This window comes from Plectropomus leopardus, chromosome 14 (genome assembly GCF_008729295.1).
Source record: "Plectropomus leopardus isolate mb chromosome 14, YSFRI_Pleo_2.0, whole genome shotgun sequence".
NCBI classification, from domain to species: Eukaryota; Metazoa; Chordata; class Actinopteri; order Perciformes; family Serranidae; genus Plectropomus; species Plectropomus leopardus.
In genome coordinates, this window is record NC_056476.1 from 13,674,585 (window position 1) to 13,797,895 (window position 123,311).

General features: G+C 39.5%; 2 protein-coding genes across 4 annotated transcripts; one reads left to right on the forward strand and one right to left on the reverse strand.

Moving 5' to 3' along the window:
- Positions 1-12,360: 12,360 nt before the first annotated feature.
- On the reverse strand, positions 12,361-78,318 carry rps6ka1 (ribosomal protein S6 kinase a, polypeptide 1). Of its 3 annotated transcripts, none has more exons than XM_042500186.1 (22): positions 77,714-78,318; positions 66,883-66,927; positions 27,828-27,944; positions 26,550-26,631; positions 25,597-25,677; positions 25,353-25,432; positions 25,090-25,196; positions 23,431-23,468; positions 22,014-22,156; positions 21,791-21,861; positions 21,581-21,669; positions 21,422-21,486; positions 21,173-21,275; positions 19,590-19,720; positions 19,033-19,158; positions 17,170-17,259; positions 16,911-17,069; positions 16,008-16,169; positions 15,843-15,919; positions 15,619-15,736; positions 14,977-15,114; positions 12,361-14,302 (listed from the first exon to the last, which is right to left on the reverse strand). In XM_042500186.1, exons 1-22 carry the CDS (start codon positions 77,774-77,776, stop codon positions 14,180-14,182), a joined length of 2,208 nt encoding a protein of 735 aa, XP_042356120.1. In that variant the 5' UTR covers positions 77,777-78,318; the 3' UTR covers positions 12,361-14,179. The 3 variants fall into 3 exon arrangements, with proteins under 3 accessions (XP_042356120.1, XP_042356121.1, XP_042356119.1); XM_042500187.1 differs by lacking the exons at positions 66,883-66,927; positions 77,714-78,318 and adding exons at positions 31,469-31,522; positions 33,824-33,911; XM_042500185.1 differs by lacking the exons at positions 66,883-66,927; positions 77,714-78,318 and adding an exon at positions 30,105-30,596.
- An 8,660-nt stretch (positions 78,319-86,978) lies between these two features.
- On the forward strand, positions 86,979-119,759 carry cnksr1 (connector enhancer of kinase suppressor of Ras 1). The gene is made up of 21 exons (XM_042500749.1): positions 86,979-87,703; positions 90,084-90,241; positions 92,890-93,092; positions 93,500-93,584; positions 101,622-101,663; positions 101,753-101,872; positions 105,317-105,376; positions 108,480-108,548; positions 108,761-108,886; positions 111,103-111,218; positions 112,548-112,696; positions 113,941-114,122; positions 114,234-114,267; positions 114,505-114,677; positions 115,266-115,339; positions 115,792-115,863; positions 116,246-116,316; positions 117,037-117,098; positions 117,178-117,268; positions 117,561-117,745; positions 118,573-119,759. The coding sequence occupies exons 1-21, from the start codon at positions 87,652-87,654 to the stop codon at positions 119,005-119,007; spliced, it is 2,559 nt and encodes an 852-aa protein (XP_042356683.1). The 5' UTR covers positions 86,979-87,651; the 3' UTR covers positions 119,008-119,759.
- Positions 119,760-123,311: the final 3,552 nt, after the last annotated feature.

Consider the following 123,311-nt stretch of genomic DNA (forward strand, 5'->3'; position numbering starts at 1 on the left):
GATCTATATGTGGAAACAGGGTCATTCACTGCATATAGGACAAAGATATGGCTGTGCATGTGAAGGATCACAATGTAATGACTGAGTGATCTGTTAAATTAATAAAACAAACCTTTGACATTCAGACATATTGTCTAACTCCCCTATGTGCCACAAAAAAGCTGATTTTGATTTTATTTCTGTCATTCTATTGGGCAAAGCTGCAGCTCTAAACAGATTGCCATTGTCACAATCAGCAAACAGCGATGGCCTATCTCTGTTTTTCTTGATGCATGCATGTCTTAACTTTAAATGCAGCCCCTACTTAGGAAATAAGCAGTTTCAACAGCAGCTTTTAGATATAATATGTTTGACTATATAGACAGGTCTAAATTCATTTTGAACAAGTGCAGCAGAAATATTACTTCCTAAATCCTCCTGGGGGACTCTATTGTGGTTACAGTGCCCTGCTGGATACATTCTGTATGTTTGTGGAAGCGGATTTAGGAGCGAGAGATGAACGGTTGCTAGGTGACTGGATAAAAAAGAGGCCACAGGTGGAACCGTCCCAGCTTGAACTCCTCTTCTGCTTGCCTACTTGTCCTTGAATATGCTGCCAAAAACAGTAGTGGACGAGTGGTCACCAAAGAAGCCAAGGCACGTGTTATGTGTTTGTCTCAGCCGGCTAAATTCCACAATTAGTGCATTTTCTCTTTCCTGCCTCTTAACTGCATCCTTGGTTTTATGTAACAGTGCAGCAATCCTTATCATAGCCTCACCTTGGATTCATTTTCACTGCCCTTCACTTCTCTCTAGACATACTGGAGAGGCAGATAAATCTGTGCTGTCTTCCATCTCTTTATCTAACTACCTGTCCCTCTTCCTCTTTTGCAAAGGTTAACATTACATAGTAATAATGTAATCCTTTCAAGCTTTCCATTTGCTGCTGCATAAGTTTCAGAGACATACAGCAAAGCTCTTGTTACCTCACAGGCCAGTCTGAACCTCTCCTCCCACATCACCTGAAATATGACTCATCCTCGCACTGTGCAATCTTCCCAAGTCCACACTATTCTGCAAGCAGCAAAGTATCTTTAAAAACAATGAAGAAATCTTGTACACATTGCAATGGTACTGGCTTCATTGGTTTGCAGAGAATTCCCCACAAATGCACCAAACAGGAAGCTCCTTACTAGCATTTGTGGTTATTGTAGGCACTCTAAAGACCTGGAGGACCAGCCTCCAGGAGAGCAGAGAGGTGGAAACTGGAGAGCAGCTGTGTTAATGAGTGATAGCTAGAGAATGGAGGTCTATCCTCCTGTTCATGTAAAGCACATTTCTATAGTGGTGAAAAATGCAAGTATCTATTGTCCTATTTAAGCTTCACAGGCCAGGGGAGACACGTGCGAAGACCCAGCATGGAGGAGAAGATGATGGTGGGTCGATGTTTCTTGAACCTCAGGCCTTTCTTCAACCGTTGGCTGTTCTCCACCACATACAGCTCCCCCTGCTGAGCTGCACTTGATATACGCGACACCACTTCCCCGTGAACCACCACCTCCTGCTCGGAGCGCACAAACACCTCCCTGAGCTCCTCCAGCCGTCGCTCCATCTCTCTGATGACCCGCTGACGCTCCTCCACCTCCAGGAGGCGCCGTCGTGCTGCCTCAAACTCCATGCTGGAGCTGGGGGTTACAAGCCTGGAGGAGGGGGCCGTGGCAGAGGTGGATGGCGATTCAGAAACAGTTAGCAGAGCCCCTGTCACCCTCCGGAAGTCTCCCATTGAAATGGAGCGCCTGGTGGCTGGAGAGGCCAGTGCCAGCAGAGCAGAAGCAGATGTTGAAGGTGGTACGGCCAAAGGAGGAAGAGGGGGAGAAGATGATGATGGAGAAGGTGAATCCGGCGGGTGGATATCAGGATGTGGGTCCTTGTTTTTTATAGCTGCTGTCATGTCTTCAGTTGTGTCCTCATCATGGTTGTCTGTTTTTCTCTGTCGTCCCTTCATGGCCACGGTTTAACTCTTCCTGTGCTGCTGCTGCTGCTGTCGTTGCTGTCGCTGTTGATGTTTTTCCCCTGTCTTCCTGTATTAGAGTGTAGCGCAGTCTAGAGTGCAGAGATGTGCAATGATCCAGCCTGGGAACAGCTCCATTCATTAATAAGAGATCTGAGCCGGGCTAGTGCCGTCTCTGCATCTGAGTGGTTGTGCTGGGGAGGAGCCTCCTTGCAGCTCATTGGCTACTGAACTCATGAGCATGTCAGCTGATGATTGGGCAACCGGCCTCTGTGCTGCTGATGCTGGCAGGCTGTCGTGTCCTCTGCTTGACTGTTCTGCTTCGTCGTCGTCATCTGGAGCTCTGCTTCGATCAGCTCTGCTCAGTGAAGCGAGGCAGAGTGAGGCAAGACATGCAGAAGTATCAGGTCTCTCTCCTCATTGCTGATGCTGTGTGGCTCGATCTGTGTTCCCCCAGCAGCTCTGCTGCCATCCCTCTAACCAGCTGGTCTCTTTATTTCCCTCTTTCTCCCTTTCTCTTGCTCGGGTGGTTGCCCCTAGCAACACCGTCTCCACATCAGATGGCAAAAGCAGGAGGGAGGGGTGATGCTCCAATTTCTCTCTCTCCTTTATCACCTTGCTGCTTAGCGTTATCACCCTTTCCCGGTACTCACTCCCTCCCCCTTTTGACTGCCACTCACAGCCTGCCTGCAAACTATATTTTCCTCTTTAACTCACATACAAGCAACACTAGCACACACAGACAAACACATCTCAAAGAACAAACAAATAAACAACAGGGCTCACACGCATGCAAATTTTCATTTTCTCAAGTGACATAATAGGTACTGTTAACCTTTCTGGTCATTTTTTAATACTCAAATGAGAAGCAATGAAGATTCACTGTTGCTAAGAAACTGTTATTTGCAGCAAATCTGGTGGCTTAGGGTTAAAAGATTTTATTCAAATGCTGTAAATTGGCTCAGTTAGGATCGATTCATATTATTCTCTGGTACAGCACAGAAAGTGCACTTAAGAAATCATACAAGGCCAGCAAAAACTGGTCTGTGTGTAACCCTCTGTATGGTTTTCACCCTGCACTGTGCCCTTGAATCTGATTATTTCAACAGAAAAAGTGAGCAACCGATTATTTAGACAACATTGCAAATGTGCCCAAATTAAATGTTCTTTTTAAGCGGCAAAAACAAAAGGTGAAGCACAAAGGAAATCTCTACACTCAGTCGCGTGATCTCAAGAGCCCAATTTTTCAAAGCATTTAACCCAAATTAAAGCTGCAGTGGATCTGCATAATCCTGAATCTAAAATACCTTGAATGTTGCTCTGTGGCATACTGAAAGTGAACATGTGCACCTGTCTGCAGCTGCTCAGTCACCTTGTTACGGCAGTGCTACAACATGACAAACTTCAACATCAGATTTGTTTGTTGCAACGGCCAGTTTAAATTTTCTATAGCAAGTGGTTACATCATCATGATATAATACCATGAATTTTTGTCTTTCCTGTCCTTGCTATAATATCCTCTCCATTAGCAGCTAAGCTTCTCTCCGTCTAGACAAATATTGACTGGTTCTGTGGCTGCATTGGAGAAGTGATATGAAGTAAGACACAGGATAAGTGCCACACACACACACACACACACACACACACACACACAGGCACACTCATATACATGACGGTAAGGGGAACACTGGAGCACTAAGCCGTGATGTTTTAAATAACTGCCTTCAGCTAGAGTGAATCAAAACAATGACGCTTTTAACGAGTCAGAGCTTGTGCTCTGCGCTCACACACATGCATATTTGAGTGTTCACTTAGCTCTTTGCTTTTATCTCAGGATTGGCATTGCATTAGCAGTAGCACTGACAGCTCTCCCACTGCTTTTAGCTTTACTGATCCACTGATCTCGAGAGAGAAGATAGAGAAAGGCAGAGCACAAAGCTGGAGAGGCAGAGGGAAGAAAAAGGGAAGGCTGTTCTTTATGAGGCTATAGAAGGAATAAATGACAGGAAACCCTGGAGACATTCTTCAGGTCTTTATCATGCAATTCAAAAAGACAGAAGAAAAGACTTCTGCAAAAGGATCACAGTGTTAAAGAAGATACAAAGATAATTGTGTTGCTGTGGAGTAGCATGAGAAAAAGTAAAATAAAGGTAAATATACCTTATTTCCCTTTTTGAACTTTCTAGCGCTTTAAGCACCACAAGTCGAGTGCCATCTAGTTCCATTATATCGGAGACAAGGCAGACAACTCTACGGCCAATATCTCCAACACTCAGCAACTCCCACCAAAACAATCCAGATTAAAAAACAGCACTGCAGGTAAGAGGAAAAATTTGTATTTTATGGATTTGGGGGTGAACTATCCCTTTAAATAAGAATAAAGCACATTGACAGAGCTTAATCTACACTATTCTGAAATATCAAAAAGCTAATGAAGAAGCTTAGTATTAAACTGTGCAGGAAAGACTGGGTATGACAAAAATGATTAACGTATAATATCCCCTGACATTTGATCAAGAGTAACGTGGTGCAGCCTTATCAGGTTTACTTGCATGTGTTGCATAGTTGCCCTTTGATTTACACAGTTGTGCAAGATTTTGGGGATCAAGATGCTTCAGCTGAGTATTTTTTCAACATGATGCCCATTTTTGGAAGACTCTGGTTGTTGCGCAACATGCTGCAGTTAAATACCACACACTCTAAACTAATCCCACATGGTGCGCACAGAGCTGCACACACAGATTGCCATCATCATTGGCAAACATCTTGAGCAGCAGGACTTGGCCTGCCTGCACACACAAAGATGCTTCACAGAAAAAACGCGTTGTTATGACAAAGTCAAACACATGTACTTGGACACATCCTTTTACATTCCCAAGCATACGTACACACATAAAAACACACTCGACAAGTTGTTCTGTCTCTTCATTGAGTATATGCAGAATTAATTTAAGTGTATAAATGCCTAATCCTTACAAAATGCAATTCTCTCCAACTCCATTTCCATCTATTTGCCCCTCCTCTCTCTTTTTAGCTAAAATTGTGGTGAAAGCCTGCTCTCAATCTCTCATACCCCACCCTCTATTCCAGATTACTTTAATCTGTGTGGTATGTGTGTATTTGGTGTGTGTGCATGTGGAGGAGTGAGAGCATCTGTGTGCCTTTCCCTCGTCCAGTCTGCCTTGGGTGAAAATGACAGTGATTCAGTATTTGGAGTTCCCTTCAACTGTATTGTCTTAAGAACCAGAGTTATGTAGTAAAGTGTGTGTGTGAGCCACGCGCGCATCTACAGAACTGCATGCTAGTAGGGTTGCAACTTGGCAGTGGTTATACTGAAAAGATTACATCATCAGGTTTGAGTCGAGTAAATAAAGTCTGACCTGCAGAGATGACGATGGGGAAACAGCTGCAGCTCACATATGTCAGTCTGAGCTTACAAATAAACTGGAACGGATTTCTTATCTATTATACAGTTACAATTTACTGAGAATCAGGATTAAAGGTCCAGTGTGAGGGATTTGGGGTGATATAATGGCAGAAACTGAATATAATATAATATGTGTTTTCTTTAGTGTATAATCGCCTGAAAGTAAGAGTCGTTGTGTATATTCTCTTAGAATGAACCATTCATATCTACATGGGGAGCAGGTCCTTGTCTAAAGAGGTTGCCATGTTGCACTACCTTGATTTTACAGTAGCCCAGAATGGACAAACCACACACTCTTTCTAGTTACTGCCATTAATGTTTTCATGTCGGCCACAGTTATCAGCAGCCCATACACGATGAGAGCGTCAGAAAAACACTGATTTTTTTATGTGAAACTGCTTAATTCTGTGTTCATAGCAGTTTAAATCACTTGGTCCATTTGTTTTCGAGAGGAACCGACCTTTGCAGAAAGAAAAAAACAGAAAAAAAGAAGAGCACACACATTAGCATGTGCTAAGCAAGTGGGCCTTAGCCAACATGCCAAACAATATAGGAGAAACACTGTTTTGTAACATTAAACTGTTTTCTTTATTCAGTGTTTTTACCGGTTCAGAACACCTTGTCGGTTTGCTCTGACAGGGACAAGACTTCTGCAGATAATTCTGTTACAGGTAAAAAAAAAAAACCTTCTGAATAATAAACACTGAAGGAATTCTAACCCAGAGAAGTTTTAGCTGATTGCAATCTGCAATTTTCATCACTAGATGCCACTAAATCTCCCTAAATCTTACACACTGTTTCTTTTAGGTAATTGTAAGGAGCCACAGGTTATAAATGTTACTAATCAATCAAAAACACTGAATATGAATGCAGTGAACAACTGTACAGACCATGTATTTTAGAAGACATTACAGGAGGCTTTTACATTCTTAGTTTCTGCTTTTGCTTTAGATATCTATTTACATGTTTTTCGCACATCTGGGACTCTATAGCAGCAGTGCTCTTGATTAATGTTGGGTATCCTTCATAAGTGGTGCAGCTATTATCATATATATTGCATATGCTATGTCATATATCATGTGCATCTATTAACTGGATGACAAGTACACTGGCATAATTTCCACCCATTCAGCGTGTGTTGTATGCAGAAAAGCCAGCATTGTGTTTGTGTAGGTGTGCAGGGCTGGAATGAAATATTAGTGACCACTGTGTTTTCATCAAAATGATACATTAACCTTGGGAACATGTGATGTAGAGATAGATAGATAGAGAGAGAGAGAGATAGAGATAGAGAGAGAGATGTCAATCTTAGGTTTTTCTGCATGCATATGCAGTTTAACAGAACCACATGGAATGCTGTTAGCTGCTCTTCACATACAAATATGTCACAAAAAGAAAACACCAACAAGAAGACCTATCCAAAGATTCAGCCCTCGACAGTCTCCTGTTACACCTTAGATCAGACAAAGATCTGCATCCACTCTCACACACACCCACACAAACACACTCCCTTACAAGAAAATTCAGCCTCCATCTAAGCAGAGCAGCTTCAGCTGACAGCTGCAGTAAACTGAGGAGACAGGGCCCAGATAAAAACTGCACTACTTTCTTCTCTACCGAGACAGGAGACAGATGATGGTGATGATGCGAGTTTTCCGCTGTTCTGTAATCAATATCAGCAGCCTTATTCTGCTGCTGCAGGCTGAGTCAGTGGCTGTGTGCGTGTGCGTGTGTGTGTGTGCGTGTGCGTGCAGGAAATCATTCATTGCAGTGTGAATTACCGGTACCGTGACATCAAAGTACAGAGAGCAGACCTCAGTGGGAGTGTGAATGTGTGTCAGTGTTAAGATAATTTAACACTGCATCTCTCTCTGACTCGAATGTGTACTGTACATCTTTCTAGCATAAATCTTGCCAGTAGAATACAGCAAGTGAGGGAAACAGCATTCCCAAATTACCAGCAGTGTCTGTGTGGCGGTTATGTAATTGAGTGATGCTCTGCATACTGAGGCAGAAGTACGGTATGTGGTGATACTACAATTTGATACTGTAAAACAGAACTCACTGCAATGGTTCATGGTGTTAAAATGTTTGGATGCTGGAGGAAAAAAGAGAGCAGAAGGAGGAAATGGAAAGAGATGACAGTTAAAATGCTTGAGGCAAGAAGAGACAGATGGAGGCGCTGAAGCAGAGACTCATTAACATGCAGATATTGTAAGCTATTTCCATTGTGTATGTGCAAATATAATTTATACATGCACAATTAACATTTAGCAAATTGTGCAAGGGTTATATGTAGCGGTCATTTAAAGAGGAAATATTTGCATTTTCAATGAGTCTGTTATCACAAGTGGCTGAGTAAAGAGTAAAGATGAGACAGCAGTATCAGTCATCGTCAATAGAGCTTTGACAGAAAAACATTTAACTATGCAGACCAGGATTCATTTAACTTACATGAAAACTTGCACGGTATCTCCCTCCAGTGACCAGCTGTGGAAACACACCGAGCTGTGGACCCAAAAGAAGGCAGAAGCTGGGAGTCAGATAAACATGTACATCATAACTTTTTCTCTCCTGATACCCATTTTGCTACCACAATTTAGTTTGTTTGCAGATACCAAGTAACGATCTGATACCTACGCTCTCTTTTTATCCTGTATTTTGAATATATGTATACCTCACTACTACCGGGAAGCGTTCAGAATATTTTTCATGTAATGTAAAGCCGGGTCAGGGCTGTGGCCTGCTATGACTATTCACTAGGTCCCAACTCAATTCTATTTTCGACTGGATACAATTCAATGTAATGTGGATTAGATTAGAAATGTTTCTGTTACAATATCAATTTTGTTTAAAAATCATAAGAGACTTTCAAAGAACTACTGTTGTAAATTGTAGAAGGAGTTATTAAAAAAAAATTAAAACATGACAAGAATTGAATATATTAAATATAGCCAATAAATAAATATAAACTTATTGTTAAAGAGTCGCACATCTGTGGTAAAAGGCATATTTTAAAAGATCATTATCAGATTTTGTGAACTGATTTCAGATGGGGGGTCTGAATTGAAAAAGTGATTTCTTTAACACATTCCTACTGATAGTTGCTTGATGTGATGTTCACAATTGATATTTATAAGTAATATCATGGCTTATACCCAATCCACTAAACAAGGTCAGTACAGACACAGATATCGATCTGGTGTATTGAATTGTGTATCCCGGTTCAATAAATGATTTCTCCCTTCTTTTCTGCCAAAATAAGACCCATTTAACAAGAGAAATGTCATACAACCATAAAACAGGCTACAGCATACAGTCAGAGCTGCGGAAAAAAATCACTGGAACCAACCTGCTGTCCAATAAGGGCTTGTCCAACATCAGGAAATGGGCAGGAAACATCAGTGCAGACCCTTTTCACCCTTTACACAGCTGGTTCAAATGTCACCCTTCTGGTCGCAGCTACAGAGCACTGCACTCCAAAACAACAAGACACAAGAGCAGTTTCTCTACACAGTTATTCATTTGGATAAACAAATTTTAGTCACATTGTGTCAAGAACAATCCTTGTGCTATAGCCTTTAACAATAAACATCCACTGTACCTGTAAATTATATACATTATAGTTTGAAAGCAGTTTTTCTACACCCACATATTTTCTTTGTCTAATATAAATATAAGCATGCTGACAGGTATATACTGTTATTTTCACTGATGTAGTGCTGGCAGAAATCATTCCATGTTTAGTCCAACACCATACACACCATTACACTATTGCTTTACAGTTTACAAACTGCACTATTGCTTAACTGTATGTGTACACATACTCAGCCAATAAAGCTGATTATGATTAATGGGACAATAGTAATTTCTTTTTACCCAAATGAATAGTAGTTTTCATGCTCCTTCAATTGTAGACTACATATAAAGTGAGTTTATTAGTCGTAGTGATCAGGCACACTACTCAACTTGTAATGTAGTTAAATTAGTGTAATTTCATCTTACTTTTGCAAAAAGAAAAAATACACAACTGCAGTGGACTAGTGATAAGGGCCCTCATGTTAAGGGTTTGTGTAAAGTTATAACTGAGCTGATTCCTTTGGAATATCTTACAAATGTCCATACCAAAGCAGATCAGCTCTACAAAGTCTGGCAGCCTTATCTAAATTATCTTGGACCTGATTCTCCTGCCATTATTTTAAAAGGAGTTTCTATAACATGAACTCTTGTGACTTGTGATTCACCTGCAATATGGACTTCTTCCTTTAACCTCCTCCATATCTGTTGATCTGAGCTCTTTTTGTTATGGGCAATGTTTGTATTTTATTGTTTTTGTGAAAAATAAGAAAATTCAAGAATTGTTTTTTGTTTTTGTTTTTTTAGTTGACATTTGTAGATGGAAAATTGTAGGGCAACAACTACTTTGCACAGATGCAAAACCAGATAGTTTTACAATTTGGCACAATTGTAATCTGTTTGACACAGTAAATAATTGGACATACCTGTTCTCTTCTTATTGCGGTTAAACTGCTTAAGTCCCTCGTGTATGCAGTGTAAGTATGGGTAGCTGCGTTAGCCCTTTCGAGTGCTGCACTTTTATCGCGTAGTTCTGCTGCTTTTCATGTTTGGCAGTCCTCCCAAAAGGATGCATTGGATCGTTATTTTCCTGCAGAAGCAGCCCACTTCAATCTGATTATTTTTATCAGGGGTTTGGTTTAAAACAATATATCGCGGCTGGTGGGCAAGTTTTTCTTGATAAAAGGAACATCCACAGTTATGGGGAAGAAGACTGCTAATTCTGAGCACATGACGACAACAGGACTTGGCAAAAGGCGAGCCAATCAAATCACAGCGGGGCAACAGGTAGTCACACGCACGTGGCATCAAATTTGCGTGACTGCTTCCGTTGCCAAAGTCTTCCGTTGCGGTCGAAAAGTTCAAATAATTTCCTTTCCTAACCCCTTCTCCTTGACCTCCAGAGAAAACGCCACGAGATAAAGGAAAGATGTGAAGTTGAATTCATACGGACTTAGGAAAAGACGATCGCGGTGTTTATTATGTTACTGATGTGGGCCTGCTGTGATGAAACTACAATGTTCACATGATGGACTACAAAAAGCACATCCTCACTGGATTGGTTTTTATGCAGCAAAAACGTTTATTTATTTTTTCGTAATTGCTTTGTTTTTTCTTTTAAAAACCTAATAGGCTATGCTGCCTTCTTCGATCCCTTTGATATGTGGATCTTAAAAACTTCGCCATTAATATCAGGATCATGACTAGCCTATAATTATTATTGTTATTTATATTATTATTGCTATCGTTATCTTAATCAGGCCGACAACCCCGTGAAGAATATTAAATCTTTACCAAGGTGAGAATTAAAATAAAGTAATGAAGGCTCCCAGTAACAGAGGTGAAATGTAACATTGTGACAGGAGATGGTTGCTCACACTCCCCCTCCCTTTCCCCTCATTTTTATCGTCATGAATCCTTATATGATTTCATGAAAATAATAAAGATGAAAATATGTAAGGCTTGTTAGATCCACTATTGTACATATAAGCATTTTTAAGTTTCAAACATGATAAATTGAAAACATCAGCTCTCTTAAAACATCCCCTCGTGTTCTGGAACATAAAATAAATGAGCCATTACATTACATTTTGTGGAAAATTATCCACAAAAGGTCACTATAAAAATTAATTTCATTATGAACAAAATTCTATAACTTTTCAAAACTTTAGATGATTTTTACTTATTTTTACTTTTTCCGGGCCTGTAAAACCTGAGTGTCAAATTCCATTATTTGGTTCAGGTTTTTCATGACCGTAGGAAACCTGATCTACATTTGAAGCGGGTCCTCTTCCATGGAGTCTGCCATGTTGTTTCCACAGAATGAAAAAAAACAAACACTGGCTCTAGATATGGCCATTTGGGTTTTTGGGTCAGCACACTAGACACCTTACACTCAGGAGAAGTTTCAGCTCAGCAACCTTACTACTATATGCCACTAAATTCAACACATAAGACCTTTCATTTGCCAATACAAATTAACCACATTTTTTCCTGCTGCAGCAGGTGGAGCTTTGCCTGATGAAAAATCACATTATCTCAGCCTCTGCAGGAAAGCTGTGTAAAGGGATAGTTCAGATCTGGTTATTGTTGGTATTCATCCACAGACAGTGTATCAAGTACAGTAGATGTAAGTCAGATGCATACATGTATGTATATATGTATATATATATATATATAGCATAAGATATATAAAATAATACATGCAGACAAATAAAACTATCACATATAACAAATACGCAAGCATAAAATCCTGTCAAAATTAAACACAAGAAGCAGCTGAATATATAAATATGTGCAACTGTCTAAAATGATTTCAGTGATTATCTGCATAGCAATCACATTGACCCCAACAGAAAAATTAAGCCGTTACATCACGCTCTTCAAAGCCAGACTCCACTGAGAAAAACAGTGATTTAACACTTTAAAATGTTTTGGTTTGTTTGCGTTATTGTGACTTTGGTATTTTAAAGGGTAAACTGGGATTCACTAAAGATACACAATAACACAAACTAAGTGTTCGAAGTACACCAGCAGCTACTGTTTTCTGCGAGCTAAAATGAGCTTTAACAAGAGAACAGTTTGAAAACTTAAGTTAGCAACAGCTTCCCTGTCAGAACAGGCTGTCTGAAAAGCAATTAAAAAAAAAAAATCTCAATAAGCATGCCCTTAAAATTTTTTTAGATACAAATATGTTTTGTTACTGACCCTGATCCACAGTACATTACTTAGCTTCTGTGTTGGACTCCAGCCTGCCTGCCCAAACTAGGGGCGCGACAACTGACATCTTCTGTATGTGATTCACTGTCTATCAACAAAAATTTGAACTATCCCCTCTAAGGCACATTTTAAACAGAAAAAGAGACACTTTTTGTCATAGCAACTGAATTTTTAATATTTGTAAGATATAAAAATCTTCATCTTTATCATACAATAACATCTTACCATAAATTTAGTCAAAGGAGGGAGAGTTTTGCCACCAAACAAGAATTAGAATATAACTTTGATCCCTTTTGAGGTAAGACAGCTGGTTCATAGATTATCGAGCCACACAAGTCTTCCCTTCTACACATGTACAGGCCGTTTCCTTTGCTCATCCTGTGTTGTTCATGTAAGACATTCTGCCTCACCTGTAGGCCCAGGCACCGCGCTGAAAGCAGGGCCTATCCTGTGAAGCTACTTACAATGAAACACACTCTCTTTTCTTCTGGACGTCTCAAATTGCGGCTCAATAAAATGAAAACAAGTTATACAGCAACAGAATCAATGGAATGATTTAAATATCACGTATGAAAGAGTTAAACACGAGACAGCTGAAGGTCTGTGTGATATTAACAACCAGTGATTTGACAGTTTTTTAAGCAGGAGAGAGGCTGTGTTGGAGTGCTTAAATAAAGACACAATCAGCCAAAATCCTCACTTTCACATCCCGAAACAGAAGGAGAGACCTGTACGGCATTAAGTCCATGGACTGTGATGTGCTCAGCGTGTCTTTTACTATTTTTAATCACCACGTTCTTTGGACAAAAAGAAAAAAACAAAACAATTAACAACGAAAGCAGCCAACACAGGAAACAGCGTCCAATATGCATTATCCAAGAAACACCGTGGAAAAGAAAACGAGAAAAAAAAAGCAAATATAGAATTTTAACATGCCACATTGTTCCTTGGGCAAGTTTTCTTTCACAGAAAGCCACCTATTTTACTAGTTTTTGTAGTAATAAAAATAATAGACATCTCAAATGGTTGCCAGCAGGTTGACCAAGCAGAGAAAAGGGAGCAGAGAGAAACAAAGAAGCCACATGACATCATCACGTCACCGGAACATGCACATGACCCTGCAGCATCCCGCAAGACAATACACACGCACACACTGCAAGTCATGCAATTGACACACACACACACACACACACACACACACGCAAACATACACTCACGCACACCCTCCCTGTATAACAAAATACAAGCATAGATTGACATTAACCAAAACATCAGCGTTTGACGTTTCCCAGAATCAACGCGTTCTGGCTGTACCAAAGCCAAAGAGGCATTTATGGCAGAAATGTTTAATATTCATGTTAATGATGCTCTTTCAAAAACATTTAACAGCAGTTGGACAGTACTGTGGTTTTGTGCTTTCGGCACAGGTTGATTTGGCAGCACAGCCGGTAATATAAAGCTCATCAACTTAACAAAGAGAACAGGAAGACGGACAACAAAACAGACAGACAGACAGGCGTGCAGCAAGCTGGATGACAACCAATCACAGCAATGATGAGGAGAGAAAACTTTCATTGTCACAATCGAGAAACATGGCTGCACCGAGTCTGTGGCTAGTCATGCATAAACACACCCACTCACACTCACACACACACACCCATACCCACACAGCACTAATACATCTGCCAAAAACCTGTAGCCACTTTTTTTTGCCCTCATTGCCCCCAGCTATCTTCACGATCTTTTGCTAGTCCAAGGAGACTAGCGGACAGCAGCTGACGAGCCTGAACTAGGAGGATGATAGCAGACAACTGATGTCACAAGATGGGGGCAGGACCACAGTCAGTGTTCCTTGGCTGGTAGAGGCGAGTGGACACTTGAGTCCACGTGCAAGCTGACTGGGTGGTTGGAGCCAGGAGGTGCGGTTTTGGTCAGTCTCCAGTGAGCCGATCGGTTGTTTTGAGTCTTTACAGGGAGGTGGAGGGGAGCTTCTTGACGCGCCTCTGGGCTAGGAAGGAGCTTTCAATGGGCTTGAGTTCTGGAGTTGGTTGGGAGTTCTTCAGGGCGGAGTAGGTGGCTGCCATTGCACCCTATACATAAACAGCAGCATGGTGATCGCAGCTCAAATAACCAACAATTTCAAAATGTGGGTATGAAAAAGAAAGCCACTCAACAGTAGTGAAAGTCATTTTAAAGGAATAGTTCATCCTCCAAATGACCATTATATATCTAGTACTCACTTTTTGTTATGGTGAATCTGTAAAACTTCATAAAATCCCAAAACATAGAAAATTCTTGATGAACTGACATTATAGGGGTCCATGTTCAACAACAGCAAAACCACACAGAAAAAGTCTGTTTACAAAGTCTAACACAACTCGTGCAGAACCATCCAAGTCTTGTTTTTCCAGTCATAAAATGACTGTTTTTGTTAATGGAGTCTGGCTTTGAAGAGAACATATAAAAGTCTAAACTCTAGTTCAGTTAACCGTCAGACTGGGCTGTCTGTTTGGGAATTACTACAACTGTATAAATAAGACTTGGATTATAGTGCATGAGTTATGTGAGAATTTGGATGTTTTTATATAGTATTGCTGTTGTTAAATGTGGACCCCGATGACTTCAGTTCATCACGGATTCTTTATTCACAGTAGGCATGCGAGAAAACAAAGCTCTCTTCACAAAGTTAGCATAACACAGGTTGAGTATTTCATATATAAATCGTCATTATGGGGGGCTGAAGTATTCCTTTAAGATCTGTTACCTTGACCAGTTTGGGGTCCTGGAGTGGGAGGTGGCTGTTGGGTAGTTTGTCTCTCTGGGCGATCCAGGGATGTTTGAGGACCTGCTTAGCAGTCAGTCTCTGATGCGGGTCCACATGAAGCATCTTAGACACAAGGTCCTAAAAGGAAAACACATCAAATATGACAGATGCTCCAAAACCATTTTTACCTTCTGGACACCAATACCTATACTTGCATTTTGTCTAATACAGAGTATCGATACCAAGAGGTTAAAAAAATAAAAACATGGATGTGAAAATATTGCTCTATTTGTTGTATGGCATGACACAGGTTAAACCCCTTGTAAAAACATGAATAAATACATACAGAGAATTAATTCTGTACACATTGCCTTTTGCTGGGTGGTGGCAAAGAGGAATGTATTTAAGAAAAAACTGACATTTTTTCCAAAAACTACTTCAAAATTAATTGACTAATTATGTGAAATTGGTTCAATGCATGGAGTGGTGAATTCGCTGGTACCCAATCCAGCATTTAAGGCAGTATCAGGGGCATTTCTAATACTGGTATCTGAACAACTCTGCCAAATATAAAATTGTGACAGAAGGAGACTGGAGTTATCTCAGAGGGTCATGAGCAAAGGAGCCGTCAGTCAGCTCTACCTTGGCAGCCTCAGACACAGTGTCCCAGTTGCCACCAGACAGACTGAAGCTACCATTGCCTATCCTGCTCAGGATCTCATTTGGAGTGTCCTCAGGTCCATTGGCAAATGGAGTAAAGCTGGAAGAAGGAAAGGAGACAAAGGACAGAGTGAGTATAAAGGGCACTGAGACAGAAAAAATATGTTCAAGAACAACAAGAACAAGGTGCAAGTCTTGGTATTCACCCGGCCAGCATGGTATACAGTAAAACTCCCAGACTCCAGATGTCACATCCTTCATCATAGCCTCGACGCTTCAACACCTATAACAAGGTTCAATTTTAATTTAACACTGTAAAGTTTCAATTTAGCATCATTTAAGGTATGAGAATGGCATGGGACTCTGCTCACCTCAGGGGCTACAAAGTTAGCAGTGTAGCATGGGGTCATCAGTAGGCCGTTGTTGGCACGCAGTTGCTTTGCAAAGCCAAAGTCACAGATCCTGATAGACTCTGGATTCCCTGACTCGTCAACATAGAGGATGTTGCTGGGCTTCAGGTCTCTGTGCACCACCTGGAGGATGAAAGATAAAAGGACGGAGTGATAAAGAAAGTAGAGAGTAATGCAAGTAACTGGGAAAAGCAACAGACACTGAATACTGAATGATAAGATACTAATAAGGCTCATCAGCTTGTGTTTTACTGATTTTAACAGTAAAATTCTCTGATTTTTTTTTAAAGGGGATGATTGGTTTACAGGGCAAGTTGAGTATTTCTCAACCCAGACCCCCTTTTCCCATGTTTTTTTGTGTCTAAGTGACCAATGGGAACAACAATTTTTAGTTAGTTCAGGCAAAAAAGTTGCAATGTAAACAAACTTGGGGAATTTTTGCACTGTCAATGCACGTCCATTTAAAGTGTTTGTTTTTGTCAACTCCAGTCTGAAATTGTTATTATCAATATCTGACAACATTATGGAAAGGATTCCTACAGAGATAGACCTTTTTGTTAAACAGTAAGATCCTTCTTGTTTAACCAGTAACAACCCCAAATTAGCTATTGCCAAACCCACCTAGGTCTGTCTCTGAAGGGTACCTGCCCATAATGTTATCAGACACTTAAAATAACAATCTGAGCCAGTCAGAGGCAAAAACAAGAACTTTAAGTAGATGTAAATTGGCAGTGCGAACAGTGCAAACACGCCCCAAGCATTACAGCCAATACTGTACCATTTTCAAAAACTGTCGTTCCTGCCAGTCACTTAGACACAAAAACACACCTAAAGCACACTGTTAGTTTATCTCTTAGTCCTCACCCCCTGTGAGTGCAGGTACTCTACAGTCTTGGTGATGGTGTGAAGCACAGCGCTGGCCTCCCTCTCTGAGAAGAACTTCTGTTTGAGAATCCGATCCAGCAGCTCTCCTCCACGCATCAGCTCCGTCACCAGGAACACCTGCTTACCGTTGTCGTACACCTGAAACAGAAACACAGAAACAAGTGTGCCGATTGTCACCTAATGTGACATTTGGCACACTTTATGCCTGAGGCAAAAAAGTGTGTGTTTTTATACTCACATCCTTCAGTGTTATGATGTTGGGGTGCTGTCCATATCTCAGCAGAATCTCAATCTCCTCAGAGGGGTCTGTAGCGGGCTTGTCAATCATCTGTTAATCACAAAACCAGTGGTGATACTAATGCCCCTTTTCAAAAGTCATGGACTGACTTGGCTTGGTTTTGTTAGGTTTGGCTCTTCAGCCCAGCTCTGCAGGTTTTTGCATCTCCAAAACTTTTTATTTCCTATAGATACTTAAAAGACCCTAGTTATTTTATGTAAAACAAAATAATTTTATGTAAAAGCTTTAATTGTGAAAATGCAAAAACAGGACATGCTGGGTTGCCTCACAGTAACTGAACAGACTTCTATGGAGCTGAACGTGAACATGAAAGCGTAAAATAAAGCAGAGATCTGAAGTACAAACAGGACGCAGGAGAGAAACTAAACTTCAAATCACATAGATTCAGTCAGATGCTACAAAATTACTGAGAGCTGAACACACAGAGACTTTTAAATTCTTTTCTCTCTGTTCTCCCGTACAGACAGGTGAGTGGAGTCTCGCCATTCACACATTTGTTTGAGGGGTCGTCAGGAGTTGGCTGCAGTCGGAGAAACATCTCTGCTACCTGCTCGGAGGCATATGAGTGTGCTTTTGGAACTATCCAAGAGAAGGTCAATCATGGCTCGGCAAGTTCAAAATTGACAAAAGAAATTCAGAATCTGCGCAGCATGGTTTGGCCCGACAGCCAAAAGTGACTATGGAAAATGCCCAAAAGTTCATACTTCAAGAATTCTGCTGAAGATTGGCCAAATGACTAGAACTTCTTTCTCTTCTTGAATTTGTGGAAATCCTGACACGGTTAATTAATGTGATAGCTTGGGATTTTTGACATGGGGCTACATGAGATACTTATGTATATTCAATGTATTACATAGAGTAGCTGATGGTCGGCTCGCTCCCGGTTTGCAGAAACATACGGGGCACACACCCCACAGCTCAGCATTAGACTGCAGTAGAGAGGGGTTGATATCAAAAAAGTGTTTGAGCCTCTTTAAAAAAGGCCTATCTAAAGAATACAATATCAGTCTAAGTGGACGTTGTATTGAGAGTGTTTTCAGCGTCAGTTTCATTTCAGTCGGATCCCGTAACAGCTGCTAACAGCACTTTCTGACTCAAACAGCTGGCCAGCAGCAGATGAGAAATGCCAAAGGAAAAGGCTGTGTGACGGCGAGGTAAAGCGGTGAAAATACTCTAAATACAGCATCCTCCTAGACTGATATTGATTTTTTTGGTAGATCTTTTTTAAAGTGGCTAAAATATGTTTTAATATTAACCCCTGGGTGGTGCGCACTCTGTCTGTTTCTGCAAACCGGGAGCACGTCAACCACGAGCTTCTGTATGTAATACACTGACTATACATAAGTATCTCATAAAGCCCCACTTCACAAATCCCGAACTATCACTTTAATATAACTCACAGAGCTTTTTTGGAGCAATTTCATATAGGAACTATTTTCTTTCTACCGAACTACACTCACCAACCGTACAACTGAGCAGAGGGAAGTGTGACTTCTGGAAAGAGACATTGCTGTTGAGTTTTTTAAATGTATTTTTTTGGCACATTGAGCACCACAAGCCAAGTGCCATTTATATGAAAGAGGAGGCAGCCATCTTTACGGCTGAAATCTTGTACATTCTGCAACTCTCACCAAAACAATCTAGACTGATAAATAGCACTACAGGTAAGAGGAAAAATATGTATTTTTGATTGTGTGGTGAATTGTCCCTTTACATGGTATCGAACTGTGCGTCGTGCTGTAGTTGCACTTTTGGGTCACGTTAGGGGACTCTTTTTCTTAATAAGTGTATGTGTGTTCATACCTTGACAGCATACTCTGTGTTGGTAGTTTTGTGAATGCAGCGTTTACAGACAGAGAAGGAGCCCATGCCAATGTCCTCCTTCAATATGTAGCCGTCGCTGAACAGCAGGTTCTTCCCGTGTAATTGCTGCAGAGGAAGAGGGGCGGTGGTGAGTGAAGGTATGGTGAAGTGACAGAGCTGATGAGGTAGAGGGGTGTTGGTTTTCCAGAGGAGTAGAGTTAAATCCTCTCTTTCTAGTGACATTTCTTATTCTCACACTAGTTGTAAAACTGTCTCTCTCAATCTAGCCCACAGAGTTAATTAGCGCTCCTGTCAGGCATGAAACAGGATCTGAAGCCAGGTATTTCTGTTAAGCCGTCTCATTCCCTTCTTCTCCCCGTCTACTTTACACACACCTTGCACATCTCTCTGTCTTTAGATAGCTGCGTATTTAGTTATAAAACACAGAAGAAGTGGAAGTGAGGAAATCAAAAGATTTTTCGGCTTGTTTGAAACTGGATCTCCTGGTAGTTACATTAAATGAAGAAAAACACACTGCAGAAACTTGTTATTCTGACCTGGCACACTGGGTGAGGTGTGGGCTTGACCGGCTCGACTGGACAGTCCTCATCCAGCAGAGTTGATGCAATAAAGCTGAAGCCTCTGAAGAGCTGGTGAGCTCCAGCGCTGGGGGGCACGCCAGGGGAGTCTGGAAGAAAGTGAAAGTCAAGTATTGAAAAAAAGTAAGTGAAATGCCCTTGAAGAGATGTTGTAGAGATGTCCACGTTCCGTGTTCAGATATGCTAAGTGCAATAAACCACACTTGCAGCTTATGTGTGTTTTATGAGCGCTGCTACAAAGTGTAATGGCATCTTAATGGTGCTAATCATGTGTCTCCTTTAAATAAAAATTGGATTTTTTTTTTTAAGCTGAGAGAGGAAAATATAACTGCTTTCACAGAGGAAATAGACATGGAGTCAACTAATATCGGCCGGACACCAAATGACCTTTCAGGTGATTTTACTCTTGTATAAAATCTCCAATTCGGCAATAATCATTGGTGCGAGCTTCTGTGATCCTAATCATTTTGTGTAAGGAGGTCATAAAAACTCAGTCCAAGCGTATTTGCATCAGTTTTGTTTGCATCTTGCCAGTCCGACAAAATAAGGCAAGTTTGATATTATTGTAAGTGCTCTCTACAGCGCCAAAGAAGACGCAGCAAACCAGGTAGACTGTAAGAGTGGAGAGGACACAAGAATGTGAACAAATCTGATTTCTCTTGTGCTGTGCAAAATAGGGAGAAATTGGTGGAGCTGTGGAGTGACCACAAGATGCTGTTTAATTCACCGTGTACCTGATCCACTAATTAGCACTTTTTAATTTTAATATTAGATCTAATCTTAACTTCTGAAACAGTTTTTTCTTTCATTCCCATTGTCTCCTCCCACTAAAACAGCATGGCAAACCAACTTGTGCTAGTAGTGAGTTGAGAAAACAAAATGCAAAATATAAAGATTGTACACAAATACAGTTTATCTTTATAGATTTATACTGATGCCAAACTGACAATAATACTAAAATACAAATCGACATATGACACGCTTTATCTTGTGTTTCTACAATTAAGTGTCTTTGCGGAAACGTAAGGAATTTTTAATATGTCGTCTTTCTTAAAGGGAGTTTGTTTAAATATCTGAGACCAGGAGCAGGATTGGAAATAACTTCAAAAAGAATATAGTTGAAGTTTTGCAAACAAAGATCCTGCAAGAACTGATCAAACGGTAAAAGGAAGCAGCGCTGATCAAAAATAAACCGAAATGCTGTTGTGTTGTTTTCAGAAATGTTTTAGCTTATTGTTTAACTGTAATACGAGATTATTTGTTACCAGCCGGCGGCCATTGTGTCAAACGGTGAAATTTATGTTACATCACCCATTTTCGGGAGCATTTATTGGTCTTGGTCGCAATGCTGGTAGTTTTTTGTTTTTGTCAAAAGTATTTGCATCATTCTACTGCATATTTTTTCAAGAAAAAAAATAAACCCCAAAACAAAACAAAAACATCTTTCCAGTGATGAAATACTTCTTTAAGTCTTCAAATGTCTTTTCAAAGTCTTCTAGTGTATAGTAGGCATAATGGTAAACATGCAGCTTCGATCAGACCTTTAGGGGTGCGGGAGGTGAACTCAGAGTCAAAGTAGAAGGTGTCATCTGGACGCGCCACTGCTGGTCTGAACGGAGGTTTTACTTCTCTTCTGAAGAGTTTCTAAAAGGAATAAAGAACTCTTAATCACACCATGTAGTTGAAGGTTTTCCTCCCACAAAAAACTGATGGTTGCTCTAAATGAAAATCTCCTGGCTGCATTTATTACTGTGCATAAATAAAAATATCTTTGACTGTCCAACACTCACGTTCCAGTCTATGGTGGAAAAGAAACCATGCCGTTTGATCTCCTCTGCACCATCAGCACCAGATCCTGTCAAGAAACAACAGAAAATCTCAACAAATGACACAAGCAGTATATGGAGAAACAGAGCTAGGTAGCATATGTTACATATGTTGGTACTAACCCAGTCTGTTGGCGGGGTTCCTCTTGAACAAAGCCCTGAGCAGAGACTGGGCCTCTGCACTCAGGAACTGAGGCATTCCCAGACGTGCCCTGTGGGGAGAGACAGACGGCATGCAGCTCGAATCATTTCAACACATATCGAGAGAGGCATTTTTAATATGTCACAACTGGCATCAGTGCTGAATTGCTCTTCAGTCTTGAGAGCACTCACTTCAGAATCAGGTTCATCGTTTCTTTGCGGTCCTTCCCTTGAAATGGCAGCGCTCCAGTCAACATCTCAAACTGGGAGACAGAACATACAACTGTGATATACATGTAAATACTGCATGTGCAGTAGAATACTTGCATGGCAGTGTATAATATAGAAACAAAAATATTTACATTAGTATCGGCTTGAAAATGATATACATATAATATTAAATGTTTCTGCTCACCATTAGTACTCCGAATGACCACCAGTCGGCACTGTGGTCGTGTCCCTGCCTGTTCACAACCTCCGGTGCCATATACTCCACAGTACCACAGAAGGAATACGCTTTCTTCTCATGATCAATGGCTTCTTTACACAAACCAAAATCTGAAAAACACACCACAAGAATCAGTCAGCACATCAGTGTCAGAGTGTAGCACCTTTCTGTAGTGTGTCATTCTGAGTGATTTACATATAATCTGATATGATGATGCATCTTTTGTCAGTAATTTTACGCGGTTTAGTGTTGTCACAAAACTGACATTTCTAACTTCAAAGCAATACCTTGAAAAATATCAATATTATTTTTATAGGAAAAAATGACATTGAAGGCATACAAATTGCATTTTTAATTTAAGATAAATAAAACCAGGCTTTAACATAACAATGGTGACTATTCCTTTCTTGGTTGGTAGCAGAGAACAGCAGACTGACCGTAGCCAACGTTAATAAGAGAGAGTGAGAAAGAGCAGCTGGCACAGATGTATCAAAACTTCGGAAATGAGTATTGGAACAATTTCAAATATTCAGAATCAATATGGCAAAAATAATAAATCACAATTATTCTGATCTATACTGAAATCATGATTATGTATCATGACACAGGGTGAAGCACATATGCTCATCACATATCATATATGACTTGTTCTCTTTTAAATCTGAAATACTTCCAAACAATAGATGATGATTGGCGATGTTTGATGATTTTAGTTTTGACCATCTGCAGTCTCCACAGCGTAGCGGACAGCTCATCCGCAGCTCGTTGATTTGATATGTAGCAGATTTTTCTATGAGCAGAGCATGCATTTTTAACATAAATCTCACAGTCAATCTAGTTCATTTAATTGCGGGAAGCCCAAAATCATGATCGTGATTAATATTTGATGAAATGTGCAGCCCGAATCAAAAGGTATTGATAAATCAATATTTTGACGACACAACAGCACTTTTAATTAGTGTCAATATGTTTAAGTTAATAAAGTATAATAGCAGTATTTTACAGCACTTTACATTTGTCTACATTTTTTCCTCAGTGTGACTTGTTATAATTGCCTCCCTATAATCTGAGATGGTCACCTTAAGTTTAATGGTAGCAGGATCTGAGAGTAAATAAGTGGCTGCGATTATGGATGACGGCAGAGATAGATAGAGAAGATAAAGCATAATAATTAACTTGTACAGGCCCATGTGAATGCAGATATCTGAAGTCAGCAAGATAAGGCTGTCACACCACTGTGAGTAATGAAGGTCAGCAAGGTAGAGGAGAGGAAAGTGTATATGTGTGTGTGTGTGTGTGTGTGTGTGTGTGTGTGTGTGTGTGTGTGTGTGGGTGTGTGTGGGCGGTGTGTGTGTGTGTGTGAAGGAAGGAGTGGGAGACTCACCTGTGAGTTTAATATGTCCCTCTTCATCCAGGAGAATGCTAAAAAAGAAAACATTGTCAATGTTAGAATAATGTGTCTCTGAAAGTTTGAAAAACACACTTGTTAAAATATCACACACTGCACATTCTGCTGGAGTCTGAAATATAATAAAAATAACCTCTATAATTTAAAGGCACCTTATTGATTTTTTCATCACTAGCAGCATTGCACAGCTGTAGAGGTTGGGGAATGTATGTCAACAACTGGTGGCATTAATGTACCATAAAAAGTAGCCATGTCCCAATTAAAATGGAAAAGACTACTGATGCAAACAATGCAAGGTTCAAAACTTAAAAAGGCAACTTTTTAATGAGCAGGTTTGCATTCAAAATGTTTGTACGGTCTGAGGGAAACATAGAGCATTTTGCTGAGGAATGATAATATCTGAATGTTTAAAGTGCAAATTGAAAACTCCACTAGGTGCCTTTAAAATGCAGTACAGTAGAATAACTTGTAAGATAGCAAGGTTTTGTTTTAACTCCAAGCACTGAATAAAAATGGATTTGCAGAACCATCTGGGACGCCATAAACATACACTGCAGCCTTAAATTTTGGACTGCGGTGTGGAAACATTGACAGTTAAAAAGCACCAGTCTGAAATGTAAAAGAGGTAAAAAAGAGGATAAATTGCATTTCCCAAGTTGAAGGAGCTGACTGGACTGCATTTCACTGTAGTTGTACCTTATGTATGATTTCACGTGACATATAAATTGACTCACTGATTGAAAACCTCATCACCGTTTGTCCCTGACTATTGCATGACTTATTAGATTACTGCAAATAAAAGCCTCTTCAGAGGGCACAGCAGCAGAAATAACAGCTTTTTAATAAAGACTTTGACAAAGGTGGAACAAAGTCATTGTTTTGCAAGTTATTGAGCTTGCAAGTTATTAAGTCTCAGGTCTTTGCACTCTATAGTTTCGAGTCCTAAACAAGTCACATTGCACTCTTCACCAAATGTAACGCAGTTTTAACAACAGAGTCATCAACTGTTACATAAAAAAGTTTGTTGAAAGTTGTTGCTTTTTATGTTGACCACCATATTGTTTTTGTACGTGAAAGAAATTTTCCCCATCATTTTGTCCAGCAGGCGCTCAGTAACATAATCTTAGTTCTTCATGGTTCTGTTGTGCAACTTGACTGGAAGCTTTCAGATTGGTTTAAAATGGACCTGGGGCATTAAGTGTGCATCTGCTAGGAATAAATAGTGCTAACATTAGTTGACTCAGGATTACATACTTTTTAATCTTTGGGCTTTGGGGAAGGTATCCAGTATTTTCAAGTCAAAAGGTTTAAGTCCAAGTAAAGTCATGAGTCATAGGTTTTTGACTGTCCAAATGAGACTCGAGTCCACACCTCTGGACTTCAAGAACATAAACAAATGTCTTAGTATAATTCCACAGTTTAGGATGTATCAGATGATATATGAGATTTGGCTTTACAAATGTCAAACTGTGCCAAGTTTGAGGGGTTTTTTTTCTTACTCATGCCTGGTCCAGTCTAAAAATATTAGAGTAAAAGGTTAATGATGATGCTGCACAGGACTCCAGCTCCAAGAGGCATTGTTCATTATATGTTTACACATGCTTCTGTGACTTCAGTACGTCCATTTGCTCTTACTTTTCAGGCTTGAGGTCCCTGTAAATGATGCCCAGGCTGTGGAGGTGGTCCAGTCCTAGTGCCAGCTCTGCAAGATAAAACTTCACATCCTCCTCTGTGAACATCACCTGGGAAGCATGAGACACAGGAGAAGAGAGACTGAAACAGTGAGAAAGAATAACTTCAAGAACAAGATGATTGGAGAGATCAAGTCAGATAAATTATTGAAGTTTTTGGATCCTAGGCCAGAAAAAAAACACCCAAATCCAGCGAATCCCTCTCACCTCTTTGGACAGTCTAGTGAAGAGATCTCCTCCTCTGAGAAAGTCCAGGATCAAGTACAGCTTCCCTTCAGTCTGGAATGCTACAAACACACACAAGTTTCACTCAGATCTGATTCATCCGTAAATCAGAAAACATGACTGCAGAAGAATTTAAAGCAATAACACAGCAATGAAATCCGTAGATCTGATAAAACTTTTTCTAAGTTTGGGAAGTCAAATTCAATAAAGCTTCAGGCTGACTCACCATAGTGCAGTTTGACAACAAACGGGTGGTTGACGTCTGCCAGGATGTCTCTTTCCATCTTGGTCCGCACTCTGTCTCTCACTGAAGGATGAATAAGAGCCCAGAGTTTAGTGCATGTGTCTAAAACTTTAATATTGAAAAGTAGGCTGACAAAGCCCTCCAACAGTTTTCACTTTACTCACCATGGTCTAGAGACAGCATGGAAGAATTAGGTTAGTAAAATATGGTTTCTAGATAGCTGCACTATAAAGTCAAAATCAATACTTTGCTGATTTATAATGAAGAGCCTGTGGGGCCATGCAGAGCTTCACTGTGGAAGCTGTGCACTCTGTTCTGACTGAAGAGTGAGGTAAAGTGAAACCAGTAGATATTAATCTTCTACTGAGGCATGCTGAGTTCTCATGCTGACAAAAAACTGAATTTAAAAATGAAAACAAAATCATACATCTGCACGCTTAGATGTTACCACATCATTGTGAGGGAACGTGTGAACAAATGTGATGCCATGATGTTTATAAAGAGAGCGAGACCACCTGTGTGCAAAACTTTAAAAAGACATTGCAAGTTGTGGTCGCCTTGCTTCAGTTTGCTTACATACTTTGACTGTATGTCGTTCCTATGAGTTACAGGAAAAGATACACCCCTGATAAGAAACTGAGGGCACCACCACTTCAAAACAAACTATGAAATCACCACAAAAGCCAGAGAGAGAGAGCTTTTTGAAATGGCACAACATGAACTCAGAGCAAAGGAAGGTGCAGCTCTATAGAGGCAATTTTTATTATTGGTTTATAATTATTGGTTTAACTATAAGTGTAAGAAAATAGTTAAACATGCTTTTCACAGTTTCCTGGAGCTTAGAGATATACTATGCACAAAACATATATAGACTCCCAAGGTGTCGACAAAAAGCAAAAAAGTGACAATCCTAAGCAGATCACAGGCTACTGTACCTTTCAACGTGGCCTTCTTGAGGACCTTCATGGCATACAGCTGGTTTGCATCAGGAGGTGTCACCTTTCGCACCAGGAACACCTGCAGTGAGCACAAGATAAACACCACAAAACCCAGTTATATTAGATCACGAATTGAAAGTCTGACAGGTGAATTCACAAAAATGTTGTGCAGTTTTTGCAGCCTCTAAACCTGGGGGACACAGGTAAACTTGCAAAATACAGGTGTTAGACTGCATTCCCATTGCCAATGAACACAACACTGCAGCACACAAGCCTGCCTTAATATGTGTGTGTGTGTGTGTGTGTGTGTGTGTGTGTGTGTGTGTGTGTCTGTGCAATGTTACGGACAAGTAGGAGTAGGAACAGAGTTCTCTGAAACTTTTCAGTGGTTTCCTCTCTATATATATATCTCTTACCTATTCAGTCTCTATTTCAAACTCAGTGCAGACTAATTTGGAAAGATGGTTTAGCGCTTTGGTGGAGACAGACTGCAGTAAGTGACGGAATTGCATTGCATCTTGCCCGTTAAGGTTAATGTGTTTCCATCAATGCAAATTGGAACTGGAGGCGATAGAAACCTGTGTCGACAGCAGAGTCATTTGACCCTGGGTGCCAGTTGTATGAATTTTCCATTGCATTAAAAAGCCAGATGTTAGCGGGTGTTACTGGGTTTTTGTACAGTAGGATAAGGCTTATCCCTGTTCATAAGCAGATAGCATCTCAGTGTTCCTGTGAAAGTTGCACTTACTTAAATGAGGTAATATACAAACATTTGGTGCAAAACTGGACCCTTTTTGATTAAAATGAGTGTCATTGCAAAAACAATCCAATACTCAAATATCAGCGCTAATAGCTACCCGCTGAGTAAAATTAACAGCATCTGCGAGTCTGAGAGTTGGTGGTAGCTGAAATGTAGTGACAGACATAGAAATGAAATCCCAGGAACATTTTCTTTTTGTCACGCACCTTGTCAGTTAGAAGTTTGTGATATGAAAATTTCTCTTTTCTTTGTCTGTGTTCTTGGCGTAAGGATAACATTTATACTTTGCCACATGGAAAGTTGCAAGATGAAAATGAAAGACAAATTTCACTCAGCCACTAAGCTTTATGGGTGTGTTTGTGCTGTTATAATATCAGCACAATATCTTTCTTGAGTCTGCAAGTGATGCGCAATTCATGATGCCATCAGGGTCCACAATCCATTCTTTGTGAATTCGCCCATGAGAGTGCTAAGAACATTGTCAGACAAAGGGGGGTGGGGGCGACAGCAGTTACCTTGCCAAAGGACCCCTGTCCCAACACTTTGAGTAGTTCAAACTGAGAGGCGTCAGCCTTCTCTGAGCCCTCCTTGACCACATGGGTGATGTTGATCTCCTTGATGTCTCCATCCTCCTGAATAGTCCAAAGCAGAGGGAAAAAAGTAAGATAAACCAGTCAGTAATCCCTGAACAACTGGCTAAAACAAAGAGAACATTATGTTTGTGAGGATTGTGTGAAGACAGAAAATGTCAGATTGTTTGCTGTGAAAAAGGAGAAGTTCTTTCATAGAGGTGTCTGTAAAAAACACTATATAAAAATAAATTGCTGCAGAAAGAGGAAGCACAGTAAAAAGCGAGATGTGTGTGCAAGAATAAGTGATAACACCTAGTGGTGCTGGCCACTGTGTTTTTCTAAAGAAGTTTCTGATAATGATGTTAACTGCAAAACCACAAGCAAGTGACAAACAATGGCATGTAAAAAAGCATCCAGTGGTGTTTCTCAAGACTTTTAAGACAACTTCTCAGCCTCTTTACAGGGTGGAGCACTGGCACTGCTGACAACTCCACCACATCAACACACACACACTGCTGACCTGGGGTCAACCTCACCCACACCCTACCGAAAGGCATCAAAGGACAAACAACACCATCAACAACATATCTCTTTCTAGATACCAACAATACAGAGTTTCACACCCTGTGACTACAACAAGTACTGTATACTACCTGCAGGGAGAATTTTAAATATAACTGAGAGGCTGGTGGGAAAACATCTTTATTTTTCACTTCTACCCGCAGGATCACTGCTACTTGCAGAATATTCTTAAAATTTAGGAGAAGGGAGTAGAATATCTTTTCTGCTCTACACTTTTTCCAGAGACACCAGATATAGTGAACACTTTTATGATACATGACCAATTATAGACAAAAGACTTAAGTCTGTAGTCATGTACTCAAATGTAAAAAATTCCCTGCTTGTCGATGTTTTTTTTAAACTGTTCTAACAAAATAAGCAATTAAAATGCATTTGAGGCTTTAACTGAAACTTGTGAAAGTAATATGTCCTATTGTATATTTTCTGGATGAAATGAGTGCTGAATAATTTCTAAGTCAACACTTGCGCCACAACAATCAATCAATTAATCCATCCGTTGCCATCTATTAAATAAATCAACATTTAATTTTAAAAACTATTTAACATTTCAGTATCTTATTTTAAAGAAAAAATAACAAAATTCTCTGATTCAATTTTCTTCCATCTAGTTTCTTTTCTCCTCTATGATAATAAACTGAATGTATTTTGTTTGTGGAAAAACAAGATATTGCAGCCCTAGTTGAAAGTAAATTAATTGACAACAATTTTATAACGGATATATGCCAAACAGTATCTGGTTCAAGCTACTGCTGCACAATCAATCAAAAATATTGTCAAAATCGCAATATGGTCAAGTGCAATACCCAAGCGGCTGCCATTTTTTAATGAAGGTAAATTGTGTCACAACAAATTTCTCAATAAAGCACTGTGGTGCAACAGAGATTTCCAGACCTACAAATCATATTCCAGACATGAGGAAACATGCATGTTTAGTAAAGACCCCAGCCAAAATCACACCATCATTTTTAGATATTTTTCAGTTAAAATGAAATGCAAAAATGACCATTCCTACTCAAATTGCAACTAAATGCAATCACAGTATCTACAGCAATAAGTGCAATGTCATTTTTTTGCACATTTTTTATATATCGTGCAGCCCTTGTTCCAGCTTTTGTAGTGAGCATTTGCTGCTTTTCTCTATTTTTATAATAGGATTGTTGATCAGATATCTTTTTTTTTTTTTAACTCTACAATGCAAGCTATATGAAAACATAATTAAAGGTTTTGGAAACCTGGAAACACTATTTTCTATTGACTCTCTGAAAAAATACGTGTCAGATGAATCAATACTGAAAACAATCATTAGTTTCAGCTCTAAACTAAATAATTTATTTGTTAATCACAAAAAAAGGAAATGCTACAGTTTAAACAGCCAACACCACAGGCCACTACAGCCTGAGAATTTATTTGACAACAGGAAACCAGAGTAGGTTGAACATGCAGCTTCTCAGCTGCACCTCGTTTCTAAACAACGGATAACAGCGAGCACCATCTGCACTTTGCAGCATTACTAGATCCCACTTCTCTCCTTGTTCGTTTAAAAATTACCGCGCTGAACAACAACTTAACACCACTAACAGCTCCCCAGAGACTACTCAGAGTTCGTCAAGATGCCAGCATGAAGAGGTATCACTTTACCGTCCAGTGGTTCCTCTGCGCAGGTAAAGTGTCTGTGCCTGTTGCAGCTGTTGATTTGTTAGCATTTGCAGGGCTGCCAGCCAAAGCCTTGTTCTTTTTGGACAGGTAGAGGGACAGCAAGCGGCTCAGGTTGAACTTCCTCTTGTCCTTTTCCATCTCAGCATTGCCAGCACTTCTGCTTCATTATCCTACCCACGTCCATAACAAGGCAAACACTGTGCTACCTAACATAAATCATCCTAAATCTTTACCTCAACTTTCCACAAGTGCACCTCAGACCCACTGTGCACTCATGTCAGGATTAGCTCAAATCTCTTGGCCTTTTTTCCTTATCTATTCCCTCAGCAGGGGCCTTTTGCTATATTTTTTTTATGAACTCCTCATCTTTATTTTCTCCTCCATTATCTCTCCTGTCCTAACTCTCTCCATTGCTCTCTGTGTCGGTCTGATTAGCCCTGTGTGTCGTCTCAGTGACTGACTGCAGCTGAAGTGATCTGGAACCATAGCGGGCAGGAAGGAAGAGCCTGCGCTTATTCTCACAGTCCTGCACCCAACAAGTCAAGTCCCCCCCCCCACACACACACACACACACAAAACACACACATCTGTGGCTGAGAGAGAGAAAGAGGTGAGTTGAACTGAAATTGAAACTATACAAAAAAAGAGAGAGAGAGGTGTTGCATGTAGTGTTTTTCTGCTGCCCTGATTAAAAATCACACGTCACTACATACGTTTCTGCGTTATTAGTAAAATGTCTCCAAAGTGATTTGTGTCCCAGCTGTTTCTCACTTCCCTTTACCCACAATTCCACAGAGGAGGACATGAGGAGGCAGGCAGGCAGAAAGAGGATAATTCAGACAGCTCACTGCCTGTGCATGACGGAGACTTTCCTGTCCGTGGTCAGGCATGTCCCTCTTATAATGGTCTATTCCTGCTTATCCTGTCCCTTTAAACAGCTCTCGCCGATCCTTAAGTGCCCGCTCTCTTTTTCTCTTTCCTCCATCTCCCACTTTATAGCTCTTTGTGCAGTAAATACCTCTTCAGCAAGTGAGAGAATAGGCTGCTACACACCCATGTAAATACAGCAGCAGTGCATGAGTCAACTTCTCTCTTAGGTCAGCAGAAGTACGTTTCATAAACATCTGATTACACTGCATTGCAGCACATACTCGGAAAAGGTTGATTATAACAATTGTAGAATTGGTGAATTTCCAGACTGAAAAAAATGTGTGTTAGCCATAAGTGGATAAAATGCAGAGATGGTACTGTAAGCAACAGTAAGTGTGAGCATGTTTGCTTAGCAAAGGAGGAGCTGCAGATTGCTCTGATATAAAGCAGCTGTACAGTAGACGGTCAGAGTTTACCTGGGCTCTTATACTGGCAAAGTCCTTCTCTATCCATCTGATATGAGACTGGTTCTAGGAGGAGATGATGGTTGTGTTGGAAGTTAACATGATTACAGAGAAGACACTTAGAGGTGTTAAAGGTCCAGTGTGTAGGATTTAGGGATACATATTAGGGTTGCAAATTGTAAGAACTTACCATAATCAATTAATTTTTATTAAAAAAAAAAACATAAAAACGTTGTGTTTAATCTTTAGTCAAAGCTCACGGCAACATATTGCATATTTTTTGACAGCATTTTATAGCCTATTGATTAAATCTCACATACGCAATTAAATTCTTAATAAGCGACTAATCGATCATTGACTAATTGTTATCATCGCTAGTATACATATGAGCAGAAATGAAATATAATTTAATAAGTATTAAGATAAGACAATACTACAATACTAATGTAATAAGTGTACTTTGTTGTACCTGAAAAAAAGAATTATGGTGTTTTCATTTCCTTAGATGAGCTTTTTATATCTACATATGGAGCAGGTCTTTGTCTATGGAGATCACCATATTGCACTGCCATGTTTCGACAGTAGCCCAAAATGGACAAACCAAACACTGACTCTTATTAGGGAAATTTGTGTTTTTGTGTCTTCACATTGGCTGTGAGTTAGTGGCTGCTCTGCAATAAGCAGTGTCACAAAAACACAGATATTTTAACAAGAAACTGCTTTATTCAGTGTATTTACCAGTTTAAATCACAAGGTCAGTTTGTTTTAGAGAGGAAGAGACCTCTGTGGAAAACACAACAAGTGGTAAAAACCTTCAAAACATCTAAATCAGAAATAAAGGGAGCACACATTAACTTATCAAAGAAAAAAGATGAAAATACATTAGAAGGTGCTGGGAGTGGCTGCGGCTCAGGAGGTAGAGAGCGTCGTCAGCTAATCAGAAGGTGGATGGGTTGATCCCCTGTTCCTCCAGTCAACATGTCAAAGTATCCTTGGGCAAGATAATGAACCCGGAATAGCTCCTGATGACTGTGCCGTCGATATTTGATTGTGTATGAATGTTCAAAAACTGAGTAGCAGATGGTACCTTGAATAGTAGCCTCAACTACTAGTGTATGAATTGGTGTGGGAATGGGTGAATGTGACTTGTAGTGTGTTGAGGTTTGAGTGGCTGTACAACCAGAAAAACCCAATATAAGTGAAGGTCCTTTTACCATTTAAGCTAGTGGACCATCTGTGACAATCCAAACAGTTAGAGGAACACTGATTTGTAAAGTCAAACTGCTTTACTGAGTATTTTTACTGATATTAATCACCTGTTTTGTATGTTTTGGAGAGGAGGAGACTTCAGTTCAGCTCCTGCTAAAACCTCCTGAACACTGAAGGAATCCTAACTGGGTGAAGTTTGAGATGTTCATCACTAAATAACACTAAATCTTACACACTGGACCTTTAAGTAATTTTAAATATGAATATTTCCTCCCCTTCTACAGAAATATAGATGTATTAGACACAAATGCACAAGTAACCTTACAGGCACAACACACACACACACACACACACACACACACACACACACACACACACACACACACACACACACACACACACACACACACACACAGAGGGTTAGAAAGGGTAACATGGTGATGGTTGTCACACTAGTGACAGGAAACTACTCTTTCCCTCCCAGTTCGCACTTCCTTTTTTCTTGAACCCATCGCACTTCCTTCCTGCTCGATAATTTAAAGCATGTTTCTGCTCACAGCTGAGTTTGCCAGGATGATTGCGGCTCATTCTTAATGCCATCAAACTTGTCTGACTGATCACGAATGAAGGTGCCAGCAATTTATAGAACGTAAAGTATCCACAGATGAGTGAGCGCAGACACTCGGGACTCATTTGGCAGTTTAATGGTGTCATTTGGACACAGCACACATGGTCTCTACAACGTGCTAAACTGAAATTAGTTTACTGATTAAGGATTTAATGGGCCTAAACACATCAAGATGGTTTCACTGAACTGTTTCATTTTCTAAATTTTGTGTTAATATTTCTATTTGGTGTAAAAATGCACAGGTTAAACACTAGCATGCTTAAACAGAAAGTGAGTTCCTGGAGCAGCACTGCCTTCAAAATAGATTGCACATGTCAAATGGACAAAGTTTTAGTGAACCAGTAAAAAAAAACGAACCATTAAAGATGTATTTTTGGGTTAAAGGAGGTGTATGACAAACTTGTCCTCCTGCGTTTCACCAGCCCCCAACACATCCATCACCCCCAGCACCACCCACACTCACACACTCACAGACACTTACTTTACATCATGTGGAGATTAATAACTAACATAAAAAAGGGACCACTTGCCTCTCGTGTACGAGTTTTGGTGCGGAATATGAAGCTCCACATGTCCAGATATTTCCATGTCACTGGTGTCAGTGAGTCTCTGTGACACTCATGGTCTTACACATACACAGCTTCTCTATGTGAGAGTTTGCTAACACTTTCTGTATGCAATACCACAATGACAAAGATATTATCTGTGCACGCACACACAGCCATGAAACTAGGAAGTGCAGTTATAAAAATGAGCAGCAGACTGACTTATTCAGGATAAAGTATGAAATGCTTCCAGAGCTGCAGGAAATGACTCTAAGGAAGTGTTTTGTCAGATTACTTTTTTGGGGGGCATTTTTGCTTTTTTGGATAGTGAGACAGACAGACAGGAAACAGGGGAGAGAGAGGGGATGACAGGCAGCAGAGGGCCCTGGCCAGACTCGAACCCAGGAAAGACTCAGCCTTTATGTTGTACACTCTGCTCGTAACCTTTTTTCACCAAAATGGAACTGGTTCTGCTCCCGTTCCTGCACCTAATTTTCAGCCATTCTGAGCATTTCAACAAGAAAAAATTCGTTCTGAACCCAAAAAGTTGGTTCTCAGCTGGAATAAAAAATTGGCAGGTTTTCCTTGAGCTGAAGTGCAAACTGTGATGACATCAGTGGGCTTGTCATACTCTACAGATTGTGAAAAGAAGACAATGAAGGAGGCAACAATGGAGAAGTGAGAGTTTGTCAGAATAAAAAAGGTCTGGTTTCATTAATAGATGGTTCAGGCTTGTTTTTTGTATAAAAACGTTTTAGTTTATTTATTTGCATGTACACGTCTAAAGAAAAGACAGAAAAAGAAAATTAAAAAGTTTAAACATTGTCGAGGAGAGGTTAGAAGCCAAAAATGGCTTAAGTAGATACCTCCCCTTTTAAAAACAAAAATCCTACATTAAATGAAAGAAATTCAAAAAGAAAGAAGAATTATAGGAATATAATTGGTCAAAATTTCAAGACTAAGCAGTAATACAAAACTGATAGAAAATGTACAAAGAATAAAAACCTTTGTATTTACAAAGTGAAATGCAGTATAAACTAGTCAATTAAGTGCTATCAGTCTTTGCAAATTCCTTTACAGATGTTTTTTGACTAACAATAATGTAGATTCTGATTCTAGTGATGGAGATAAGTTGTTCCAAAGAGACGGTCCTCCGTATTTCAATGAATATTCATTAAGGAAAGTCTGACAATACGGAAGATATAAGTCCATAAAAGTTTGTCTTGTGGAATATGAGTGAATGTCTGAAGAAGACTTCAAAAAGTTCTGGAAAATGCTTAAACATCTGTAATAACAGGACAAAAGTTTGAGGGTAATCGATGTGATTCACAATATACTACAATTAATTTCAGTTATGCACTGTCCAATGCCTTCCACTGATGAGGCATACTTGTTAAAAAGTGCAGTGGTTCGCTATATAGCATCAAGTTTCCTAGAATCCTGAATGGGACCAGTTCAAGAACCAGGGCTAATCTGGTGGAAAAGGGGTACCAGCGAGGTACCAAGGTGCAGTAAGCAGTGTGTTATCACTGGAGAAAAAGAGTTTGGGAGAAAGACAGGGGGAAAGACACAAATGCAGGAGCAAAGAGCAGTTCCAGACATGTTTACTGAACTACTTCACACTCCTTGATGTGAAGCTGAACAAAAGAGAAATTCACTTTACATAATAAGGCACTCTCTATGATTACACAAGCTTCTGTTGGCAGCTGCAGGAGTTCCAGAGAAGAGGGGGAGACTGACTGCATGCTAATGTCGAAAATCTGAGAGATTTTTGAGTAAATGGCAATCCTGTTTGAATTTGCATTTTCCTTTGGGGTGTGATCTGGCTAAACTAAATGCTTCGGCTATATTTATAACCAGCACTTGTAGCTTCACTGTGGCTACCTGACAGCTAGGAAGCAGATGTATGTGGTGTATTGGTCTTTGGTAAACACAAGGGGCCAGTGCAGGTCTACAGCCTGGCAAGCACTCTGAAGATGAGAGAGGAGCTTTGGCCAAGTAAGGGCATGTTCACATTGTTAGCTCATGCCTCCTCCAAACCTCACTGTCACGTCTGACATTAATCACAGCAAGAGAGACAAAAAGTGGGGCTGAGGGGGTGCATGTGGGAGGTAACAGAGGCTGGCCTGCTGTTTAAAATCTGTCCAATCACAGCAGCAAAGGTCACACAGGTTTAAGCAACAGCCATGCCTTGTCAAAGTGTTTGGAAGCAGTACACTGGAGCCCTAACCTGCTCTGTATGATGAGGAGGTTCAGCAGAGAGACACGTCAAAAAAAACCCCCAAAAAACTAGAAGACTGGATGGCGTAAAAGAGAGACGGCTCATCAACATGGCACAGACACTAGAGAAAAAGTTCATCAAGTATTGAGCGAGCTGAAAAACATGAAACAATTACAGTGAATGTCTCACTGTAGTCTCTCCTCTTTCCTGGAAAACCGAGCAGCAGCAGCACCTGCACGTTTTCAAATGCATGACAGCTCTGACTGTTGAAACGGAGAGGAGGAGAATGAGTGAGAAAGTCCAGAGCGGGAGACAGCAGAAATGACAAGTGTACATGGAGGGAGACAGAGCAGTCTAAACATCTATCCAACCAACCGTGCTTCAGTCTCATTACTATGAAAACAAATATCCTACACTAGACTTTGTCCGCCTGAGAGCGCGCACACACACACACACACACACACACACACACACACACACACACACACACAGTGGAAAAACACACTGCACAGGTACTGCAGCACTACCTTGACTATGACTAAGATTTCGTGATTACATAATTATAACCGAGACTCTTGAAAATATTGTAGGCAGTATTTCAAAAACATGAGAATATGCTTCATATTTTTAGGTACTGCTTTCTCATTAGACAGCCCTTGTACCTTATAGCTTTTTTTTCTAATGATCAATAGCCTCTAGCAACACCTGCTGTGACAGCCACAACTGACGGGAGGTCACAAAATGCGAAAAGGTAGATGGAGGGAAAAAAGGAGTGGCGGTGCTGCAGATGGACATTCCTTTAGTTCCAATGCAATCCTCAGACATCCCATCATGGTACTTTAATACTAGCTTAGCCCAAGGCAGGCAGAATGAGAACAGATTTAAAGAATGTCATAAAAGAAGAGACCGATAACATAAAAAAAAAAAAAGTTCAGGTTCAGGCTGACTAAGAACAAAGAACTGGCAGCCAGGCGAAGACTTGTATTCTTAATCCCTCACTGCTTAACGTGATTATCTCTGTCTTTGCCAGCGAGGCTGCTGTTATCCTGCAGAGAGATCAGACACAAGAGCTTCATCTACAGCACTTTTTTTTCCAATAGTAGAATAAGAAGCAGATTGTGTGTGTGTGTGTGTGTGTGTGTGTGTGTGTCACAAGTATGAGCAATACTTGACAGTCATGACATGACACCATGACTGGTGTTTCTGGAATCAGTGCCAAGACAGACACATGATACAGAAGAAAATAATTAAAAGGTCATTCGTTTTGGTGAGTGTCCTGTCACAGGCTGTGTGTCACTGTTGCTCTGTTTTGATCCTTGACCCGCTGGTGGGGAGCACTACTGGGGTTAAGACTGATCCTTCAGCAGACCATCTGCGCATCTCCTCATCCAATTACACTATGGTTTCCACACCAAAGAAGTGGACGTAGCCACTGTGACGTCACCTTTTTGTTTGTGGTATCGTTTGAGTCAGAAGCGACAATGAGAGGGTGGAGGAGTGAGGGCTGGATCTGACTGAGAACCCAAGAACATTGCTATGGTAGTGACTTATCAATCACAAGGTAGCCACAAAATAAACTACATCCTACTTCATCATCTATCTTATCTATCTAAATGAGACCATACTTTAAAAAAATGTACATCATGCTGTATTGAAGAAGACTTGAAACTAGCGACTGAGACCATAAACTCATTAGGAAAATGATTCCTAAGGTGATAAATTGAGTGGCATCGCCACTGGCCATGAGAAAGGGTGCAGGTTTAGGGCATTTCTGCATTGGCATCAGTTTTCAGACTTGAAGAAAATTCTTAATCCACACAACACACATGTACACACACCGAGTATCTGAAAATATAAATTCCAGTACTTCTGTTTTACCAGACAATAGAGCTGCACATTGCACACTTCAAGTACAGTAAAGTTATTAAAATTTAATCCAATGTATATGTTTAAAAAATGTATAGCTCTGAGATGTATTCAGAAAAATGCCTTACTGTTTTTATTTATTTAGTTAGTTTTTTTTTTAAAGTCTTTTTGGCCTTGTTGCTGTCTCAAGGGAGTTTCTCTCGTGTTTGTTGTTTCAGTGCAGCCTTTATGGACGACAGAACCCGTCAAAAATAAATAAATGACTTGAAAAAAATACATTAAATGTACCAAAAAGAATATTATAAAATACAAGTGGGCATTAATTCATTTATAAAAATCTGACATAAATTAATATTCAGGATTAAATGATTTTTTATTCCCCTATTTCAAACCCTTTTATTTATTTTCTTATTAATTTTAAAAATGATTAAATTTTTGCATTCACTTCTAATTTTAAATTCATTCTTATTAATTCATTTTTTTAAATGTATGTATGTATTTCTTTAATTAGTTTATTTATTTAAGTGTGTTATTTTCCCTATTTATTTCCTGAAATGTACATATACCTGTATTATTGTCTGTATTTCTTTAAAAAACAACCAGATATGTGATCAAAATCCACTTAAAAAAAACCCCATAAAACTACGACTAAACTGACCCAATCTCGCAATGCACTGCACCAGATTGCATCACTGAATCAGTGACTGGCACAGACGCTAGCTCAATATCAAATGCCATAGACAAGTTAAGGGTGGATGTTGCAGGATTAGCACGGATGCTACAGGAAATCCTGCCTTTGCTTCTGTACTATTAATATCAGCAGCAAGGATGGCAGTAAGATGATAGGCAGTTCAGCGCTGGGCCAGTTGACATGAGCCTGTAATGGCCTTGTGTAATATCCACAGTGGCAGCGATGGTCAATAAATAAATAGAAGAGAGATTGGAATGGCAGGAGGGAGTAAAGAGAACAAAAGAGAGGGAGAGAGAGATAAGTGGGAGAGATGGATGAGACAGAGGAAGAGAAGAAAGAGTGGGTGCTGGTATTATAAACAATGAGGTCATCGGAGTTAAAGCTAAGCTGGCTGACTGCAGTGGAAATGTACATCGCTATGCATTGAACACCTTGTGGACACACACAGACTTCACACCATGAATACACAAACAATAACGTTGTGTGAGCAATTTTCTATTCATCACCCGTCTGTAATTGCTCTGTCATCACGTAACCACTCCCAATCTCACAGTTCAAACTCCTCACACCAGCCAGAGCAGTCTGAAATAGCAGCTTCATATTTCAGTCAATACTTCCTGCTTCCTCCCTCTCGTATAGTCCTCTTTCCTTAAATACCAACCTCAACTCCTTGCCAGAAAACGCATACTCAAAACACACATGGGCATAAAACAAAACACTGCCGTGGGCATCGTTCCTGAGCCTGTCTTAAACACTATTCATAACCTTGAGCCTTGCTTCACAACAAGTCCGACTATCAGTCTTGTTGTTAAATGGAATCCACTGCCTGCAACTCTTGAGGCGAAATAAGTAGTTGGACATTTTTAACCAGCCGGGCGTTGCTACTAAAACAGCCACGTCTTCATTCCTCTGCACTGAGGCCAGATAAGTAGCAACTAACCATTCCTGTTCGTAACATTTATTTATAATGTATGCCACGTCAGGCCAAAAATGTCTCTGTATATCCTGTACATAGGCTAAGTTGTGGTTATTGTTTTTTTTTGGCATGCTCTTGTTGCGGATCAGAATGGCATGAGGAATGGATGCGGCATGCTGGATTTAAATTGCGAAAATGAGCATGTAAGGTTCACTTATGAATGGAGTCTAAATCTTAGAGGTTTTGAGAAAAAGTCAAATGTCTTCCTGAGCAGGATAAAATGCGATTGTGATGAAATGTTTTTCACTAAAATCGGGTCACATGATGTATTCATTTGAATTTTATTAATACTGTATTAACAGTGTGTGGTTTTTTTGCCACTAAGGGGCAGCAGAACAAGCTGTAAACACATCACTGACATATCATAACAGTCTGGTAAGTTCAGAAAATGTTATCACTTTACTGTAATGCATCCTTTAAAATCAGAAGACAACACTACGATACTACGATATCCAAAGCCCAAGACAATAATAAGTCTTACTGATATAATGTCAACATATTGCCAAGCCCTTACTGTTGTATAATTGATTTGTGCAGCTTTTATTTAAAAAAAAAAAAAAAAAGATTTTTTCCTTCATGTAATAAAATGCAGAGAGACAAAAGCAGCTCACTGTTGCGGCTAAATTGTGTTTGGAATTAAAAGACTGATTGAAGATGACTTCTCTGCTGCTGAAAATATGACATATGGGGCCGGCGTAGACAGCAGTTACAGTTTGGCTGGTGAAAACTTGGAGCCCTGCCATGTCAGACTATGTTAAATCAGTGTCAATAAAATTCACCCTGAAGCCCAGATGGAATAAATTCATTGTAGAAATTGACACTGAGGTGTCAGTATAACACTGACTGACACTTACACTAACACTGATGCTGATGCTGATGCTGATGCTGACACTGATGCTGAAAAATTAATGTCTTAATCTGAGGTTGTTGATACATTTCCTATGAAATATGTTGCTGTTAATGCAATTGTGCATTGCTGCCATGGCAACAAAGGTCAAAGGTTACATGGTCCTGGGGGCAATATGTAAAACTGCTAAGAAAGAGAAAAAGATGAGCGAGAGGGGGAAAAAGAGGGAAAACATGAGGCAGAACACACAAATGCAAGAACCTGAAAAAATAAACAAACCTCAAAAAAATCAGCAGAAATTTTATTAAATCAAGAGAGAAAAAGAAAGAACGGAGCAGAGATAATAAACACCATCAGCATCCATATTGATGAAAACTATAAAGGAGAGGAAGTGGTTGGAACGTTGTCCTTAATCGACCCTGAGAGGGAGAAGCGTGAAACTATGGCAACTGTGTCTGTCTCGATCTCCCAGCATCCTCTTTGTAAGACAAGAGCTGGTATGAGAACCAAGGCTAAACACACACACACACACACACACATACACACACACACGCTGGAAACATTTTTTGGATGATGCTTCCAGGTAACATTTGCCAGCCTCCCATCTTCACAAAAAAGAGCACTTTTGTGCTTTCGTACTGGGCTTCAATTTGCAGTTTGATGCCAGAATCCTCTCCAAAACCATGCATGCTGCATGAGAATGAAGTTATCTAAGTAATATGTAGCGATGGCCTTTAAAGGTTAGCAATGTAGCTTGTGACTCTAATGTCAGAAATTTTTCAGAGTACACAGACTTACTTATAAAAAAATGCAAAAGTGCACAATGGATGATTTATGAGGCTGACTCTCTGTCAGAGTAGCCGTAACTACTGTACTAGTGTGTGTGTGCATGTGTGCGTGTGTGACACAGAGAGAGCGAGAGAGGGAGAGTGTGTTTGTGTGCATATGTGTTTAAAGCCAAACTGATATATGAATGAAAAGACTGGTGAGAATTTATGAGAAGCGTTTTTTGTGTGCACATGCCTTATCATAAACCTTTCTCCTCCTGGCGGCACAAGTCGCAAGCGGGGCTTAGCGACGGCAAGGACACGGTAACCATGACAACTAGGCCCATAGCAGCCATGAATGGGTGGAGGAGGGGCTAGAGTGAAAAGATGGATGTATCATAAGTCTGAGGGGCATCTGGTTAAAGTCAAGTAGGTTTTCAGTCTGTTCTGGGATGATGAAACACACACACACACACACACGTGCACATGCACACACACAGACACACACACACACACAGTACTGATGCATTCATTCACAAAAACCGTCTTTGGTTGTGCCATTTGGGTTTTTCATTCGTGCATCCACATCAGTCTGGCCTAACACACTCTTGTCTACATTATATGTAGTCTTTTTTTTTTTAATACTGGTTGTGTCCCAGAAGCACACCGAGCAGGACATTGAAAGATAAACTTGTTGGCGCATTCTTGTAGACACTGTGTAAACCGTGTAAACCACCATCATGTCTGAACTTGCTAATATCAGGTCATGTTGTACAGAAAATATGGTGACATGTCTTTAAAACAAAAAGCAGAATCCAACAGAAAAGGAATAAGGAGTGGATAATTATGCAGATTTTGAACAAATTCTCAGGTTAGCAAAACTTCTTTTGAAAAAAACTGAATAACATGGAGGTGTAACACATTTTACACGAGAAAAAAAATCCCTGCTATTCTGATTTAATGAGATAATTATGTCAGAATCATGGTAGGATAAGCAAGGGACATTGCACAGCAAGTGAGTGGAGTCCTTCCACGTTGCATGTTCTTCCCATATCAGCGTGGGTTTTCTCCCGCGTCCTCTCTCAGTGCAAAGACATGTAGTTCAGGTTAACTGGTGACTGCCTATGTGTGAATGTGAGTGTGAACAGTCATCTGTCTCTATACATCAGCCCTGTGATAGCTTGGCAACCTGTCCGGTTTGAACACCAGTGTCAGCTGGGATAGACTCCAGCTCCCCCGTGACCCCTCAGTGCAAAGACATGTAGTTCAGGTTAACTGGTGACTGCCTATGTGTGAATGTGAGTGTGAACAGTCATCTGTCTCTATACATCAGCCCTGTGATAGCTTGGCAACCTGTCCGGTTTGAACACCAGTGTCAGCTGGGATAGACTCCAGCTCCCCCGTGACCCTGAACAGTTCAAGCGGTTATGGATAATGAATGAAAAATGTACAGCAAGCGGGTCACTATTGAGAAATGAACCCTGACAGGATGATGCAGGATGCCAACGCGAATTGGAAAGGTCAACCTGAAAGGATAAATTCTACAATAATGACCAGCTGGCTGTACATTATCTCACTTATACTTAAGAAATCAACAATTTGACCTAAAATAATTATTTAAAAACTGTTTTTAATGACGTAAACACCTTTTATTGCTTCTGTAAAGAGTCTATGATCAGAACAGACCATAGCAACGGTCTGTTATTCAGAGCAGTCTGCTATTCAGCAGTACAGTAGAATACCAAAATGGAGCAGCCAGAATTGAGTATTCAACAAAGCGGTGGAATAATGATATAATGACTTTATTGATTACTTATGCATCTTCCCTCATCACTACTTCTCACATATCCATAACCAAAACACTGATTTTGAACTCAAGTAGGTCATCAGTACATCATCACCCAATTAGATACTAAATCTGCAGCTGCTGTAATAGAGAGCTTGAGATTTTTTCTTGAATGAGGTAGGGGGATATTAAAATTATATCTGTCTATACTGTAGGTCTCATAGTATCCAAACATCAGCAGCTGGGACAGAAAAACAAGGTCAATATACAAACAGTCCATGGAGCAAAAGTGAAAAACCCCTGTTTTAGATTAATTAATTTATCTGTTGTCTTATTTTCAACCTGTATGACTGTGTCATGGCCGGGTTGGACTTTGTTGTAGCGATGCTGCCCTGTATCCAGATCTTCACCATGACTTTGGGGTGATTAATCTTATCAAAATGGATAAAAATCAAGCTCAAAACTACAAAAACATCACTTGAATAAACCCTCTACCTTCCTTTAATGAACACCTGTGGCAAAATTAATCCTTTGAGATGATCTGAAAAACTATTGATGGACAGATAAAAGATAAAAAGTCTACCAGCATCCCATGAAAACAGAGAGCAGTGAGGTGAAGTATAGTGCTGATGGGTAAGAGGAAAAGAGTACCAGAAGTTTTATTGTGTACAATAGAATCAAAGATTTAGAGCCCACTTCTAGCCCACAGAGACAGGCTGGGTAATTGGGCTGTAAACCATCTCTCAGCCTCTATGTGATTTTGTGTGTGTGTGTGTGTGTGTGTGTGTGCGCGTGTTTGTGTGTACCAACCAGCACACCAAGCCACTTAAACTGCTGCTGCCATAAACATCAGTTTCTGTTGATGATAAACTCAGATAACAGGGCATGCACTTTAATCAAACGCTATAGCAACCCCCCCAACACACACACACACACACACACACACACACACGCACACGCACACACACACACACACACACACACTACAGACTGCACAGAAACATCACTAAAAACTGATTTACTTCCTCTCTGCACATGCACACACATAAACATTAAAATGCACACTCCTCCTGGGCCTGCAGAGGCAATCATAACAAGGCCTGTTAGCTACCGCAAAGAAAAAGAAGCCATTTTCATTTGCGTTAAAACCTTCTGGAAAGGCTCAATTAACTTGCTGCATAAATACAACTCTATGACTCACACTTAAGTCATGAATGATGGTGCGTGTGCACTTCAGGATGCATGTGCCTGCAAGTAATTGATTTTTTTTTTTTTTTTTACTGCAGTCAGAAGACTGTGTGTGTGTGTGTGTGTGTGTGCGCGCGCGCGCACACTAGTGTGTGCATGAGTGTTTGTGTGTATCTCAAAGCAAAGTCCGTCCAACTTGCGTAACCAAGCTGATTTTCCATTCCACACTCTTGTTAACTGACTAACTTGCCATGCAGGAGTCAGAACACTAAGAGTTGTTTATACGTAACAGATGAACCGAACGCGGCTCAGACTATTCACTGAAAGCTATTGATTCGCCAGATGCCATTCACTCAGGAATCACAATGTCAAACATCTCTTTTGCAAGACTTTGTATGACCTTGCTGGAAAAAAAAAAACATTCAGGATCTGACAAAAGGCGTTCAGTCTGAGTTGATTTGAGGCCGTCCTCGCCTTTGAGCAACTAAACTTCACAGAAAGTTTGGTTCGGAAAACTTTGCAAGAACAAAAGCGAACAGGGTAGAACAGGGCAGGACAACCAAGGACACTTGCTTAACAAATCGTTAAATAACCGAGCTTTATCTGGACTACAAGACATGATGATGTATTACACTTTAAGGTGGAGTGCTGAGCGGTATGATGGAAGATAAGTGGGCAGAGGAAAAGAATAAGAGGATGCTGTACTGGAATGTACAGCGTAAAATGATGAGGGGCAGTTAGAGGGAGAGCATGAAAGAGGGCATCTTCAAGCTTCAGTGCCTTTTCTCATTTAGGAGGTGTGTGTGTGTGTGTGTGTGTCTGTGTGCGTGTGTGTGTCCATGTGCGTATGTGTGTGCGTCATCAGGGTTCCCTCCTTGTCGTCATGAAAGGTGCTGCTGGAACACCAGAGTCCCCTCAATGGGCCACTTTGACAGAATCCAGACGCTGTTTCCACTTGTTGTTATCGTCGTAATTTCTATTGTCTGATCAAACAAGAATTAAAGGCAATAACCGGCAGGTCTGGTTAGTCCTCATCAGCCTGCTTGTGATGTAATCAAATGAGCCAGGCATCGCTGCTTTTGAAACTGACACAATCAATCCAGTTATCACGTGTGATCCAAGACGGAGAGGCTGAGATGGGGAACGTAACGCCAAAAGCAATTTAGAGTATGGAAAAGAAAAGAGACCCAGTGGACGTATTCAGGGCAAGTGTCGACAGTAGCCTTATAATGTCATGTCGTTATGATCACATCATGACATGTAACGGAAATGGCAAGCGCTGCCACATACAGTAGCAGACTGTCAGCTAATACATAAAGAGATCATTCTAGGACCACGACTACATTTAAGATTAATCTGTTGATTATTGTTGTTTAATCAATATACCATTTTGTTTTTGTCAAATCGTGAAAAAATGCTCATCACAACTTCCAGCAGCCCTGAGGTAAGGTCTTTAAATTCCCTTTTTTGTTCAACCAATAGTCCAAAACCCCAAATCTATTCAGTTTACTGTAATCAAGGCAAGCAAAAGCGGTAAATATTTGGCATTTTTGCTTAAAAAATGAAGCAACTGGGGGCACTTGGTGGCTCAGTTAGTGGAGCGGGCACCCCATGTGCAGAGGCTGCGTCCTCGTGGCAGCGGTCACGGGTTCGAATCTGGCCTCGGCCCTTTGCTGCATGTCATCCCCTCTCTCTCCTCTTTCACACTATCCCTGTTCTATCGCCAATAAAGGCAAAAGAAAAAAAAAGCCCCCAAAAAACTAATACTTACCATGACTACACCACTCCCCTCATGTAAACATATTGTTAACTCTTACTGCTTCAGCTTCCTGCCTTTGGTTTGGAAGCACAGGGACTCTCTGCTCTGATCGCCAACAGCTGTTCGCTCTCAGCACATCCACCATATAGAAGTGCAAACATGGATTGCACTGAAACCTGGACTAGGCCATTTTCACAGGGTAGTACTGCGAGCATCAAAGCATTACTGTGGCATTTTACAAGTCGTTGAAATTGCATTCTATGACATTAGAGTGTCGGTTTAAATGTGATGAATTGTTCAGCCTGTAGTGGACAAACGTGCGGCTGGCCACTAAATCACAATTCAGACCACATCATCAACAATCATTTAAGAAGCTTTTCCACAGTTTAATGTCTTCTGCAGCAGCACAGATGCTGCGAGGAGGATTGTAATTAACCTCAGGAAAAGCAATGCACTAGATAAACAGTGCCTCTCTACAACTGTCTGAAGTCCCAACATTTAGAGAGAAAAGATTTCGGTACAATTTGGTTGGTTTAAATTTTTACGGGTGAGCCTACTTCAATTAGATTGCAACAAACATAGCAGTGAAATAGATATTTACATTGTTAGAAAAGTTTACACGGATTGCTGCTGTTCAAGGAAAGACAAAAATCTTCTCAGACTTTAACAAATAAAGCACTTAGTGCATGGACATGGTCTGAATAAAGACTGAACATTCAAGCAAATAAAGCACCAAGATGCATTTCACTTACTAATCCTTGCATTTTCATTCCATAATCCTTGCTTATTCAACCTCTCTTTTCTCGTAAAGGTCACTTGCTTTGAAAGAGGGGGCACTTCAAATCCTGGCTCTGCCTCTCGAAGCCTTGAGCTGCTTTTATTAAGACACACAAACACCATCTCTTTAAAATTCAGTATCAAACTTTTAGATCATCTTTCAGGATGTGGCTCACTTGTGCAGTACACACATTTGCAGATCATCGACGGGAAATATCACAACTTGTCGATACACAGAGACGGCACATATCAGGTCAAATCTTCATGAGCTGAAATGAACTTGGGTATGTTTTTTGTCAGCTTCAACAAACAACATTCAAATTCTCCCAAGATTACCATCACAACCCTCTAAATCAATATTAGAGCAAGTTCTCGAGCTCATGTTTCCAATCAAATGTATATAATCAACATGTCAACAGATGCAGCTTATTTGCTCTCCTCTCAAGCATAAAGTAATACACAAGTGTGATTCTGACTTTACTCAGATTGCTATCAGTCATTTCCGTCTTGTCAGTGACTTTTTCACTTCTCTCTAAAGTCTCATAAGATCAGCAATTCGTTTAAAAGCCGTTTTGTTAAACCTCTGACAGAAACTACCTTCTTTCAAAAAAAAATGTGGCTTTATTTATTTTTGTCATACTTCAAGGTCCCATATTATGCTAATTTTCTGGTCCATACTTGTATTTTGGTTTTCTATTTGAACACAATGACATGCTTTATTATTGAAAAAGACATTAATTTTCTCATGTTTGTCTATCAGCCGAATTTACCCTATATCTGAAACACAGTTTTAGTGCTTTTCTCTTTGAGCCCCCCCTTCCCAAAAAGCCCAGTCTGCTCTGATTGGTCTGTGTTTCTGGGTCTTCCATATCTGCACATCATCTTCCACATCATAACTTCACAGACGTCCTGTCAGCTTGTTTACAGGCACAGTTTCTGAATGCTCACTGTGTGCATTTCCTTGTGGACTGAGCGTTTTGATACTCTCACATACATCATATAATAGCACCTGTGCCTGCTTTATAATAAGATATGGAATCTGACTGTTAGTGTTATAATACATTTTTAAGATTATTTTTTGGCTTTTGCTTTTATTCTGATAGGGCAGCTTAAGTGTCAAAGGGGGAGAGAGAGGGGATGACGTGCAGCAAATGGCTGAGGCCGGAATCGAACTTGTGGCTGCTGTAACAAGCACTTAGCCTCTGTACACAGGGCGCCAGCCCTACCAGCTGAGCTACTGAGCAAAAATGTTTTCTAACACAAATTTAACAAGACGGTCCACAATTTGAAACAAGCAAACAGCAAAGCCCCTTAAAAAACAGGCAATTTCCATCACGTTGCTCTGTCTCCATCTGACTTTTGATTACTCATGGCTAAAACATTTGAACTCTTATAAGCCTAGTGGCAGCTGAAAAGATTCAAGCACTCTATTGACACATCCAAATCACATAGCATTCCCATTAGTAACTGCATGCTGGGAAAAGTCACTTCACAAACAGTACAAAGGAAAACTAAAACAAGTGGATTTTTTTCCTTCCTTATAAACACAGCTCATGGGGTAATAAAGGTATGCGATATTAGCAGATATTGGCATGATATTAGCAGTCTAAGGTAATAAACATCCTTGTGTATCCACACCTCTGCTAGACTTGACCTTCACTACATGATGGACGCGACATCTGCTGCAGTCTATCTATAGACTTCATTTACGTATTAGATATACTATTAATAGGCTGTTAAATAATACATTTGTTCTATCTGAGAGAGACAAGTAACAGTGTTACTATTTGAAGGGCAAGTTGTCATAGTGGTTTTGGGGGTTTGGCTGTTTGACTTTTCATTGGCCCTTGCAGCTCTAGATTTAACATTATACCAAAATAAGCGGTAAAAGCTGACCATGTTTGTCTGTAGCACTTCCCTCATTCATCCTAGAGTGGAATATAAGCACTACTAATACAGTCAAATCTTTAACAGCCTTTTTCCAATGGCAGCCTGAGCTGCGCTAACATACCCGACTAATCTGAATTGAAACAACAACATTGACATACTTGTCCACTTATTCAAATGATGTCCTGTGTGAGAAGAGGGAACAGCTGGTCCAATTAAAGTGTTAGAAGTGAAGCTGAATGAGCAGAGAAGGGCAGAGTATGTTTAGTACATAGACAGAAACACAGATGTATGCTGCATGAGTGGAGCCATATTGCTCATTTCAACATCAACACAAACACAAATGTACCAATAAAAGCCACACATGTTGAAACGAAGACACATGCACTACTTTCTGTACCAACATTTGAATTATAAACTGAATTGTTTTATCTTGGGGCCAATAATAATATAATATCAAAACATATGTGGAGGACAGAAATATACATGAAGAGGCACTTTGATACAATGAAAGTCTCACATAAACTGCACCGTTACCCTAAACCAAAGCCCACGTATGCACCCAGCACACTCTAGATCAAATCAAATCAAATCCAACGTGCTATAGTCCAGATACAATATCCCAAGTCACAAATGAAATTCAGAAAAATACAATAAAAATTACAAAACATCAACATTTAACCCGACAGCACACAAGCTCTATACAATCAGCACAGTTTCAAGCTGAATTAGTGCCACCAATTCAGCATCTGACAAAATGTCTTCCCATCTCTTTCTGAGTTATGGCGTTGAATAACATTATAAAGTCACAGTGAACTTCAACATTTTGGAATTAAAGTGTCATCACTTTATCCTATTAGAAATTTGTGTAAAATTTTGCCATAATAAGTGCACAAATTCTTGAGTTTGTGAGCTCACAGTGACCTTAACTTTAACCACTAAAATCTTATCAGTTCATCAGTTGAGTGCCATAGGATGCTTGTGCCAAATTTGATGAAATTCCCTCAAGGCATTCTTGTGATTTTGTGGTCATGAAAATGGGACGGACGGACACAACAGTCAGTCAACGAAAAACATAATGCCTGTGGCCAACAGCTGTTGCCGACATGGAGGCATGAAAAAAATGTCCTGTGCATTGCATCCCAAACGTACACACCTCTCTGTGTAAGCTGACCTGAATGTGATATATTAAACTGACATTTTTTCCTATGGTTTTACAATCTATGTAACAGTCTGCTGTATACAGCGCAACACCAAAAACTGCATATGTCATCAGGCTAGTCTGCCTGATAATATACAGCTATGCATGATCACTGAAGGTAATAAAACAGTGCCTGCTGCTTGGGTCTGTTCTGGGACATTGCCAATACAAGATTACTGAGAGGATAAGTCTTTAGGGACAGTATTGATTTTCTGGCCTAAAAAAAAAGGAGCAGAGAACACAGTATGAGGTTTCCATTCTCAGTGCAATCTCTGTCATAAATCTGTTTAAAAGCATCATAATTTGTTTTGTGAGGCAAAGGTTACCGTCTAGCAATCTTACCCCTTTCTAGTGATAAAAAATAAAACTTCTGTGGATCATTTTTTCTCCAATAACCCTAAGCATGTTGTCTCAGTGTGCGCTTTTACTTTCTTAATCCTTCCTGACAGGACTCCAACACTCCTGTGGCTTCAAGTTACATCAGAGTCTATCAGCCGGTGGTCTTTCCGGCACCTTTGCTAAAGTTGTGACAACAAGGCTAACTTCCAGGGCTTTGTGGCCAACACAGAGGTAAAAGGTACAGAGAGATGGACTCCCATCAATCCCTGTGATAGAACAAATCTTATTTTGAGGAGCTAGATGTGCATTACTATTCTGACTGGTTTAATTGCAGAATAAATATTTTCTTTTATTTCTACCATGGTAAATGATGGGCCATGGTGACGACTGGCATTCATGTGCAAATCAGGTTAAATTGGGGTGTGCTGACATCCATTTATGGTTCACTGCTTTACAATGGAAATGGTGCACAGCAGGAACAGTGAGCACAGTTTTATTTAGATTTCTGATAAAATACTGTGTAGGCATTTTAACAATTGAATTCATACACAGACTTTTATACTTTAATTTTCAAAGTTTTAATTATCATGTTATGTGTGCATCCTTGCACATAAGGGTCTGGGATTTTAACTAGTACATTATAGGCATGGGCAGTATCACTGTATTACGGTATACCAGGTAAAAGAGAAATCATAAATACAAGCACCTCTTTTTCTATTCAACTCATTTTAAGTAGTATACCGAGCACCGCCAGAGCTCAGTCTGCAGTCTCTACTGGTGGAACAGGCAGGTGATTTAAAAGACACTGCGACACCTAGTGTTGGAGGGATAAGTTACAGGACTGTAAACAGCTGGTGGCCAACAGGCAGAGAGAGATCACGGGGAATAACTGCATGTTTTTTCATATAACTTGGTGAATTAAGGATTTACTTCAACCAAACCGGAGCTGGTGATTGTTGGAAAAGCAGACATACGGTTTGGGTTTTATTATGTTTCTGTCGAGTTTGAATGAAGTGTGTTTTATGATGAGCAGTTAAGACTCGTCAGTCCTCTGTGACCAGGAGAAAGTTGAATGAAAAAGGTGTACAGTCTTATTTCTCTGTTTAACAAGGAAAACAGCTGTAAGAATATTACTTCTCTTTGATGTGCATTTGTTACTTTCAAAAACTGATACAAACACATACCATCCAAGCCTGATACATTACTTGTGCACTACCTAATTATTCTAAGATCCTGCGTACCTGTGCTGAATTTATAGATTTTCACTTTGATCTAAGATTAAGATATTCAGACTGCACTACAAGCAGAGACTTTGATCTCTAAATCTAATTTCATGGAAGTATAATCCTCTGACATTTCATCAAAATAACAGACTATTTGCTTAGTCTGAAAATCTTATTGTGAAGCTATAGTGATTTAAATGATTTTTTTCTGCGTACAAACAGGCTTTGCACTGTGATTACACCCCCTAAAACGTCTGCTCATTTTTATGATAGCTAACTAGCAGCTAATCACACACCCAGGAAATGAAACGAGGTGCCGAGGTATGCAGGTTATAATGTAAGCTACTCTGGGGAGGAAAAAGAGAAAGAAAGAAAAAAATATTGGGTCATAGGAGGAGTGCAAAGAGCTATAAGCTCCGTCAACTGTGAGTCCAGAACACACATAATCCTGCTCTGCAGTCAGGCTTGTTAACCATCTGAGTCATGTTAGATCAGAAGACTATAACGCATCTGGGAGTGAAAAAGGATGAGCAATCCAACGGAAACAAACATTATTACAATGTGTGTGTGTGTGTGTGTGTGTGTGTGTGTAGGCTGCCTTCTAGGTATCCTGTCACAAAATATGATCCAAGACAATGATGCTCTCAAACTACTGATTGTAATAATGACAGAGCTGTCAGCAAAACAATGCTATAAAAGCACAAACCCTGGAGCTCACACCCTGCTTTCTATTCTTACTGGCTGTCAGAGTGTGTTTGTGTATGTACACGTGTGTGCATGTGTGTGTGCTGGAACTACATCTGCGATGGGCACAACCAAAGTCACCTCTGAGTCTGTGCCACAGTGCTGACATCAGCACTTGCTCTTATTAAACTGTAATAGTTGACATTTTTGTTTTCCCAACTGCTGCACCTTGTTCAATCAAAGTCACATTTTGGGGGGTAAAATGTACATGAGTGCGCAAAATACACACACACACGCAGAAAACTACAGCCGTCGACAAAGGCAAACGAGCTACAATGGACTAAAACATTTCCATTAGAAGGTACGTGATGCAGCTGCATAGAAAGATATCAGAAATGTCAACGGGTAACTTATAATTGTTTAATCACAAAGATTTTCTGACCAGTTGGGGTGCTGTAGGTTTATTTTGCCACTCATCATGCACAGTTTACCACACTGTGCATCACCCAAGTCAGATGAAGGCCAGCTACCGGTGCAACTCATTCGACAATTGCTACAAGTAATGACGTCCCACAGTGTTGCTATGGAAACATCCCACAATGCTGTCTCCCCCCAAGTCACTCAGTTTTCAGCTGCAAATGTCCTTTAGCACCGTCACTGTTAGCTCTGTCAGCAAAGTTAGCAGTGTCAGTACAGCTAGTTGTGCTAACATAGTTAACAAAGGCATTTTGAGGCTCAAAATGTAGCTGCACAGCAGTAATCTCAGAATGAGCCAGACGGCTAGCTGGATCCTGCCTGACCCAGGTGGCGCACAGTGCTGACTGGTCAAGGCTAACATTGGCTAACCAGTGAAGAGGGCTGTAGGTACTATGTTTTGCATGTTAACATGGACTGTATGTCAGCAAAGTCCAACAGAAAATTTAATTAAAGGCAAGACATTTACATCATAAAGCGATTTGAAATGTTGCGCTAAAGCTCACTAAATTAATGAAGAGTTTGACTAACAGGTAAGGCCTCTTGTATTTCAAACCATTCTGTGTTATTTTCTTAAAATCTAAATGGTTTGATACCAGTTAATGGGTGTCAAGCTATCAAAAGCAAAATTAACCTGAAACTGACATGCGTAAAAGGTGCAAAATGTCTTTACATTTTGTTTTTGACTTTGCATCATTTTTTTATTTTTGCAGCATGTTTGCTTTTAATGTATTTGTTTTGGCTTTCTGCACCCCCTTTTTCTTTCTTTTTTTTTTTAAATTTGCAACATATTTCCGATGTTGTATTTGTTTTGAATTTTAGCTGGCATCATTTCTGAAGCTGCAGCACATTTTTTCCTAATGAAACTATTTTGGGCTGTTGTAGCATGTCTTCCCTCATCGGCCACCACAGCAAACACACACAGAATAGAACTTACACAGCTAGAAACAAACAAATCCAAACAGCTGCAACATTATAAGGTTTATTTTGGCAACAGGAAGACTAAACTGAGTTGAATGCATGCACATTTTTTACAAGTTCAACTGGGTTCACGACACACATATAGAGACACACACACACTGCCTCAAAGAGACATACACAAAAAACAACCAGTGTTCACCAACTGGAAAACAGTACATTAAGTGCATGTTAGGCTGCATCCTGAAGCCCAAAGTGATATCATTAGTTGGAGACAGCTCTATTCTCTTTGCATCTAACCCCTTTTTCCTGTTAACCCCTCCCTCTAACCCTGCAGTGGAATGTAAGCACTGTCAAGCTCCAAGCGTGTCCAAACCTTGTTAATACAGGCCTCTGCTCACTAGGGATCACAGCCAAGCAGATGCCGGCATAAAATGCAAAACTCTTCTGGCAAGATTTCATGCTATTTTGCAAGATGGTGGTTGGGTTTTCTAAGAAGTGTTTGACACTTTCCAGCTATGAAAATGTTTGATGATGCTGTGCAGAGCAGGAAAACACAACTTAGCACAGGATCAAGCCTCTGTCCTGATCCTCATTCCTTCCATTAAGGTTTATTGTATTTATTTAACCTTTAATAAGCTTGGGAGGGCCCTCTGGGCATGCGTGCCCTTTTACAGCAATATCCTGTTGCAAAGTCATCCAGTTATGCACATTCACACCTTATAGCACCTTGTGCAGATGCAGATCTTTTATTCATGAAAACCTATTGGTGAGCTGAAATGGCTAGAGGGTGAGTGGCTCACACATGGATGTTTTGAGGTTTTATCAGGGAGGGAACAAGAAGGGGACAGCAAAGAAGATGTCAACATAGCATAGAGAAAGAGATAAAGTCAAATTTTCAGACCAAATATCTTGACTCTGGGCACAAATCCAGATATTCTGAAGTAAAGTGAACCACAATCACAGGTCTGGTGATATCATCACTGAATTTGCAAATAATCTTTGGCATTCATTGGAACTTGGCAAACAGGAGCAGCAGATGGTTGAGGGGTAGAACCATATTTACAGTGTCACGTTATTTATTAAACACAACAACACTGATGTATGTGTTTCATTTTGCAGTCTACCTGGCACTCCATGTATGTAGGCTGACAAAAACACAACATCCTGGTGTGAATTAGAGCCTCAGCAGGAGCCTGGGGGGATAGAAATCACACACTTCCACAGCAAAACTGCCCTGTGCACAGTCTTCTCATGAATCATACTTTTAGTCAACAAAACCCTAGGGTCACAGAAGTGGAGCAGTTTAAAATTATAGGATGCATCTCATCAAGAGGTAAAATGCTTACAGCTCCTGCAGGGATGTGAGCCAAGAGAGAAGGAGAGAGCTAAAGCAGGAAGAGAGGAAGAGAGGAGCAACTGAGAAGGTGGAAAAGAAATGAGTCTGCCTTTTTTTCTGCCCTCGGGCCATCTGAGGAGAGTTTGGTGAATTTACCAGATTGAAATCCCTCAAAGCAGTGATAGTTGCAGTATGCCAACTAAGGAGAGTGCTCCTCCATAAAAGACACAGAGAGGAATGATGGCAGCTGACAAACAGGAAGTAAACACCACATTAGGACAAATGCTTCTTGGATTTCTTAGTGAGAGTTGAATATTGATACCACAATTATCAAGCTGCGGCTAGATTATCTTAGCTTAGCATAAAGACTGAAATCAGGGGGCAACAGCTAACTTGAATCTGCCCTAAGCAAACACAACTAACCAACTAGCACCTATATAGCTCATAAAGTAAAGGATATATTTGGTGTTTTTTAACCTAGACCCTATTTTCACGTTTTGTGTCTCAGTGACTGATAAAGACAAAATGTTTTGAAATTGGTCCAGTACTGAGAGAGAATGCTGCAGCCAGTAGTGGAGAAACTGGCTGCATTAACCACTAAGGGCATTGGCACACTGTCGGTGTACGTCCACTAAAAGTGCTTGTCTTTGCCATTGATGGGCTCAGATTGTTAATTTAACCATTTCACATCAATATGGAAAGGGTCCCTACAGAGACAGACCTTTTATTAGAGTAATATCCTTTTGAATTAACCAGGAACAGCCCTGAAATTACCATTGCCAAAACCACCAAACTTGATTTAAAATAACAGTAATTTTAACCTGAACAGAGGCAGCATATTTCACATCTACCTGGGTGAATCAAGGGTGTATTTTAACCAAACCAGAGCTTGGGATTGTTAAAACAGTGAGAAGACAAACTGTCAACTTTGAATGAAGTGTTTTGTGATGATATAATAATTTAAATTTAAATGAAGTCTGTTGGGTGTAGCCATAGTGATTTCAGGGCTGCTCTTTCACAAAAAGGTCTGTCTCTAGGGTTAAAATAACAAACCCAGCCTGCCAGTTGCAAAAAAAAGCACTTTTGGTGGATGTAAACTGACGTTGTGCAATTGCCCATTAACGTTACATTACTGCCTGTTTCCCCACTGCCAGCTGCAGCGCTCTTGCTCAATACCAGACTGATTTAGTTATTTACCTGACAGGCTAGCTGTTTGTTCAGTCTTTTATACTGAGATAAGATAACCTTCTGCTGGGCGCAGCTTCATTTTCAGTGTACAGATACAAGTGTGGTTTCAATCTTCACACATTCAGATTTTTTTATCAATCATTCATTTGTTATTAAAGAGAAGAGACTAGTTTAGCTTCCTTCCTTTACCTTCCTTCTTTTTGTTGTCCACTATTTCCCATTTTTCCCTTTCCTCTCTTCCTTCCCCAAGTGTAATGCACTCGGGTACGAACTGGATGTTCCTGAAGCAGCTGCCACAGCAGTGGTGTGCACTGCAGGGTTAACTCCTCATCAATGTGACTTCTGAAGCATCATCTCCGAGATCATCTTAAAATAGGACGGAAAATCACGCGGGCAAAATGACCATGAAACACAAAAAACCTTCAGCAAGAGGTGCAGGATACAAAACTAATCACAGCAGCAAACAGACTGTACCACAGTCATCCAGACTCTTTTGTAATCAATCTTAACTCCATCCAGGATTTCAAGATTACACCAGGATTGATATTATAATGCTTTACCTCAGAGGAAAATGTATGTGTGTGTATTTAGTGTGTGTCTATGTGCGAGGGGAGGGCGGGAGCTGGGTAATGCTACATGAATCAAGTGCGAGGTCATGTTTGCAAAAGAAAGCGAGAGCAGTTGTTGCCATGCCTACAACATGCATGTGCACACAGAGAGGCTTGCACAAACACACGCCGCGAGGCTATGCAAGCCTGACTCGCCAGCCCTGTGGCGCTCTATGGTGGCTCAGAGGTCAAAAAGCTCATCATGTAAGCTACAATCCCTGCCTACACACTCTCGCCACTGGTAAATATTTAATCAGTCCTGGAACGCTGAACACCAAGGCTGCCCTGAGCCCTCCTTATGGTTAACACACACATGAACGGAGAAGGAAAGATGCACTGCCATGAGGAAGCCTTTGTGATCTGAGGATATATGTAGAGATTAGCCAGAGTTACATTGTATTCAGAGAAAGCAACATGAATGTGTCTGTAAATCTGCTTCACACACAGCATTCCCAAGAGACCAGAGTGTGTGTCAGAAGTTATTCTACCACTTTCTCCTTTTCGGTTTCCTGCAAGCCAAGTCTTACTTCAGTCACAAAGCTCTGAACTATTTGGCTGTGTTTCTGTGCACGACTGGCTGGCGGGGGAACTACAGTATGCAGGGGCGGCCCACTGTTTCCTCTCTGTGCTCTCTCTCCTGCAGTCCTCCGTTTGCACCTCCCTCTATTCCCTCTCCTCTCGCTCTTGACAATTCCATCGCTCCCATCTCCCACTCTGCTGCGCACTCTCGTCACTCAGTCAGTAAAGCACAAATACCACTCGCTAAGCACCTAGCTGCAGTTAAAAGTTATTATTTACATTAGGGAGTACAAAAGATGTCACAGACACCAATGGAAAAGACATTACCTCGTTCTGCTTTCTGCCCTCAGGCTTGGAAGGTGGGAGTTAATGCTGAGGTGGGACTCACATCAGCAGCAATAAGACAGATATAAAAGTACACACACACACACACACACGCACACACGCACACACATACACACACACACACACACACACACTAGTCCAAACTGCATACTATGCATATTTTTGACCCCATATTGTGTTTTTCTTTTAACATTTAGTCACTGTTGCAAGCATTTTTAATGCTATTTGACTCAGATTTTTTTGAGTATGAAACCCTTATTTTGTGTCTACAGCTGCAGTGACTTGTCAATTAATCAATTCAGCAACTTTTTGATATTCGAATAATTGTTTCTGTCATTTTTCATGCGAAAATTCCGACCATTTGCAGGTTTTAGCTTCTCAAATATGCTGCTTGTCTTATATGATATATCTCTGAAATATGTTTGTTTTTTTTGGAATGTGTTCGTGAAACAAGCATTATGCAGTTATCAATTTAGGCTTTGAGAAATTATAAGGTTTTTTTTTTTGATAACTGACACTTCATACACTGAACGATTACAGAGTGTTTGCAGGTACCAGTCACTTGAATTTAATGTTTTGGTTAGACCTTTAAAAGAATATTTCAACCAATTTGTGACAATTTTCAGAAAAATCATGTTTTTCTTATTCAAGCATTTCAGGTAAGTGTAAAGGGAAGTAATACAACTGTGGTCCTTCACAGAGGTGGGTTTCATGTGTGAATATGGTTGCTTAAGTGAGTTAGGTTAATCTGCATTTTGCCTAAAGGTAAGTAAAAGTATAATTTTATATAACTGAATTTAAGTCATCTTAGGAGGTTTAAGGACCTGCAGACACCCTGAATTAACAAGGAAATAACCGACATATTGACTGATAATGAAAATAATCGTATCCTGCAGCCTTACTCACTAGATGATTCATTTAGAAGCTGTTCTGAGGCTTTCAATAGTATCTTCTTCAGTTGAGGGAATTTGCTCAGCTATCGTGAAATTGCAGATGTGTGTTTTTATTTTTTTAAAAAAGGTCTTACTTTTATCATTCAATTTTATCAGTTAAAAGGACTTATCCTTACAAGCTTAAAAGTTCCTGAAAAGTTTGATAAATTAACCTAACATAGACTTGGAAGGTAACTGTAGAAACTGTGATATAAGCTTTAATAACAGATGTTCAATACAGTTTCCTCGAGCCCAAGCTTTGCATTTTTGCAAAAAAAATAAAATAAAAAATGACTGTGCCATTCCTGTCTTAATCTTCATGAACAACCACGCTGAGCCACAATGTTATCCAAACACTGTGACATCCCACCTTGGGATATTATTTCTCATTAATGTCTTGGTTTTAATGAATAACACCACAATGGTTCTTACAGCTTGCTTGTGCTCCCCGCCTTCATGTCTATAACAATGACAAAAGCTGCATTTTCATGTGTGTCCTCCACTTACAGAACCACAGCAAATCTAAAATTATCCAATTATAACCCTGTTCTTTCTTTTGCCAGGCTGACTGTCAGCTACTTTGATGTGAAACCATGACAACCGATTCTCCTCACACTGCGAGCGGGAGTATTACATGTTCTTGAGGTCAGGCAATAATTTAATGTTGGACTAAATGATGTCATAAAAACTGAAAAATCTATCATCTGTAATAATCTGTGGTAATAAAAGGCCTGAAAGGTTTGATCTGACTGATTTTATGGTCATTGTTAATCAAGTTAATTTAATATTTCCATGAAGACATCAATTGAGATTTATGCACGATCGGATAAAGTATAAAAAGTAAAATATCATTTGAATCCTTAAATGGCTCATCAGGAAGTTTTTGAAGTGGCTGCCAAATATTGATTGCCATTTTTTTCAAAAGGTCAGCTATACGTGCGAACATGGACACACGACTCTTGAACAGTTGAAGTTATTCATACAGGTATGACAGTTATACAGGGACAGGAATTTGATAATGTTATTGTTATATAAATACAATTTTATTGATACCAATGCCATTGTCAATCCTGCTTATCAGTTTGATTCTTAATTGATTCTCTTATTAATTACTGATTAATTTTCTATGTGGAAAAATGATAGGCCTTCACAAGTTTTCAGCATGAATGCAATCGTCTCCAGTTCAGTATCCAAATGTCTCCCCTCTGTTCCTGAGTTATGACGTAGACTAATGGCCAGAGAAGTGTTTGTGCAGAACAATGTAACGTCACAGTGAAGCTAACCTTTGACCTTTTGGATATAAAATATCAACCCTTCATCATTTTTCTCAAAATTCATTTGTTTGAAATGTTTGCGGCAAATTTGAGGAAACTCCTTCAAAGCTTTGGTGAGATGTTGTGGTCACAAGAATGAAATGGACATGAGGACACAGTCTAACCTTTGACCACCAAAACTGAATCAGTTCATTATTGACTCCAAGGGTTTTTTTTTTTGCCAAATCTGAAGAAAAATGGGACAGACAGTCAGATGGATGAAAAACCCAAAATCATACCTATCGGCATGGAGATGTTTAAAAGCACACATGTAACTCAGATCATCATCTAAAATGGATTAAATGAGAGAATACTTGTAGAGCATGCATCTTCTTAGTCCTGCCTGTGTGGCGCTCATGTTATCAGAACTATATGCTGCAGCAGCGCTCGTGCACAGAGTGTGTCGTGGTTTTCCTGTAGACAGATGTTTCAGCATATTACTAGTGTTTCCCCCCTTACTTGAAAATATAATTTCGTCATCTGTCTTTGTGTTATGATGCCACATTTTGCACTGTTTCTTCCTCTCTGCCATGACTCGTTGCAAGTTTCCAGCAGCTGAATGCATGAGTTTGACGTGATTGTTTTGCAATGTGCCACTGTTGTCGATAAAAAGGAATTGATGAGCCCAGAGGCAAAGGATTCTGATGAACCTGGAACCTGTTCTAAAATGGAACCAGTTCTTGATTCCCATCCCTGGTCCTGCATTTGTTTTTTTCTACGTCAGTGGTTTGACGGGGGCAGAGCTCAGTTAGAAAAACCAAACCGAACAGGATTTAGTAACCTCTGAATCAAAATATGACAGTTGGTGCAGTGCTTGCAGATATTCCTACGCCACTGTCAATTAAAAGCAAACCCACACAGTCCTGCTGGAGCAGATAAGCTGAATTTATGAAGGTTAAATTCTTAATAAATAAAGAAAAAGCTGTTTATTTCTTTCCAAAAGTTCTTTCTCTCTCTCTCTCTCTCCCTCTCTTTCATTCAGATCAAGTGACTCAGCTTCACTAATGAAGCAAAACCCAATCAGCAATGAGAGACTATTGTTACTTCATTTCATAAGGAAGCCTATTTGGTTGGGTAAATTACAACAAGGCTGAATAAATAACCTCCTGCAAACCTCATCAGGTCTGTAGTTTGTCAGCTCAGATCAGAGCAGCTGTTGATCTGAGGATGCAGCAAACGAGAAATCCCTGCTCTCTGTCTCCTCTGATTTTTTTCAGCTTGCTTCTTCCTTTTAACAGCTCTATGGGTGCAAATGATGCACTTCTTTGAATGGGTAAGGATGAGGATGGGGCTGTAAAGTACGATGTAACAGGGTCAGCAGAGGGCCATTTTCAAATCTCTCTTTTCAAAACGAAATCAGAAATTTCCAACCCTGTTCTGTTCTGGTTTAAGCTATCTTGTAATCGGAACTACTCTCTTGTGGGCAATTGATAATCTCATCAGTTCTGGGGGAGAAAAATCAATGGGACGTCCTCACTGGATGATTACCCAATTAAGCATTTAATCTTAAAACAGAAACAGCCAGAAAACAGTGAAAAGGCAATGTCTTTTAAATATCTCCCCAAAACTCCCCAAAGATTGCCCATTTACAATTATTTAAACACAGAGAAATGCAGCAAATCACCATGTTGGAGGAGCTGAAACAAGACAATCGTTGCTGTTTTTACTTGAAAAACACATCACTTGCCAATCTAAATTGCTGCCAGTGCAGCTGTTTTTTTGTTAGAGCACCTGTAAAACAGTTGCCAACAGCAGCAATGAGAGCTAACAAAATAACTGTAAGTCCAAAATGGCTGTCCGCCTGATTCTTGTCCTCATGTAAGGTCACTTTTGCCAGCTAGGCTGACAAATTCTCACTTCCTTCTAACAGCAGTCCCCTGGTAATAAGCGGAACTAATAATAATAAGAATAATAATAATACATTTTATTCATGGATTGCTTTTCAAGAGACGCAAAGACGCTTTACATAGTAAAAACTCACTTTTTTGCAAGATCACCTTCCTGCAGCACTTCTGTCTTGGAAACTGTGGCTGTCATATCAATTGTTTCAGCTTTTCTAACAAATCTTTCTCCCAGGTATTCTCAAGGGCAAAGAGGTTGATGTGATTTGCTGCTAAAAATGGGCCAATTTCCACACTGTTGGAGGAGATCACTGGCTTATTGCCAGGGAGTAAATTGCTGGGTAATATCATCCCCCTGCATCGAGACAGATCAGATGAGGCTCCAATCAGGTGACTGTGCTCTGCTGTCTGATCGGCCCATCAAGACACCTCACCAGAGGCCATTTGCTGTTAACAGCTACTTCTATCACACCAGAATCTAAATTATTTGTTCAAGTTTCAATCTCTTTTAAACTGCACTGAGATGATTAGAGCTGGGAAAAAGCCATATTAAAAAATGTGCAATAAAACGAGACACAGTTGTTTTGTTGTTTCTTTTGTTGTTTCTTTATACATCTAATACTGATACTTTCACTAGTGCTGAGAAATCTAGAGTTGGATCTATATCCGGTTTGGCTGGTGTAACAAACTAAAACCGGTTTGAATTTAAGCAAACCTGCTGAACCAGCATTTGTCATGATGACACTTTTTTTAGGATTTTTTTTGGGCATTTTTGCCTTTCTTGAATAGGACAGAGTGACAGCGTGAAAGGGGGAGAGAGAGGGGACGACATACAGCAAAGGGCCATGAGCTGAAATCGAACCCATAGCCACTGCGGCAAGTACATTGCCTTCATACATGGGGCGCCTGCTCTATCCACTGATCCACCAGACGCCCCAATGATGACACTTTTTGGCATCTCAACATTACGTCCAACTTGTGTTGCATAAGTAGCAAATTAGTACTATGACAATGTACTAAAAATAATATTATGTTTGTTTATAAAGAGATTAACAGAGCCACTGGTGTCTGACAGACTGTGCACAATTTAATGCCAAACCAGCAACATGAAGGAGACCACATTTAGACGAGATGAGCGCGGGAAGACGCACACATGTTTGTTTACCAGAAAGTTCATGTGTTTTTTGGGGTTACAAAACGAGACATAGCAGAGTCAGTCTCTCAAGAAAACAAAAACTGCAGTAATATGGCAAAACCTTTTGATTTGAGGCACACAATAGGGGTGTCCTAAATAACAGCAATCGACTCCGTGTGCCGCTTTGAGCTCAACTTTCATGGGAAGCCTTTTTTCTATTTATTATTGTTACTCGCTTGCTTCAATGGACAAGGAACAGCTGACTAAACCGTTAAATTGATGAATTATTTATAAAATACCACTTTATTTCACAACAAAAACCTAAATAAGGTGGCAACTGGCTGAAGGCAGATCGCCAGGGAGCTGAGAGTTTCTAGTGTAAGGTAGATGACCAAAACTTATTACAACCAATTTGCTTTTGGCTGTATTGTATATCATTTCCAGCACATATCAAAATATAAAATGTGTTTTCTGTTTAAAAAGTACAAACGAAGGAAGACAGCAAGTACACTCCCATCTTTGAAGTGGTTAAATCTAAGTGTACAGCTGATAGTTGGTCTACATGGTTTGTTGACACGTCGTTGATTTGACGGTTTCAATATGGACAGACAGCTCCAATGTTACGCCATGCAACATATAGCCGGACGCTGTTGGAACACAGCGTCATGTAATTCCACTTGGGAGCGGGTGCTTAGTGCAACACCTAGTGATAAAATTTGATATACTGGACCGGTCTGGTGTTTAATATCAAACCAGTCTGAAAACTTTCACAACAGCCGAACCCTAGAATTTACTAGTTTTCTCAGATTTATTTCATTGTAGATTTACCGTCTTTGTGTTTGGATGAACAAAGCAGGTCAAAGAAAACATCTTGTGCTCTCTAGACTCTCTGAAGAAATGTTTTCCAGACTTTTGGCTCAAGGTTCCTCGTTATGAAGCACAATATATTCTTGCAACACTTCATTCATGGTTAAGTGTCTTTTGAGTTCTGAGCACTTCATTCGAAAAGTTACTGTACCTTCTGCGATTTCACTCCAATATTTTTAAAGTCTCAAGTAGTGCTGTACTCAACAAGAAAGAGGCAAATATCACAGAAAAGTCTGAAAAAATGAACTTTTTTTGTGTGGATGAGAATTTAGTTCATTTTTATTTCTTACCATTTCAATAATTTCACAACCCTTTAGAAAGATTTTACAATCTCTTGTGAGGGTCCTAACTCTCAGGTTAGAAACCACCAGACTAATCTGAGGGTTAGGAACCACTGGACTAAAGGACCAATAAATTAGACAACAAAAGATACACTTAAAATTAGCTACAGCCCTAGTCATTACTAGAGATTTGTCTCATTCTGTTTTTATGTGTCCCCTGTCCTAAAACAGAGCACAAAAAAGGCTAAGGAATAAAAAGGGCAGAGTCACTGGGTTGAAACCCTGTGAACAGCAGCCTGCCATGGTGCCATCGTACCTACTGCTTCAGGTTAATGGCTCAGACAAAGCAGGAGAGTGACAAAAAGACACATACTAGCAGAGTAATATGTTCTTATGTATTCCTACAGCATGTGGAGAGCCACAGAGAGGGAGAGAGTGTGTGTCAGGGGACAAAAGATAGCTCATTAGTGCTTTAGATGTCTTCAACAGGGGCAGAGGACTGACCTCACCGCATTCAAACCCTCACACACACACATACCTTATGCTAAGGACAATAACTTGTCTGTTTATTTCAGGTTTAAACGTTAGTTCAGCCAACAAGGGCAGGCGCTCTCTCCCTCCTGATATTACCTTTTCCCCCTCCCCCTCTCTCACCCTCTCCGTTCCCCACATTAGGTCTGCTGGAGCCAGGTAGCTCCCATGGCTAGAGTAGATAACAGCAGCCATTATCAGATTCCCAGCATTTAAACGTCAGCTCGGCATCGATCGCCGTGGTTACAACTGCCCTGTCTGCATGGTGCCAGAACAGTCTGGGGGCGAGCTCCACCCCCCTTCCATGACAACTGCCATCTGATGCCTCACTGTGATGTTGTTTTTATAGGGACTTACTCTCACCATATGCATGTCAAAATCCATCATCCTATTATGCTACCATCTATCCTTTTGTTTGAGGAACATGAGCTGCAATTCCTCGAGGATCACAGACAGAAAATCCCTAAACTCACTTGGAGGTCATTTAGATAAATAAGATTACATAACTGATCAGATTACTGAAATACTCCCCAATCAATTAGCACAACATGTAATGTACATAATTACAGCACTACCAGGCCTGAGGTATAATTAAATAATGTCATCATTTTGCAGGGTTGTCTTGTGATGATATGATTAGGGAATGTACCAATCCAATACGCTGCATGTGGATCAGAGCCAATACTGAATGTATTATGCGGATCACGTATTTGCCACAATGTAACCATTCCAGTTTCTTTTCCCAGCGTCTTTTTTCAGTCACATTTGTTCTGTCGTGACAAGTTGCTAACTCTGTTAGTGACACAGCAATCTCTGGTCTCATGTTACCTTGCAGAAAAACGATTCCAAAGACCTCACAAGGGGAGTTTTTAGGAAAACTGAGCACTTGAGCTGGTATGCTGTATCTGCAGATAACCAGACTAAAGATACCAAGAAGTTGGGGTTTTTTTTGTTTTTTATTATTTTATATTGATTTTGCATACATTTGGTAATTCACGTATGTACCCTTATTCATCTGGTTGTAGAAATCCATCTAATCCATCAGTCTGGATCTATGTATCAATCAATGATTAACGATCCAATATACTTGATGCAACAGGAAAACATCAATCCATATCATCACCTTTAAGATGCGTCTTCATTTTGAAATTCCCATGGCATGTCTGTGTAACCGTGCCAGACAGATAATAGTAAGCAGCCAGGAAAAGACAAGGATATAATTGTTCTCTTGAGAATGAATCAGCAGTGTGAAAATATACTGGATTTCTGAGAAATGGCAGGTCAACAGAAAAAGAACATGCCATCAGCAATGCAGGAAACACGGCGCACCTGGCCGGGCATCTCATTCTGCTAACACAATTTTTTTTCATCTTTTGTGACCAAAGGACAAAGGAGTGGCAGCTACTTCTCTTATCGATTTTGTCACATGGGCATATGATATCGTCTCATATTGATCACGGGCCCCATGGCAGACTTTGTGAAATCAACAAATACCTAATAATCAACTAAAGACTCGATAAATTACTGTATTGTGATAAAACTAGTGATTTACACCTCTATTTATTAATATCTCTATATAATATTGACCATACTGTCGGTTCTCCTGTGTGAAGCCTGTGGGTTTTTTTGCTCCCCTTGCCATCAGACATTGGTGGCTTTGACCGGTGCGGCCCCTGTGTGCTGATTCCTTTGGCTGAAACCCCTCTTTCTCATCCAGCGCCCTCAGCTCTCCCTCAGTCACAGCACATTGTTCTGAACTGAGAGAAATGGCGACATTGCTCTTTGGACTCTATTCCCCTCGAGAGAGTGAGCACAGAAAGAAAAAAAAGAGGCTAAGCGAGAGGGAACATTTTCTTGTCCTCTGCTACAAGTCTGCAGAGTACTGTAATACTGTAACAGTGTACAGGAAGAAACATGATCACGTTTCAGAGCAGGACAATAAAGCATAGAGGCCAGTGAAGAGGCAGAAAAGGGCTGAGTCATTCTTTCTCAGTGTTCATTGATGTACAGCTTGTGTGTATTTGTTAACGGGACACATGAGGACATGCAGAATGTGAAACACCATGGTCCTATTATATATCGACACAGACACATGACTATAACCGGACAGTCGCTCGATCAGCCCCACTCAGACAGTATTCAACACATTAAACTCCAGCCAGCTAATGCCCTCTGAGGGCTGTCAATGCAATTGCAAAATGAATAAATCAACGCACAGTCACAGATTTGCGCAAACACTTGAGTCAGAGCATGACAGCTCTCTTTTCCTCTTTTAGTAGAGAGGGCCAAAAAATGAAGATTCACACAAGAATTTGCCCTTTCATGGAATTTCGCCTTCTGCTGCTCGCCTTCACAGAAAAGCACAAACAAAAGCCAAAGAATTCTGTGCAGCGCGTCCAAGTCCTCACTCTAATTTATTGGATTTTAAGCTGCATGAATACTGAGTCACATTTGTGTTTGTGTGCGAGTGTGTGTAAGAGAGTGTGTTTTTGCATTTGTGTGTGTGTGTGTGTGTGTGTGTGTTCCAAAGATGCCAGGTACCTTGACAGCAGGCGTGACTCCGTCCTCAGCAGTGCTCTGCCCATTCTGTCAAAAAAGCAGATGTAAGAAACAGTCAGAGTGTGTGACAGTGCATATATCAGTTGTGTGTGTGTGTGTGTGTGTGTGTGTGTGTGCGCGCGTGTGTGTAAAGAAGGCAGACACAGAAAGACAGAGAGAGAGATACAAGAGAATATTTGCAAGACTGCGTGGGTGGCAACTGTCCACTGTATCCAGCACTTTGCTCCTCTGCTGGCAAACCTAATAATCCAGGGCTGACACACACAAATGCACACTGTTCCACCGTTCACCAAACCCCAGAAGGTAAGCCTTGCAGAAACAGGTAATCATTGTTATTTGTAAAACAATAGCTCATCTAAGGCTTAAATCAACACGTTCATACAGCAGAAGTGGGGGACTAACTTTGAACATACAGCAGGATTTAAGTCAGATTACATGATTAGAAGTGCATTACTTTCTGTTGACAACAACTAGGAGAATAACAAGCAGAGGACAGAGGGGACAGTGTGAGACACCTGTGATGAAAAGCAGGGGCCATGAGATGTCAAGTCAAATTAGGATCACTTGTTACTGCCCATGGAAGTCACAGAGGAAGATGGGTTGTCTCCGATTCCCAATCAGGGTACTTGTGCCCCTGATGGAGCACTTATGCTGTTGCCTGGGAGTATGTGGAAAGATTGTAGAGTAGTTTGACTAACTTGGAAAAAATAGAAATTATGATTTGATTTAAGGAATACATACACATACAAAGTCAGTGGTAATCTGAACATTGTGTGTTGCAGTTGTGTAAAAAGTAGTTAGCAAGAGAGAACAGAAGAGGTAGCTAAAAGTAATTAATAAGAATTAATAGACTAAACAGCTCAAATGATGAGCTAAAAATAATGGATCACAGTTAAAACACTCCAAATAGTAGTGTTATTGCTGTCAAAACCTACCAAAATATTGAGAATTTACTTGAATGAAAAATTACCAATATCCACTTTTTCAAAATAAACAGTGTTATTTGGAAAAGGCAGTGGGAACTGATGAAGGGGCCCATGAGATCATCCTATGGGGCTGTAGGGGTACCTCAGATTAAAAAAATGTGGATCACTGGTCTGGCTGACATATGATATTTACACATTAAAAAAGGACTTTTTTTGTGTGAAGATCACAGAACTTGACTTTTGGACTTTAGGAGAGCTTATTTTTGGATTTAACTTTTTCCTCCGGAGCTCAGGTTGTTTGGCCCAAGAGCTTGCTTCACTGTAAAAAATGTAAAGTGAGGTCAGGGAATCAAATCCTGGGGCCATTTCAACTTGCAGTGTCATGATTCTCCAAATCCACAATTTGATGTGAGGTCACAATTCGATTTGATTTTGTCAGCAATGCATTGTTTGACTGTTTACATAACTCTTGGGCAAGGGAAAATGTTGCCACACTGCTGACTTCAGTGAGACAAGAGGATTTTCCACTTGTATTGTTTTTTCCCCTCATCTCTGACTCTGACAGTGGCCACAGCACTAAGGTAAGCCATGCTGTCTTGAAACGTTGTGCTTTTTTTCTTTGCTTTTTCTTTTCAGACGCATCCAGGTAAGACCCTTCAATGCTTTTGAAATTTAAAGTTCATTTCAATAATTTTCAATTTACAATCTAACTCAACCACATATTGGAAGTCATGTAGTTATTGGTTCAGAGTGTAACATTGTGACCTGTATTATCACCATAGTTGTTTATTCATGGATTCATAAATTATCAAATGTGGTGTTAAATTAGAGATTTTGCAGGACATTTTTTATTTTTAAACAAGAAACAAAAAAACATATATAAACCCAAATTCAGACAGTTTACTTTCATGGTACAATGGGATCAACAAAGTGCTCTGTTGCCTGGTTTATTTCCGTCTATTTTGGACCAGTTATAAAACTATAAATGTGTCTCTTATTAACCATTCATATAAAATATGGCTTCTAAGACATTAAAAACAATAGAGAAAGGTCAAAAATCAAAGCAGGAGATTTTAAGATATTCTGACTGTTAATCTCATGACGTGGGTCAAGCTCCAAAACCACAGGATCCTACTCTTCCCACAATGCAACTTATTAGCGCCACTCATCAGATCTCCTCGCCTTGTAATGGCCATGACTTTCAAACTTCATTCCTCCAGATTGTAACACAGACTTGCTGTTAGAAATGTGTATCCATCAAGCTCAAGTCGAGGTTACCCAAGTGTGTATTTTTCCTAGAGCCACATAACACTACAACACAATCGTTTTCACAGGCGACTGCTCCCGTGAACTGCACATTGACCTTAACATGTGAAATGGGTGGAGAGGCCTTTGATTGTTATAGTGTTATACCTCTGAAACATGTGACAATAAATCTATGATGATAACCCTGTCAAATGATCAAAGAAACACTTAAATAGGGTCAAATATTCTGGCCAAGTGAGAACACCCTGAATAACCACTCCCCACTCTTTTCCGCTTTTTGCTTTGTTTTCCATAACAGAGGGGCGACCCTGAGTTTCCTCACTTCCTCCATGCCTTCCCTCTTCCTCTTCCTTTAGACTGCACAAAATACGACAAGCAGTCAACACAATGACAAGTGGCCTTAACAACCAAACAGAGAGGGTATACAGCGTGAGACGTAAAGGAAGCACAGGCAGGGACAAAAGAGCGGCTCTGCTAAGCTCTTGTATACTGGAGAAAAAAACAGATCATCCGAAGAGAAGGAACACGGACTGTGGATCTAATTTACTGTTGCTGTAATATCTTGCAACACATAGTCTGTGCTGAGAGATTGGAAGTGTTTGGCAACTGGATGCACTTCTTTATTTCCTGCTCAGAGTTTCACTTGAGCAACAAACCAGCAGCCATAAATTGGATGGGTGCTACAACCCTAGGCATTTTTACAGACCAACAGTTCATCTGGTTGGACTTTAATCATCATCTCAAGGGAGGCAATGTAATTTAGCCAAACTGTGCCAGTCATAAAAGCTGTAATGTGAGGTGACAGGAGAAATGGAAACAATTAAGCGGCCAAGTGCAGTTTGGAAGTCGAGCACAGATGTGTTATAGGGGTGGTAATCTCAAAGGAAACCAAGAGAGAGGACACTGTGCTATGCTATTTATAGTGTAAATTTGATCTCAAAGTGAAATCTTCCTACTTCACGTTCTGACGCTTTACTTTCTTTTAGGGATGTCAATAGTTAATCATTTATCAGTTAACCAATGAGAATGTTTTTGTCCAATTTCACATCAGTTATAGGCTGGTTTTGCAAACTTTACTCTTCACTTTACTGCATTGCGCACCATTTGGGTCTGATAGGAACAAGCTAGCTAGCTCATTCAGCGATTATCACTAATGGTGTTTTTACACCATACAATATGCAAGAGTTTCACATGGCAAGTTTACTTACAAAAATGTGAATTCACAGCATGATGGACTCAATGGATGTGTTGAAAGCAACGCTATGGACATGAAGACATGAACATGAGACATGAGAAATGTTTACGACACTGTGTCGTGAGCCTATCAGCATTGAGATGTAGTCGAGATTCTCCTGATGTGACCAAGATTCAGAAATGATCGACAAACAACGACGTCTGCATGCACCCAGAGCTACACAGAGACAGAACAAATTAAAACAGATCAGCGAATGAAGCTACAACATTTCTTGGTAAACTCTGAAACTGTGTCTTGTGTAAGCTATTTCTGCGAGTGATTTGGTTGTGATCTGGTAAGTGATTTGGGTTGGTCTTTTATTGTGGAAAATAAACAATGGAGGGTGTGTAATGCGCTGCTGTGACAGTCTCATAAAATATAAAGAGTCTAAAACGGCTGCTATGGTTTGCAGCCAATTTTTGCCAATTTTTTCCATCCATGTGGATGGACACAAAGCGTTATCAGATGACGTAAACGAAATAGCATAATGTGATGTGATACAACTTTTTTTTTATTGTCAGACAACATATTTTATCATATCGCATTGCCCTACTTCTTTCTTTCATCACATATTCCTTCAGTGAGGTGTGTGTTGGGGGCTTTGTTTAACCTGATATCGTGAAGACCAATGGTGGGAATCCTAAGTGTGTGAGTGCAACTGTCTCTGTGTGTGTGTGTGGTCAGCAATGCCTGCCTGACGTTGCTGCTCAACACATTTCAACCTCATTAGCTTTGCATGGCTGATCCAAGTGGCCCAGTTAATGGTGCCTTCCCTCCCCTGGGCTTCCTCAATGAGAGCGCAGGCATGCACATACACACACACAAGAAGCCACATAAATCTGCTCAAAGAAACAAACGTGATTTAGTAAACATCGTAAGGAAGCGCATGAATCATGCTGTGCAAAACACACATATGGGTAAACGATACAAGGTGCACACACGTTCACTCAAAGAAATTTAAAGGCCACAAGCATGCCGTAAAAAGATTTACAAACCAACCTATTAAGCCTTCCAGAGCCAGACGGCAAAACTTTTAATTTCTCACAGGGCTCCTATATGATTAGATAAGTACACAATCTCAGAGCGTTGAGTGTGTGTGTGTGTGTGTGTGTGTGTGTTTGAGAGACAGATCTGTGTAACAGCGTGATTAGAGCAGCGCTGCCCAGTAACTAGGCAACTAAGAAATACAATAAGCGTTCTTTTGTCTGCGCCTGTGATTTTATCTGACTACACTCCTCGTAATCTCACCTGCCAGCGAGTTTTGACAGCAGGTCACATTACTCATGTCCTGTTCTGGTCAATGCAAGAAAATGGACAGAAGCTATTTCTAGTGGTCCTTTTTATTGTGTGATAAAGGCTTCCTCCTAATGTCAGTAACTATTAAGTGAAGGGAGAACAAAATGAGACTTTAAGAGCACCAAATCTGCACTTTTGCCTACTGGTGGCTGGCTTCACCAACAGGTTAACACTTTGAAACCTGGAGCGGCATCACTTTTCTTGTGCTGCTTGATGCCTGTGAACCCTCTGAACCCTGAGTTCATTGGTGAGATTTCTTTAAAAAAGATGGGAAAAGAGGCAATGAGCAACTCTGTAAGAAATGTTCTGCAAATTGCATAAAATAGTAGATTTAGAAAATTATTTTTTTTAAAGTTAGTAAAAAATGTCTAGGGAAAAAAGAAAAAAAAGAAAGATTTTTTACATATGTAAAATTATGTTGTTGTGATTTTTTCTTTTTTTAAAGCTCATTTTAAGGGTATTTCCTTGTTTGCTTTTTACTTTTTTTTAAATTTTATTTATATTAATTCATTTTTCAAACTGATTTTCAGGGGTTTTTTTTGTACTTTTAAACTAATTTCTTGCAACTTTTTGGGTAATTTCTTCTTTTTTTGCTCATGGCCCTCTTCCCATGTTTTTAAAAGAAATCAAGCCAATTTGCTTGGGGTCCAAAGGGTTAAACCTAAAATTCCTAAGTCAAAAGTAATGACGACTCATTTTCTCAGAGCACCTATAGAGCTGAGCGTTTTGTTATCACATGCCCACCCAGCTCTGCTCCATTCCCAGAGCCCTGCTCAGGTGTTCCAACAGGTCACACCCAGATTAGCCGCAGCTAAGCCTGCGTGTATGTACGCACACACGGAGCAAAGCACAAATGTGAACTAAACAAGTCCTCAAGTGTGCACTGCTGACCACGCCTGGCTCACAAACATGGCACACATTCCGTATGTTAACCCTCCGTTCTCCTCTACATGGCCTGTTGCGTAATGACAGAAAAAAATCTTTCTCTCTCCACTCTTGAGTATTGTGCAAGTCTGCTTTAGTCTCAGTTCATGCAGTTCTCCTTTATATTTTTTTTTTTGTTTTCTCTGTTTTATCTATTCAAGAGAACAGAATTCCCCTCTGAAAAATATGAAGAGGGTAAAAGAATTGTATGTGACAATGGATTTATAAGACTTGAAGTCTCAATAGGAGGACCAAATTGCGAACTGAAATACAATTTTATCCAAACCAGGTAGTTAATTTCAATTGGGAGCGGGGTTGTAAAAGTGAATAGCAACTTAAGAAGTAGTCGAAGCAGAGAAAAGAGAGGCTGACAGAGAAAATGATGCATTTGAGAATGAGCTCAATAGAATTGGGGGATAAAATTGCGATGAAACAATGGCCATTGTGGAGAGTGGCAGCCAAACAACCATTCTGAACAAAACACAGGTTGCAACCACAAAACTAAGCCAGCCAAAAGTGTCTTATCAAGCTGAGAAACAAGCACAAAAACATTCACATCAAAGATGCAGTGAGAGCGAGCAAAATAATCTGCATTTTCTACCATGAGTAACAGGAACTGAGGACTTGGTTATACAACAAATGTGTCACTTCTCCAATTATTGGAGTTTTTTGTACTTTTTGTGAACAGAGATGTTGAACTTTAGAAATTTACACTTAATCCATTAATGGTGGTCCTCTGTCACTATGTAAAATTAAAATATTTGATTACACAAAAGGGATAATTTGGATGTTTTTAAGTGAGTTTTTATGCAGTACTTATCGATACTTATTACCTACAGCAGATGGTAGTCAGCGCACTCCAGTTTGGAGATGCAGGAGTACCAGCACAGAAGGCAAGTAATATTACTGTGGACAGGGGCAGCAGCAAACATATTTTAAGCCCCCCAAAAAAAGTTATATCAGTTTAAGTGTACACTGTCAGGGTTTCCAACACAATCATTTATTTGTGGAAGCCAACCACGATTATAAACATCTGCCGCCACATCAAAGTGTATATTTTTGGAATTGAACTGGTCATTAAAAGCACTATTAGAATGTACATACACTATATACCAGCACGCAGAGTGTACTCTGGGCACAGACGGAGCAGAAGAACAGCAGGCGCAGTGATAGTGAAACTTAACTGTTCATTGAGCTTGGTCTAAAAGTTTGCTTTTACTCTGCAGCAGCTGCTGCAGATCGCTTATTCACCCCAGGACTCAAACTGCTGCTGAGATAACTCACCACAAGTTTTGCCTGCACTGTGTTCATGGACACGCAAGAATTTAGAGAGAGGACACAGAATGATAACAAGGGATAAACGGGATGATTCAGTTTGACTTTGGCTTTTTGAATCTTAAGTTCAGATTTACCTTTGTCATACAATAACAAAAACAAACTTCACAATCAAGGCAACAGTAGATCAGCAGCTCCTGTGTTCTGCAAAGTAAAATTCTTGTTCCTGTCGAGAGAAGCTGGCTTTGAAAAGAGCAATGTAACAAATTCAGATCCGCACCAGAAATTGCTGTTGGAGAGCAAGGTCAAGTGATAAAAATAGTCTGGCTAAAGTAAATGTTTCTGCTGTCCTCATCCAAAGCAGTACATAACTTAGATTCTGTGCTGGTACCTCTGCCTGCATCTCCAAACTGGAGTGCCCTGAATACCATGTACTGTAGGTGATACACTGATCATGGATAACTACCTCATACAAAGCCACTTAAAACAATCTGAAATGTCCCTTTAAGCTACAGTTTGCATCCCGATATAGCTGAACTCTCTCCATGGTTTCAAGATCACCTGTGTGAATCTATGAAATGGTTTATCAAAAGTATAACGTTTCAGTGTTGGCACCTGAGTGATTTCTTATGAAGAGTCAAATAGCTCAAAAGAAAGATAAATCCTTTTTTTTTTTTTTTTAGAGGAAATCTGCAATAACTGAACGCTGACAGAAGCATGATTCAGGGATTTTAGAGGAGGACATTCACAAACCTAGTAATGACAGTGGCTTATGCAGGTGGTAGTGATTCAACTGGGACAGGATGGGCTTGATTTGTTGAAGTGCTTTTATCAGAGATGATTCACTGTGAAGTTAATTCATAACAGGCATGGCTTGGTGATGAATAAAAGGCCTCAATCAACCAAATATTTTGAAAAGGTCTCTTTGCACAATTTTAAGTGCTTACTTTTTGTGACAGCTTTGAGCACAAAAGCAAGTAAATCTAGTTTCCCATTCATGACACATTCCAAACACTCACATAATGAGCGATGGAGAAACAGACTTCTCATCAGCTGCCATATCATAGCTACTCAAATTCAGATAAGAATGGTGTCTTTATGATACTTTTTTCCCATCCTTTTTTTCCAAAGCAGCCAAAGTCTCTGTGTCTGTCCCATCTGTCTACATGACGAGCACACCCATGGCTGTGCATCCTGTTTGACTCTCCCAACATGTTCGCTGGCATGGCCTCCAGTCTCACTCGTTCTTTCTGCTCAATCAATCTGAGCCCCGAGCCGTTTCACTCTGCCATCAGGACCCAAAGTGTGCAGCTGGCTGGCAGGTTGGTGACGATATAAATGGCACAGATCCCGCTCTGACGGGCAGTGACTGGTGCAATCAAATCAATTACAGATACTGGAGGTCAGCGAGTTGATGCTGACACGCAAAACCAAAACATGATTCCTCTTTATGATATATATTTATGGGCTAATATTTACACACACATACTCTATTTTTAACCACGATCTCACAAATTTGCTTATCAAAGACTTGTGACCATTGCACGTACCAATAGAAGGGTATTTTTTTGCAGTATTAAACTTAGCACTCTTCACAGACTCGGCATCACCATCTGTTCAGCTGTGATATGCTGCTCAGCCAACTCATATGCTGCACGATTCTGTAAATAGTGGAGTCTGCGGGACAACCTAAGCCAGGATGACGCGTTCCTAAAAGTGCTGCTTTCTGTATTATGTGCAGTTTTTCATTATCACTAGCATCATTAATAACACTCGTCTGCTCTATACAATTAACTTTATCTGCAAGTGCAAAACAAATAGTGTCCGTATCCTCAGTAGTGGCTGTACACTTCTGATTAATTGCATATCTTAATGAGTCCAGATTCATGACTTCGTCTTTCATGAATTAGGCCTCAAGTCTGGTTGTGAGAATAATCATTTTTTCCTCTAAATTCTTGCAAATTATTTCCTCAGCTTCATCATCAAATCAGAGGCCTGATTCAATATCAGACTGCTCTTTCGTAAAGCTGATGGAGGACACTGTGTAATATTGCACGCAGAGCTATTCATCAATGAGATCACATGCATACAACATAAGCGTCACAGGATTGCTACACCTGGTTAATTGACCAACTAATTCAAAATAGGGTTTTCTTGCAGCTGAACGACTCTATGGAGATCATATCACAAGCAGGTTAAACAGTAAGTAATTGTTTTTATACCGCGGTTGCTTCCACGCAGCTCTTATCTGCTCATCACAACCACAATGTGATGGTGACATATTCACTAAGCAACCAGTCTGTTCAAGAGGCAGTTGAAGAGTTCATGAATAATGATGCTACATCACAATAACAGGAGTCTGGACAACACGCAGCTGCAAATATCCCTCTCTCTCTTTCTCTCTCTCTCATGTGTCATACCTGCTGTGTAGTAATCAGATTCTTCTCACAGGGCATATTTAATTAAAACTCCATAGAGGAAACACACGCACTGTTAATGCATGAGACTGGCACAAGTATGAAAAGTTTGGTTTTGTTTGCAGTTTTTTTGTTTCTAAGTAATTAATGTCATAGCTAGATTCAAATTGTCTGAATTAATCGGTTAAGAGACTGAACTTACACAGAACAGTAGAAGCTCTGGACGGCCCTTCTGACCCCTAAAGGCACAAGACGGTTCAGTCCGCTCCCTAAAGCTGAGTGAGTAGGGATGGGTAATGTTTGGGTTTTTCATCTTCAAATAGCGCAAACTGTTCACACACTGCACTGCTACTTTTTACTTTCTACTCTCTTCTCTGGTCACTACAGCCTCACTGTCACTGGTTCACACACACATGATCGCTCACTCTCTCTTTCTTGCTACACACACAATCTGGCAATGAAATTAGGTAACAGTCGTACACGAATCAGTGCCATATTGGCACTGGGTTTCTGCACCCAACCCGAAGAGTGAATGCTTTTGCTGTTGGAGCATCACGTACACTGTCATGCCTTTCCCAGAGAAAGGAAATTTAGGGAGGAAAAACAGAGGAAAGAAAGAAAGGATAAAAGAAGAAAAAATCAAAAGGTACGTGAGAGAGACATGGATCAAAGAGGAAGGGTCGGGGGCCCATAGAGACTGCTTATGCATAGGGCCCAGAATTTAATGCTACGCCCCTGAGTGCTGGTGTGAATTAAACTGAAATTAAGAGAAAGAAAAAAAAATATGCTTAATTCTGCAATCTTAATAACAGAACTTATGGTTGCACAATTATACATTTTAAATGCACCGCTAACTTGATTGATCCGCATGAGCTGATTAGAGTTAGTACCTGGCCTTTCTTTCTGCGATGCCATGTGTGAGAAGACTTTAATTCACTTAACAGGTGACAGACAGTGAGGATGAGCCAGTACATTTCCTTCAGATCACAGCCTGTTATTCTCTCTGGCACTGAGCTTTGAAATGGAGTTGCTCAAAAGCTCCAATCGAAGACTAGAAAGTGAACCATTGCTAAATTGAGCTCTGAAAGCCACTTCTGGGGCCAAATGAAAACTCTAACATGAACAGGTCATGATGAAACATTTCCCTACTGGTTAAAACAAACAGAGCTTGTAATAGGCTGTGGCACACTGACATAGACAGCCTATTCATCAAATTTTGACGACTAAAATGCGTACTTAAGTTAAAACTCTGGACATAAACTATGATTTATTCATTAGGTCTACTCACCCACAGCTATGTATGTGGGTTATAGTCTAAAATAACTTTTAAGAAAGTGCACAGTTTGAACGGAGGGCTGATGTGTGCAAAAAAACCGCACATCTTGCGTTTTACCCAACCCAAATCAAACTGAATAAATTCAAGTATTCAAACAGTGCATGCAAAAACAGCGTCGACATATTTCACCTCTCATTACCTCTGTTTCGAGCTGCACTAGTTCCATCGTGGGCCATGGCTCCGCGATCTGAGCGAGAGGCATTTTCGCAGGATTTTCAGTTTCCCTCTCAGCTGCTCAATTCGGTCTCCCCCTTTTCTTTTTTTTATGCTCGATGCCGCTTCTGTCAAGTGCACTTCACCAAGAAAGCTCCTTTACTCCGGTCCAAAAGTCCAAGTGAAGTGGATTTATCAGCACTTTGCTTTCTGCTCGGAGGAGAAGACGCGCATGCAGACGCTGCAACCAAGATCTTTTACAAACAATTGTAATCCCTCGATTTGAATCTGGCGGCGGCTGGGCACTTGTGCGTGCTTGTTGAACGTGATAATCCAGCTGAAAACACCATAAAAACAAACCTTCTTGTCCTTACGCGCGGTGGCTGCTAGGGATTTGACAAGCGTGAGAGGAGATGAGGAGAGCCAAATCAGTGTGATCCTTTAATGGAGCTGTGTGGGAGTCTAAAGCCACCTGAAGGAATTAACCTGAGTCCGTGCTGTCTTTGCAATCGACGCCGTATCAGATCTTCCACGGCTTCCTCCCTGCGTGTCTGTGATTTCTCCCGGTTCCCGGCAGTGTGCGATGCGCGCAGAGACCTCAGTGTGGCTCTGTAGTACGAGCAGCTTCCAACTCGAGCTGTTATTGGCTGACTCCTGCAGAATTTGGCCCTGCCCCTTTTTCCTTATGTTCCGCCCAGGTCTGATCGTGCCATCATCTGGCAGAGGGGTGAAACTGCAAATACGTCATGCACACTGGGAGCCTGCTTTTCATGAACGGCCCTCTGATGCTTGTGGTGCAGCAGGTGCATCAGAGGAGTCATAGATCCTCTATGTTCAAAGGAAAACCTGTCAAACAGTTCATAAATGGGAATGAATGGCAGCCAAAAGAGCACCATGTGGCTGCATAATGTGGCTGATCCCAAAAGATGCAGGCCAATCTACAGAGTGTGCAACTGACTCTACGTGTTTGCTTGCCCCAAACTGTTTTTATTTTATGTCAGTATATTTAGTTCTCTGCAAACCAACATCACCACTTTCTCTGGGTCTAAAAACAACATACATTGTTTGCGAAGAATTACATAACATTGATTCCACAATAAAAAAAACAATGTAAAGAATAGAAGGGGCTAGAATTTGGGTCGTGACCAGTGCTGTTTGATTCTGCCCGGACGTTACATTGATGAAGCAAGCTTTTTTTCATTGACAACAGCTTTTGTAATGGTCCTTGAAAATCTTCAGTGATATAATACACCCCTCCACCCTCCAACACCTCTCTGCTTCATTCACTGCCGAGTGGATTTTGCTCTTGGCTGTTTGGTTACTATTGGCAACTGGAGAGCATCAAACCGCCTCGCTGTGGATGGATTGGATACATTTTTGATGCAAATTAAGATAATAAAGCCATGGCATTTAGTGGAAACAAAAATGAAAAATGAATTGGCATGATGTAGTCTTTTGGTGGATGTGTTGTTTAACCCTTTGGAGCCTGGGCAAATTGGCTTTATTTCTTTCAAAAACATGGGAAGAAAGCAATGTACTACTAAAGAATAAATGACCAAGAAATCAACAGAAAGTGGAAGAAAATTACGTGAATATCAAGCACAACACAAAACAAACAAGAAGCAAAGAAAAAAGTCAACCAAACAAGCAAAAAGAGGGTAAGTTTAAAAGAAAAACATGGAAATTACTTACTTAACATTATAATAACTCAGTTAAAATAATTCAAAAATACATAATTATGTTGATTTTAAATATAGTTCTTTAAAAAAGTCCTATCTAAAATATATATTTAAATCTACTAATTTTTACTAATTGCAAATTCCAAGGTGTTTCTTGCCAAGTTGCTCATTACATTTTTCCCATATTTTTTAAATAAATAAAACCAATTTGCTCATGGTTCAAAGGTTTAAATACTTGTGAAAGGCATCTAAATGCAGCACAAGAAAAGAGATGTCAGTCCAGGTTCAAAGGGTTAACTACTGTGAATGTAAATGTTGCTGCTGCAATGATGAAGTCTATTTATCATGTCACGTATACCAGTCTGAGCTTTGTGACAGGTAAAATACACAGATCTGAACTGGAGCGGAAATCATTTGATGTATTCACATATAATGTTCTTGACACATCTGTTGCTTTTTGCATCCAAGCTGTCAACATGCAAGATCCTGTCACTGATTCATAGGCTGGTCTCTGTAGATAGCTTGCCAGTATTTCTGCACATATAACATGTTTACATGATCCATCATTCTGAAGTGATGCTTCTAGTGCAAACGGGAACAACAGATGCATATTAATGCCTGTTTGTTGGCACCTTTGTCTCCACATTTCCACATAGGAGAAGGAGAAGCCAGTAACTATAAAGAGAGTTCTTGAAGGTGGAAAATAGATAAGTATTGTGCTTTAAGTTATCATTGTGAACTGACTGTTGATTGCACAAGATAATGGCTATAGAATAATGACAGTGTCACTGTTGGTCCCTATTAGCCTCACTTTCACTGTGTACTTCTGTCCAAAGGGTGGGTATATGTCACAACAACCAATGCACAACCAAAACAGGAAAAGGAAAGCACTTTTATTTTACCCGATAGCTATCGGTTGCCAGTTACCAAGACTCTCTTGGAAAATAGTCTGTTTCCATTTTAAGATCCATGTACAGCTAATTTATTTCATGATAAATGCATACCACCAATGAGTGGTCAGAAGGTAAGATTACCACACATAGGGGGAGGGTTATCCATCACACTCACACTGCATGTAATATTCAAAGTCACAGCCCTCCCAAAGCTCACATTAACCCATTGATTTGTCTGGATGATGGATAAGCAGCTGCTGAGGGAACACTCCTGGCACCTCATAATGCTATATTGGTGTTTGTTATTTTTTTGTGCAGATGTGCAATGGACCATTGCTTGTCTTTTTTCCCTTCACCTCTTGTCCTCTTCCCTCTCATACTCCCCTTCTCCATTCTGTGCAGGACAATATCTGCTCACATTTCTCACTGTTTATAGCTCCTCCTGGATGACATGATGGATTTCATATGTTTGGTTTGAGCCCGTGATGAAGGTCAAGGGAGTAATAAAAATAATTCATGGGAAAAAATATAGAGGATTATCCAGAAGGGTGAAAAGTCATCTCAAGAGGGCTGAGAACAAGGGGTGGTTTTGAGGCTCTTTTCAACAATTTACCAAAAAAAAATCAATATAATGTAAGCTGAAGGTCACTGGTGACCAGATCAGAAAGTCCATTGATATTGATTGACATGTTGACATGTTGCCGGATGTGAAGTTCATTGCTAAGCTGTAACCTCTGAATCTGTTCTTTTACAGGTGACAGCACAGCGATGACTCAGAGGTGTCTCCCATCCAGCCACAGAGACTCCAGGGACACCCCGACCACCCGCCACCTTCAGCTAGACAGGAAGCATCATGGGTAATATGACTCAGTCTAGCTCGCCATGCATGTGTAATGGAGCAAAACTCCATCCTGAACTGTTGGTGTGCTGACGCAGGAGTGAAGTGCGCTAAGCTGCAACTAAATAAATGGCAGATTTAGTCCCCAAACATCACACTGCAAATTAGATAAAGTGAAGCGAAGGCAGACACTGCTGTTTAACCTCATTCTAAGTGTGAGTTGTAACTGCAGAGGTGGAGGCAATAGAGAGTGATACCGAGTGCGCAGAGGAAGAAACAATGAATCATACGTACAATATTCCTTCCTCTCTAAGTAAACACAGCAGTAAACAAAGCTGTTAAAATGGAAATACATGCACACTCCAGTTGTGAAGTGGCAGCCAGCTCTGAGACAGCATCTAGAAATCTGTTCATTTATTACTGCTGCTTTTCTCAGATTTCTTTCTTTCTGTTACTTTACTCAGCCTCTGTCACACTGTGAAGCATTTCAATCTGTTCATTTTTATATAATTGTTTCTTTATTTCTGCCCCATGAATTCAGTTGTCTGAATTTCTTTCATTTCAGCATTTAATTTTATTCCAATACGCGTTCATGTCTTTAAAGTGAGAATTTCTTAATTAGTCCACTTATTAAATTGGGTGAAAATAAGTTAATTTACATAAGATGCATAATCCTCAAATGTCAGAAACTGTGGGACCACCTTAAGACAACAAAGTGTATCTGTATGTATGTGTACGTTGGAATTAACTTTCATACAGGCAGTGACGGACCTGGCACATTAAGTGCTCTGGGCAAGCTTCCTCTGGACCACCCAAATATTATAATTTTATTTATTAGAAAAAAAGAGTTAATGGAGAATCAACCAAATAAATAACTTAGTCAACAAATAATAATATTTTTTTTAAAAATGGTGTATGCAAATTTCTTTCTTTTTTTTTTTTGTAGTGTGTTACAGATGACTTTTGCCTTTTCATTGTCTCTTAATCTAATGCTCTCCACATTCACTCCACTCCGCCATACTCATCAGTGCTCTAGCACCTGGGTCTTCAACAGGGGGCCCATGACCCCTAGGAGGTGCATCCAGTATATAAAGATAAATTAGCCTATTACAAAACTTGAATTTAAGGCACACAACATCAGTGATAGACTAACAGTTACCCATGTTACCCTTGTGCAATCATGTAAGCTAGCTAAAACTTTATCATTGTGTGGCACTCATCCATCATGGCAAGAACTAGTTTGCTAACAGTTATGTTCAATTGAAACATATTGGCCCTCTTATCTGTATCATTGTTTTATTAAAATTTTTGAGCGAGAGACTGATACACCGTCCAGCTCAGAAACCACCAGTATAAGTGCAGAGGTTAAAGGCTAATGCACCTAGTCATTATATGGTTATTTGGCAGCCGCCCATGTCATCTGTAGGAAGATCCGCTGCTGCATATATCTTAACATCTTTACTAACAAGTGTTTGATCCTAATTCACTTTACCTTTCCTAGCCTCCATTATAGGGATGAGTAAAGCTAAAATGCATCTAAAGTAGATTAAAATAGAGTTTATGCGACAAGCAAAATGTTTAGTTAATCCAAGGGATTAATCTGTTGATGCAACACAGGCACCAGGAATTGACTCCACTTTAAGACAAAAGCATGCAAGCATTAAAGCACGACACTAAATATACTCAGTCCACAGTGCAGATAAATACAGCATGCAAAGACTAATGGACATGGTTATTTTAGTTACATCACACTATATACAGTAATCTTACTTCATTTGAATACTCTGGGTGTGTCAGGTTTCCACGACATTGCTTTTAGACATTTGATAGTAATTCCTTCTTTGCTGAGCTCAGTGTGCTCATGTCTGCACTGCAAGGATCAACGGCATCAGTGGGGCTGCAGCACAGAACAAATTAATTAGCTGCTCAATGGTGGAGCGCGGGTAATTATCCAAATCTCTGCTGACTGACTATGGCAGGGGAGGATGGCATTGTAATGATATGAAATCGGCTCCGTGCCACATAGAGATGATGAACAAATAGCGTTATTATGCTTGAAACATCAGTGAAATTACTAATTGTCATAGAAATGGCTGATGGGAGAATGTGGCTGCAGATGCACCGGGAGGGGCATAGTGATTGGTTATAGAAATAAATAGAGAAGGAGAGAGAGAAGAGTTTTACACAATTCTCCATTGTTGGTTGTTAAATACAATCTTGTTGGTTTTTTTTGTTGTCATCACATCTTGTTGCAGTTACAGCTCCCTATGCATAACCAAGTCTGCTGACTGTATAATCTTATGAATGTAGTAATGGGTGCACTGTCGAGCGAAAACAGCATGTCGAGGCTTGAATTTGTATCTCTGGTATTTGGGCTGGGCAAAGAGGAAGGCCAGGCACAAAGTTTGTGTAGAGAAATACAAACTGTGCAAGTTCAGCACAAACAAGCAACAGTAACACATCATTGTGTTATTGACTTTCACTGGAGATAGATCAAGCCATTGTAAAGTATTGGAAAATTCTAAGTCAATAAAACCATGAGCACACTGGGATTTTTTTGTTGTTTAGGCTGAAAAATAACAAAGAAAAAGAGCAGCATAAACTTGTATCAATAATGTGCCACAAAAGTGTTGCTATAACTGTACTAAAACTACTGCAGTATACTCAGTGTCAGATTAAGCACATCCAGGGCCCTAGCCAAGCCCCACCCTCCATATTAAAAAACATTATCATTATTATTACTATTAGTACTAGTAGTAGTAGTAGTAGTAGTATATTACTGCATCTGCAACGTTTGCACGCCAGAGTATGCCTGTGGTCCATTGAGTAGGCAGTATCTGCACACCATTTGAAAGTTGTTGTAGCCATCAGATCCATCAATAAATTTCAGCAGTGAGAGGAGTATATACGTCACCATGATCACATGAGCCATACAAACACAAAAAAGTGTTGTGAATGTTGTGAACATCACTGTCCATGCAGGCAATTGTTTGTCATCTAAGAAAACCAACATTTTTGTTGCCCTGTAGGCCGAAATTGTTTGTTTTGTCCACTGACGGTTAAGATGTTGCTGCTCTTGGTTAACAGACTATGCTCCATTTAAACAGTTTACCTGACAGTAGACACAGTAACGAGAACAAGAGGTATTTGGAAATCAACACAAATAAACAATTTAGATAACAAACAATAATAATAAATTACAAATAAGAAAATAAGACATTATTTGCTCATTTGCAAATTTCATCTTTTTCTTGGGGTTTTATTGTGCCCAGGATAGTTGTTTTTTATTTTCTTCCATCTTTCCAAAAACAGTCCACTGTAATATTTCCAGGTTTGTTTGGGTTTTTTTTCTTTTTCTGAATGAAGAAAAAATATATATATGTATAAATATTCCATTGGTTTTCCTTTATAAGACCAACCTTGATTTGTCAGACTGGTTGAATGAGATCTTACATCAAAGCTCAGTTATTTCCCCTTCAGCAGAGAACATCTTGACTACTAAGATCAATAGTGATTCAGTCAGAATTTGTAATGACCTCTATTCAATATATACGTTTTTTCTGTCTGTTTATTTTTTACTTTGAAATAAACTTAACCATGACTAACTATGAAATGGTAAAAGGTCTATATTGTATCAAACAACTATCCTTGTGTTTTTTTAATGCTATAAATCAAAGAGAGTGGATATTAAGCCCATGAACCATTGTTTTTCTAAAGACAAATTGCTGGACACTTGTATGGTGTGTACAGATTCAACAAATTATTATTCACATATAATATAATTCAAAAACATAGGCATAAAGCATATATACTGCACGCATGGGGATACCATGCCATTGTACCTGCTGAAATATAAATCCAAATTTTCCCCTTCTCCCGGTTCAAAGAGAATAACAGCAGGGGGTGCCAGATATCGGAGGGCAGCTCTTTCATGACCACAGCCTTTTCATGTGAAAATGCCCTTTATGTCAAGTGAAACATTCAGCTGCAAGTTTGTTGGAAACTGTTGTGCAATATGACCTATAAGACATTAACAATAGCTTACAGCTGCACAAAATCCTTTCAGGGGCTACACTTAACATCGTAGGCACAAATGAGGTTGTTTTAGTAATGTTGATTCTTGTGGTGCATTTAACTACTATACTTTTCCTTTGTTATTACTTTTTTACTGCACATTGTATTGTTTTAAATTAAATTCATTATTATTGTTGTTGTTTTGGGTGTTGATATAATTATTATTAAGTATATTTTACAAAATTTTACTATCATAGTTAGTCCCTTTCTATGTTTAGATAGAGATGTATACCTATTTACTTGTCTGAAAATAAGAGTTAAAACTAAACCACCGATTCATATCTTCCCTGAAAATTTCAATAAAAAACCATAAGAAACAAACTGCTTCATAGGTGCTTGACAGCAACATTATGATCAAGTACACTCATTAATTGGACAGCGCTGTTCTGACTCAGAGTCTCTCTTAAGATTAAAGGCATTATATTGAATTATCATTTAACATAATCAAAACTTTAAACCCTAAAGTCAGCAGTTGCTTGGCTTATTCTACAGCATTTACAGAGAAAATATAACACTAAGTTAAATACAAAGGCTTTTCTGGCTTTTAATTCCCTGGGACACCACATGCCAAACTGTAAATAACCACAAAGCACAACACTATATATTAACAATTCTCTCTGTAGCCAAAAAGTGTATCTGTTATGGGTAAATTATTCATGAATAAATTCTTCCAGAAGCATGCTTTCGATATAAGTAGTGTAGTTCTCAAGCTGTAAAAACACTGGGCATTAATAAAATATTGATAAAGTTGAGGCAGTTTTTTTTTCTCAATATTAGAGCCTAGAAGTCAAAACAGTTCAATGGATAAAATAGGAAACATTTCTGGAAAATTCCCAGTAGAGCAGCCTCACCAGTGAACATAGAAAGAGGATTAGGTCTGCTGGTTTGGAGCAAGTTATTTATCCCCTGAAGTCTTGTGACAGTTCATGCAGTTTAAGGGAAACACTGAGGAGTTGCATCAGAAATTGTGAGTTTTTTTCTTGTTGGAGATCATAAATGTGTTGAGCACTTTTTATTTTCCTTTGAAAAAAACAAGTGCTTTATAATGCAATCACATGCAACCCCAAAACTCTAATGACCACAGGAAAAATCAGGACCTTCTATCTACACTGTAACTAAGGAAGCATTATTATTACTACAGTGTTATTGTAGTGGACAATGGTGGACAAAGTATACAACATTATCACTTGAGTCAAAGCATAGATACGCCTGGTCAAATATTACTCCAATACAAGTAAAAGTTGCTGGGTCTGATTATTACTGGAGTACTCTTATTATTTTTTATTATATTTTTATCTTAACATATTTTGTGTATATTGTCACAGTGCATTTATAGATTATAATGACTCTAAAACAACCCACTGAAGGCCCTGACTTACTTGTCGAACCCGCAGAATGAAAAGCTTGTTGAATATGATGCCAAATGAAATAGCCATTGGAACACAAATTGACAAAATGACCACCATTGTCATTTTCTTTTTGTTTTCTTTTTATTAATTTTTTACGTCAAGTCTTAATTCAAGTTAATTAATTAATAATTTCATTCAATTCTTCTTATTCTTCAACCAAAGCCTTCTCTGTCAAACAGTATAATCTGCTTAAAAAATAAATAGATAAATAATTAAAATAATAAAATAATAAAATAAAACAACATAAAAATAAAATAACAGTTATACACCTGTGATATCCCAGTTATGCACCTGTAGTTTTATCAATCAACTCGAACAACCAAAAATAACTTTCAGACAATGTTTAATTTGGGGGGAATTAATTATTTTTTTAAATCAGAAAGTGAACTTTGTTGGATTTTTTCACTTCAGCAAAGAAAAGAAAATCATCAGCTGACTTCAAAGCAAATATAAGTCAAAAGTACATTTGTCTTTCAAGGTGTGGTGGAGTGTAGTTCAAGTGTAGTTAAAATTATCATACTCAAGTTAAGAACGGACACTCTTTACTTCATAACTTTATTTAAGCACAGTACTTGAGTAAATGTACCTCATTACCGTCCGCCACTGGTAGTGGATTACATTAACCTGCCGCACAGGTGTTGCTGGTATTGTTTCCACACACTGCTGTGTATTACATGAGGCCGTGCGCCTTTTCTGTGCGTATGACGTGATTGTGCATGAAACTACAACTATGAGGGAAGTTATGAATCCTTAAAGCTGCAGCACCTTTCACACACACTCATTCTCCCTCCAGGTAAGGAGGTGGGAGGGGGGGTAGGAGGGAGGGGTCTTTGCTCCTGGTCGAGCCTGACAGTTCCGTACTATTGGCTGATAGCGGGGGGACTCTTACCTGTACCTGTGCGAGGGAGTGCCATTCGTCATCGTCCGAGTCCAAATCGGGATCTACTTTTCCTTCTTCCAGCAGCCCATAGAGGTAGAAATCAGCCAGGACGGCCTGAAACTGAACGAGCGACTGCAGCAGGACTCCGAGCATGGAGCCTATAACGTCGTGGAGCGAGGAGAGAGTCGGCGAGTGGCTCCAAGGTGAGGAACATATTGCGTGTCTTTTCGTGAGTTTTTCACGCCCTGATCGCCTCACAGGTACTTTGGCTCGGACGGTAAAGTCAGAAATAGAAGCGTCACGCAAATCCTCTTGGAAGTGAAAGGTGGAGGTGGAATGAGGAAGTGGCCTGTGTGTGTGTGTGTGTGTGTGTGTTTGTGTGTGTGAGAGAGAAGCCACAACAGTGTAATTCTCATCTGTGACAACAACTCAGGTGGTTTTGTCAGAAACCGTATCCATGCCTGTGTTTGCTGACTCTGGGAAATGTTTCGTTCACTGGGCTGATGAATTTATGTCTCCTGTCGCCCAGAGGGAGACTATGGAAACTCTGTAAGCTGTTTCAAAGGAAAAAATGCAATTCTATAACCAACAGCCTATAGAATATTGGCCTATAACACATGTATTACAAGTGCTGGAAACTAGTAACTAAGTACAATTACACAACTTAAGTAGTTTTGATGCAACTTTAGGCCTACACCTTATACATCGCATTGCGTAAATGTTATGCTATTTTCTGTCTACAATATATGTCCCTTTCATATAACATTAAATTTAAAGTAAAGTTCAGATTGATGTATTATACTTTTTATACATAACCTTTTTTTGCTGTAATTACTAGTTAAGGGGAGTAGGGTATGTTTTGAATTAATAGATATCACCATGAAATTTTATCAGTTGAATACTTAGTATACTTAGAATACTGAGTTTTCTGAAATTCTAATTTGAATATGAAAATAAGCCATTAATTAATGAAATATGCATTGATTTGCATACATTTCCAGATTTTACTAGCAAATCACATGACAGTATACAAATATAATGCCTTGTTACAAACTAAAGTACCCAACACTACATGAAATAGTTACAATTAGTTCCAGCATAACCAAGTACAATGTTAAATCGTGACTTGCATATTAATATAATAATCAATAATAATTATCAAAAAAAAAACCAAACAATACTGACTGGGGGCATTCTGCATAATGACTACTTTTATTTATACTTTTGATACTTTAAAGGCCTAGTGTTTAGGATTTGGGGTCATTTATAGGCAGAAATGGTATACAACATTCATAATTATGTTTTCATTAGTTTATCATCACACAAAAATAAGAATAAGCTAACTTAGAATGAGATGTTGATATCTACATGAGTAGCAGATCTTCTTACGCAGAGTAGGCCATGTTGATTCTGAAATGGCCAAGAACAGACATATCAGACACTTGCAGACAGGTATAGCTACTCCTGTTTTCATGCTGGCCACAGTAGTTTTACACAGTTGGCACACAGGAGAAGTTTCAGTTCTGCAACCTCACAGCTAAACGTCACTAATACCCTACACACAGGACCTTTATGTAAATTCTTTAGTTGATACTTTTACATGAGTAGCTTTTTGTTGAATGGAGAATTTAACTGGAGAATGAGTATTAATATAGTGTAGTTTTGCTATTTTTCACCTATTGACTATATCTATGCATGGATGGAATACTGAACGAGCCAACCAGACACAGGCCCAGGAGGCCAAAAAAGGGGCCCTTGACCTCAAAACTGTCAATTAACTTAACACACACAGACCGAGAACAGATTCAAAAAGACAACAGAGATGCAAAGGGACTGCAAGGACACACAAAATAACTACAAAATGGGAAGAACTACACAGAGACACAAAATGACCACAAAATACACAAAATTACTGTAAAGAGACACAAAACAGCTACAAAGAGATGCGTTATGACCAAAAAACAACACAAATTCACCTTAAAGAGACACTTTTTTGACCACATAGAGACACAAAATGACCACAAAAGTTACAAAATTACTGTAAAGAGACACAAAACAACCACAAAGAAACAAATTATGACTATAAAGAGACACAGGAGAGGCGTGGGGCTTTTTGCATACCTATGCCCTGGGGCCCCATTGTCTTATAACCCCTCCATACTTCCATGACATGTAATAACACATGAAGACAGTGAATTAAGCCCAATTGTGCTTTTATTTTGAAGAGGTTTTAGTTACTAAGTTATAACTTAAAATACTTGCACAGCTGATGCATGATGTTAATATTATAACATCATCATTAAATAGTTTATTATCTATTTTGCAAGGAATTTCTAGAAATAACTTGTTTCATGGACTTATTCAAACCTAATAGCCCAACGTGTGCAGCAGAAATATTTTCCCATGCTCCATACTTAACTCAGGACACCAGCAGCTGTGCTGTTTTTCTGTTAGTCCACGCTCCCTCAACATGTATGTGCCTGTTCATGCATGTCACTTTATGACTTTGAGTGTTTCCAAATAATACTTGTGCACTGCATGTTTAAGCTTTCAGTGAATGTGCTTTTTGTGTCCTGCTGCCAGGTTTGGATGCCCCCCTGCATCAGTACCCGGTGTCAGAGTGGCGTTTGTCGGGTCTGGATCTGCTCCAGCTGACCTCTCAGGACCTGGACAAGTTGGGAGTACATAAAATTGGACACCAGGAGCTCATACTAGAGGCTGTGGAGAAGCTGTGCTCTCTGGTGAGGGAGACTGCTGTGACAGTTTGTGTACAGTTTGTGTCCATAGCAGTGCTCTGTGTATCCAGGGTTGGTGTGTTGTTCCTGTAGCGTGCGAGAAGAGCCGTGACATTTATAGAGGAGTCGTCTTGTTTTGGTGGTGTGTATGTTCTGATATTAAAGCACAGAGATCTTGTTGATTTAGCCCATTCTCTTGTTTGAACAGCGAAACCAGCAGTTATTGGACAATCTCTTGCAAATCCAGCCAGAATACACAACTGCTCTCATTGCCATACAAGTCCCGTCTCACTGAAGTGCACTCAGGGCTTTTAGCAACATGCAGCAAGTTTGACTTCATTGCATCATTGTGCCATAGTAAAATAGTTATTTTTCTTGTTAACATCAAAGGGCTTGTCATGCTTAAACTGCAACCAACACAGATTTGGAATACAAAGCTTGCGTCTGATACTTCAGATGCAAATTTCTGGGAAAGTTTGTAGTCGGTTAAAAAAGAAAACACTTCCACCTCCCCTTTGATTCTCCGTTTTTGTTTCTGCTGCCTAATTAATTTTCCTCCCTGTCCAATTTTGAGAGGGAGTTTAAGGACACTTAAATAGTCGTGTTGGTGTGTGTGGGGGTGTTGGTGTGTTTCCAGAATGGCCTTTGTTTCATTGGAAGGACTAATTGAGCCGGACAGTATCAGGCAAGACTCCAGCTCTGGTGCTGTAACAGTCTGTGAACATTAGGCTAAAGCTCAGGCTGCTAAAACTGCTTGTTGTCAATTTGTTGAAGTGACTGTAATACAGATTGAAATAGTCATTAACCCAAAGTCTGCGTATATGAATGAGTGTGTGCGTAAAGTCTCCCTGTAGTAAAAGCTTCACATAAGTGCACTTGTGTGAACTTGTTCAACAAGACAAGATTAGAACCTCAACACAGATGTACAGTTTCAATTTTTACCTTGAGTACAGTGTGTATATGTGTGTGTGTGCCTCTCTGCCTCCCTGTCTTGATGCTCCGTGAAGCGTTAACACTGCGCTCATTCATAATAACAAGCATCAGACGCTCACATGGAACAGACCAAACACACTCACAGTTACATAATTAACAGCTACAATGCAGACAAGGCCATGAAAGATTCATGGGCACTCGATGACGGACGATTGTTCCGGCTGGTTGATGTGTGACAACAAAGCCTGAGCGGTCCGAACCTCTTGACCACCGCTGAGTGGGTCACAACAATAACCTGCTTCTTCTACAGTGGCTGTGAAGAATCATTTCTCTCACTGCCAGATAGAAAATTGTGATGACAGAGAGAGAGGCTCGGTGTTGTTCTGTTTATCCCTTGCGACAGTTAGGTGAGCTGGCTCTGGTTGATTTGTATTGTGTGATATGTATTATACTGAGATTTAGTTGCCTTCATTCGTGTAAATAAGAACCTCCTCTCAATGTAACGTAACAAAACCGCTGCCTGTTTTTGGATATTGAGTCAAAAAATATCAACTTTATGATGACATGATAGATTATATATAGGCCTACTGTTTACATTGATTTATCAGGTATTTATGGAAGCCTGTTTCTGCAAGTGTGAAAAAACATCTTGGAAGTCTTTATAATGAACAACATAGTAACTTGGTATCTCTAATGAATAAGAAACTTTACTAAAAATAAATAGTTGTTATGTCTAAATGAGAAACTTTGTTTAAATACGGAGGAACTTAATATGTCTGAATGAGAAGCTTTCTCAAACTAGAAAATAAGGAAAAACTCAAAATAGTGACTCGCTATTCTCAAAAAATGTCTTAGTGTCTCAAAATAACAAGTTACTCTTAAAGTAATGTATTAATGTTATTTTAAAGATTTTATTATGAAAACGTTTCTTATTATAATGACTTCCAGCATCTTTAAAATTTTTTTATCAAAATGGCAAAGATGAGCTTCCATAGCTATTTGCTGGGTTAGCCAAGCGTTTCTTAATAGATTTCACATAAAATCATATACCGTGTGAGAGAATTTTGACTACCACCATGTCATTTTTTTTCCTAAATTAATTGTAATTTAGTTCAATAGCTGAAACTATTTGACCTACTGGCATTGGTAATAAATGTCAATGTTTTATGTCTTGCCATCAGAGCAGCAATTACATGTTTCAACATGCACATTTTTTACATTTCTTAAAAAGAAATAAATTCATCTCAGAAGAGAAAGCAACACAAACAGAAGTCCAGAATGCTTTACATCAAGAAAAACTGTAAGTTGTTTCAGAAGCGTGGCTTTCACTCAGCTTTTACTTAAAGAGAGAAAAAAGTGCTCAATATATATTGCAGCTAGAGTCTTGACTTCTTTCCCTGCCTTTAATTTAAAAAACGCACAAAACTTTGTTCAAAAGTGGACTGTAGAGAGGTTAGGGTAAATGAGGGGGGAGTGAGAAGGATTGACATACAACACACAGTAAATCCCCGACCAGAGCTGAACAAGGGATTTTGCAATCACAGTATATGAAAAGCCTCTTAAACAACAGAAACAGTGTTTTAAGAAGGGTAAATAATGCATTCTACATTACAGATTATTTGTACCACTGAATGAATATTTGAGGAGTAGAAGAGACCTTTAACCACCTATATTGTATGTGCATGTGTGTGTGTGCATGTGTGTGTGTGTGTGCTCTACAGACGTATGGTATAGGTGGGGAGAACCTACGTGGTCTGACAGAGAAGATGCGTGCAGTTGCCCACACCCTCCAGATGGGCATCCAGGGCCGCTGGCGCCTCAACAGCTACGATGGACGCAGCGCCACCAAGCTGCCTGTCGGCATTCTGCAGGTTGTTGTGGAGCTCATCACCTCTGCCAAAGGACTCTTCTCTCTGCTCAACAGGTTTGTAGAGAGGGAGTTATCTAACAGTTATATATACAGTACTCCAAATTCTATTTTATTCTGCAGTTATTTTTCACCCAGAAAATGTTCTCTGCTGTGTCTTATAAAAAAAGCTGCAGTTTTTTGCTGTTTTATGTAAAAAGGATAGCTGTGAGTTAAAATAACTTTAGTGTATGCATTGAGTTGCTGTTTACCTGTTGTTCCTTGTAAAGAAACTTGATAGCTTTTAAGTTCATCCCTCTCTGTTTGCTCGCTTTCATTTTCTCTTTGTGCGACTTAATAAGATCTTTAATTTGTCTTTGCTCCTCTTCATTACTTGTATGAAATTAAATCACTGTTCTCGCTTGCAGTAAATCCTTCCAGGTTCCACCCAGGAATGTTTTAAAATATAATCCCTGTCTTTACAGGTATCAGTTTTCTCAGCTCAGGGGATACACAGCCAGCAAGAACATATTCAGCTACTGCAGAGAGCTGGGAGACATCGTCCACAAGGTTGGTCCATTTATGGCTTTAAAGGTCCAGTGTGTAGGATTTAGGGGGACTTATTGTCAGAAATGGTATGTAATATAATAAGTGTGATTTCTTTAGTGAAGAATCACTTGAAAAAAAGAATTGCTGTTTTTTTGTTGCCTTAGAATGAGCCATTTATATATATGTATATATATATGTGTATATATATATATATATATGTATATATATATATATATATATAGGGAGTGGGTCCTCGTCGACAATGATAACCATTTTGCACCACCATATTTCTACAGTGGCCCAGAATGGACAAATCAAACACTGGCAAGGCCCAATCAGGTTTTCAAATTTTTTCGTTGGCCACTGTAATTAAAATATTTTTCTTTTAACGTAAACCACTTAATTGAGTGTTTTTACTGGCCTCAATCACTGGGTTGTTTTGGAGAGGCAGAGACCTCTGTGGATAATTCAGCTCCTGGTTAAAACCTCCTGAATGTCCAGATTAGAAAGGTGAGTACACATTAGCAAAAGCTGGGCTAGAAGCCATATTTTGCAACAAGCCAGATAGCATCAGGGAATGTAAAACTGTTTTTTTTTTTCAGTGTTTTTACTGGTTTTGATCACCCAGTTTGTTTGCCTTGGAGAGGAAGAGACCTCTTTAGTCATGTTATTGCACACGTGTTCATAAAAGCATGGGGTGTTTTATCTGAAGAGGAAGCGCACATAGATCACCATGTTTCTAATGGTATTGTCGTGCATACTAAACTCTCATAGAGGAACTAACTAATCAGCCCCTGCAAGAAAAACAGAGGCTCAAACACATTCCCTGCTCTTCGGCTTAGCTCAAGTAATGAATTCTTTATCTTTACATTCCTGGCATATTTGCAGGCGGCTGTACCTTGAAGAAGCTTAGGTCTACTGCCACAAGGGAGGGCTGGATTTTGTTTGGGTTTACTCCTTCACAGTAATGTGAAATGTGTGAAAGAAATTGGAGGAGAAGGAAAATGTATATCTGGATGAAAAGTGAGTAAAAAGAGTTCACAGGTAACAACACGGACAGGCCTGGATATGTTGTAGGGCCTAAGGGAGGGCAGGAGTGAGGGAGGGAAGGGCAGAGCGGGAAGCAAAGGGGAAGGCAGAGAAAGGAGGAGGAGACTTAGGGAGGGATTGCACCGACTGTTAAATGACTTCTGACTCCTGGGGGAGCGCATGTCGCTGAATGAACAGCAGAGAGCAACAGGCACAGAGAGCTATTAACTGTGAAAGGTGGTGACTAGGAGATAAATAGCCTGACAGCAAGGAAGCAGAGAAGAAGACAAAAAGAAGAGACAGAATGAGAGATAATCAGAGAGAGAGAGGTAAGGAGGCAGTCAGAGGTGCAGAGGAGCTGTAGGTGAAAGAGGAGGCTCAGTATTTAGAGGAGTTTATATATAGCCCTCTATATCCAGCTTTGGACGCCTGCCCAGCACGACAGGTACAGTTCTCACCTCGCTGATTGGATAATTCCCCTCAAGGTGATGCTTCTTTTGCTGCTTTTGCGCTTTGTTTGAGTGCTTACAATGGGTCAAGCCTACACTTATATACATCACTGTTTCTAGCTTTTCGGTTATAATTTAAAGTTGAAAACCATTGTGCTGCTTTTTTTTCAATGCTCTTTTTTCTTTAAGGGGTTTATGTGTGAGATCTCTACCAAGCATAAAAGATTGGTCTGAACCAGATTCAGCATGGGATAAATGAGGGTTGCATTCTGTGTGTTGGTGTACAGTAACAGTAACATTATTCTTATAGACCAGAGGGGCAGGAAGGAAGTATTGATTTCAGAAATTTATAGAGCTTGTTGACATTGATAGGATGTTTTTGCAGCTACAACGTGAATCAGATTTGGGCCTGTTGACTGTTGTTTTCATTCATTGTTGGCCTGGCACAGAGTGAGTGATTAGTAAGTTAAAGCCCTCATGCTTTTATTGTTGGTGCCTCTCGGAGGTTGATCATTCGTTGGTAACATCTGGCGATTGTTCACTCAGTTCCTGTTTTTGAGCTTCAGTGTGCACTTGTGAGTTTGTGTGTGCAGGTGTTTTAAAGGTAAGTCATTTTGTACTGAGAGTTCAGGTTTGTGAATCACTCAATAGAAAACAGTTTGGCCCATTTTGTGGACTTCCATTGTCTTCACCCAGTGAATGAGTTTAAAATTACCAAACAGCAGCTAATTCCATTCACAAAAACACACTGAAAATAGATATTGTAATTTCATACCTCATTACGGCTGCCTTCTGAAAGTGGAAGATATGAATCATCAGTCAGAGGCCGCTTAGTCATGAAGTGGGGATGTTTCGGCACCTAGAGGCGCACTGCAGACCCAGACCCAAGACCTAACAGCACTGGGCTTTAAAGCCAATTTGACAGAGTGGCCAAACTGTGGAATAGGCCCATCAGGTTATGCCAGTAGGCCCAAAAAGACCTTTTTCCATAGACTTAAATGGTTAAAGAGACATCTGTAAATCAATTAACACATTTTTTGAGCACCACAACCCCTACAAAATGACTCAACTGTGAGGATTTAATCCTTTTGATGCGGTAACATTTTGAAAGTCTAGAAGCTGCACAATTTAATCATTTTATTCCCATTAAAGTTTAAAGGAGCACTTAACTTGAAGCTAACTGCTCGGCCGGCAAAAAGTCTCTGTTTGGACCTAAAGATGCGGAGGCAGAGTGGATGATCCCGGTGATTTTATATACAAAAGTCAAACTTTATTTTCTTGATGCGCCACTGAGCAACTTCATAGGAATGACTAGGGCCCTGCCTCTGATGCTGTATTATATCCAATTCTTTTTATACATCTATGGCCAGACTCAGGATGAATCTGAGACAGACAGAGGCAGCTGCCTTGAGGAAGAGATGCTTTTTGGGGTCAGCACCAAGACAACATTATCATCTGTCAGCGGCTTAGAATTTATGAATTTACAGCTCACAGCAATTTAATACACAGTCTAAAATACTGTGCACATTTCCAATCATGAGTGTAATTAGCAAGCTGTAGCTCAGAGGGCTAACTTGGTTTGTTTACCATATTACATGAATGCCGTTGTCACCCTGAACAAACTCCATTCAATCTATATATGAAAAAAAAAGAAATAAATACCTGAATATTCATATAGAATATCTAAATCCAATTTGACTAACATAATTCTGAGTAGGGTATAGGCCTAATACATGTAAAACCTGCACAGTATGTGTTTAAGCACATGCTGTGTCATTATTCACACAGCCTGGGCAGGTGAGCTAAAAGGTCAGTTTTGGACAGCTGAGAAGCCCTCACACCTGTTTAACAGACAGGAGAAATTGTGAGTTCATATCATATTAGCTGTCATCATAGCATTATAAACATACAGGCTTGTATTGTTCATGTTCTCTGCAACTGTGTCACATTACATAAGCTCGTGCGTGTGTCCCTTTAACATCAGCAGTGAAGCATTGACCATTACACACAGACAGACAAGCATGGTCATGGTGCATTGGTCATAAAATGTGCCCCTGGCTAAATGAGGCTGGTGTCATGCTACTCCTGTGAGATTTTTGACGTGTTTCAGGAGGCCACAGCTTAATCATGACGTCATTTTCTGGGGAACTGCTTCCACAGAGGCTACACCACATCCTTCACACCAAAGAAAGGACTCTTATTTCCTGCTTGTCTGCGTGTGTTTTCACACCCCGAGGGCGATCAAGGTCAGTTAGTCAGCTGGTGTTTTTGGGATCCCACAGTGGAGTTGTCAAGTCGCAGGGCACACAACCACACACACACTCAGTCTGCTTTGAACCAGATGAACAGCAAGCAAAGTCTAGGAGAGAGAAAGAGAGAGAGGGAAGAAAAAAGAGGACTCTGTGAACTGTGATCTTGGATTTTGGAGCAAAAATGAATTTTGAAGCATTACGTTAAGGTATGTCAGTACAGTTGTCTCAAAAATTTGTCTCTAACTCACCTGAAAATATAATAAGTAATTTTAATGTTAAACTTACATTTGCAGAACTAGGACTGCTTGTTTTAAAGGTGATATTTTGATTATGTAATGCTTTTCTTTGACCAAAAAGATATCATAACAGAACACAGCATTCTGAAATATGCTCTTTTGTTATTTTATTAGCAATGATCAACATCTCTGCTATGGGAGGACTTTTTTAAAGCTTGAAAAAAAAAAAGAAAAGAAAAGGCATCAGAAGTAATAGCTATAACTTATTATTTATGGTGCTGAGAGAAGTGAATAAAGGCAAGAAGAGAGCATGTACGGGGTAGTAAGATTTGGATGGAAAGATAAGGAGCAGGTGTAAAGGAGATCTACCCCCAGTCTTTTTATAGCAAGTCTGTGACCTGGTGGCACATAGGAAATACCCAGTTGTGCAAATCCAAGTGTGTAAACATCCAGGCAGATTCAGACAGAACATGGCAGAGCTTGACAACACTTGATTTATAACACAAAGAAGTTATTAGTGTTAAATCAACTGTCTGCCTTGCATCTTTGTGTCATAGTTATAGCCTTTTTGTACATGTGTGTCCATGCATGCCTGCGTGCATTCTTCTCGTCCACTTTTTTCTTTCAGATTGTTACACCCACGTAATAGCTTGTCTTTGTTTCCTAGACAACTAGAGAGAGAGAGACAGAGAGAACAGCTTTCAGGCACAGAACGCTGCTGTAAAGTTAGCTCATCGCCTGATCAAGCCACATACCAGCCTTCACAACAACACAACACAACACAACACAACACAACACAACACAACACAACACAACACAACACAACACAACACCTTTGTTCTTATCAAAAAGTGATGCATGTTACTTTACAGTCAAGCAGGAAACAATGAAATTAATACTATTCACCTTTTATGACAATGCTGCAAATTGCTGTTGTCTAACTAAAGAGGGAAATATTTCTTTTTTTCTCTCAGAGTTATTATTATGATAGCTTGAATCTTGAATCTGCAGCAAATTCTACATAGAACTGTCTGCCATTTATTGACGGTATGCAGTGCAATTGTGGCTAATATGTAACTACTGTCGCGACAATGAAGCGGAATAAAAGGTCAATCTTGAATTTTGGTCTGTGTTATAAACTTTTGGGCCGTTCTTTTGGCACAGACCTGCTCATAAAGCTCCAAACAATGAAATACTGTTTATATCTTGACTGTATAATAAGAATTTGTATTTATAATTGTCATATTTTGGTTAAAGGCCAGATTTGCATGGGTTTTGTTCTGTAGCATATGTGACATGTTTTTACATCTTGTGTTGCAAAACCTGAGTCATCCCTTTAAAAACAGTAGCAGCTGTTTTCAAGTATTTTAGTTAATATCTTATTGAGGAAAAAAATAAATAGGGAGCATGAGCTGCTGGAGGCTGTCAGAGACTAAACATCCAACCCACAGCTCCTCTTCTCATGCACTCATTTCATTTCCTCTCCTCTTCTGTCTCAGCAATGAAACACTGTGACTAAAGGCATCATATGCTTCATATCCATGTGTGTGTGTGTGTGTGTGTGTGTGCGTGTGTGTAAACAATCTGTAATTGTATGTGCACTTTAAAACAGATATAAGTGTAACAGATGTTTTCACACTCTCGGTTGTTTTGACTTTAATAGCTTCAGTTAAACCAGAAAGTGATTATATGTGCATGTAGTTGTGGTTATAAGCATATGTACCAGGGCAGAAGTGTACCCATCGCCCACCTCACACACATTAATGTGCCATTTCCTGCTAAAAAGAAATGCAGAACATGTTGTACTGTTGTGGGGAAGCGTCCTGTGGCGTGGCTTCAAATACAACAGAAAGCAGAGGTGTGGAAATTGCTGTAAATTTACCTTCTGTCTGAAAAGCAATGGTGAGATGTTCAGAGAAAAGAGGTGTTACTGATGAAGTGAAAGCAGAAGTGATAGTGGGAGGTGGCAACCAAATTTGAAACTCAGCTACTATCAGCACCACCTTCTCTGCTAGATCACACAGCGTGGATCTGGTCAGTCATAACAGAGTTTCTGTTCTGGTTTTAAACCACAGTTTCAGTGTCACACTTTTAACTTTGAATCTTGTCTGCATGTAGATTAGGCCTACCGCTGCAGTCTTATCTTGCTTTATAGCAACATTCAATTTTATTTCCTGTAATGTGTTAACCCTTGGAAGGATTGCCATGAAATTCTGAAGGCTTCAAAAATGTATAGTTATTATACGATGAACCCCACTGATTTTAATGAGACTTTTGACTTTTCCTATATAGCCTAGCGTCGCCATTAGGTTTACGTATGAGGTTAAATGTGTAAACAACTAAAAACGTTATAAAATAACGTAAAAAAAAAACAAACAAAAAATGTATAAAATGATAAAAATTAAAAAAAAAAAAAAAGTTATACATGACACAAGTTTCCGCCTCTAGCGGGGCATATAATAAATGCATCAGCAGCACTCTCTAAAGAATAACAACAACATCAACATGTCAGTTGTTACCGTCTCTGTTATATGGCCGCTGATCTCGTCCTCTGCTCCAGAATCTTATTGTTTTAAAAACATAAAAACATGCTCAGAACATGACACCTGTGCCACTCAAGATCACGACTTTCAGGCTTTCCATGTTACAAAGACGCTCAGAGGCGAGACCACTCTGTCCTCCTTTTCCAGGATTGAACGTTACATACAGAAAAGTGAGGCGGTATAATGGCGCGATATTGTAGAAGATGATACTATAGAAGAAGGTTTGGTACTTTTCTGCGTCTTTCTGCCTGTGGACAGGTATTTACAATGCAATAGCATCGTAACTGCACAAGATGCAGTCATGAAACGTTACAGATGTGTAGTTGTGATCACAATTAAGGCTTAGTCCAAAGACAGGTGTGGTCCAAGCAAGGGAGCTGGAAGTAGTGGATGGAAAGGGACCATTAGCTCCCCCACTTTACGCCTCTTTTACTTGTTTTAAGTTCTGGATCGTTGAATCTCGGATAGTGTAATCTTATTGCAAAATAGTTTCTATTTTTTCTGTTCATGCTGTGAATAAAGCCCTAATGACTTAATTCACTGACTCAGTCACTGTAGCATACAGCCAGCGAGCCATGACAAAAGTACTTAGCTCAAGTAGAGATCAAGATAAAGATCTTAACATCTTTATGTGTTTATACAAAACCTTCAGTGGTTTGTTGTGGTGTAAATCAATATATCGCAGGTTCTGCATTTCTCAACTATCCACACTCAAACTCCCAAGGGGTATAACAACACACACACACACACACACAACAAACAAACACTCATCAGACAGGTTGAAGTGACCGCCAGCAACCTCTCCCAGTCGTCCCCCTCCCTGCAGCCTTGTGTCACAGCCTTTAATTAGCCCAGAAATCCAACCGTGTTCACTGTTGATCCCTTGTTACATTTCACAGGGATTACAGTCCTTTACGTAACTCATCACACCATCAAGCAATGCAAATTAGCTTACTGTAGGTTGTAGTGATACATGGCATTTATCTGTTCAGTATGCTGTGTAAACATATAACCTCTTCTCTTTTAAGCACTCATGATACTCCTTCATTCAAAGCCTCCTCATTTCTCCAGCTCCCAGCCCAACTAATGTCTGTAGGAGCTTTGTCAACACCTTCCTCCCAACCAGAGATTAAACCTTTTAGACCCCTGACTCTGTGACACTGACCACTGACTTCCTGTGGTTAACACGCATGTGTGGTTGTGGAGGATTAGTGTGAGCCTTTGGGTTAGACACCATGAAAGGACTTGCCTACTTTCTGTGCTGCAAATTTCTTTGAGCAACTTTCATGTCTTTTTATTTCTCATTTATACAAGAGCACTGCTGAGATTAAAGCCCGTAAAATACTAGTAAAAGTGTGGAGTGATGCCTCATTGCCTCTGGCCTCTCACTTCCGGACTCACGCTGTGAAGAGGAAATAGGACATGAGTTTTGAGTTAGATTGTCCCATTTCCACAAATCAATTACTCTATAGGCTCCTGTGGTGTCATTTTGAGCGTTGTGAAACTGTTCGAAGGGAACTCATGTTGTGCTGTTTCACTCACCAAACAGGATACCACTGTCTACGAAAAGGAAAAGGACATCATATCTGTGGTAGGTATTTCTATATTTTTGCCTCTTTACCAGCAGTAATTTCAATAATTTGTTGTTGATAGTAAATGGTGGTGTGTTTCATCCTCTAGTGCCGTCAGTTGGTGTTAGTTTGCGATGAGATCCTGAACTCCAGCCCTGAGACACTTCTTACTCACACTGCTCAGCTCGAGACTGTCGACCTGGTGCCTGTTTCACCTGGTGATCAGCTGGTAAAACCTTTTTTCTCTCAACAACTCTGACCATTTGTCCATATTAAATGTGGAACCAATGAAAAATATGTTTTATGCTAAATAGAAAATTGCAAATGTATCAATTATATTAACTGCTAACACTTTTACTGTATTTTAAATTTTAGCATACAGTTAATGTAACAAACGAAATGAGAAATTTAATATGCAGTATGTAAAGTCAACTTTCAGTGTCACCGAAACTTAGACCAGATTACGACCAAGACCAGATCATATCGAGACCAAGTCAAGGCCAACAGTAGACCAGTCCCACACAGTTACGATAAAATGTGGAACATGTAAAGCATATTCTTATATTAATTTGATATATCTATATACCCATAAAAACATCCACAGAAAAATTCCTTTTCATTCACATTTTATCGCCATACTGTGTTAATATGTGTATGTGTTTTTATGCATCAAGACAATTATGAGATTAATAAATAATAAAAATCAAGGTGAACTTTATTACCCCAAATAGGAAAATTTGGGTGGTGAATGTGCACAGAGACACAAAACAATCATAAAAACAGATATAAATACAGATATTCAATATGCAGTCCTGTCCTTCCTTTCTGATAATGAATTATTGTTTTACTATTATTATCTCTATATGCACCATTTACTATTCATAAAAGTAAATAATACAACTAGTCATATATTTCAGCAAGGAATTATTTTAAACTAAAAACACAACAAATTACTGTGGGCCACTGTGTGCTGATGCTAAATCTTCCTATAACAGAGAAATGAAAAAGTTTTAGAAACTGTCCGTTTTACTTTTGCTGACTTTTCACTATTTTTATTGTATTTAAACTCTTTCTAAAGACTTCTGCCCCTGTATTTTCCCGATCACCCCTGGATGGGTTTTTTGTGTTTGTTTCATCTCAGCAGCATCTCACCATCTCATTATCACCATAATTCAGAAATCCTCTCACCATGTTATTGCTTCACCTGTTTCTTGAAAATCACCTCTTCTTCTGTGTGTTTTGTTTTTTCTCTCACTCTCTTTGTCATTTTCAGTATTCGTTCTCTGCCTTCATCTCTGCCTGCAGTTTTCCATCATCATCTGGTTCCACTCATCACTTCTTTCATCTAACTCAAGGTTCTCCCTGTACCCGCTCCTATTCTCTTTATTCTCTCAAACCCTCTCTCACGTCAGCAAGTTTTTCATAAACAACTTTCTGTTCCTGCCTCTTTTCTCTTAATGCTGTAGCCTTCAGTTGGTACATCCAGTACAACAATTAGAGCTCTCTTCTTTGCTTGTTATCTACATAATCTAGTGTGCTTTTTTGGTTTATTTCCAAGTACACACATGTTCAATTTCCTCCCCTTTTTGTATTCAGCTCATTAAGTGAAAATCTCCCATGTTAGATGATAATAGCGGTCCAATTTCCTTGTGCTCGTTCGCTTGTTTGATTGGCCTTCTTAATCAACTCCAATGTTTTCTCTCAAAAGCAAATTTTCTAGCCTCACTTCATCACCTCTGATACTGAGGCATACATTTAGTTTGTGTCCGCTCATAATTGTCTCTGGGTGGCTTCAGGTGGGTTAAAGAAGTGGGTTTTTGCTAAACTATTTAGGATAATTTTTCACAATTTCTCTACAAGACCGGAATAATTTTAACAAATGTGCTCAACAACTAAGAACAAAACTTGATTATCCTCGTCTGACGGAGAGAAATGGATTGGAGCACATCAGAGATAATGAGGTCTGCCCTCTGATTGATTGAAAGTAATGAGAACTAAAGACAGAAAGAAAGAGAAGTGAGGGGCTGGAAGAATTATAATTCACTGAATGTACAAAATGTGCTCCATTCATAATGTGGATCTAAGAGTAAAAGCCCTTTCGTCCTCTTTCATTTTCATCAGATTTAAAGTTGTTCCAGTCAAATGAGAAGGTGGAGATCAAAGGGAGACATGAAAAATCATTTTAAGGCTTTGACACAAATCAGCTGTGGTCTGAATCACAAAGATGTCAATAATGATTTGTACATGCAGTGTTAGGACATGACTTACAAAATAGAAACTCCAGCCAATATCCGTATGCATTGCTGTTAAATGTTTGCAGTTAAATGCAGAGGAAGTGGTGGTTTTTATGTTTCCAGGATAGAAAGCCTTGTGTTTGGAGAAAACCAGCTGACAGTCAGCTTAGGTGAAATGATTTTGAAATGATGTGGTTGTAAAGTTATTTCTAGGCAGCTGCACTGCCAAAGCCCTGCAGATTTTCTTCAAAGATGTCATCAAAATCCATAAAGAGTATCAATAACATTGTTGTACTTTACTATAACCCCCAATTAACATTAATAAGCACTAAATAAACATTTAATGAATAGTTTATGATAGACTATAATGTAGTTGTAAGCAGTTATAAGGACATTTTTAAATGCTTATAAATGTAGAGTATTTGTCAACAATTATAATTTCTTCCATGTTTCAAATTATAACAATTATATTTAAACCACATTTTCATTCAGTATCTGTGTATACACCAGCTTCTATTTATATCTGCTTACAACTACATTATAATAATTTTAAAACATCTATTAAACATGTATATTTTGCCTGTAAAGATTAGATATAAGAGGTTAAAGTAATGTGTTAGCACTTTAATGTGCATTGTTTATTGGGTTATTGGTTGTTATTTATAAGTTACATACTGTATGTTAATGGCATTTTGACTGGAGTGAAGGCGAACATTTAACATCAGACTCAGCCTTTTTTTTTTTTTTTTTTTTTGGATATCTTACAAAGATAAAAACAAAACATTTATTTTTGGACCCGACAAAATTTTGAAAGTAATTTTTTTGGGGAAAAGCGCTACTTATATTCTGCATCTTTCTAAAAGCTCTGTGGATGCATTATTTTTTAGAAATGATCCGTTTACATAAAAGTGTTATCAATAAGACCTTTAGTTTTTATCGCTTTTGAAATGCTTTGATACAGTAATGCATCATAGCTAATGCCAGTAAAGCCAAGAAAACCTGGATATTTTCTTCATATAGGTTAACAGATTAATCTTTAAAGTTATTATTGATAAAAAGAAATGTTTTCTCAGGCTCTGCTCTTTTCAGTTCAAAGTTTAAATCCATTCATGTTTATGCGTCCATGTGATACATATTGATCCTGTGATGTGGGCGTTTTGGGGTGTGATTTGTTGGTTCTCCCCACGCCAATTATGACTCAAAAAAGATCAGTCAAAGCCGGCTGAGGGTAATTACACTCTGAACAATCAATACATCTGGAGACAGACATCAATATCTCCACAGACTCCATCAGTGATGACAGTATCAAGATAGAGCAGTGTTTATGTGTCCATTATAGTGACTCATTTTGACTCAGTGAAAAATTGACACTCTGTATTGCAAAGTTGCTAAAATATGCAGGTTTGTCACTCTGAAATGTATCTTTCTTTTTCTCTTAGGGGATTGAGATAACATCCACTGGTTCCAGTAACCACTACGTGACCGGGACTGTTGCTGAGGTCAGGCTCTTTGATTTACTTTCACTGTTGACTCAACCCACACAGGGTTAATAACCATCTCAGTGCTCTTAACCAATCCTCTGAAGAGCAGTTGACTCAAACTTCTGCTCCTCTTGAACTCCAGACCAAAAGGTTAACTTCAACTACAGTTTGTCTCCTTGCAGAGAGCTGGGTGAAAAACCGCTTACATTCAAAAGAGTCTCACATTGTTTTATATCTGAACCGATTCTGTTTGTGCCGGCATGTGGGAGTCTAACAGGTTACAAGCTGTGACTCAGGTCTGTCTCATAATATCTGCAGGAGATAACACTAACATAGCTTGTTTTCGCTTCTCGTATTGGAAGGTTTTGATCTGTTGTTGCGCTTGTCTGTCTGGATTACTCATGAAAAAAAGGAACTAAAAGTATATTTTCAGTTAAATCTAAACTAAAGAAGAATTATCAATTTGAATTTTCTTGACCTTTTTCCAAAAAGACAATAGTCCTGTTTACACAGAGATCGTGCTATAGGGCCGCTACGAAGTCCTTTGTTACGCAGCCTTTGCAGTTTTACCCAGATCCAAAGCATCATGCCGCTCCAGGTTGGGATTTTATACAGCAAGCTGGCATCGTGGAAGAAAAAAAAAAATATGATGGCCATGACATGTAACAAAACAGTTACTGCCACTAGTATGACGTGTAACACTGGCAGCGCATTATAAACAATAACAATGGCATAACATGGCAGTAACTATCACTTACTGTGGCTGTGATATGGCAGATGATCTCGGCCTCTGCAGGGAGGTACAAGTAGCTCCCAAATCTCATTGTTTTCCCAATTTGCGGATATTTTTGGCTGCTGTTCTTTTAGCTGTTAACTGCTACCATCTACTTTTTAAATCTCCCGCTTTGGGTCGCACACGCAAGACGTCGTCAAAATATCATAACTGTGCCGCCCATGATGCAGTCCTGCCGGCTTTCCATTTACATAGTTTTCATTCTGGTGCTTTTTCTACCTACGATGGTGGCTTAAAGGCGAGGCCACTCTGTGCCCCCATTCTGCAATTGTACCTTTTATACATAATAGCAATGCGACTGCCTGTAATTTCTGCCTTGAACAGGCATTCTGAAGGGAGATATTAACTCTCTTCTATGTTTGTGACAATAAAATGTCAGTTAGCGGTTGTTTTCAAGTCAGTATACAGTTAATTCTGCTCTGCACACTCAAAATATAACATTTTAATTGGCATTCATTTTTTATGAAAGCATGAGCCCCGAACGAGGCAGAAATCCCCTTGGAAGTACTTTTGTGTGACACATTATTTTTAGCTGCTGGCTTATCTTTCTTTGCCTCACTGCTTTGAAACTGAGACCAATCTGAGCCCTTCTGCTGCAAAAATATTTTGCATTTATAAATATCTACTTGAGGCTGATTGGACCTAATGTTGCTGACTGCAAACTGCCTGTAAACAAAGCAACATCTTGCGGTACATGTCACATCACAGCCTATTATATCAGCTTTATCTATAATTTGGAGATAAATTGTGCAATAGTCCACTTTTTTCATGGGTTTAAAAGCAGTGTCAAACAGACTCTCTCTCTGAATAATTAACACTTACAGAAGCTGGTTGTTAAGATGGATTTGAAAACAACTCAAGGAAATTTGCCATAGAGAAAGCACAGATACATGATTTTGTGAGAAAGCCAAAGATCAGTTGGATAAAGAGCTTGTAACATAAACTCTGGAGCAATGGAAAGACGGAAGAGTATTTGTCAGCCAGAATAAGGAGGGTTTGTAAAATGAGTGCAAGGGCAGCTCTCCTGTGGGACAGAAAGATGGAAATGTTATTTTTCCATGATGTCAACAGCAAAGTACCCTCGACTCCCCTGCTACTGCATTTACATTAATACGGCCGGCTGCTAAGAAGAGACGTGACCACCGGCCACAAACACACAGAACAGCCTGCATGCATCTTTGTGCAGCCTCACACAGAAAAAGTATCCATGTAATTAGGATATCAACGTGGGTGCCGTAATGTTTCATATGTAATGCGCAACGTGTCAACCGAATGTGTCACAAAGTCATTGTTCCATTTCAAATAATCACCTTTGGGTTTTCCTCAGGACAACATTAGGGGTGGGCGATGTGACAATACTGCAATACTGCAAGACAATATGAATTTTACAGGTTTTGTCACACGATGGTAGCTATTCCTTTGTGGTTGTATTAAAAAGATTTCAGATGATTTCTCTTGATTTAACATGCATTTGATTCACCAGATAAACCACAAATAGCCATTTCTGTCTGTTGTTTCCATTTATTTTCACCACATACAGTTTTTAAGTCTATTTTCCAGAAAATATACTTTTTTGAGATGCAAATATTGATGTTTATTTAACACATAGAGGAATGTATTTTAGGGTCTTCATTTGTTTCTAGCTTCTATTACAACATTGTAAAAGTTATTATTGACTGCCAGATCATAGAAATAACTGTAAGGATTATTGTTCAGCTTTGTGAATGTTCTGTATCAAGTTTCTGCGGTCATAAGTCACAAATAACCAAATGATAATAATATATGTCTATATTGCACACATACACTGTAAAATCTGACAAGTTAGTCTTACTTAAAAAAATTGAGGGAAATAATTGCCATAAAAAATATAAGTTAGTCTGACTGGACTATCTGCAAGATATTAAAAAGAAAAATTAATCTGATTGACAGAGAGGTGTGGCACTGTTTACTCACAAAAAGTTGGTAAACTTCTCTCCAAGGCGTAGTAACTTTTATGTATTTAGTGTCTGGACTGAGTGTCTGGTATTTAGTGTCTGGACTGAGTCAGGATTTCTGCAAGTTCTGTTTTGTATATATTTAGTAAATAAAACTAAATCCCTAAATATTGTCAGATTTTGTAGTATATGTAACAGGGGTTGAAAAGTAAGCCCTTATACAAAAAAAAACAACTCCCCCTACATCCACAAAACATCAAAATGTTCAGTACAAATTAAGAGTATTATTTGTCCCTAAAAGTAAAAGGAAATACCAAAAGTTGCACTGAACTATATTTAGCTGGGATGATTTATCATGAGCTCTTATTTGTGTTGTTTATCTCTCCTGCTGCAGCCTTCAACTGATGCCTATTTGAAGATTTTGGCCGGTGATGAAGTGATTCAAGTCAATGACCAGATAGTGGTGAGTGTTACAATATATATAGTATTTGTACACAAGTCTGCATGTATATTGAATGTCCACTGCTCCATTGTACTGTGTATGCGTGGTCGTCTCAGTCCAAGGCTTTGTCTTAGCTCAGTGGCTGCGACAAACCCGTGTACTGTTCCTGCAAAGTGTTTCCGTGTCTGAAGCAATGACCTTCAAAGTGGAATAATTGTGTTTTGCTGCGTCAGGTGGGCTGGAGCAGAGCTAACCTCGTGAAGAAGCTGCGGGAAAACCCCAACGGAGTGACTCTGGTCCTGAAGAAGATTCCTGGGTCGGTGCGACGCAGGAGCCAGTACCAGCTGTCCTCCACACAGGTCGGGGATCATTACAATTCCTCCTCCACTCACCTCATCACTCCATCTTCTTCTCAAAGTAGCAAATTAGTAGTGTGAATATATTGTGATTTATGAAGAAAAATGTTTTCAGTTGCCCTTCTTGCCAGGAAATTTGTAATGCTCATATTAATTGTACCTAGAGGGTGATGATCATAATGATGCTTGTTAAATTCCCCTTGACTAACACTTTGGTTCATGATGAAGTGTCTTAAGGGGACTATTATGCGTTTCCTTTTTTTAGGTCATATCTTAAATGTTATAATGTTGGATGTTCATGTTAAATGTGGCCAGTGTTTTCAGATAATGAGGTAAAGGTGTCTAAAAGTTATTCCTGTGAGCAAAAACCTCAGGCTTCATACCATTCTGAATATTACAATAAAGTCATAATAAACTTTATCTACATAGCACTGCTTAAAACACAGTGACTTTACAATAAAACCAAACACAGGGAGAATCCAACAAACTAAACTGACATACAATGTCACCAAAATAAAAGACAAAATACAATAAAAGATTTAAAACTAAATTCAAGATAATAAATAAGAATTAAAACCAGTAAGATAGCAATAAAAATAGACAGGCAGCTCAGATAAAATCAGGGTATGGTTTCCGATAAAAGTACGTTTTACGGGACTAGACTTTAATGAAAAACTGTTTCTTTTTTTCGAGACAAGCAGATGTCAGCCCTTGACAGATTTCTTTAAATCATTATATCTTATTTCAGATCATTTTCCTGCTAAAACATGTCTGGTTGCGAATAATTTGGTTTAGGTGCTTTTATTGCTGTTTTTTTCACTTTAGAAAGCGTCACTATATTCTGTTACAGTCATTTCTCAGCTGCAGTTAAAGTGCAGAGACACAGAGAGTGCAGATGGGGAAGCCCCGGACATACGGACCAATCAGAGCTGGCTGGGCTTTTTCAGGAGCGGGGCTTAAAAAAACGGGCACCAAAACGTCTCAGACAGAGGGTGAATATAGGTGTTCCAAGCACAAACAGTATGAGGAAATAAAGTGTCTTTTAAACATGAAAGCATGTAAATATGCTCAAGTAGAAACCAAAAATACAAGTATGAACCTGAAAATTAGCATAAATAGGTCTCCTTTAAAAACTAAATGTTACATGAATACTACTATAGATGTTTCTGGTTCCACCAGGAAACTCTGCACAGAAGTAACATGCTGATTGCCCTGTTCACAAAAAGATTAATCTTTTTCAGTTTGGACACTCAATTAGCAGTTTTTCTTGGAAAATGATAATTTTGCACACACAATATCTAAAAATGCTGCTTTAAAAAAAGCAGAATTTCCAGAAGCACCATCCAAAACTTACTTTAATATCTTGATATTTCATGACCAGTATCCATAATTACATTTGCTGTCTCATCTAAGCATCTTTACCATCAGCCACATTTTGACAGAGTATTCAGAAAAACTGTGTGTTAATTTCATTCTTCTTGTCACTCATACTTTGCCTGAGACGCTTGTGGGCTTGAAAACTTCATTTGGAAATCGTGTAATCGTTTGTGAAGCCATTAGAAGAAACCCCAAGCCAACAGCGTTATTGTTTCACACAATTTTCATTTCCTACCACTTAGTTTCCGTTTAGGATAATGACACCCAGAGGTGAAACATGAAATCATCCTTCACAAACCGGATTGTTTACACGGTTTGTGTCAGGGGAACCTGAAGCATCCCTGTCACGAGAATCCTGTCTGCCATTTCCGTTTCACATCTCTCGGGATCCGTTTCCATGAAAACTTACTCTCAGTAGTCTCTATGGCGACTGTTGTACACACTGAATTACATACTGAATCTCAGCACACACACACACACACTGTGCATTTCACACACCGCCTTGTGACTATTGGCATGTTATCTCAGATCTGGCTGCCGCCGTAGGGTGAGAAAACACACATAAGGAGATGTGAATCAGCTGTGTTTTTCAGCTCTGTATTGATCTCACTAAATGCCCGAGACTTTCACAGACTCTGTGTGTGTGTGTGTGTGTGTGTGTGTGTGTGTGTGTTTGCTGTCTCATTTCCCAAAGCACAGAGTGAGCGCATGAAGACCTGAGGAGAAATCTGCTATCACAGTTCACATGACACCCGTCTCCTTACCCCGCTGTTAACCCATAAATACACACACAGTTTAGTCTGCAATCTCACATACTTTTATTTGTGCTGGTTTCTTTTCAGAAGGAGGAAGAGGAGAAAGAAGAGAGGTCAGAGGAGGACGAGGAGGAAGACGAAGAGAATCCGAGACACTCCATATTTGAGAGAGTAGCAGCTTCTGTCAGGTCCCTGTCTTTTAGGTGAGAGCATAAATTAGCTTTTACTCTTTCAATTTGCTTTTTATCTTAATATTTCTGGCTGTGTTTGGTCAATTGGGGGCAATACAGGAATTTAATTTGTAGAGCGAAATGATTCATACCGCCAAAAACATTAATGTACCATACTCAAAAATACAAAGATTTTTCTAAATAAATCTGTTAATATTGAATAAATAATCAATAATAATCAAGTTTTGTTGTGCTGCGTTCAGATGCCTTTCACAAGCATTTGAACCTTTGGAACCGAAGAAAATTGGTTTGATTTGTTTCAAAAACATGTGAACTTGATGTTTGTGTCACTATCATAAGACATCTCTGATGTCTTTACCATGAATTATTTTTAGCACTTTCTTAATCCTCTTTTCTTGATCACTTTTGTTATTTACTTTTTTTGTCTTTTGGGCCATTTCTTATTAAGTTGCTCATTACCTTCTTTCTTGTTTTTGAAAGAAACAAGTCAGTTTGCTCAGGTTTTAAAGGGTTAAAGTAACATTGAGGAAATAATGAGAACAACATTAAATGTTAATAGAATTTTATATGTTAGAGGAAAACTTCAACAGGGTTCCTTTGATCATAAAACACCATACATGACAAGAATATGCAAACTAAAAAGCGAATGAAAGAATTTCTCAGAAGCAAATCACCTATCTTGGTCCTCCCACATAACAAATAAAAGACGTTGCTTAGAAATGTAATAACTCTACATATCAGAGCAGGTTGGACATCAGTTTGTTTCACTAAACTACCAAGGATTTACTCAACAGGCCTGAACCTCCCACGAACCCTTTTGACCTCGTTATTCTGCCAAGACCTGGTAGGTTTACGATGAGGTCATACTGCAAATGCCATAAATTCCACCAAACACACCCACAACCCCCGGCTGACTGGAAATGAGAGAATAGGAAGAGATGAGCAGTAAGATGAATAGATGAGGGAGTTTTGGAGAGATGGAGAAAGACACAAACAAGGGGGGAAAAAAGGAAAAAATGGGAGAAGGGAGGAAAAAGAGTGATGGAGAGGAAAGAGGAGACGGTGAGAGCTGATGGAGAGCAGGCGTGCTCAGATAAATGGAGGGAGTGGGTGTGGATGGTGCATTAAGGTTGTAAATAATCCTGTCACATCCTGATAAACTACAAGTCCAGTCTTAAGAAAGAAAAACAAGTAGGAAGTTTACTGGCAAACAGATTGGAGTCATATTTCACCTTGCTAAAAGAAAACACAGGTCAATTCTGATGTCTCATCTCGTACCGGTACGACTGTATTTCAAATCTCAGACATGATAGCCTTTCTATGTTGTTTTTGCTATTTCAGGAAAGCCATCCACGGGCCAGAGGTACAGCAGCAGCCTATGGGACAGGAGGAATCAGAGCTGTCCTCTGACAGGGAGCGGGAGGGGAGTCTGACTCTCACTTCATACCAAAGCCAAGAGGGGAGGCTGTCACCGAGACTTTCAGCCTCAGGTGAGAAAAACAGAAGGAGCTGGGGTTTAAAGCAAGACCGCATCTTGTTTCAGTTGTTGAGGCTGGATTTTGGATGGAACATAAAGCAGAGAGGGGTTTGCAGAGACAGAGGCTCTTTGTTAAAGAGAAATTAAAGAATAAATACCACTTAAGGAACACTTCACCTCCTAAATGACCATTTGTATAACAAATCCTAACCCAGAGCTGCTCAGGGTTCCCACAAGTTTCCATTAAACCTCAAATTGCACAAAAAAAGTTTTTAAGCTCGCATGATTTGGCAATTCGAAAAAGCTATATTTTGCAAAAATGCAACGGAAACACTTTTTTTCGCTTTTATAGGTCACATGATGCTATGACTATGCGCTTGTCGGCCGAAAACAGCAAAGCAGGCGCTACAAGAGATGTTACTGCATCACATGACTCTCAAAAGTTGAGAGGATCATCCAGAAGTTTTGCATCTCTCAATTCCCTTGCGAAATTGTGGACTATCACCTCCCAGAATTCACTCATACGTGGCCACTCCCATGTATAAGGGGCTTGCCTTTCCATTATCCATCCATCCATCGCCATGTTTCTTTCTAATGTTATTGCGAGAGGAGAAGTTGCATAACATCACTCACAATGTTTCATGGACATTTTGAAAATATTGTAAATTTTGCACAAATCTGTAACGGAAACCCGCCTACTGTCATGAAATTCTTGGAAAAGTTTTGAAATTAGAAAAACAATGATCAATTAGGGGATGAGGTATTCCTTTAAGTTGTACAAATAAATCAGAAAATGTAAAATAATGTAAAGAAGGACATTTTTAATTGTCTGTCAGTAGCTCATGTATTTAAGGAATTCAAGGAATGTTTTAGTCTTGGATTGTGCACCTGATTGTCTTCTTAAATCACTTTTTTATCCAAATGAAAAGAGCAGAATTTTGAGGATTGTTGTAGGTGATGTTGGTTTGCATTTTGCGGTGACATTAAAAGGATTTAAAACTGTAATATCACATAGATGAGACGACAGCAAGTCCCAAAATTCTCTTTTAATGGGAAGGCAGTCAGAGTAATTGTTAGTGTGGCAGATTCATTAGCACTTGTACTTTGCACACATGAGTTTGTCGCCTGGATACGGTGAAGTCTACTGTATGAACGAGTGTTCAATGTAAATCATTTACTGCTGACACAGATTACGTGTTAATTATGATGCTGAGTTTAATAGTTGCATTTGTTCATACATTTACATGTGTTTTTCAGGAGAGTTTGAGAGTTTGGACAGTTTGAGGCTCTCCCCGGGAATAAGACGAGACCGCTCTCGTTCACCCAGAAGTCCCTCTCCCTCCGTGGGATTCGGTTCGTTCAGAAGTCCTTCACCTCTACCGGCGATCAATCAGGAAAGAGCCAGCGTAAGTTCCTGCCCTGAAATGGTGGGACACACGGTGAGAGATACCAAATTTTGCTACCAGACATTTTAAAACATTTTGAACCACACTTTTGATGTTTCAATTTGAATGAAACACAGAATGAACTCGGTCGGCTTCTCTTTTCAGGGCAACAAGGAGACAAAGAAGAGTTCTTCAAAAGGTAACAGTTTATGCTGTAATCCTACAGTACATGAATGTGAGCAAAATACTCCACTACAAAGCTTTGGTCAAGACCATCCTATGCAAGTCTATAATATATGGAATTAATAGGGTCCTTGGTGGTCCCGGCCAGTTTAAGATTAAGACGAAAGTGAATCAAGCCCTATTTTAAGATCAGAATAGGGAATAAACATGTCCATTATTTAAAGAAAATGTCTTTTTGGTTTCACCCTTCCAGGCATGACGACAGCTCAGAGTCGACGCCGTGTGTCCTGTCGCGAGCTGGGTCGACCAGACTGCGACGGCTGGCTGTGGAAGAAGAGGAAGGAGAACATCTTCATGGCCCAGAAGTGGCAGCGCTTCTGGTTCATCCTCAAGGGACCTTCCCTTTACTGGTACACCAGCCAACAGGTGGGAATAAAACTTCATCGATTTGTGGTGTTTTTGTTGTATTATGGTTTAGTAGAAAGTAGAAAAAATTAACATATAGATTTGGCTTCTTTACTCGATGTTAAAGCATTTAGATATTACCCCCTTATGTCTCTGTTTCATGTGGGACACAAGTCATATGAGATGTGCAATGACTGTATTTTACTCAAATTTAAGATTGGTCTTAAATTTTATTCAGAATGGGAAAAAAAATCTTAAAAAGTCTTAAATGTAACTTGCCTGAAGCTGTTGGAATCCTGATAATTCTCAATTGGAAAAGAGGCAGAAAAAAGGCACAGAAAAAAAATCACCTAGAATCACCAAGATGTTTGCGCTGATCTTGTATTATCACAAGACCTATATTTCGCTAAATGTGGTTGGTAATTTGCATTGAAATTTTTACTTGACAAATTACGATCATGATATATGTGCACAGGATTAAGATCAGACAACCTCTGCAATTATTACAAATTACAAGAGGTTGCCAGTCAGTAGTAGTCTTGTGTAAATAGGGCTTTAGTCTTATGTATAACTTGATAAATTGTATGTTTATATATGTTTTTTCTGCAGGATGAGAAGGCAGAGGGTCTTGTCAATATAGCCAGCTATGACATAGAGAGTGCTGGAGAGCACAAGAGAAAATAGTGAGTATGAACTCAATGATGGATGCTATTAACATGCTTATAATCCAGGAATATTCAAAAATTTATCAATAGTCTGAAAGACAGAGTACTTTAATCACAACAAATCTCAATCTTTTAGGTGCCAAAGGGTAGTTTGAAACAGAAACTTTACTGTTCCCCTCAACACTGGATGCTCTGTTTTGGCTTTATGCAACATGGCCTATGTAATGAACGTGATGCAGGAATAAAACCTTAATTTTCTCTATTTTCAAACTTTCAAAGAAAAAATGCTTGTTGTATCTGAATTTTTGGAATCTGATCTTTTCTGGTTGGAGACGGGGACTGAGAATTTCCTCACTGTGTGTATTTGTGTGCACGTCGGCATGACTTATGCGTTTTAATATCTCAATGAGGAGAATCATGTTTGTGCCTCCCTCTCTCTCCTTTCTCTCTATGTCTTCTCTCCCTACAAGCGTGTTTAAAATGTGCCACAAGCGATTTCAGAACTTCTTCTTTGCTGCCGACAACGTCAGTGACATGAGCAAGTAAGTTGGATCGATTACAACTAAAGGAGCCTGTCCTCTTTCTTTCTTTTCCAGAACCTTAACAGATGAGCTGAAGCAGCTTAATTTGCAAGTTTAGCCTCCAGCAAACCATTTCTTGCATAAATGATCAGCTCTGAAATGCATCACTATCTAACGGTAGACAAGGTGCTTCTTCTACAAGACATAATGTCTTCATTCATTCTTTTTTGCTACCACTGAGCATGGTAGAGATGTTAAATCAGACTCTAACAGGTTCTGGTCTGCACTGCCCCCTACAGGTGGCTTTTGAGGATCCTTTTTGTTCAGTTTGAAGGAATAATCACTTAAGATTACTTGAAGTGAATTTGCTTTGTCTGTGTTGCTTGTTGTTTTCTTTCTGCAGGTGGATTAACTCTCTGATAACAGCCATACAGAAGCACAAGAAGTTTGACACAGGCGCAGATACTGAAGAAGGTGAGGAAATATTCTTCTTACAAAATGTCTTGCAATACTTTTGGTGCAAATATAATCAATTTTACTTGACTTGAAATTTAAAATTACTTAATTTGACCAACTGAGAATGCATAATGAGGTGTCCTGAGATAGCAAAAAGATGGGCAAGATGGTCTTGTTTCCATCTCTGAGTCCATTATGTCCAAAATTAAAACGCATCAATCACAGCATGGCTTTTTATAGGAGGAAAAAAATCATGTATTTATTTATGTATTTATTGATAAATTTATTGAATTTTCAATAATAAGGAAAAAATTCAATAAATGTAATGAAGACCAAAATATAATTTATTTTCAACTTCCCATCCTCCATCAACCTCTGGAACATAAAATAAAACACACAAGAAATAATAATTTTAAAATGTAAAATAAATAAATATAGTTCATAACAGTAAGAAAAACAGAATAATAAGATAATAATACAGAAAAAAAGTTGAGGGCAGTCATTTTTTTATTTTAATGGTTTATGAATCATGATAATTTCACCAGCCAGAGTTTACTTGCAAAACAGGACGTGCATAATTACTGTTGCTATGGTTGCCTACAGTGATTTTAGTCCTGCCAGCCAGTAAATAAATGACTATAAAAGTTAACTGTGCTACACCTAAATGTTTTGAATATACTGCAATGTGATAGTATAGTATAGTAGTAGTATTAAATAAATACCTGTGTTTACTGACAGAATGTTACAGTGAGACTGAATCAGAGAGCGAGATGTCGCCTTCACCTCGCAGGAGAAACAAGGTCGGTACAGTTACACGTGCATAAAAACATACAACATTTGCAGTACCATTCTTATTGTTGTGTGTCTCATTTTGGGCAGCAAAAAGTGCAGTCCCACACTCTGCCTCGCTCCAAGGGGAAGACGAAGGTGCCATTATCCAGTCCTGGGACAGGGGGCAGCAAAGGAACAGGTATGTGCTGTATGACTCCGTCTCTGCTCTTTTCTTATTTTCTCCCTTAATGAATGATTTCTTTAATCTATGACGTCCCTCTGATGGATGTTTTAATTTGAGTGCAAAATTCATTTTTTTTACAACATGCTGTTATCCTCCCAAATTGTTACCCTGTGGGTGTTTTGCCTGATCAACTGTCAACAAATGATGTTGTCAGCCAAATCCCTCTTTTCTATTTTCTATCTAATCCCATCATTTTTGTCTCTCCCTCTACTATTATTTTTCCTCTCTGTGTCTTCATCCCTGGTAGAAGGAGGACAAGTGGATGAAATGGGCATGATGTTAAACAACATAAAGGAAGGAGGGGTTTCTCTGACAGGCCAGGAGCAGCCGTTTACACACGACCACTTCAGGAAATCGTTCATTCGACGCAATAAGAACCCTGTCATCAATGAGAAGGCGCACACGCTGCGGGCCCTGCAGAGCACACTCAAGGTGAGCAGAGAAGTCAATGACATATTGACACGGGTTAAAATACTCTCACTCTACCGAAGTTGCTGATTTAAAGGGGCAGTTCACCTCAAAATCGAAAACACATTTTCCCTTTCACCTGTAGTGCAGTTCATTAATCTAGATTGTTTTGGTGCGAGTTGCCAAGTGTTGGAGATATCGGCCATAGGGTGTCTTCTCTTCAATATAATGGAACTAGATCGCTCTCAGCTTGTAGTGCTCAAAGTGCAAATACGTTTGAAAAACTCAAAATCACTGTCTCTTTCATGAAATCATGAATAATCCACATACTGTGTTGAGAGCAGTTGCATGTAGGAACTATTTTCTAGCTACCAATCTAAACCCGTCAACCGTGTCAGAGGCAGAAGGAAGTGTGCATCTATTTACAGTATGGGATCTTCTTATAGATCCCATACTGTAAAACAAAATCCTGAAGGGGACTGTCTAGTTCCATTATATTGGAGAGAAGGAAGACATCTCTATGGAAAATATCTCCAACACTGTCGAACTCACACCAAACAATCTAGACTGATAAATAGCACCACAGATAAGAGAAAAGGATGCATTTTTGATTTGAGGATGAACCGTCCTTTTAAGTAGTTAATCGACAACATTAATTCAGTATTTGCCAGTTAGAAATTAGTGTTACTTCCTTCCTTTTGACTGAAAGACAAGGAAGTAAGAATGAACTGATATCAAATAACAGTCTTGTACAGCCAGTTGCTCTCAGACAGTCAGAATCAAGTTTCAATCTCAAGTTTCACATTTGAATAAATATCTGTAAGGTGACTGAAGCCTGTTTCTCTCCACAGGCCAAAGAGGTGGAGCTGCTGCAGATCAACAAGCTCTTAGAGGACTCTGATATGACAGCTGTGAAGTATCGGCAGTGGAAGGAGCAAAATGAAGAACTAGTTCAAGAAATTGAGAGACTGGCCGCACTCAAGGCCTCCAAAGCAGCGGACGATGCTGCAGTGCAGGACACTCCCACTGAAGAGGTTGCCTTGGAAACTGTGGCTAAGGAAACAGCCACCTTAGAGACAGAAGGCGCGTACAGACTGAGCCTCAGCGACGGGGAGCAGCTAGTGGACGCAGGGCCGTCTGACGTTCTCCTGGAGATCCCACAGGGTTCTCCGAGCACCAGCCCAGTGTTAGAACTGTCTCTGGGATCGCTGCAGGATTCGATAAACAAGCAGCTGAGTGAAATGGTGGAGAGCGGAGAGCCTGCAGAGAACTACTTCTACATTTAAGACGCATCACTGCAAAATTGCTCTGTTTACTACAATCAGGCAAATGAGAGACATTTGTCATGCACTGTGTGTGTGGGAGAGAGAGGTGTGTGTTTCACTGTGTCCTCTGCTGACATTAGGATTAGTCAAAATTGCCATTAAATCAGCACTTTAATCAAGTGAAATGCATCAGTGCAGATTTAGATTCATTCACCAACACAACAAACACGACAGGTTTACAACAGAGACAAGAACAATTTGCCAAGTGTCTGAGTTCAGTGTGTATTTATGGGATTCTAAGGCCGTCTTGTTCTTCTAATGATAGAAAGTACAACTTTTCTTAGAATTCAATTTGTAATATAAGTCATGCCTCTTTTAATGAGATATGTAAATACAGTTTTACTATAAATACTGTATGTATTTGTTTATTGACATTACCTTAATAAAAGGTATACATTGGAAATATTTTGCACAGAAAATTTGCTTCAGAGACACGTTGTTGGTCAAGGTTTTTCCTTTGATTAGATTTTATCCCTCTTGGCCCTGTAGAGAACACTCTTTACCACATACGTATTTATAGACGTATGCATATGAACCCTATAGTGGAGCTGTATGACAGTTCTGGCTCTGCGTTACTTATTGCTCAAGGCTGCCATGAATGCATGGAGACAAGTGGAGACTCCCCCGAGTGCTGAGATTTCAGAGGTGGCTCTGCACATTTTCATTGTAATATTGATAGGCTCAATAAAAAAGGGAGCATGATGATCATTGAACTGTGTTGTGAAGTTCCTGTTGTGCTGAAAGATAAGGACAACTGAATGGGAAAGGACTGACTAACATTGATAAAGCAGATATTTAAAAAAAAATAAAATAAAAAAAATATTTATTTCTGCATTTTGTTTTTGAAGTTGGGTCTGAAAAGCTTGCCTTTATATGTATCTTTTGTGCATGAATGTGTGCAAGACTTTGCTTTGCATCTTGATTTCAGTGTGCGGCTCCTGCAAGGTGAACTTCACCGAATAGATAAAATGTAGAAATTGTTTTGTGAGTCTACTTGTCTTTTGACATCAGTCATGCTTGATATTTTCTAATCAGTCTGCAGTACAACAGTGCTGCAAGAGTCTGAACTATTAGTTGAAAACAATGTAATGTGTAATGTATGTTTTGCATGCTGCAACATACAGAGCATTCAGACTCAGACACTTTTGACTGATTTTTTTGCATCATAAGGTACGGAGTAATGCAGGAGACTGCAGGCAATGGGAACTCAAATAAATCACTTTTTAATCTAGATTTGAGCAGGGCTTAAATACAAACTAAACTGCCAAGGAGTTGAAGTGCAGGTTGAGATTAAGGGCAGAGGTACTCATGTGAGGGGGATAAGGTGATCATGAACAGGGAGGGAGATGATTGACAGGGAGAAACTCTGGAGCAGGGAAAGACTAACGAGGCTGATGCAGAGCAGGTGTGTAGAAGGGCAGATGCGAGGCAAAAAAAACACAGTAATGACAGCCCACCCTCCCAAAAAAATAAACCAACTGGAATGAAAACAAAGTAAAATTTAAATGGCTCTGTATACACATGCAACTCAGTCCAGTCTTGCCAAAAAGTCTGAGGGCACCAGGACACAGCAGACTGTGATTAAAATATTTTTATCCTTATCAGTCTGCATTCAACCCCCATATGACAAAATATATTTTAGAAAGTGTTGCTAAGTTATTTAAAACATAACTTGCTTCAACACAATCCTGTCTCTAAGCTCTGCGGGAAACCTCACAACTTGTTTTTTGCTCTGGTGTGCATTGTCAGTTGTTAGGCCTTATACAGGCAGGTGTGTGTGTGTGTGTGTGTGTGTGTGTGCCCTTTCAAATCATGTCTAATCAACTCAATTTACCACAGGTGGACTCTCAGTCAAGGTGTCGAAACATCTCAAAGCCGATCAAGAGAAACAGGAGACACCTGGGCTACATCTGAAGTGTCTCTTTTTTGTATGTGCAGAGATAAAATGTGAAAAAAATCCTGTTTTGACTTTGCCTTTATGGGGTATTGAGCACAAAGTGATTTTTTTTTACAGAACACACAAAAAACACAAGAGAGAAAAAAAAGGAAGTAAAACAACAGCAACTCAACAAAAAGAAGTTTAAAAAACATATTTTTGCAGGCTATTAAAAAATGCATCTGAAGGAATCTGCCTCAAATTGTTTCATTCTGAATTTAAAAGCAGTTCATGAGATCAATGCCTTGAATTTTAAGTCATTCTGCAACATATTTCATGCTGAGGGTGCAGAGCACATAAATGCTCCATTTCCAGTTTCCGTATGGACATTTGGAACAGAAAGCACAAAGAAGTCTTAAGATTGTCCGACACTTTTATGTTTGATAAAGATACATTGGTAGTATAGGAGCAATCCAAGAATTGCCTATACTTTTAAAAATGATTGAGTAAAACAACTAATATATATGTATATGATTTTGAATGCACTGTAGTTACAGCACAAAGTGTGTTTACTGGTTCAGACGCACAAATTATGCACACAAAAAGAAACAAAAACAAAAATACTTCAGAGACATACTTGTCATATTGAAGCAGAGGGTTAACTGGCAGATTTAATTTTATTGTATAAGCGGATCCATTTTCCAAACTCACTTTAATTTCAATGCAAGACTCCGCTCACTGCCCACATTTATTGTCCTTTGTTTCTCCACCATGGCACATTAGTGACTCAGATTTCAGCCAACTTCACTGTATTGAACTCTTGATCACAGCTAGATATTTCACTTACTGTTAGTCACTCGCTGATGACGCTGTTTGTTACAGATTGAAAGAATTGTTTCTTTGTCTCATCAGGTCGTGATCTGTTCACATAATGAGGCTCTTTCTGCTAATTCATTGATGTGACCTTGACCACTGTGTATGATCTTTCTGCCTCTCAGCTTTGTGTGGAGACAGGATTTTGAAAAAAAGCTCTTTTCTATTTAAATTTACAGAATTTGCTTTAATTCTCAATGGTACGTAACAGCAGGATGCAGCACACAGCGATATATCATTGAAATGTTTTATTCAATGCAGATGCACCACAAAGTATGAACACACTATAAACACCAAGGAATAATTTACAAAGACCAAACAACACCCTGTTGTACATCCTCCTCCTCCTCAAACACTTATATCACTGTTTGTGGTACATTCATTAGATGGAGGCAGTGAAACATCATAAAAAAGATTTTACCCTGGCAGGCTGAGAAGTAGGCAGATTATTTATACTGCGTTTACTGTAATGTGCCCTCTAAAATTGGTCTTTTTCTTAGCTTGCAGTGACTGAATCAAGAAAATATGAAGAGCAAGATTGGAAGTACTTTTGCAGAAAATTGTTCAAGATTGTTGTCTTCTCTCTAAAGAAATCACATTTGCAAAGGAAACAAGATTTTCACCAAACTGCAGTGTTTACAAATGTACAGTGGTCATCTAAAACACGCTTCTTCAAATGTTCTTATCCAAAGCCCTAACATCATCTGAGCAAGTCATAATTTATCACAAATATTTTACATTTCACAGTTTTTTCGAACACGAAAAAATGTCATGTTTCTTGCTAACAGTACAGAGACATGGCTACAATGTAAAAGGCAGCACAAAGACTTCAGTCATGTTTCACTACATGATGCATTTAAAGGCAGCGGGAACTTGAGCTCTTTTCAACCATGTTGATCTTCTGTAACAATGTATTAGTCATCACTGTATTTCACACCCCAAAATTACGTTTCTGTCTATGTCAAGAGGCGACAACACCCATCATAGTCACACCTGACATTAGAGTCCATTCATCAGGTCGTGGTAATGTCCGTGGGTTCGCAGTCATTAATGACTCATTTCATTAGTCGGCACGTTTATCAATCGATGAGTTGGGAGTGACTTTCAGAAGTGAACACATATCCAGATTTTTTTTTTCACTCGTTTTCATTAAAAAGACAGTTCAACCCCCAATATCAAAAATACATATTTTTCCTCTTACCTGTGTGATTTATTTAAGTTTTGGTGTAACTTGCCAAGTGTTCGAGATATTGGCTGTAGAGATGTCTACCTTCTCTTAAGTGTGATGGAACTAGATGGCGGTCAACTTGTGGTGCACAAAGCACTAAAAAACTACATTTGAGAAACTCAACAGTAATGTCTCTCTCCAGAAATCATGACCTGGTTAATTAAGATAATCCACGGACCTTGTAAGAGTTTTGTGTAGGAACTATTTCCTTTATACTGAGCTACACCCAGTGAAACGTTTCAGGACTGTCACATAACGTAAAGGAAGCGTTCATCTGCTATTAGCTCA

Coding starts and splice junctions, on each gene's coding strand:
- rps6ka1 (XM_042500185.1), bottom strand. CDS start 30,260: ATGGAAAAGGACAAGAGGAAGTTCAACCTGAGCCGCTTGCTGTCCCTC. Junction 25,433..25,596: donor TGTTGTCAAACTGCACTATG/GTGAGTCAGCCT, acceptor GTGTGTTTGTAG/CATTCCAGACTGAAGGGAAG. Junction 15,920..16,007: donor CTAACTTTGTAGCCCCTGAG/GTGAGCAGAGTC, acceptor ACCTTGTTATAG/GTGTTGAAGCGTCGAGGCTA.
- cnksr1 (XM_042500749.1), top strand. CDS start 87,652: ATGGAGCCTATAACGTCGTGGAGCGAGGAGAGAGTCGGCGAGTGGCTC. Junction 115,340..115,791: donor GGAGAGCACAAGAGAAAATA/GTGAGTATGAAC, acceptor TCTCCCTACAAG/CGTGTTTAAAATGTGCCACA. Junction 115,864..116,245: donor AACGTCAGTGACATGAGCAA/GTAAGTTGGATC, acceptor TTCTTTCTGCAG/GTGGATTAACTCTCTGATAA.